This window comes from Monodelphis domestica, chromosome 5 (assembly GCF_027887165.1).
Source record: "Monodelphis domestica isolate mMonDom1 chromosome 5, mMonDom1.pri, whole genome shotgun sequence".
In the NCBI taxonomy this organism is placed as follows: Eukaryota; Metazoa; Chordata; class Mammalia; order Didelphimorphia; family Didelphidae; genus Monodelphis; species Monodelphis domestica.
The window spans coordinates 213,424,725-213,546,620 of record NC_077231.1 but is presented as its reverse complement, the minus strand read 5'-3'; the positions used below and the strand labels follow the sequence as shown (position 1 = coordinate 213,546,620).

The window sequence follows — 121,896 nt, the reverse complement described above, 5'->3', positions numbered from 1 at the left end:
GCCCTTTGAGACTGTCTCAGAAAAGTCTGATGAGAGAAACTGATGAAACTCTTTTCAAGAGTTACATTCCAACTTGCATCTGCTGCCATATTTGTTTTCAACTCCAAGGAACAAGCTGCCTCTCCTAGAATAAGTTCCTCACTTCCAAGCTTACCACCATGCTACTCCCCAGGCCTTAATTGCCACTGCCTCCCTCTACCATCTATTTGGAGGGCCAGAGGATGAAGTACCAAACTCTTCCCAATGCATTTATATAGAGTTTCCTGCAGAAACTGGACTTTGGGGCTCCCTTCACTCAGTATCTGCTTCCCTGCTTGATTTTTTCAACCCTGTGGAACACAATGCCCCTTGTTATCTTCCCCCACCCCTACAGGTCAGCATTGGCAGGAAGAGTCATTTATTCACATGAGACAGGTAAAGGAGATAGTGGGGAAAGATAGCAAAGTGAAGTGAAATGAGGAAGAGATGAGACGGAGCTCTTGCCAAATGACTTCAATTTTTGCAGTGAAATATGAGGTAAGAGTCTCTGCTGAAAGGGTGAGGGAGAGAAAACTAGGGGAAGTTTGAAAAAGGAAGTGAATGACTTAGAAAAGATAATATGGTCAGAGGGATAATGAATTGATTAGAGAAGTCTAAAAGGATAACCTCGATTCAGTGAGACCATAGGTAAGACCAAGTAACAAAAATTTGAAGTAGACCTGGTCAGTGTAGTTTTGTGATTTTTTTTTCTAACCTGGCTCAGAGCATGTGAGTAGAAGAAAAGTAAAAAGATTGTGGGAGAAATTCAAGCCTGAGGCATGAAAGGGCAAGATCTTTCATAGGATAAGGGGACAAGGGATTCAAGAGGACAGAATAGTGGTTCACCAAGGGTCTAGTTGAGGAAGGGAGGAGAACATAGCAAGTAGATGGGTGATGGCTTGTGTAACAGAGTTAAGGGATGAAAAGATTAGAGTCTCAGGTGTGAATTTTAGATTTATTCCACCCTTCTTAGTCTAACAAAACAGGAATGTCTACACCCCTACTTAGGGATTAAGTGTTGAGAAGGATGGCCTATGACAGACATGTGCTAGCAAACGACAAATCAGAAACAACTGACAGACCCCTGGGCTTTCCTAGGTCAAGCTTAAGCTACCATTGGTACATGTGAGTCACAGGAAAGTGATGTAAAAACGGTCTATATATTTGGCATCACTTCCTCTCTCCAACCTCTTGCCCTGGAGAGGTGGCTGGTGTCAGTGTGCTGAGCATCTTGATGTCTTAGCATGGTTGCAGCTAATGTCCGGGTTTGGTAGTGAGCATCCTTGATACAATACTGGAAGAAGCTTAGTAGTCTAGTTCAGGTAAGGCATTTTCACTGAGATCTCTAGGAGTTTAGGCTGAATCCTTTATCCTTTACCTTCCCAAACACTATCCTCTTAGGAAGCCTCTAATCTTCTGAGGAGACCTCGTGGCGGAGGTCTTTGAACTCCCCCTGGCACAAGTTAGACCAGAGAAATCCTATACCCTTCTCCCTCTCTCTTTTTCTTAATTCCTTCCCTCTATATTAATTAAACCACCATAAAATTTTTAACTGACCTGAGTATTTTATTTGGGATTTTCCCTGGCGACCAATTAAATTTATATTCAGTCACAACCCTAAATTTACCATTAACACAGGATGAAGAACAAGGTTTGGGGTTGCAAGGCAGAGGAATAGGTGGCATGACAAAAGGTTGTGATCAGATAAGGGATTTTTAGAGTTTGGGAACATAAGAAGTCAAACACTTCTTTCTGGTGATGGAAAAATCAAGGGTATAATCATCTCCCTGTGTAGTTGTGTTGGAGTGGAAGAGAGGATCCTGGGAAATGAAAAAGTTATGAATCTTAAAATTTCTCAGACTCTAACCTTAGAAGATATGGTTAGGTTATTCCCCATTTAAACAATGCAAGTACTTGGTCAGGAATGTATTGAGAACTTAACCTTACTCCACCCATATTTAGGCATACTTTAGGGGAAGATAAAGTTGTAAACTCCTTAGTGAACAATGAAAAAGTATTTAACCCATACTCAGAGTGAGGCAAAAGCCCTTAAGCTAGGTCTATTTTTAGATCTAATACAAAAGGGTGCTAAGTATCTATGAAGGTCAAATTAATCACTAAAAGGTCAGGCAACTTGCAAGGGACAACCTTAGCAAACAGGTGTGAATTTACTCAGAAGATATAATCTACCCAGAGAAGGTGATAAAAAGATGTGAATTAAGAAGGTGATAACAAGATATGAATTAAGAATGGTCAGTCCTTTGGAAAATTTCTACTGTGATTGGTAGATATGAAAATTTAGGGGAGGTGACATAGGAGAAAATTCTCTTTAAAAGGAGGTCAGTGGGGCAGCTGGGTGGCTCAGTGGATTGAGAACCAGCCCTAGAGATGGGAGGTCCTAGGTTCAAATCAGGCCTCAGATACTTCCCAGCTGTGTGACCCTGGGCAAGTCACTTGACCCCCGTTGCCTAGCCCTTACCACTCTTCTGCCTTGGAGCCAATACACAGTATTGACTCCAAGATGGAAGGTAAGGGTTTAAAAGAAAAAAAGAAAGGAGGTCCGAGGCCTCTGGAATTAGTTCAGCTTAGGAAGCTTAATTGGTAGGCTCAGTGGCTGAACTTAGTTGAGCTCAGGAGCTGAACTGGAGGGTCTCTCTGAACACTAGACTTTTGCTTGGAACAATCTTGTGGTGAGTGATTAAAGACTGACTTAGTTTTCTCTCTTAAAAGAAAGGCTTAGGCCCTAGCCTTCCTATTATTTCCTCTTACTCTGTCTCTCTCCCTTTCTTTAATTCCTTCATTTGTATTAATTAAAATCTCCATAAAACCCAGCTGACTTGGGTATTTCATATTTGGGAATTTTTCCCATGGCGACCACTTATTTATGATTTAAATCAAGACACTAAAAATTATCTTTATGCTTTTGGCAATTCAAAGTCTTGAACCCATATTTTTGCGGTCACAGTTTATGGCAACCACTTTTTTTTTAATTTTTAAAACATTATTTTATTTGGTCATTTTCATACATTGTTCATTGGAAACAGATCATTTTCTTTTCCTCCCCCCCCCAAACCCCCCGCCACCCCTTCCCTAGCCCACGGGCGATTCGTCTGGGTATCACATGTGTCCTTGCTCTGAACCCATTTCCTTGTTGTTGGTATTTGCATTAGGCTGCTCATTTAGCATCTCTCCTCAATCATGTTCCCTCAACCTCTGTAGTCAAGCAGTTGCTTTTCCTCGGTGTTTTTACTCCCTCAGTTTGTCCTCTGCTTGAGGATAGTTGTTGTTTTTTTTCTTCTAATAGATCACTGTAGGTTGTTCAGGGACATTGTAAAGCCATTACTGGAGAAGTCCATTACGTTCTCTTGTACCACAATGTGTTAGTCTCTGTGTACAATGTTCTCCTGGTTCTGCTCCTCTCACTCTGCATCACTTCCTGGATGTTGTTGCAGTCTCCATGGAATTCCTCCAGTTTATTATTCCTTTGAGCACAATAGTATTCCATCACCAACATATACCACAATTTGTTCAGCCATTCTCCAATTGAAGGGCATCCCCTCATTTCCCAATTTTTGGCCACCACAAAGAGCGCAGCTATGAATATTCTTGTACAAGTCTTTTTCCTTATTATCTCTTTGGGGTACAAACCCAGCAGTGCTATGGCTGGATCAAAGGGCAGACAGTTTTTTATTGCCCTTTGGGCATAGTTCCAAATTGCCCTCCAGAATGGTTGGATCAATTCATAACTCCACCAGTAATGTATTAATGTCCCTACTTTGCCACATCCCCTCCAGCATTCATTACTTTCTGTTGCTGTCATGTTGAACAATCTGCTAGGTGTGAGGTGATACCTTAGAGTTGTTTTGATTTGCATCTCTCTGATTATACGAGATCTAGAACACTTTTTCATGTGCTTATTAATAGTCTTGATTTCTTTAACTGAAAATTGCCTATTCATGTCCCTTGCCCATTTTTCAATTGGAGAATGGCTTGATTTTTTTATACAACTGGTTTAGCTCTTTATAGATTTGAGTAATTAGACCTTTGTCAGAGGTTTTTGTTATGAAGATTGTTTCCCAATTTGTTGCTTTCCTTCTAATTTCAGTTACATTGGTTTTGTTTGCACAAAAACTTTTTAATTTGATGTAATCAAAATTGTTTATTTTACATTTTGTGACTCTTTCTAAGTCTTGCTCGGTTTTAAAATCTTTCCCTTCCCAAAGGTCTGACATGTATACTATTCTGTGTTCACCTAATTTACTTATAGTTTCCTTCTTTATATTCAAGTCATTTGCCCATTATGAGTTGATCTTGGTGTAGGGTATGAGGTTTTGATCCAAACCTAATCTCTCCCACACTGTCTTCCAATTTTCCCAGCATTTTTTTTTAAAAACCCTTACCTTCCATCTTGGAGTCAATACTGTATATTGGCTCCAAGGCAGAAGAGTGGTAAGGGCTAGGCAATAGGGGTCAAGTGACTTGCCCAGGGTCACACAGCTAGGAAGTGGCTGAGGCCAGATTTGAACCTAGGACCTCCCATCTCTAGGCCTGGTTCTCAATCCACTGAGCTACCCAGCTTCCCCCTTACCAGCAGTTTTTATCAAATACTGGATTTTTGTCCCAAAAGCTGGGGTCTTTGGGTTTGTCAAAGACTGTCTTACTGAGGTCATTTACCCCAAGTCTATTCCACTGATCCTCCTTTCTGTCTCTTAGCCAGTACCAAATTGTTTTGATGACCGCTACTTTGTAATATAGTTTGAGATCTGGGACTGCAAGGCCACCTTCCTTTGTATTTTTTTTTTCATTATTTGCCTGGATATCCTTGATCCTTTATTCTTCCAAATTAACTTTGTTATGGTTTTCTCTAATGCAGTAAAATAGTTTTTTGGGAGTTCAATGGGTATGGCACTAAATAGATATATAAGTTTGGGTAGGATAGTCATTTTTATTATGTTAGCTCGTCCCACCCATGAGCAATCAATGTTTTTCCAATTGTTTAGATCTGGTTTTAATTGTGTGGAGAGTGTTTTGTAGTTGTGTTCATATAGTTCCTGTGTTTGTCTTGGCAGATAGATTCCTAAGTATTTAAATTGTCTAGGGTGACTTTAAATGGAATTTCTCTTTCTAATTCTTGTTGCTGAACTGGGTTGGAAATATATAGAAATGCTGATGACTTATGTGGGTTTATTTTGTATCCTGCAACTTTGCTAAAGTTGTTATTTCGATTAGCTTTTTGGCTGATTCTCTAGGATTCTTTAAGTAAATCATCATATCATCCACAAAGAGTGACAGCTTGGTCTCCTCATTGCCAATTTTAATACCTTCAATTTCTTTTTCTTCTCTAATTGCTACTGCTAGTGTTTCTAGTACAATATTAAATAATAAAGGTGATAATGGGCATCCTTGTTTGACTCCTGATCTTATGGGAAGGCTTTGACTTTTTCCTCATTGCAGATGATGTTTGCTGATGGTTTTAGATATATACTGTTTATTATTTTTAGGAAAGACCCTCCTATACCTATACTTTCTAATGTTTTCAATAGGAATGGGTGTTGTATTTTGTCAAAGGCTTTTTCTGCATCTATTGAGATAATCACGTGATTTTTGTCGGTTTGCTTGTTTATATGGTCAATTATGTGGATGGTTTTCCTAATATTGAACCATCCTTGCATTCCTGGTATGAATCCTACCTGATCGTAGTGGATAACCCTAGTGATGACTTACTGGAGTCTTTTTGCTAGTATCCTATTTAAGATTTTTGCATCTATATTCATTAGGGAGATTGGTCTATAGTTTTCTTTCTCTGTTTTTAAACTGCCTGGCTTTGGGATCAGTACCATGTTTGTGTCGTAAAAAGAATTTGGTAGAACCCCTTCTTGGCTTATTCTGTCAAATAGTTTGTTTAGTATTGGGGTTAGCTGTTCTTTGAATGTTTGATAGAATTCATTTGTGAATCCGTCTGGACCAGGGGATTTTTTCTTAGGGAGTTCTTTTATGGCTTGTTCAATTTCTTTTTCTGATGTGGGGTTGTTTAGGTAATTTATTTCTTCTTCTTTTAGTCTAGGCAATTTACATTTTTTAAAGTATTCATCCATATCACTTAGATTGCCATATTTTTTTCCATATAATTGGGCATAGTAGTTTTCAATGATTGCCTTGATTTCCTCTTCATTAGAGGTGAGGTCTCCCTTTTCATCTTAGATACTGTCAATTTGGTTTTTTTCTTTCCTTTTTTTAATTAGACTGACTAGTACTTTGTCAATTTTATTTGTTTTTTCAAAGTACCAGCTTCTAGTCTTATTTATTAAATCAATAGTTCTTTGACTTTCCATTTTATTAATTTCTCCTTTGATTTTTAGGATCTCTAATTTAGTCTTCATCTGAGGTTTTGGCAACCACTCTTTTGTCTGTAACAAAGTTGAGAAAATGGGAGGTTTGGGTGATTCAAGAAGTATATATGTTGAAGTCCCCCGATAGGAGGGCCAGAACTGGAGAGGAATGAAAGACTGTGAATCAGAAACTGAACTTGTTGAGGAAAGGAAAATATACTAGAAGTCAGTAGATTACAACTAGAATCCTGTGGCAAATATGGATTGAATGTACCTCAAAGGAGGAGAGGTTAGCCCAGCATTCTCATTTTATAGGTGAGAAACTAAAGGCCACAGAAGTAAAGTGAATGTATCCAAGGTGAAACACATATCAAGTGGCAGAATAAGGATTTGAATGGTCCAGTCTTTGCACCGTGATCTGCAATTATCTGTAACCCTATATATCTAATAAGCCCCTTTAAAACTGATAGCTTTTTCAGATTTCTCTTTTAATGATGTAATCCTTGTGACACAGCCCACACTGAGGACTTTAGATAACAAGTGCTGCTTGCCTTAAGCTTATTTGTTAAGTAGACTTTACAGTATTAATCACTTAGTGATTAATTTATTTGCCTATTCAGGTTAAGATCTAGTGGGAGACATGCCTATTAGAAGTGACAAATGCTAGTGGGGTTGAGGGAAAATTTGTTGTCATTTTAGTTGGGGCCCAATTCTTCATGATCCCATTTCAGGTTTTCTTGGCAAAGATAAAGTGGTTTGCCCTTTCCTTCTATAGCTCATTTGATAGATAAACTGAAGCAATAGGGTGAAGTGACTTGCCCAGGGTCACAAAACTACGAAGTATCTGGGGCCACATTGAACTTGGACCTTCTTGACTTCAGGCCCAGCACTTCATCTCCCCTGCCACTTAGCTCTACCCTGAGGGGAAACAGATATACTAATAAATGATGGAAAGATGAACTAGTCTATCACTACTAGACCTGTACCCAAAAGAGATCAGAAAAAAAGGAAAAGGATCTATATGTAAAAAATGTATATATAGGAGGTATTTTTGTGGTGGTAAAAAACTAGAAACTGAGGAGATATCCATCAAGAGAAGAATGGTGACAAGTTTTGGCATATGGCTGTGATGGAATGTTATTGTGTTAGGAGACATGATGAGGGGCAGGACAGCAAGGTGGCTCAGTAGTTAACCAGTTCCAGAGGCCACAGGTCCAGGGTTCAAATACTGCCTCAGACATTTCCTAACTGTATTACCCTGGGAAGTCATTTGACCCCAATTTTTTTACTGGTTTTCTGCCTCGGAATCAATACTTAAAATTGATTCTAAGACAGAAGATAAAGGTTTTTAATTTTTAAAAAGGAAGAAATGATGAAGGAGGTGGTTTCAGAAAAAAAACATGACAAAACCAATATGAACTGATGCAAAGTAAAATGAGAATGCTCAATAAGAAATAACAAGCAGGTAAATTTAAAAAAAAATAGAAAGACTACATGAAATTATGAAGAGTCAAAGGGGCAAAACCAAGAGAACAATATATATATATATATATATATATATATATATATATATATATATATACGTATATATATATATATACAGCAACAGAAATATTATTTGAATGATTAAATGTCTACCTCCAGAGAATGAACTGATAAATACAAACATGTAAGACAGTTTATACAGTGTATGTATACATGTATACATATATATTAACACATATATTTTGTCAAATACCTTCGGTGTTAGGGAGGGAAGGGAGAAGATAGCGGAGGACTTGAATGTAACATAAACATTAAAATGAAAACAAAATGAATGAGAAGATAATTGTGCATTCTTTTTTTCCCTTCTTAAAAACCCTTACCTTCCATCTTAGAATTAACACTGTGTATTGGTTCCAAGGCAGAAGAGTGATCTAAGTCTGGCTCTCAATCCACTGAGCCACCCAGCTGTCCCCCATTGTACATTCTTAACAGCACATGTTGTAATGCTGATGAGCTGTGAAAGGCCTGACTGCTCTCATCAATACAGTGATCTGTAACAATTTCAAAGGACTCGGTATGAAAAAAATGCTACCCACCTCCAGAGAGAAAATTGGTGCAAATTAAAATAGACTAACTTTTTGGGGAGCCTTTTTTCAATATGGCTAATATGAGAATGCTTTGCATGATTTCACATTTATAACTGATACCTTGTTGCCTTCTCAAGAGTTTGGGAAGGGGGAAAATTTGGAATTCAAATTTTTTTTTTTAAACCCTTACCTTCCGTCTTGGAGTCAATACTGTGTATTGGCTCCAAGGCAGAAGAGTGGTAAGGGCTAGGCAATGGGGGTCAAGTGACTTGCCCAGGGTCACACAGCTAGGAAGTGTCTGAGGCCAAATTTGAACCTAGGACCTCCCATCTCTAGGACTGGCTCTCAATCCACTGAGCTACCCAGCTGCCCCCTAGAATTCAAATTTTTTTTTTTAATTTTTAAACATTATTTTATTTGGTCATTTCCATACATTATTCACTGGAAACAAAGATCATTTTCTTTTCCTCCCTTCCCCCCCCCACACCTTTCCCTCTCCCATAGCCAACACACGATTCCACTGGTTATCACATGTGTTAGAATTCAAATTTTTAAAATAAAAGAATGTTGAAAAAGAAGTGCTTATTTTTTAAAATCATGTGGGTGTAATATCATAACCACCCACCAGGTAGCAATCTTCTGAAGTACTTACCCTGCCTCCTCAGTTTCACTCCTGCATGTATGAAGGGTCGCCTTCCTAAAAGGACAGTATGGCCACTATTATCAACTACAGGCTACCAAGTATACCTAGGATGTCTTGGTGCCAAGTACTAAAAGAATCAACTCATTGATATGGTCCAAAATTAATATAGGGGACAAAATGGAATGTTGTTCCTCTACAGAGGCAGCATGAAACAATGGATAGCAAGCTGGCTTCAAGACTCAGATTGCAGTCCTCCCTCTAGCATCTACTCTGTGAATCAATGAATGAACGAACGAACGAATGAATGAATGAATGAATGAATGAATGAATGAATGAATGAATGATAAGGCATTTATTAAGCACTTTCTAATTGCCAAGAATGACTCTGTGAATCAATGAATGAACGAACGAACGAATGAATGAATGAATGAATGAATGAATGATAAGGCATTTATTAAGCACTTTCTAATTGCCAAGAATGGTCCTTAGTGAGAGGGATGTAAATACAAAAAAGACAAAATCCCTTTCCTGAAGAAGTTTCTACTCTAATGGAAGAAGACAACAAAAGGGAGCAGGGAATGATTCCACACTGGTGCTCTGTGCTTAGAGGCATGGAAATGGTGGCTAGGCAGTGATGTAGAAGCCTGGTTCCTGGCAGGATGAATACTCACCTAGCAGATCCTAGAGTTCCAGGGACAAAGGCCAACGTTTCAGTGGGAAGGAAATTTGAAGAGATTAAGGATGGTGGCTGATCTCTTTAACCTCTCAAACCCCAGAGAACTTTTTAAAAAAGTTAAAAACTTTTGTTTCCCTGAATTTAACAAGCATCAATAAATCTGAGTGTTTCCTTACATAAAAAGGACAGAAGGCAATTGTACATGAAACTACAGATCCCTAGAATAGCTATTATTATGTTTCACATTTTTAAAAGAATGTAATAAATTCAAATTTCAAATTTGTCCTCATATTTCTTACCTTTGTCCTGTTTTCTCTGCACTGAAAAAAAAGTGACATGATGGCCCCCTTTTTTTTCTGACATCTCTATTATTTGTCTTCTTCTCCCTTCTAAATCCCACACCCTCCCTCCCTCCCAACTTAAAATGAAACCACACCTTGTAACAAGCACAAGCAATAACAAGACACACATTGGCCACAGGTGAGTAAAATACTGCCTGACTTGTGGTCTGTGACAGCTTGTATTCTTGGTACCTTACCCACAATTTCTCACAATTGGTCCTAGGAGTGGGATACCATAGGAACGTCTCCCTAGAACCAAAAGACAATAGGGACTCCCAAGAGTTGGAAAAAGTTTCCATGGAAAAAGGTCATTATTTTTCATTTACTCATTCTTCTAGCCTACTTCCTGGCTTTGGACTTGATCTTAGGCTATGCTCTAAACTCACGCTGGGCTGGTCCTCTTGCTGCTTTCTTTGGGTACCGACTCGTATTATTCTAGGATCCGACAACACAGGAGACCTGTAAGTTTTCAGGGCTCCCAAAGTTGTCTGATGCGAGACAAAGTCTGATTGCTGCCCTCATTTGAGCTCTACAAGTTCCTGATCTGGGTATGGGTCTGAGCAACAGAAGTGTGCTTTTGGAGTCAGGATCCACCAGCCATTTGGGAAGTTCTGCTAGCTCCAAGTGATAGAACTGCAGGCTCCCCTTTGATCTAGGATTCCTGCCTGGTTATTCCTCTACAGACTGGGCTGGAAACTGGAACTGAGACCTGACACTGATTCTGGAATCACAAGTAAGTAACACAGGCTAAGGCTGCTGACCACTCATTACCCTGGAATGCCACCCCAAGACTCAGATACCCTTCTCAATCTTTTCTGAATCTGTAAGCCAGGCCAGGCTAGTGAGAGACAAAGTTGCCAGTTGGTATCTGTTCCTGTGTCCTAACATGGGCTCAGGATCCACTTTTGCTTGGGTATATGGCTTCTATTTTGCATTGGGATCCTCTGTGAGGCACACTTCTGGTCAGATCCCATCCCTAGGGTCCAAAGACCACCCTCACTCCCTATGTTGACTGGGGCTAGAAAAAAATAATTCACTCTTTTTCTTGGGTTTTCCCATCAGGGTTTCGACTGGTATTTTTTTAGATATATGGAAGAATTGGTTTGGGGAAGAGCTTGTGGTACTTCTTCCAGTTATCCTACCATTTTGATACTGCTTCCTAAAGCTCTCACCAAGGTAGGCTTTAAGTCAAAATGTCCAAATTCTAGATTTGAACACAAATGGGCTGGAGGCTGAAGTATTAGGGACAAGATCTAAGCCAGAGGGACACAATAGCCAATGAAACCAAAGCTACAACATATTGAAAGTCTAGGAACTTCCTTGACTTGTAGAGAACTCTGCTACACTTATTACCCTACTACTAACCCATTCTACCCCATCCTAATGAATAAATGCTCTTCAAATCACTTTTTTTTTTTTAAAGAAACCTTCACCTTCTATCTTAGAACCAGTACTGTGTATTGGTTCCAAGGTATAAAAGTGGTAAGGACTAGGCAATAGGGTTTAAGTGATTTGCTTCAGGGTCACACAAATAGGAAGTATCTAGGGCCAGATTTGAATGCAGGACCTCCCAGCTCTAGGTCTGTCTCTCAATTCACCGAGACATCTAATTGCCCCATCAGTCACTTTTAAAGTGGACTAACTACTAACACTATGACTAGGTCTTAACAAAATCACAAAACTTTTTCTAGACCCACAGGAACCATGTATTTCTTAGCAGAAGAGGGCTACCCTCAAATAGAAAAGAGAGCTATGCTCAGATTCTTCCCTTAGTTCTGTAGCCTAAGGAGAAAGGCAGCTAGTGATCCTATACTCAGTCCCCAATTCTCACAGGACCCAATAAAAATACTAAAGTATAAATAAAATAATGAACTTTAATTAAGACATATTACAGTGGGATGCAATAATCTCCTTAAAGTACAAAAATAACTTAAAATTTTATTTTCATTTTCTGTTTTTGAGTATACTATATCTGTACATTGATATATAATGTTCTGATGCTATATACGATGAATATTATTCTATATTCCTGAGCCTGGGCAACTTTACTTTCCTCTATCCCTCGTGTGATCACAGGTAAGAACAATGGTCGCCCAATTTGCCACAGTCCTTTTTCTAGAATTTCTAAAATCATTTTACAGGTTAGTATTCTTAGCAATAGCAAAATGGAATGGTTCCATTTATGCAAATATTACTTTGAATTAGTCTGAACATTTTTGAGCCTCAATATTTCTTTCTTTTTAAGTTTTTTACAATTTTGGAACTTTTCATTTTTTTTTGAGGGGGGCATATGCATCCCTGAAAAAAATACAATAAGTATTAAAAAAAGACAATCTGAACTAATCCCTTAGATCTAAATCCAATGTGGGCTTGCCATCAATAGAAGAGCCACTACATCTGGGTGAACTACTCCTGGGAAACTTGAAGCAATAGACTGGAAGACAAAACTTATTTCTAACAGCTATGAAAAAGGACCACACTTCAATCTCTTTCACATGGTCCTGGTGTTTCCTAGCATTCAAGTGAGGTAAGGATTAGAAAAGTAACTAAAATTTGCATTTGAGTTCTGTCCAGCTATACACTAGATAGTGCCTTCAATGGTGAAATCTAGTCATTTTAAAACATTAAACACAATATGGTGGAAGAGAAAAGGTGCTTCAATATATGACACATGACCTGAGTCTTTAAAATTAAGTTAAAAAGGAAAAGCCCATTCATTTTTGTAAGCAATCAGAATTGACAATACAGCAAAAGCCACAATGATATTAAAATTAAAAGAATCTGAATTCCTATATTCAAACCCTATTCAGAGCTGTGGCTACACCTCCAGGAGGCAGATGCCTGAAGTGAATGCTTTTGTTATCAACCTGGCAGCCAGGTAGTGACAACTGCTAGCATGTTCCCACCTCCATTGAAGCCCAGGAGGAAGATGGGGGTTTGGTGGGAAGTTGGGAATAGAGTGAGTCCTTCCTCCTTCCTCCCCATTAATGGAGGAGGCTTGATAGATGCCTTCCTTTGTTCTGGCAGTCATGAAAAACTAAGAATTCCTTTCAAGTCTTGCCTCCTTGGCTCCATCCTCATTTTCTTTGAATTTTGGCTCTAGGGTATGAGCCTAAGGTTTTGTCTCATCCTTTTGCAACTCTGTGTTGGCTCAGGAATATGGGACATAAGAAAGCCTCTAACCCTGACCACACTTTCAGAGTTCATCCATTAGGATATTCTCGCTAGAGAGTCTATACAATCAGCAATCCATGACTCATCTCAAATTGCTACAACAATAAGAATATTATATATATATATATAAACATCTTTGAAGCACTACTTTTCAGATGGGATGGCTATGAAATAGCATAAAGATATGATATGAAGGCATCTTTGTTACTTAAATTATATGGGGTAGTAATGAAATGTGTACATTTTGTTTCCTGAATATTTTTAGAGGTGCTGCACTCAGAGTTACCTAGAAGTGCACACTTCCTTAAAAAAAGCATTATTGATCTTTCTTCACTGTTACACATGGCCACTAGAAATTCAGTCTCTTAGAAGAGTGATTTATATAGAACTAAGTTATGTTTGGACTCCATGAAAGAGCCCATTGTCATTCAAAACTTAATGTAGTCACTTGTAGGCACCGCTCTTCCAGATGCCAAGAATGTTTTATTTATAAAGCTTTCTGCAGAATTTCCATGTGCAATCAGGCAGACAATAAAATGCGAGTGGCCATAAGATCAGATGATAGAGTGATGGTCACTCTTGAGAATCAGTGACCTAGAAGCCAGAAGTTATTGCAGTAAGGAATCAGTACCATGGAACTCTACTGTGGTAGAGATAGAAAGTAGCCCATACTTTCTCTTTAAAACAAGTTTATGTTACACAGAATGATTTGAGTTCTTTGAAAGGCACCAATAAAGTCTAAGGAATTATTGCTAAAATGATTACACAGGGGCCATAATATACATTATGGCACTCTGCTCAGTCAGAAAGCTCCATCTAAGTATGTGGTTCATTGATCTTCAGGATAGATGAATACAGGAAGAAAAGATCCATAAAGGGAGTATCATACATCCTGCTCTCCACAGCAAAACTAAACTTCTTTTTTTCTTCCAAGGAGGTATCTGGTTCCCTTGAACTTGACAATGATGACCATATTGATGGCGCCATCTCAGACAGGAACTCTGTTTTCTTTGGCCCACTTCTTCATGATGCGAATTATGTATTCTACCTGGGTATTTCCAGTGCTCCTCAGTAGATGCAACACCTCTCGAAGGGTCTCTCTAATGAAATGACATGAAAGGAAAAAAGTTTCAATTTCCTCCCCTCTGTGCCATCATCTCCAAGTTTGTTTATTTGTTTGTTTTTCATTCTTGCCCAGGCTTGGAGAGTAAAGCAGTGAGTTCTACTGGGTATCAGTCCTGCCCTTTTTGGGGTAGTCATAGTTAAGGCAGCAAGATGCAATCTCTACCAGGGACTCCCAACCACTTTGCATTGCAAACCCTATGATCTCTAAGACCCAGTCTTATAAAATTTATGGAAACATTGAAGTCATTTCTACATACCCCAAGCTATTTAATTGATCTTGTTAATCAAATGGAACAAAAATTCTCTTTCTAAACATTAGTGTAAAAACAATAATCCTAACTTGGTGTTTTAGCCCAATTTTTCATATGGTGAGAAAAGACTAAGTTTACAGGAAATAGAGGGTTGGAGAACATACTTGGGTTCTCTGCCAGCTAATATCATTTGGAAAATGCCCACACAGGCACCTCTCTTGCCTTCCCAGTATTCAGGATTGGGATCCAGTCTTTCCAGGACATCAAAGGCTTTGGCTGAATAATAAAACTGACCCATCTGAATGAAATACAAATAAAAAAGTGTCAAAAGTGATAACCTGAAATCCAAAAGTCTGCCTACAAAAAAAAATTAAAAAGGTGGAATTTTATGAATTAGATAAGAAAATATTGACATTATATATGCATCATTCTTCCTTGCCAGAAGCAGGATTTCTTCACTTCTACATACATTTTATCAAAAGGAAAAATCAGAATTTTGGTACAGTAAGAACTAGTTTTCTATCTAAGATAAAACTTTTACTTTCTACCCTGCATGCATGAAGTTGAAATTTCAAACTTCCAAATGCAGGAGAATACCAATAGAATTATTTGGTAAATCAATATCTTTTTTCCACCCTTAGATCTTCTCCTTTGTGTTTTACCACAGAAACATAGTGTTCAAGGCACAGAGCTAATATCAATGCATATTTAAATTAATAGCTATTAATAGTACATTGCTAGAATACTCCTTGAATAGCTATTACTATGCTGTGGGAACCTTGAAAGCCTTGAATTAATTCTGTCACACTTGAAAGCATATGCACCAATCTATACTGCATATCTTCTTGATTACTCACACTATCTTCTATAGTGGCTATTTAAAATTTTCTTCACTAGCCCCTAACTCTACTCTCACTTATGTTCACTTATAGCAGACCTCGACTCTTGATTTGAGAGAATTGAGTTCATCAAATTACCTCAAATTAGAGCTAGCTTCCCTCTTCTGTTGCTCAAAATCCTCTGTAGCCATCCTCTCCTTTATCCCTTTTGCTTCTGAAGGGATGGCTTTCCTACTAGCCATTACTCCTATCCCTCTGCTGTGGGATTTAGCTCCATAGATCACTCACTTTCTCTTAGAACTGTGCTCTTCTTATCTCCATTGACTTTCCCTCTATGCTTATAAGCCTCCCTAATGCCCCCCAAAACCTTTTTTCAAGAAAACAAATACTTATTAAATAACCTTGCACAGGTACAAAACAGTGTGATTGATACTGCAGATACAAGAACTAAAAACAATCTCTGCCTTCAGAGAGCTTAAATTTTCTTGGGGAAAGAACATGTATATGAAAAATGCAGCAGAGAAGTAAATATACAAGAGAATTTGAGGAGGAAGACAGAACATCAACAACAAAGAGAATAAGAGAAAACTTTTTGTAGGAAGTAGTATGTTAGTCAAAACTGAAAGAAAATGGGAATCCTGAGAAGTGAGACAGAAAGAAATTAATTCCTGCCATTCAGCACAGATGCTCCACGAAGTGTGGGGAACAGCCTGGCTAAAACGTGGGGTAAATGAAAGAGAGATGTAAACAGACTGTGGAGAGCTTTAAATGCTAGACTATGGAATATATTTCATTCTGGAGTCCCATAAAGTTTCTGAGTAGCAAAGTCATAAGGTCAGACCTATGTCTTTGGAAGATTATTCTGCCAACTCTTTGAAGGATGGCCTGGAGAGAAAAGAGAGCAGAGAGTTGAATTAGGAGGCTATTAAGATAGTCAAGGCAAATTATACATTCCTGACTGTTACAAGGGAATCACTTTAAAAGACTGATATATATTAATTTAAGGTCGCCAAGGAATCAGCTATGTAATTCCTAAATGAAAAACTCAAGTCAGCCGTCAGCCTCTTTTGGAGTTTAATTACAATAGGAGCAAGAAAGGAATTAGAGATATATATAGAGAGAGAAAGGGGAGAGAAGGGAATAGGGCTTAAATACCCCTTCTGTTTAGGCTGGGCCAAAAGGCCCAAGCCCTTAGATAGCTGGGGCAAAGAAAAGAGATCAGTCCCTATTACTCACGTGTCCAAAATGGAAAAACAGTCTCAGAGGCCCCCACCTTCAGCTTCCTTCAGAGCAAGCTTCCTCAGAGCCCAGGAACCACACCGCCCAAAACTCCTCCCCCTCTCCAGTCTCCAGACCCTCCTATCTTTAAGGACACCATCCAAGTTGCCTCCCCTCAGTCCTCACATCTACCAATCACTCTTCATCAATTTCCCTGTCAATGGAGGCTCTCGCTTAACCCAGGACCGCCCAGAGGTTTCTGGCTTTTGCACATGTCTGTTGAAGGTCATATTTTCAAATGATTAAATCTATACTCCTTTGCCACAGCCCTTTCTAAATCCTGTTAACTTGAGTATGGTAGAGATTGGAATAATTAAATTTTGATCTAGGCTGCAGCCCTTACTCAATCCTATTAGGACTGAATAGGGTGGAGTATCTCCATTGTATCAATTCTAAAATCAATCAAGACTCAAAGAAATTCCTGTTCTATGCTTAAGCATAGGTCAAAGTCCTTTCCATTGTTCAGCAAAGGGTTTCTGTCCTAAAGTAATCTTAAGAAGGGAAGAGAAGGAACCTCCCATGCCAATGGAGTTCCCATTCCAATAGACTATCAGTAAGAAATTTTCCAAGTATGAAATATCCCAATGGTGAAATTTTCAATAATTATAAGTCTAAGGAAATTTGAGGTTTACATGACTCAGGATGGTGACAGATTAGAAAGATACAGTGGGAGAACTGGCAAAACTTGGCAACTTGCTGAACATGGAGTTAAGGGAGAAGGAAGAGTTAAGGATGATGCTAAAATTCCAAACCTGGCCAACAAGAACTAAGTAACTTTGGTTCGGTAGATATAGTGGGAAAGGTAAATTCTATTTTGGACATGTTGAGAGTTTAGGATCCCAATGGAGCATCCTCAATTTCAGAAGAAATATTAGGCCTAGATATACAGATTTGGGAATCATTAGAATAGAAATGATGGATAAAAAGAAAACAAAGTCTTAGATGATACCTATCCTTAGCAGCCTGGAGACAGATTTGGATGCAGCAAAGGAGACTCAATAGGAACAATCAATCATACAGACTGAAGGAGAAAGCAATGTTATGAAGTCTAAGAAAGAGGGAAACCCAAAAAACAATGATCAACATTATCAAAAGCTGTAGAAAGGACAAAGAAAATGAGAACTGATTTTTTTTTTTTGTCGCCACACTTGGGTAGTTAAGAGATTGTTTCTGAGAACTTAGAGGGGGCAGTTTCAGTAAAGGAGTAGGATCAGAAAACCAGAATGTTAACAGTTAAAAAATGAGTGAACTTTCAAGGAAGCAGAAGTCATTGTGTCACATTCTTCTTCCCCTACATCTAAGAATACAAAGCAAATTTTATTTTTTAAATGTCATAAAAAAATTGCCTCATATTTGGAACAATGTTATCTTTATTACCAATTTCCCCTTCAACTTAGCCTAAAGAAAAGAACTCACCTTATAGCAATCATTAGCAATGAGTTGTAAAAGACTAAAGGACTCTCCAGATGTTTCCATCTTCAGATAGAGCTCCCAGGCTAGTCTTGGTTTCTTATTCATAATGTCTACAAAAATAAGCAATTAGAAAAGTATATAAATAAACCTCTTTATGAAGTAATTCTTCTTATATAATTTACATCCTCATATATGAATATATGGACTTCCAAAGGTTTTAGTGCATTTTTAAGCTATTAAAGCTTGTGAAGATTGGATTTTGGCTCTCCCCTGATTGTGACAGGTACTTAGCTCTTCCTTGATTGTGAAGATTAAATTTTAATCCCTTGTCTATTTTTTAGATTTAATCCCCAAAGTGTAAACACAGTACTTAAAAGTTGAGTATGGAGATCTGGATATAATTTAAAAAGGTGCAAACTTCTGGGCAGTCCTAGAGCAGAGCATCAACTGTGATTGGTAGATGTACAAATTAGGGGAAGTGACACAAGAGAAAAATGTCTTTAAAGAGAAAGTAAGAACTGCCTGAATGCAATTTGACTTGGAACTCTTACTTGGAGTGGAACCTCCTATGAGAGAGAGTTCTGCTGGTGTTCTAGTGGCAGTTCTACAGGAGTAGAGAATAATTCTTCATTCAGAAGAGTGCTGACTGGACCTGTTTTTCCTGGTGACCCTATTCCTTTGAATAGACACCTGATGAGTGTAAAGGCTGATTCCTTTTCCCTTGACCTTTTTGGAGGCACTAGCCTCTGGAAAGATCCATCATCTTGAGATTCCTTTACCTCGGCAGGGACCTCTGAACTCCTGCCTGGCTCAGAGGAGACCAGAGCAGCTATCTTTCCTCTCTTTCTTTCTTCCTTAATATCTTCCCTCTATTGTAAATAAATTACCATAAATTCCCTTCTGACTTGAGTAACTCATTTGGGATTTAGTAATTTAAATTCATGGTGACCAACTAAATTATATTCAGTCCAACCATAAATTTAACAATCTTAAACATTGATTTTAAGTTGCTTAAAGATACACTAATACTATTAGGTAACTATATTTATAAAAAAATGTACCTTATCTCTTTTACTAAAACACAGAAGGCCCTAGGATATCAGTATTAACCTTGTCTCCAAATATCAGTATTTACACTACTTGAAATGTACTTAGAAGTCATTCTTGAATAGAAACCTTTTCCCTTTAAATGTGTATATTCTCCTCCAGTGGACAGAAATTCATTTCAGTTAAGATCTTAAATGATCTCCTTAAACAGCTTTTCACTTCTCTATCTTGTCATGCAATACCCTCCACATAGCTTCTTTTCTAGCAGTCACACTTCCTTGTAGGCTGCAACCATCTTTTGTGTGTTGATTTCCACTGGTCCCAATCAAGCTATATAACACTTTCTCAGTTTAGCCTCCACCTTCTTTCAGAAGCTATTCCTAGGGCAGTGTATAATTGGAATTTTGCTCCCCAAGGACTCGCTCTCCCAGCATCCTAGTTACATATCTATGTAATGTACTAACATAGGGAAAATATAAGTTTTGTGTAGCTCCACCCTCTCTCTCTTCTTCCCAGAACGTGGCTGTGGAGGTTGGGAAAGAGTCAGTTAGGAGAATTTTACCCATGTGTTCTTTACTTAGGCTTTATGTCTTCTACTTCAAGTGATTATTAATAAATCTTATAAAATATTATACTTGGGAGTTATTGGATATTAATATTAATCTTACATTGTTGGTGACCACGAAAATTCTAGATTTATAAAAATTTTTCTTCTTTGAGAGTAATTTTAGGGTAAAAAACTTGCTCCTCTGGATTGTCCTGTGTCATTGCTTTGATACTGGTAGAAAAGTCTATTACATTCAATTGTGCCACAGTGTATCAGTCTCTATGTACAATGATCTCCTGGTTCTGTTCCTTTTGCTCTGCATCAGTTCATGGGGGTCTTTCCAGTTCACATGGAATTCCTCCAGTTTATTATTCCTTTGAGCACAGTAGTATTCCATCATCAACATATGGTGAATCTTAAAATTTCTCAGACTCTCTTCAGAGTCTACTTCAGAAGATTTGGCTAAACTATCCCCCATTTTAAACAATACAGGTACTTGGTCAGGAATGTATTGAGAACTTTAACATTACTCCACCCATACTTAGGCATACCTTAGGGGAAGATAAAGTTGTAAAACTCCTGACTAAACAATGAAAAGTCCCTAACTCATACTTAGAGTAAAGGTGGAACTTTAAGCTAGGTCTATTTTTAGATCTAATACAAAAGGGTGCTAAGTACCTATAAAGGTTAAATTAATCACTAAAAGGTCAAGCAACTTACAAAAGGCAAGCTTAACAAAAGAGTCTACCCAGAGAAGGTGATAAAAAAGATGTGAACTAAGAATGGTCAGTCCTGGGGAAAACGTCTACTGTGATTGGTAGATGTGAAAATTTAGGGGAGGTGACACAAGAGAAAATTTTCTTTAAAAGGAAGGAGCTCAGGGTGGAATTTTGTAGTTGGAGTTTTGGAGTTAGTGTGGAGGAGCTGGCTTGCTGAACTTAGCTGGAGTTTTGCTTGGGACAAATCTTGTGATAAGTGGATAAAAGACTGACTAGTCTCTCTTAAAACTCAGGCCTAGGCCATTTGCCCTAGGCCCTTTCCTACTATTTCCTCTTATTCTGTCTCTCTCCCTTCCCTTAATTCCTTCATTTGTATTAATTAAAATCTCCACAAAAACCCAGCTGACTTGGGTATTTTCATATTTGGGAATTTTCCCATGGCGACCACTTATTTTTAATTTTAAATCAATACACTAAAAATTATCTTTACAGTTTGGCCAAAACCTTCACAGTTTGGCAATTCACAGTCTTGATAACCATATTTTCGTGGTCACAATATACCACATTTGTTCAGCCATTCCCCAATTGAAGGGCAGCCCCTTATTTTCCAGTTTTTTGCCACCACAAAGAGCGCAGCTATGAATATTTTTGTACATATCTTTTTCCTTATTATCTCTTTGGGGTACAAACCCAGCAGTGCTATGACTGGATCAAAGGGCAGGCATTCATTTAAAGCCCTTTGGGCATAGTTCCAAATTGCCTTCCAGAATGGCTGGACCAATTCACAACTCTACCAGCAATGCATTAGTGTCCCAATTTTCCATATCCTCTCCAACATTTACTTTCCTTTGCTGTCATATTACCAGGCATCCTGTTCATTCACCACCTAGCTGCCCCTTCTAGCTGTAGGACCCTCTGATTATAAATCTTTAACAGTTCAGCTTGCTTAGGGTCATACAGCTAGAAAATATCTAAGGCCACATGGCTGCCCCATGTTTTTATTATTCTTATCCATTTGCAAATGCTTAAGTCCTTAAGAATATAATGTGGGTAGCCATCTAGCCTTAGACATTTTCTAGCTGTGTAACCTTCAGCAAGTCACTTAGCCCTGATTACAAAGCCCTTACTGCTTTTCTGTTTTAGAACTGATACTAAGACAGGAGGCAAGGTTTGTATTTTTTTAATTAATATAATCAGAATTCAGCATTCAAAATTGTAAGCAGATTATCAGAAATGTAGATTAGCCCATATCCTAGGGTCATTCAGTTAGCTATCGTCTTCCTCTATAATATTAGGCCTAGTTTCTATCTTTAGATACTGTTTTCTAAAGTTTTCATAAGGCCCTATTGGTCTGCTTTCTCCTTTCTTTCTGGTGTCACTTGACTAGCTCTGAGAACACTGAACTAAAGAGGGATGGGAAAAGCTGTAGTTTTTAAAACGCACCATTACTCTAAAGAAAACGGGATGATCCTTTGATGGAAGGAAATGCCCACTATTTAAAGTCCCATATTTTACGAGTTTCCTCATCAGATGGCCCTAAAAAAATACCTTCTTTTTTCACTTACAAAGGTCTGCTTATTTATCAGCTTCTGCTAATATTATGAGTGAGCAGGTTAAGGATATTGTTAGTAAATATTTCTTTCATTTCACCAATACTGGATCACCATCTTGTGGCAAATACAGGCAACTGCAGCCTATATAGCAACTATTTTTAAGAGACATTTAAACAATTTTTCACTCTCTCCAAGGAGTTTTCAGGAATCCATTTATTATGGTATAAGGTAGCAATTAACTCCTAGGAATAGTTTAATCTCATAAGAGGTGAAATGGAAAGGGATATTGCAAATTGAGACTCTAGGCCCTTTGGCAGGGCCAAAAAGATTCAATGGGCAACTGTGAAATCTAAAACAGAATAAAGTTTAATTCGATAAACATTTAAGACTGACTATAAGTTCAATGCTATGCACCAGTGCTACAAAGCGAAATAAGAAGCAATTACTTTCCTTAAGAAGTTTTGATGCTATTGGGCTAGTGGATTTTGAGGGCTAGAAGGCTCAAAACCCCTACCCAGCCCCATTTTATATCTAAATAGTCTCAGTGCATTGCTCAAGATTACAGAGGAATTGGGGAGCAGCACAGACTCCTAAGCTATTGCTCTCCCCACTACCTAAAGTGAATGTGTATGAGATCAGTCAGTGCTTTTGCCAAGAGTACTGGTCGGCATGCCCACCTGTTCAAGTCAACTACAGTTCGAAATACCACTTGTCAGTTGTTTGTTTTAAGGAGTTCAATCTCACACTGAGCAAGAAGGTTCCTGTGTTACATTTAAAAGAGGAAATGACTCACAGCATCGTGCTAACCAACTGAGGTAAATGTAGTCATTTTTCATCTTCTCACTCTGGATCAAAAGGAACACCTGAGGGGAAAAAAGCAGAATGAAGAACAGAATACATTTTCAACAGAGACAGATATGTCCCACCAGCCTGTTTTGGTTTGAGCTGCTATACTGTTTTCCATCACAGAATCCAATTGCTACTAAGGGAAAGTGACAGATAAGATGTGATGGATTAAATGGGTTTAAAGAAGAGATTCCCAACCTTCTTTGGTTCTTGGACCTGCTGACTTTCAGAAAACCTTCCTACATTTCTTATTCAAGATAAAAGGAAAGAAATTCTAGAGTTTACCACGGATATGCACATAAGAAATAAAGTGATTAATTTCAATAGGATGATATAGTTTTTTACCAAATATTTCTCATATTCCCCTTGACAAGTTTTACATATTCCCTGGAGAGAGAATCCCTGACAGAATTCTATGAATATTCAAAACACAGTGCTTTTTTTCTTAAACATATTTTCTTTCTTTTTTAAATTTAATTTAATTTTATTTTCAGCTTTGAATTTTCTTCCTTTCCGTCTCTCCTCACTAAGAAAGCAAGAAAAACAAACCCATTATAAGTGTGTATAGTTAAGCAAACCAAATCCCCTTATTAGCCATGTCCAAAACAAAAAATGCCTCCATCTACCCCCTGCATCTATCACATCTCTATCCGGTGTTTCATCATGTCATCTGGAATTATGCTTTGCCATTAAAACAATGCTTTTTAAAAGTGGATACCTACCTCTTCACCTTCACTGGTGTTTCCTGTGGCAGCTTTGGCTTGTGCATAATTAAAGTTAAAAGTGTCATCATTGTAGAAATAACTCTGAAAAACAACCCAAGTACACAGGGCATTAATATGCTAACTTTCCATATTCCTAAAGGTATTTTATTCCTTGCTCCTCTAATTTATTTATGATTCAATTTTTTATATTTAATCCATGGAGTAAAATGTTGGACTAAATCTAATCTCTGCCAATCTGCTCATAATTAAGCTCATGAGAGATGATTCATGATTAAACAAAAACTCCTGGGAAGTATTACCCCAATAATTGGGTTATTTGGGTTTATGAAACACTATGTAACTATGTTTTTTTGCTTCTGTATTCTCTGTATTCTAATCTATTCCAATGACTAACTTTCATATATATATATATATATATATATATATAGTGTGTGTGTATTGACTCCAAGGCAGAAGAGTGGTAAGGGCTAGGCAATGGGGGTCAAGTGACTTGACCAGGATCACACAGTTGGGAAGTATCTGAGACCAGATTTGAACCTAGAACCTCCTGTCTCTAGACCTGGCTCTCAATACACTGAGCCCACCAGCTACCCCCAACTTTTGTATTTTTTAACCAAGTAGTTTGGAAAATTATTACTTTGTAGTATAGTTTCGCATCTTATGCCAGGTGTACTCTAAAGTTATGTGGCTAATTTAAAAATATAAAGTAAAATATATATGCATATGTGAATATATGTAAAATCATAATACAAATGTGTGCTCTCTTCTTCAAAAGCAGTCATCATCAGAGGCTTATACCATTGCTCTTACACTTGATCTTAGCCAAAAGGCCAAGAAGCAATATATCATTACTCTTATACCACTGTTTAAAACATTTTGGAATTCTGACTTTAGAACTGTTTTTACAGTAGTAGCACATTATTTTAACTAATGATCAATAAGCATTAATGAAGTATTCATGTATTGGGCACTAATGCAACACCCTGAGTATATAAAGATAAAAATGAAACATTTCCTGCTCTCCAGAAGGAAGAGATGACATGTACACAAGTATATCTAAAGTAGTGATGAGATGAATTTGGAAGTAAATTAAGGTTGCAAAGAGGAAGAAATGAAGAGGAGTTCTAGACATAGGAAACAGGCTTTGCAAAGGCAAGGGGAGGTAGGAGATGAAATGGTATGGGTAAATGATATCATAGTAACCTCAGGAAAAACTGTTTGCCATGAAAATTAAAGTTTTGACCTTATGTATTTCAACAATATGCAAAAAGAGTACTTTTTTGAATTAATTACTATTCTTTCTGTTTACAATACAATGATTTTTATAGAGTAAGCTGAGCTGTAAAGGTAACTTGTGAGCAATTCTAAATACATACTCTAAAGTTTTTTTCAGTTACCTTTTAATCCCAATGGCTTTTAATATGAAATTTAAGTTTAAAATATCAGCCTCAGCTATATTAACTACTAAACATTCTCCCAGAATGTTTTTTATGGTTCAATTAACATCTGTATTGATTGTATTTAAAGAGCTATGGAGAAATTTATTCTGACAAAATACCTATAATCAGAAAAACAAATGTTTTGAAAATATCAAATAAAAAATCGTGTGTAATCATGAAAAAAAAAAAGAAGCCACTTGGCTGGATGAAATTTATTGCATGCTGCATGAATTAATGTATAAGACTGAAAAAATTGACTGGAGTTTTGTTGTGAAGGACTTTGAATGCCAAACAGAAGTTTGTATGTGATTGTTACTATCATCATTTCTGCCTTTTGAAGAGGCTCTCCCCAATGTCTGGAATGCATTCTTTAAGGGCAGCATGCAAAGGTAAGGATGGTATGTTGGAAGAGGACATGATTGATGGATGAAGACCGTTGGTAGCAGAGGATCATGGGAGAAGAATGAGGACCTGGGAGAATTCCCAGAGGAAGTTGGGGCTTTTGAGATTGGGTCTCAAGGTGAGGAGATCAGTCAAGAGCCAGCAGAAGGACATTCAAGAGAAATAGCCCTGGGACTTCTTAAGAAGAATATTGCAGTATCCTGATATCTCTAGTACCATCTACAGAGAGATTTGGGTCTCGTCCAGCCTATGGGGGCCTCTGAAGCATGGCCTGAGAGCTGGACCTCCTCTCAACTTTATTGTATCTGCCTTACTATTATCTTAACCCTTTAGTATTTAATTTAGCTTGAGAGATAGTTGGGAGGTGTGGAGAAATTCTGACCTTGCTCTGAAGCAATCAGAACGAAGGACCTCGTGGGGATTAAGGACTGAGAACCTCTAACCGGCCCCCTCACTTCCTGATATTCTGAGTTATTAAACTATTAATACCTCAGTCAGATCGTAAGAAACAGATTCATTTAATGAGCTTGAAGGAAGCAACTCTCTGGGGTTATTGATCAGTCATTGGTAAGTGCTGGTCAAGACCCCTCCCCTGCTGAGTCAGTGGAGTAGGGGGAGGCTTGTCTTTCTGGGTGATTAGTGCTCGGTATTTTGGGGGTACCCCCTCTATCATCCAATAGGGGAGACCTCCCTTCAACTCACCAACACCAGCTTTCTACAGGAGAACCACATTTTCCCAAGTTATACCCTCTGTAGCACAGCCTAGGAAAGACGGTGAGAGAGCACAATAGGAGTCACTCCACCGAGACTCCTACCTTTCCTCGTTCATTGTTCACTAGCAGCAGCTTCCTCTAGATCAAATAACACCATCACCCAAATCATCCTTACAATTCCCACCTCACTTTTGTCCTTTGGTTTCTTTGAAATGCTGCTTAAGAGACACTTTCTACATGAAAACTTTCCTCATCCTCAAGTTACTCGTACTTGCTCCTATGAATTTACCTTGCATATATATAGGCAATATAATAGTGTTCCTAAAGGAAAAATGATTCATTTCACAAAATGGTTTTAGGGACTCATTTTGATTTGTAAAATGTATAGATTCTATTTACTTACAGAATCATAGAATCAGAAATTCGTGCTTAGTTATGTTCCTGAGATCCTTAAAGATATAGCTGAAATCAATGAAAAGCCTAGGTCTCTTCATAAAGACAGTATATAAAACCAGTTGTTTGCTTTTTTACCTCCTCTTCCCTTTCAATTACTTAAATGAAAAGAATCACCTTCAAGACCACATTATCATCCCCCAAGCATTAGCTACAGCCATTTTCTCTACATGTCTATGCTGAAAGGGCTATACTGACCTTGACAGAATTGAGGTAAATCAAGACATCATCAAATTGTCGAAGAAGGAAGAAGCAGGAAGCCATGCATTGCCTCCCTGGTATTGTATCTGTAGTAGAAGATAGCAGTATATAAATTTAGAAGGCAAGCACTCTACTTGGCATAAAGTTTAAGTGATAATAAAATTTAAATATAAATTAGCTCATTAAGACATTATCATAATCTTTAATCAACCTAGCATGTTCAAATTTATGACTCTCATCTTTTTAAAAGTATTTTAAAATGCCTATTATAGATTTAGTAACCGTTAACAAAATTTTTAAATAAATTAATGCAAAAAATTGTGTAAAATAAAAAACTTCATACTCCTTACAATTTGTTTAAAAATTGTGAATTATATATATATGCTAATATAAATATTCTCTGCTTTTGAGTTCCCTTTGGATTTTACTTTGATAGTTTTTTCTCTTGATTTTGTGGCTCTTTTAAATCATAAATTATTTTTCTTTATTTTCTTCTTTTTTATCTCTTCACATATTTTCAATATTTTCTTTATATGTCTAATATTTGTCATTTCTAATAACATAATATAATCCATTACATTCAAATATCACAATCTATTTAGCCATTTCCCCATATTGCATTTGTGTTATTTCCAATTATTTTGTCATTATAAACAAAGCTCTCAGGAATATTTTCATACATAAAGCTTTTTATTCTCTCAATAATGTCCTTATGGTCTCATTCTAGTAATGAGATTCCTAGATTAAAGAACATGAACAGTTTTACAGCTCTTAATGTATATTTCCATATTGTTTTCTAAAAACAAATTCACAGCTGCTCTAGCAATATGAGATTAGGCCTGTTTCTCCATGTTCCCACGAACATCTAATTTGACCAATTTTTACTTCAACTTCAAGGAACTGTGATTTGATCAATGAGTTAATTTCCTTTGGATTCTAGATTCTCTATAATTTAGTACTTGAAAGTTGCTGAGGCTAAACAATTTATCAATGAGTGATGATTGCCTCTGACTTAATGAGGCTGGTTCTCACATAACATAGCAGCAGACACAATCTATTGCCAAGACCATACTCTTCAAAACTGCTTGGTCCTATCCAGTAGAGGTTTTTTTTTCCCCCAATCACACAACCTCTCAGAAATGCAAGATTACCTCCAGAGTATTATGAATGCTAAAGTAAGAATATTTATACTCTCTTTAATTGTTGCCCCACCAGACACCAAATTTGGATTATATGTATACACAGGCTTAGCCTCAGGCAGGTATGTGGGAATACAATACATGCCCGGCATACAGAGAGCTTTAGAGAAAACAATAAAGCAGAGGAGGATACACTGCTAAAGGACCCAATATCAAGCTTCTTTGTAGTGTTAAAGTTTATATAAAAGAACAAATAGAAAAATTATTATAATTTCCAATAATTGCTTTAACTTCATCTTCACTGGCAGTATATTCACTCTTTTCATCTTTAATGCTAATGATTTGGTTTTCTTCTCTTTTTTAAAATAACAGATTAACTAATAATTTATCAATCTTATTAATTTTTTTCATAAAACCAATTCACAGATTTATTAATTAATTCAGTGGTTATTTTAATTCAATTTTATAGATCTCATCTTTAATTTTTAGGATTTCTAATATGGTATTTAGTTGGAGATTTTTAATTTGTTCTTTTTCTAGTTTTTAAATTGTATTCCCAATTTATTGATCTTTTCTTTCTCTATTTTACTAATACAAGCATTTAGAGATATACTTCCTCTAATTATATATATATATATAGAGAGAGAGATATTTCCTCTAATTACTACTTTTGTGGAATCCCATAGGTTTTGGTATGTTGTCTCATTATTATCATTTTCTTTAATGAAATTATTTATTGTTTCAATAGTTTGTTCTCATTCTTTAGAGTAAATTATTTAGTTTCCAATTAGTTTTTACTTTTTGTTTCCTAATTATATACAATTTTATTACATTGTAGTCTTAAAAGGATGTATTTTCTATTCCTGCTTTTCCACATTTAACAAATCTGTATTCAGTTTTGATGTTTTTGTGCCCTAATATATTAGGTCAATTTTTATAAAGGTGCCATGTACCTTTGAGAAAAAGGTATACTCCTTTCTGTTCCCATTCAATTCTCTTCATAGGATTCTCTCATCTTCAACCTCGCTATACATGCCCTTTCTTCTTTTCCTCGGGTATCTGAGACCCATAAGTTATTGGTGGAAGTTGACTATGCCCTGATGTGACCCTGTGCTACTATAACTAGTGTCTTTGATGACAATGTGCATTAAGAAAGAGGAATAGAAGCAACATATAGTCAGTTTTGACTAAGTTTTCTCTCTCTTACAGGACTACTTTGATTCAATCCAATTCAATAAGAATTTATTAAGTATGTACTCTGATCAAGGCACTTCACTAAGCGCCAGGATTACACTAAAAAAATGAAAAATAATCCTTGTCCTCAAAGAGCTTATATTTTACTGTAAAATAAAAATAGGTTGCTGACCTCTAATCCATTAATTTTTCTTCTTAGAACCTATAATCAATTAAGTGGTAAAATCTGAGTTCAGCACAGTTAGGCATCATAAGGGATATAGAAGTATAAAGCACAGTCCCTATTATTCCTACTCTCCCAAGGAGAATACAATCTAATTGATGAGACAAGATTAACACAGCTGAAACAAAAGCAAACCAATCAGGACTTACATAATTAAATGTTAGTCTATGCAGCAGAAGGTTAGAAGAGAAGCAAGAAGTAGTAGAGATGTCAGAGAAAGTTCTCGGAGGAGATGGGGCTTGAGAAGATAAATATGATGTAAGTAGAGAAGAGAGAAAAAAACATTCCAGGTGAAGGGAACTCTTGAGTAAAAGTTATAGCAGCAGGAATTCATTCAACAAATATATGCTGAGTCAAGGGAATGAACAAACATAGTAAAAGGACAGCAAAATTACCAGGCTACCTAGAACAGAGAATTTATGGAAAAGAGTACTGGGAAAATAAGTCAGATATCTAGAATTTGGTTAGTTTAAGGAAGGCCTGGAATGCCAGGCAAAATGGAGAGAAAAGTGAATCTTTCAAGGCTTTTGACTAAGAAAATAACATAAAACAGCAATACTTGAAGAAATTTAGTCTAGGAACTATATATATTGGGAAATATTTTAAGATGGCTGATCTCAAATGCTAACTTTTCCCCTGATTACTCTAATTAGAAATACAGCTTTTGAACTCAGTATTTGTTTTGTATCTTTCTTATGCACACAGAATATTCTTTCTAGTACCATATTTGTATATATTTCTTGTTTCCCCAAACAAACTATAAATTCTTTGTGGGCAAGTACTTTGTCTTATTCATGTTTGTGTCTCCTTCAGAGCTAGCCCTTTGAGTCAGAGGCCAGTTCACAGAATGTTACTTAAATCCAGTTACTGGAACACAAGAATTAGGGAGCAAGGAAAAGCTTAAGAAGCAACTGGTTTGGATAAGCAATGAGAGGGAAAAGGAAAGGGAAGGGAAAAAGCATGTATTAGGTGTCTAATATCTCATTTAATCTCACTGGTGAAAAGAGGAAGAAAATCAAATAATGCCAAGTGCAATAAGCAGAATCAGAAGAATGATCAACATAATAACAGTAATAATAGCATTACAAAGGAAACCTTGAAGGATTTAAGAACCTGATCAATGCTATGATCAAGCAGGACTCCAAGGGCTTATGCATGTTGCTTCTTCCTGACAGAGGTGAAGGGCTCAAGATGCCAAATTATAAATATATTTTTGGATGAGCTTATGACGGGAGTCTGTTTTGCTTGACAATTCATATTTGTTACCATGATTTTGTTTCCTTTTTCTTTTCTAATAGGGGAGGAAGGAGGGAGAGACAATAAATACTTGTTCATTGAAAAAACATAACTTTTTAAAAGATAAGAGGCAGGCAGGTAGTTAAGTGATAGAGAGCCAGGCCTGGAGTTGGGAATTTTTGAGTTCAAATCTGGCCTCAGGCACTTCCTAACTGTGTGACCCTGGGCAAATCACGTAAAACCCACTGCCTAGCCCTTACTGTTCTTCTGCCTAAAAGCTGATATTTGGTATGGACTCTAAGACAAAAGGTAAGGGTTAAAAAAAAAGGTAAAAAAAGAGGCAAAATAGGTGGAGGTTTTAGAATTTCTTCAGAAGATATTCTCACAAATAACAATAGAGCTCTTCTTTGTTACGGGGTTGGTAAGAATCTGCTACCTGATGATCAAGCCTACTAAAACAATAGATAACAAGTTAAAAGTTCTAAGTTAGGTTATTTGCATTAGATCAGTGATGATGAACCTATGGCATATGTGCCAAAAAGGGCACACAGAGCTCTCTCTATGGGCACTCCTGCAGTTCCCCACCAGAGTTTATTACTAGAAAGCCAGAGAGACTTGGGGCAGAACTGTTCCCCTCCCCATCTCCATGCACCTGAGGACATTCCTCACTTCTCCTGCCCCTCTGCCCAGCAGCCAATGGGAGTGCTTCCTCCCTCCCCTGTCTGGGGTAAGATGCTGGGGTTGGGGCTCATGGGCTGCTTAAGGATGCAGTGCAGACATTAGCCTGTTGAGTCTGTGGTGAAGGTCATTCCCATGGTGGGGTTGTAGGGGAGCAGAGCTCATAGTGTGGTCCATAGCTAGAGGGCACTGAAGCACTGGGGCCACTCCTCTCCCTCTCTCCATAGGCATCTCTCATCACCTGCCCCCCTGTCCAGAAGCCCAATGGGAGCACTTCCTCCCTCCCCTGTCTGGGTTAAGGGGAGACAGGGGGCAAGGTGGGAGGTGTGTGGCACTGTCTAAGGGGGCAGGGGCTGGCATGCCATCTCTAAAAGGCTTGCCATCACTGCTTTAGCTCCTAAGGGAACTGTGGTGTTTTCATCACTACTCTTCACTGACTGTCCAGGGTAAAGGGAAGAATGATGCTATCCTCAACAAAAATAAGAAGTTAACGAAACAGAATAGGTCATAAGTATGTTTCCTAAGAAACTAAAGCATCAGGATCAGATGGATTTTACAAGTGAACTCTATCAAAAATATTGTTCAGTCATTCAGTTGTGTAAGATTCTTTGTGACCCTGTAGATTATAACATGCCAGGTCCTTCTATCCTCCACTACCTCTTGAAATCAGTCCAAAGGTTTGAATGAAAAAGAAAAGAGAGAGCTGTCTAGAAAGATCAATATAGGTACATATGGAACTAGAAAATACACTTAACCAATAAGTAAATGAAGAATAGAGGATAGAGGTAAAAAAAAATCAGATACAAGAAAATATCAGGAACACAGGCAATAATGAACAGAGGATTGGGATGAATGCTTTGGGCAAAAGGCCTTTTAAAAATCTATGTTGAGGACAGAGGAAAATAGAAAGTAAGAGGTCCATTGCTTAAAGTGGAAGGAATTTATGATAACAAAAGATCAAAATAATGTGGAATTTCTGTGTTCCTTCTGTTTCCTTACTTAGGAGAATAGTTTTCAGATTAGGAGACAGAATAAAAATAGTTAGCCGGAAAATGGAAACTAAATTAAGTGAGATGATTTTGAGAGAATAATCACACAAAATGCTTTCAATGAGTTCAAACATTGGACTGAGGAGAATGCAAGCTCCTTTTAGGGACTGCAGTTGGAGGTTTCCACTCTCAGAATCTACTACCACAGATGGAGGAAAATACCAACTCTGCCTCAATCACCAAACCGTCTTAGAAAACAGTCCTTCATCTCTCAGGCACCCTCAAGTTCCATGGTGGATGGGATTCGTATAGGATGCAGCAGACTCATATATGTGGAGGTAGAACTCACTTTGCCCAGTTCTATCACAACTGAGTGAAAAAACACTAATGCATTATCCTTCTGTAACCCATGAATGTATTAGTAGGAGCCATCACTGACATCTAAGGCTTCTGTCTCAACACCTACATCACAATTCTCCATCACTAGAACTAAACTGGTAGAGCTTTAACTCTAACCCTCCCCTCAACCCAGAGCCCACTGTCATGTGTAGAAGTACCACTTGTTCCATGTGTTTCAATGAACCATTTGAGAATACAATTCCTCCAGCCTCTATAATTATCAAAAGCCTTTTCCCACCATAACAGCATTGCCTAGTCTAGTCTAGGAACCAGGTGCAAGCACTATGTAGAAGGTATATTATAGATGAGCATCGTCCTCCAACAATTGGGAGAAGGAAAAGAATATGAGTTCAGTCAGGCCCTGGGGAGGGGGCAAGAGAAGCTATTCACCATATGTTTATGGCTTCTCTGGTAGACCAATGATTCTCAGATTGTCTCACCTCCCTCTGTTTTCCAGGTCTGTCACCTTGTCAGTAAGATATTTTATGTTATCTTCTAATTCTTTAGTCTTTTGACTTTGCTTTATTAATTCTTGCTCTTTTGCAAGATCATTGTCTTCCAGTTGCCTGATTCTGACCTTTAAAGACTGGTTTTCCTTTTCAGTTTGGTCTGACCTGTTTTTTGAGGCTTCGAGCCGTTTCTGCATTTGCATATTTTGGTCTCTCAGATTGTTGAGTTCCTTTTGCATTGTTTCCCATTTTTCTGATTTAAATTCTTCAAGAGTTTGTGGAGAATTTCCATTTCCTTTGGAAGGTTTTGGAGCATTTGTTTGTGTTTCCTCTTCTATCTCCTCTGTATTTTGTATTTTTGCTCCATAAAATGTGTCCAAAGTCACCCCCTTCTTTTTGCTTTTCTTGGTGTTTGGAGGTTTTGCATTTCTGTACTGTTTTCCATCTCTATGGTTTTTCTTCCCCTTTCCAGTAAGAAATCTGAGTGAGGAGGGTTGGCTCTTGGTGTATCTGCTTGATGGTCCGAGGCTTTAGCCCCAGGCAAATTGTTCGTTCTCCTCAGCTGCACTGTCTTCCCGGGGAAGCCCAGGGTCTGCCCTCCCCTGCCTGAAGGCATTTCGGGTGTTACTGCTCTCAGTTCCCTCCAGTTGGTTCTCCATTGCCTTACTTCCATGCTCCGAGCCTGGCATAGCACTGTCCGCAAGGTACCTCAGTGCCTTTGCCGGCCCTGAGGTTCCTGTCCTTTCAGAGGGCCCTGCACTCTAAGGGAGGAGGGGTCCTGGCCTCCTTGTGCTCTGAGGGCTCCTGGGTTCAGCTGGGTTGGTCTGGATGGGCCCCGAGGCAAAAACCTCTGGTGAGACTCAGATGGAAGGATCAGCCAGGCGGCTACAACCTCCCCCCCCCCCCCCCCCCCCCCGTCTCTCTCAGGCTGCTTCCCTGCCATCTGTATTGGATGCCCCAAGACTGTCCCAGGTTGCTTTCAAGGTACACCCTTCAAACCAGCACCTTTGCAGGCCCCGAGGTTCCCGCTGCTGCTGCTGGCTCAGTGCTCTGGGTTGGGGGGGAAGGGGTCCTGGGACCTTCCTTATGCCTTCCCCTTAGACCCTAGTGTTCTAGGATTCTGGTTTTTGGGGGCGTACCTTTTGATTTGAGTCCAGAAGGAGGGTTCCCCAGCTCTGTCCTGTTGTTGGGTTTGAATTTCAGTCCCCTAGGAGCATTCAGTTTGTGGTAAGGAAGAGTTTTCAGAGATCTGAACTTTTGCTGCTTCTAAGCCACCATCTTGACCAGAAGTCCCACCATATGTTTATGAATCCAGATACTGGACCTAATATCCTTCCTGGTTTAATTCCTTATTTCCTGATGACTGAGAGAGTATAATGGACTGATACTAATTTCTGGCATCACAAAGTCCTAGAGGACTTACTTACTTATTCCAGTAACCTGGTACTTTTCTTGTGTCTAGTAAATTCCAACCTCCTCTTCTCTAATGATTTTGTGTCTTTCATATTCAAAGTCTCATCCATTTTCCTGCCTCATTCTTCATTTCCTCATCTTCATTCATATCAGATAATCTCTATACAGCATCTCTTTCCTCCTCTGTCCTCTACCTTCCATTACACCCTCTGGAACACCCTTTCTATTATTACTAAATTTCCCTTCATTTTAGATTTTTTCCTCTCATACTACTTCTATATTCTTGTAGTGATTGAAATCTGGCTCCCAGGGGGAGAAAGTATATTGACTACTATGGCTAAAGGTAAAATTAACAGCAAAATAAGGGATAAAGGAGGTCACAAAAAACAAAACAGATACTTCTCAGACTCAACTTTTAAAGCTTTTGTATGGACAAAATAATTACAACTAGAACAAGGAGACAGTGTAGAGGAGAAAAATATCTTTTTGAAGTTTTTCTGGGTAAGGGATTGTTCCATCAGCTTTCCTTTGTTTAGAGCTCTTAGCTGATGAAGGATGCTTATAAATGGCTTCCAAAAATTACTAGCCTTGGCTACTTTAATCCATACTATTAAAGAGAATATACATGTTGTAGGTTCAAATCTGGCTTAGACACTTAGTAGCTATGTGACCCTGGGCAAGTCACTTAAACTTAATTGCTTAGCTGTTAAGGCTCTTTTGCCTTGGAAATGATACCTAGGATCCATTCTAAAATAGGTGTAGGTTTAAAAAAAAAGTATATATTTTAGACATACCACATTCACTAGCTGATCCACCCACCAACTGGAAGAACTGCTGGGCAATTTTCAGATGATCTCTCTGAAAGACAAAGAAATCCATTCATGAGTAAATTATGCAGATTAGATCAATATATTTAATAAGAAAATTTCATCTTATTACTAGCTGCTACTTTGATGTTTCAAAATATTTTCACATATTGTTTCATTTAGACCCTGCAAAAATTGATCCTATTGCTAAAGAGAAATTGGCAAACTGGAAATGAAGAAACTTGCATAGGAATAAAAGGCAAAATCAATCAATAAGTACTCAATGTCTAATCCACACAAGGAACTGAAAGCATTATTGACATCAATAAAACATTTTAATTTTATTTTTATTTTTAATTCCATACTAACATTTATTTTTTTAAAAAAGAAAAATGTATCTCACTTCTGAAGTAGGAATCATAGGGTAACCTGTCTTTGAAAAAGGATATTTACTCTCAACAAAAAAAGGTTAAGTATATGTTTATATTTCTACATTACCAGCATCAATGTCAATATCATTATTCTAAATGATTGTGAATGAGGTGGCTTTGAAAATAATAACTGCTATATAAATAAAAATGTTGCTATATATAAAAGCTGATACCTATAAGAATTAGAAAAATAACGAGTTTTTACAAGGTGTTTATGTTACCATCATCATCTAACATATATCATAGTATTGCTAGGATGTTTGCACAATTTTTTAAAACTCTCATATGCTACATGAATAAATACAAACTTGGAGGGGGGAGAACTATAAAATTATGCTGTGACTGAACTTGCTTGATAGGAACAATGATTAGGAATGCATCATGGTCAATGGAAAATGATTATTCTCAGTGTTAAGGGAAAGCAGCAATTGCTAACTATCCCACAATATTTGATAGAAGATGCACAGAAATTAATGGTCTTTTTTTTAAAACCCTTACCTTCCATCTTAGAATCAATACTAAGTATTAATTTCAAGGCTGAAGAGCAGTAAGGGCTACACAGTTGGGTTTAAGTAACTTGCCAAGGGCCACACAGCTAAGAAGTGCCTGAGGCAGACTTGAACCTTGTGAACCTTAAAAATTCCCAGACCCTACTTCATAAGATTGGATTAAGATCACTCCCCATTTGGAGAGTGAACTCTACTTAGATCAGGAATGTGAGAACTCACCTACTTAAGTCTGTCCTAGGGGAAGATAAAGTTGTAAACTCTTTTCTGAACAATGAAAAGTACTTAAACCCATACTTAAGCTATGCCTATTTTAGGACTAATACAAAAAGGGTGCTAAGTACCTATAAAGGTCAAGCAACTTGTGAACTTACAAGGAGCAAAGAGGTGAAAACTTACTCAGAGATTCTAGTCTACTCAGGTATGAACTAAGAATGGTCTGTCCTTTGAAAAACGTCTAATGTGATTGGTAGATGTAAGGACTTAGGGGAGGTGACATAGGAGAAAATGCCCTTTAAATAGGAGCTCAGATTCATTCACAAGAGGATTCAGATTTAGGCATTGAGCTGGTGAAGTCAGCTGAGATGAAGCTGGCCTGGTGTCACTAGAATCCTTGCTTGGACAGATCTTGTGGTGAGTGATTAAGGACTGACTGATCTCTCTCTTAAGACTCAGGTCTAGGCCATGTTGGCTAAGGCCCTTCATATTTATTCCTCTTTTATTCTCTCTCTCCTTCTTTAATTCCTCATTGTATTAATTAATTAAAATCTCTATAAAACCCAGTTGACTTGGGTATATTGAATAATTGGGAATATTTCCCTGGCGACCACCTTATATTTGATTTAAAACAAAACACTAGTGAAAACATATTTCCTGAGGTCACAACTTACTCATCCACTCTTATATCTACAACAATTTAAGTCTTCCACTATTTTAATCACTACAGTTTATGGCCACAACCATTTTAACTATTACAACCCAGGACCTTCTGTCTCCAGGCCTGGCTCTTAATCCACTGAGCCACCTGGCTGCCTCTGAAATGATTGACATTACAGAATGACATACTTATTTGAGAAAACACTATCAGTTGCATTTTTAGACTTATAATCATCCTTTCTCATCTACTATAAATCTATAAAGTCAGTAATATCAGAAAATTTATACTTACCAAACCCATTTCTTGTCCAAGAGCTGCATTAACTACCCCCTTGAGAATGTACTCCTAGAAATACAGAATGTTATTTTAATAAAGATAGGAAAGATGTGTGTTTAGTTAGGATTTTTCAAATTCATTTGTAATGCTTCTTTGCTCCTAACCTAAGCATGTTGTTTTACCTAGTTCTAGCAATAGCTACCCGAAATACACTTCTTAATTTTTATTTAGTTTCCAGGAGATGTGTGTGTTTACATGCTAGAATAAACTATTTGGTTTTATGGTTTTTTTTTCAACTTCATATCAGATATATTTTTTCAAAAGCAACATTGAGAATAGGTCCTGGGATCAAAAAAGATTCAACTCCAATTATTTTATCTTCTTTGTCCTTGTAGGATCCTATACTCATCATTGATTTTCAGAATGCTAAAGAATTCACTACTTGTACAAATGATAATAAATAACACTAACCTTTAGTAGAAAACATGAAAAGATTAAGTATATCCAGGTTACATTTAACAAGTTTTGTTTTAACTATGTCAGAATGTACTTAATAGGATCTGCTCTAGCACCATTTTGGTTACCTTTTTGATTATTCTAGCTAAAAAGTCCCAACTAACTGATTATTTTGATTAATGATACCTCAGAATAAGAGTAAGGACAAAGCTTACCAAACTGGGATATATCTCTGGTTTGGACTCCATAATATTTAGAAGTCCACAGTTTTTACTGGTGAATTTTATTAATCCATAGTTTTGGGGTCCATCACTGCTATAGACATAGAAATTTTTATACCCCAGCCTTTTTTGAAGAAGTAGGAATATGTAAATTAGGCCAATAAGAACTCAGGACATTTACCTTCAACATTTCTATGTTTTAGGAAAATTATTTCCTAGATTAATATACACATCTCTTCTGGGAATTCTCAAGCTGGGATCTCTTTTCATGAATTTTTCAATCTACCTTCCTAAACCTAATTAATTTTTCTCAAATTTTCTTCATTATAATACATAAAACTTATAAAACACTATCAAACCTCTATAAATATGAACATTTATATTTACAAAAGAAAACAAAATTCTATAAACTGTTTCTTGTTTTAAAGACTATATAAAACCCAGTGGTGTCCAAACACCCTGCTCCTCAACTTCCTACTCCCCATGAGCCCTTCTGAAGGTCCTTCTGCTCTCTCCTGGGTAATTTTAAATGCTAATGTTCTTTCCTTCTTTTCTTCTTCTCTCTGAAGCTAATTTTTGTAATTTCTTACACTTCGATAATATTCTACTCCATTCATATACCATAATTTTGTTCAACCATTCACCAACTGATGGGCACTTGCTGTTCCCAATTCTTTGCTCCAAAAAAGTGTTGCTATAATTATTTTAATATATTTTGATCCTTTCTCCCTGTCTTTGATCTCTTTGAGGTATATATGCCTAGCAACAACATTACTGGGTCAATAGAATTAAGCTCCACTGGTTTTCAATGGATTAGCAATAGTGAGAAAAGAAAATGTTATCAATTACCTGAGGAGTTGTAGGTTCTAGATCCTTAATTAAGTTATAAGCCTCTTGCACATCATCTGAAATACCAAGAAAATTAGTGAGAATATATTCTAGATAGTTCCTATGATTCTAAAACATTTTTGAAAGAGAGGTTAAGGAGGGTTAAATATATTGACTCTGAATTAATGGCTCTACTTCAAAACTCACTTAACAAACTGCAGTAAAATCACTCAAAGTAATCATGGTTCCAAAGCTCAAAGGGGCCTTAAAGACCAAACTATCCAGCCCTTTTATTTTATAGATGAGCTAAGAAACACCATATAACAGTGTTGGAAAAACTTTTAGAGATGGCATGCTGGGCCCCAACCCCCCTCCCCCGTCCCCCAGATCAAGTGCCATTCCCCTCTTCCCCCACTGAGTGCTAGATGTACCCTACACAGAGGATGGAGAAAATGCTCCCATTGGGCTGCTGGGTGGGGGCTGTGAAAAAATGTCATCAGGCACTGTGGAGAGGGGGAGGGGAACAACTTCACCTGAGTCCCTCTACCTTTCTAGTAACGAATAGCGGTGGAGGGGGTGCCGTGTGCCCACAGAGTGCTGTGTGTCATCTTTGGCACCTGTGCCATAGGTTTGCCATCACTGCCATATAATGATTACTTGGCATCTTTGTTTTGAAAAACATCATTAAGTATTTTTATTTAAATGATGGTTACCAAGTACTGGGATTCAATTCAATAAAAACATTTATTAATTTCATGTCCTAGGCAAGGTTTTGTACTAAGCACTGTAGTTACAAAGAAGGGGCTTACAATTTAATGGGGAGGGAAGGGACATACATAAATAACTATCATATGAGGGAAAGTGGGAGGACAAAGAAGGACCAAAATGCTATTAAAATGTAAGTTGAGAAAAAGCCATTTTAGCTACTGGATAAGATAGAGGAGAAGCAAGCCTTCAGGGAGATTCCATTTGACTGGATCCTTGGAAGGGAAGGACTCTAAAAGATAGAGTTAGGGTGGGGGAAGACAGGGTGATGAAGGATGAATGAATATTCCATTACAGGCAAGGGTGAGTAGGTGACACTATTGAAGGTAATAAGATAAGAGAGCAGAGCAAGGATGGTAGGTGAAAAGTTATCCACTTTGGCTGGAATGACATTAAAAAATATTGTCCCAAAAGTCTTAGTGCAGTTTTAGGCTTTAAACTGCACTAAGACTTTTGGGACAGCCAACATATATGGTAAAGATTGTAGTCAGAATGTGGTAAGTATTGAATACCCAAACCAGGAGTTGACATTATGCTGACTATGCAGAGGGGAGTGACTTCATGTTTTTAAGTAATGGAATGCCATGTTAAAAGATCTCTATACTTGCTAAAAATACTTCACCAATTCTTCAAAAATTCTTTTCTAATAACAGGAGAAAACCTGTTACTAGATGGACCATTGGCTGATTGTCTTTATGATAGGATTTCTCAATATTATTACAGGATTGGTTAATATCTTAGTCATAAAACAATATTGATTCCAGCAAATTTATATGGCATACGCCTGTAGTAGAAGCAGCACCACAGGGCAAATGCCATATGCCATTTTCTAACATCTAACATATGACTGTTAATTTAAAATAATTAAGAATTTAAAAATTAAAGAAAATAAGAAACACATTAATTAAAAAATTAAGAATGATATAATGTCTGTTGCAGTAGTCAGCCTAGTAGTCAGCCAATCAATAACTAAAATTTGTCTTCTTTTGATAACACAGTAATTAAGTCTCACTACTTTAAAAAAAACAAAAAACCCTTACCTTCCATCTTCAAAAATACTGTGTATTGGTTTCAAGGAAGAAGAGTGGTAAAGGCTAGGCTGTGGAAGTCAAGTGATTTGCCTAAGATCATACAGCTAAGAAGTAAATCTGAGGTCAAATTTGAACCCAGGACCTCCTGTCTCTAGCCCTGACTCTCAATCCACTGAGCCACCTAGCTGCCCCTAAGTTTCACTGCTTCTAAGTATTCAACATTTTCTAGTCATGGAACTTTAGTGAATTGTAAAACAAGAGTGAATTATCTAAATTAGTATATTATCTAAATTTTGTATCTTCCTCAGGACTTGATATAATGCACAGGACTTAGGAGAGTAGGTGTTCAATTAATATCTGTTGAATACTGAATGAATAAATGTCATATAGCCCTATTATGCATTTATATTTAATAATATATTTCTGCATTTAAATTTCATTTTTCCAATGTTTTCATTCTTATTGAGAACTTAATAAGTACAAACGTTAAAAAACTGCTTGCTACATCAATCATATTTTGGTTTTAAATAGTTACATGGTAAATAAGATTTCTTTTGTTCCTTGCAAAGGTTTCCTAGCTGAGAAAACTTGTATGAACTCCACCAGAACAAAGAAAGCAGAATTCACTTGATAACAACTTGTAGATCAAGAGGGTTTTTAACAATTTTTCTTTTGTCATGGAGCTCTCTGGTAATCTGTGAAGTCTAACATGACTGGAGTTTGTCATTCATAGCTGAAGGAAATGCTAAGTTTTAGTGACAGATTAATGAAATCCAAGTTTCTAGACCCCCTAAAAACTATCCACAGACCCCAGGTTAAAAGCCCCTGCTTTAGAAGGTCACCTAGTACACTGAAAGGTTAAGTGACTCCCTGGGTTCATACAGACAGTATATGCCAGAGGTAAGACTTGGACTCAGATTGAATTGACACTGGGGTCAACTCTATCCAGTATGCTTTGCTTCCTCACACCAACAAATTCTACAACAAATTCTAACTGGATTAGAGACTGAATAAAAAAATAATAAAATCTTAAAATTAGAGGAAAAAATAATCTGTTCCAATTATGGAGAAAAGACACATTTGAATCTAAGGGAAGAAATTTCTGGGGAAATTCAATGGGCAGAATTACAGAAAGAAAAAGGATTCTGATCTACAAAAACCTAATGTTTCTACAATTAAAAGAAACATTATGGGAGAGAGACAAAAAAGTCTGATATCTGGAATCTACAAAGAAACATTCATAAGAGTAAGTCCCTCTTCGTTGGAGCTATGGTGAAAGGAAATGGATAATTTTTTTTCAACAATTTTCAAAGAAGAAAGTACAAATAGTTAATAACATGAAATACTGCTTAAATGGACTACCTAATAGCCAGAAAACATCAATTAAGACAACCTTAAGATATTACCTTTTCAGAACACTCAATAAAATTTCATGTTGGCAGCATTATATGGACACAGGCACCCTCTTACATAGGTGGGAACTGGTGCAAACTTTTTGGAACTCATTATGACAACATACAAAAACAACAAAAAAAACTGATGATTCTGGGACCCAGTGAGCCTTTTGCCAGGGCTTTATCCTAAAGATCAAGACCAATATTTCCTTACCCTGACGAAGATAGTAAATCACTAAATTTAGTCTAGCTTCAGGAATCACATCAACCAGGGGAGGCAAAACTTGCAAAGCACCTTCACCCCCTCGGAAAACAACCTATAGAGAAAAAAATCATACATTAGGTTAGCAGTTAGTGAAGGCATGGAGAGAGGGGATTCCTGAACAACTGATATCTAATATAACTTCAGAAAACTTATGTTTATAGGGAAATGGTAGTTTATCAATTATTTAAATTATCACTCTATCTTTTTGTCAACTTTTTGCTCTTTCCTACTTAAATGTACTTTCATGAAATGCCTCTTCATTCTTCTCCAAATCTTACCTACCTTTCAAATTATACTTCAATGATGAAGCCTTCTTTCATTATTCCAACCTGAATTGCTCTCTCGTTATTTAGCATCTATTACTATCCTCTTGTTAAAATTATCTAATTATTTCCTATGTTTTTAATCCCCAAAAGCCTGGAAGGTCCCTAAGGTAAGTAAACTATGTATTAATACTTCTTTTGTATTTCCCTTCCTCACAGCAAAGCATTCAATATATATTTATTTGTTTCTTGGCTTGTAGTTGAATGCTATTTACCTGTGAAATTTCCTTCACACAACCTTTTAGGGAGTGTATATATGCATTCCATTTATAGAATGTACTACAATAGGATGGAAGCCAAATCATGCAAAATTGGAACCCTTTATTTACCAGATTGTGCTTGATAAGTTCCTTAGCAAATTCAAAGGACGAAGAAGCATTGTCCATTAGGCTCTTGAGTTCTGCCTAAAATTCAGAAGAGACATAATTAAGTATAAAAATCTATGAGACTCATTTCCTCACCATCTTATTATATCTTCATAATGCTTTGCAAAGTGCTTTCATGTATATTATTTATGTATATATATATACATACATACAGGTACATACATATTATATATGTATATGTACATACACAGAACAACCTTGGGAAGTAGGTAGGGAATGGTATTAATGTTCCCATTTTACGGATAAGAAAACTGAGGTTAGATGTCTCATGGAAACAGAGCTAGAACTAGATGTATGATTCTTCCTTCAATTTAATAGCAAATTTCAGAAAGAAGGCACTAGACCTAAAGATGATTCCTATTTTCTGACATCAATTTTTATTCTTTCCCCTTTACTCCTATTAGACCTACACATTAATGCAGTCAAAATCTAAATCACTTCCTCAATCATTCATTATTCTCTTGTTTAGTAGTTCCCTTCTGTCTCTCACCTTCCTCATTAACTCACCTTAGACTCTCATGCTTAGCATTATCAACACGGCATCCTGGAATCATTTGCCAGGATCATAATCCCCAATTCTTGAGAACTGCTACTAGCCAAATATAGATATTTCCTGTAATGCTATTCCCAAGTCTCCTTCAACCTGTTCTGTCTCTGTTGGCAACCTCATTTACTTCCACTGATTTATATACTCTCCTCCCCTGTTTCAAAGATGTATCTTTCCTTCTTTCCAAAGCTAATCTTTCTACTTATGACCTTGATACCATCCCTTCTCAGATTCTAGTCTACCAATTATCCTGCCTCTAGATTGATCTTCATTCTCTCCTTCATTTCACTGCCAAACTTCCTGAAAGAAATCTATTCTTCTGTCTCTACTTTCTCACCATTTATTCCTTAATATCCTGTGATCTGTCAAACAACTCTACTGAAACTGCTTCAAGTTAGCCAATGAACTTCTAATCATAAAATCCAATGGCCTTTTTTCTTTTTTTTTACATTACAAAATCACATGTGAAGTTTTTTGTTTAACCCTTTTTAAAAAATGATTATCTTAAACATTTTAAAAATTTTGAGTTCCAAATGCTCTTCCCCTCTTTCCCCTCTTCCATCCACTGAGAAGGTAAGCAAAATTGTATCAATGACATATACATGTAAATCATGTAAAAATATTTCTATATTAGCCATACCGCAAAAAATTAATTAAAATGTGAGAAAATTATACTTCAGTTTGCATTCAGAGTTCAGCAGTTCTTTCATTGGAAGATAGCATTTTTTTCATGATGAATTATTTCCAGTTGTCTTGGATCATTGTGTAGCCAAATCTTTCAGAGTTGATATCATTACAACATTGCTATTATTGTGTACAATGATCTCCTGGCTCTTTTCATTTCACTTTGCATCAATTTGTACAGGTTTTACTTGGAACCACCCACCTCTTCATTTTTTATAGCACAAGAGTAGTCCATCACAATCATATACCATAACTTGTTCAGTCATTCCCCAAATGATGGGTGTTCCCTCAATTTCCCATTCTTTGCCACCACAAAAAGAGGTACTATAAGTATTAGGTCCTTTTCCTTTTTCTTTGCTCTTTTGGGGCTCAGACCTGGTGGTATTACTGGGGCAAAGGGAATGTATAATTTTATACTCGTTTGGGCATAGTTCCAACTTGTTCTCTAGAATGATCAGACCACTTCACAACTCCATTAACATTTTATTAGTGTGCCTACTTTTCTTCATCCCCTTCAATATTTGTCATTTCTGATAGATGTGAGGTGGTACCTCAGAGGCTTTAAAAAAAATTTGCATTTCCCTAATCAATGTTGATTTGGAGCATGATCATAAAAAACTTTGATTTCTTCTGGAAAATACCTGCTTATATATCTTTGACCATTTATCAGAGTACATTGTAAAAGTGTTTTTTTAATATTACTCCATTGTCTACTGTACCTTTTAGCAAAATGTAGTTTCCTTAAGTATCTCTTTAAATTAGATATATATATTTTTTTTTTTTTTTAAACCCTTACCTTCCATCTTGGAGTTAATACTGTGTATTGGCTCCAAGGCAGAAGAGTGGTAAGGGCTAGGCAATGGGGGTCAAGTGACTTGCCCAGGGTCACACAGCTAGGAAGTGGCTGAGGCCAGATTTGAACCTAGGACCTCCCATCTCTAGGCCTGGTTCTCAATCCACTGAGCTACCCAGCTGCCCCCTAAATTAGATATATTTTTGCTTTTGCTTTGTCTGAGATCATGATTGCTACCCCCACCGTTTTTTTCTTATTTCCACTGAAACGTAATAGATTCTGCTCCAGACCTTTTTTTTTTTTTAAACCCTTAGCTTTTGCCTTAGAGCTAGGCAAAGGGATTAAGTGACTTGCTCTGGGTCACACAGCTAAGAAGTATCTAAGGCCAGATTTGAACCTAGGACCTTCCTATCTCTAGGCCTGGCTCTCAATCCACTGAACCACCCACCTGTCCCATCCAGCCCTTTATTTTAAATGTGCTTGTCTTTATGTTTCAAATGTGTCTCTTGTAAATAACATATTCTCATATTCTGATTTCTAAGCCATTCTGCTATCCACTTCCATTTTATGGGTCAGTTCATTCCAACCTGTTTCCTTCACTTTCTCTTTCTCTTTCTCTGTTTATCCTGTCCTTCAAAGGTTTGTTTTGTTTCTGACCATTGACTGTTCTAAAATCTCTTCCTTTGAACTGACATGTGGCAAGTGAAAAGCTGACCCTTAATTGCTGGATTTCCTGAAAAATAAATAAACAAATAAATAAATAAATAGCCTCAGGAGAGACTTACCTCTTGAGAGAGACTTAGATATCTTACCTTATCCTCTCTCTGATTTTCTTATTTCACTCTTTCTACATTTTGTAAATAAATTGTAAATAAATCTCTTTGGAATAAATTAAATTCCTGGCGACCACACTCTTAAATAATCCAGTCCAACCCTTATAAAAATAACCTCTTTTCCCCCTTACAGGTTCTGATTACTTCACTTTGCATCACTTCATGTAAATCTTTCTAGGTTTTTTTGAACTTGTCCTGTTCATCATTTCTTATAGTATTCCATTACAGCCATATACAACAACCTGTTCATTCATTCCCCAATTGTTTAATACTCCACTATTTCCAGTTCTTTGCCACTAAAAAGAAAGCCACTAAAATTATTTTTTAGCAGGTGGATCCTTTTCCCTTATTTCTGATCTCTTTGAGATAGGTTAAAGGGTATGTGCATAGTTTTAGGGGCTGTAAACCTCAAAATTTCTCAGACTTATGAATGTTAGGGGTTTCCCCCATTGGGGAATCTTCTTCTTAAAAAAATTCCCTAGCAGATGGTGAGAACTCTACTTGAGTGTGGGGGCTCCTAGCTATGGGAGTGTCCCTGCTCCACCCTACTTAAGACTGCTTTAGGACAGAAAACTGTTTGCTAAGCAATGAAAGTACTTTGATCCATGCTTATGGAAGGGACAGGAAGTTCTTTGAGTCATGACTGTTTTAGAATTGATATAATGGGATACTAAGTACCTATAAAGGTGGGGCAACTTGTAAACTACTTAAACCTAAAAGGGTGATAACTTATTCAGAGGTTTTTTTCTAATGAAATTTGTCAACACAGAAGCATTTTTTCCTGACTTACTAAAGAGATTAAAACTACTCAGCTGTGAATTCAAAATGGGCGGTCCTTTAGAAACATCTACAGTGATTGGTAGATGTAAGGACTTAGGGGAGGTGACAGAGGAGATTTTGCCCTTGAAAATAAGAGCTCAGAGAAGAGCAAAGGATCTCGATTTCTGACTGTCATTCTGGAGGAGAGCTCCTTGAGGAGCTCCTCTGAGGGGCTCTGTCCCTCTTGGGTAGGAGCTCTGGAGGCTCTTGAGAGAGGCCCTTTGAAACAATCTCTGGCTGGAAGACTCTTTGAGGAAGGATGCTGGCCTGGTGTCACTAGTATCCTTGTTTAGTCAGACCTTGTGGTGAGTGCTAAAAAACTGACTGATTTCTCTTTTAAGACTCAGGTCTAGGCCATATTGGCTTGAGGCCCTTCATACTTATTCCTTTCTTACTCTCTCTTTCTTTGATTACTCATTGTATTGTTAATTAAAATCTCTATAAAACCCAATTGACTTGAGTATTTGAATAATTGGGAATATTTCCCTGGCGACCACCTTATATTTGATTTTAAAACCCAAGACACTGTAGTGAAACATATTTCTGTGGTCAAATTTACTCACCCTCTCTTATATCTATCACAATTTATATCTTCCACTATTTTAATCACTACAGTTTAAGACCTCAACCATTTTAAATCTCATAGGCCCTTTGGGTATGGCTCCATATTGCTTTCTAGAATGGTTATATTAGTGTCCCAATTTTTCCACATTCCCTTTAACATTTATCATTTTCCTTTTTTGACATATTAGCCAATCTGATAGATGTGAGGTGGTATCTCAAAGTTGTTTTAATTGCATTTCTATAATCAATAGTGGAGTGTTTTTTCTTTAAAAATCAACTTTTGGACCTTTAAGAGCTTCCGTGGCAAACTAAAAATAGTACTTTTGGGATCACTTTCAGACTAATTTTGTATACTTTGAATATTTACAGTATCTTGGTGTGACACAATAAAACGTTTTCCACCTTATATAAAACACTTTTTTAAAAAATAAAAAAAAATTAAAAAGAGGAGAAATGAAGCTTTTGTCAGATACTTGCTATAAAATTTCCCCCCAATTTTTGCTATTTCCTTTCTAATCTTGGGTTGAATTAGCTTTATTTTTGCAAAACTTTTTAAATTTGATGTAATAAAAAGTACCTATTTTATTTTTCATTATGTTCTCTATGTTGTTTAATCATAATTTCTTCCCTTATCTACAAGGCTGACAGGTAAACTTTTCTGTGTTCCCCTAATTTGTTTATGATGTCCCTATTTATTTCTAGATCAAGTATCCTTTTTTGACATTATCTTGGTGTATGGTGTGAGATGTTGGTCTATGACTAGTTTTTGGCATATTCTTTTCCAATTTTCCCAGCAGTTTTTGTCAAATAGTGAATTCTTCCCTGAATAGCTTAAATTATTAAACACTAGGTTACTGGAGGGGGAGGACGACCAAGGGGTTAAATCCCCCCAAAACTCTCCCTCCTCTCATCCTGTAAGGTCACAAACAGGGCACAGTTGCAGAGAAGAAAACAACATAACCTTGATAAAGATATGGAGAGTAGGAAGAAATTCCCTCCCTGGCTCCAGATGCCAGGCTCTAGTCAGAATTATTTTTGTTGACTGTTTGATTCTAATAATGAGCTAGCTTGGTTCCCACAGTAAGAAGGAATATAGGGACTACTTCTGGCTCAGCAGAATCAGAAGCTTGAGGCAGAAGCCTCAGAGACAGAAGCCTGAGGGATAAGCCTGAAGTCTTTTGGTGGAGAATTGGGATGGAATAAAAACTGTTAGATAATTCATGTTACACTGCCCCTATCCTTGAACAGGAGCCCAGATAAGCCCTGTGGTCTTTAACTACTCTTGTGTTAATTTCCTAATGTATTCCATTGATCCACTACTCAATTTCTTAGCCAGTGCCAAATTGTTTTAATGATTACCTCTTTATAGTATAGTTTGAAATCTGATATGGCTAGTCAATGGCCTTTTTTCAATCCTCATCTCTTTTGACTTCACTAACCATCCATTACTTGAAATTCTTCTCCTTCAGCTTCACAATGCTCTGGTTTTTCTTACATTCCTCTGTCTCTAAGACACCTTCTCAAAGAGAGAAAAATTAAACCTATTTTAAGAATGCCTCGCACTCACAATGCATTTACCCTGTAAAGGATGTAGTCCCCTTTCAAAATCTAATGGAGCTGAGGGAAGCTGGGTAGCTCAATGGATGGAGAGCCAGGCCTAGAGACTGGAGGTCTGATATTTACATCTGACCTCAGACACTTCCCAGCTGTATGACCCTGGGCAAGTCACTTGACCCCCATTGCCTAGCCCTTACCACTCTTCTGTCTTGGAACCAATTCACAGTATTGACTCTAATACAGAAGGTAAGAATTAAAAAAAAAATCTAATGGATCACTTTGGACCTGGTATGTAAAAAATATGAGGCCTAGAGTCATGAAAGGCAAGAAAAAACATTAAGCAACCTGCAGAAACTATGAATGGTCCATCCATTCCCAATTGCTTTCATGGACCATTAGGAGAGCCTAAGAGATTTTTTGTTTTAAAACTGAGGAACCCTGAACCCTAAAGCTGTTTGGAAATGTCTAGATACAAAGTCACATTTTGGTCATGACCTAACGTGCAGAAATACAGATTTGAGAAATGTTCTGGATAGTCCCCACAAATTAGGACGAATGAGGGCTCTCACAGCAAGGGTCCAGCCCTTTCTCAGGAAGAGTTGTTATAAGGAGAAGTGAAAGCTTAAAGAATGATCTGCCTTCCACCTCCTACCCACAAAGTGGCAGGTTCCAGAGCCGAGTCCCTAAGGGAGCTGAGCCTTTTGCGAGTGCCAAGGTAAAGTTCCTGATCTCTCTGAGAGAGCACCACAATACTGCAGCTGAGACCTGCAGCTGTCTGAAGATAGGGGCAGCCTGGAAAAGAAACCCAGTTACTCACAGAGATAAAGAAGGCTCTACAGAGATGGATAGAGAGGTGAGGCCATGGGAAATCATGCAAAGCTACCAGAGTGGAAGTACAGCTGCCAGCAGATGTGGCAAACAAGGTTTCTGGCTGTCAAGATGTTTCAGCATAAAGAATGTTGGGAAAGCTAAGGCAGTGCACTACCTAAACTACTTCCTTTTATCTTCCTCCTCCTGCCATTACAGAGCCTCAATGTAGGGTCTTCATATTTCTATCTTTGGCAACTAGGTGGCACAGTAGACAGAGTTCTGGGCCTAGGCAAGGAAATGTGAGCTCAAATCCAAGCTCACTCTTCCTAGTTGTGCGACCCTGGGCAAGTCATTTAGTCTCTGTTTGGCTCAGTTTCCTCTACTGTAAAATGGGGATAAAAATGGCACCTACTTCCCAGGGTTGTTATGAGGATCAAATACAGACACTAAGTAAAATTATTCCCTTGGGTTTCTTCATGAAAGCCCTCTGGGCATGAGAAAAGTCTTTACCTTTCTTCCTTTAAACATTTACTTTTTCTTTGCAAACAATGTTACACACAAACTTGTCCTAGTTTGGGTTTCATTATTGGAAATGTAGTTGGGAAGAAGCAAGGAGGAGAAGAAATGGATCTATCACTAGAGAAAGAAATCAACAGATTAAATACTGAGTGGTACAACCAGAACAGTCTCTGCTGGGGGCTCGGAATCAAAAAGGAGAGCAATAATACAGATCCTTTGATAGGGCTTTCCAGCACAGAGAAGGAGCCTGGAAACCAATTGAGACAATGAGTCAGTTGGGTGGGGGCACAGGTGTGGTTGAACAAGCCTGTACACCACATATTATGATTACAAGAAATTGATAAGCAAAGGATATGGCAATAGTTTGGTGGTGGAAAAATAATTATTAAAATGTAATAATATAACTTTCCTTCTATGGAAAATTCATGAATGTCAAACCTACAGGTTTTGATAGATTGGAACATATTGAGAATATCTCTAAAGCTCTGCATTCTCTTTTCTCTAAATTCATTTAAGATTTTATATGATTGACAAGACGGTGACATAATTGTTTTAAACAGTTTCCTAACTCCAGTAACCTCAAGTCAAGAAAGCATACATCATACTGATGGTAATTAAAACTAAGGTCACAAAAGGCAGCAATCCCATGCACAAGATTTCAATAAAGTCTTTTAAAATAAGAGAAGATGGCTGAACTCCTTAAAGCCTGTTCTCACCTATCTAGCCCTAGCCTTTCCAAAGGTCAAGGCACCTGTATAAACAAACCAGCAGGCTTGTGTCTCAGACCATCTTCTCTAGACTGCAAGAGGTAAAAAACATTGACCTTATTCAACCACCTGATGGAAAAGGAACAGGGAAGGAATATATATGGCAGTGCAAATCTGGGAAAAATAGAATGGGCTTCCTAGCTCCAGGTCAGCCTCAGTCCCCTCCTTGTGGGGTGGATAAATACAAACTCTGCATCCCAAGAAAACTACAAACTATTCCTTGATCTCATTCTGCCACTTCTTCATCAGCTTCTATGTCTTTGCAAACCTGTCCTCCACGCCCCCTCTTCACCTCCAGGCTGAGAATCACTAGCCTCCTTTGGTGCCCCCTCCCAAGGGTATACACAGTGATTTCCTCAGTTCCCTCCCTCCTAACATCACCATTGCCTTGTGTAAGTACACACACACACACACACACACACACACACACACACACACACACACACACACACCACAGCACCACCCCTACCCTTTAAGGCAGGGGTCCCCAAACTTCTTACACAGGGGTTCAGTTCATTGTCCCTCAGACCATTGGAGGGCCAGACTATTAAAAAAACGATGAATAAATCCACTGACTGGGTTAGTGGAGGCTGCAGTGCTGGCTGTGATGGGCCTGTCACACCTTGCACAGGCCTATCACTGCCACCACTACACAGGGCAGCAGCATATACAGTGTAGAATCCCCTCCCCCAGATCACTGCTCACCATGCATGTCTTCCATTGTGCAGCCACATAATCCTTTGTGCTGCACCTCGTTCTCCTTTAGCTACTCTCAGAACAAGGCACTATGCAAAGGATTATGTCACCGGAAGTAGTACTGTACGTGAGTGATGCCGTGCTTTGCGGAGCTGCCACATACAGTGCTCCTCTCACTGACCACCAGTGAAAGAGGTGCCCGTTCTGGACGTGTGGTGGGGGCCGGATACATAGCCTCAGGGGGCCACAGGGGGCCTGTGGGTCATAGTTTGGGGACCCCTGCCTTAAGTACTCTAAGTTCCCTGAGACAGGCCATTCTCTAACTCTAACCCAAGACTGAATCCCACCTCCCAGATTTACTTGTTGTGTAACCTCATAAGTCACTGAACCTCTCTGGGCCTCCATTTCCTCATTTGTAAAATAGTAAGACTTGATATGATAGTAAGACTTGAAATGCCTCAACTTTTAAGTACTCTAGAAACATAAGTTGTTATTGTTGTCGTTAATCCTTTAAAGGCAAAGACTGTGCCTTTTTTCCATCTTTCCATCCTCAAGGCCTACACTATGCCTTTCTCAGTAGGTGCTTAATAAATGTTTGTTAAATTAAGCCTGAAAATATAGAGGGCTATAAAATGCAAGGTATTATTATATGTCTTGGAAAAAAGCACAAATACATTTTAACCACCTACAGTCTGCTAAAAACATAAAAATGCGTAAATGAAAATTCCTGTCAGGAACTCTGACATATAGAAACATCACTCCATTTCTGGTGTGGTACAACTGTGATAATGACAAAATTACATGTCACTAATCATGAACATGTCCTTTACAAAGAGGTTCTTAAATAACTGGGAATATTTGCCAAGTACTTTCAATAAGAATTAAGGAAGTTAAAAGCAAATTGCCAGAAGTACCTCAGCTGCTTTGCCGTTGTAAAGACGGAAATGGTTACAGGCCTTGAGGTTGAGAGCGATGGTGCTATCAGGAATTTGTTGAAGGTAAACAGCCAGTACTTCTTGAGACACATCATAATAATCCAATTTATAGTAACAAAGAGCCACATAAACATTGAGAGCAAGATATTCCCTGAGAAATGAGAGAATAAGAGCATGGATACAACATTTTACAACTGCACAGAAATATGGCTAGAGCATCGGGATCTTTTCTATGGCCCTCTGGAGTAAAAGTGAGGCAACAAAATGGACCCGAGGGAGGGCTGGCCTTCAAGTCAAGAAGATTTGGGTTCAAGTGCTGCCTCTGAAACATTGCATTAGCTGTGTGATCATTTCAATGATAAATACTATAAATTACAAACATGGTCCTGAATGATACACCAGGGAGTCCTCAAACTTATTAAATCACAAGTTCAGACCAAAAAATGGAAGGAGATCACCACAGCAAACATTATCAAAGGGCAGTTTATGGGTCTTTCACTAGAGGAGGGAGGCATGATGAGGAATGCAAAATGATTTATAATGCAATATTCTTATAGTTCAAGATTAAGAAGCTAGAAGATAATTCCTAAAGGGATGAGATGGTTTAAGATGAGGCAATCCTACATTTCAAAAACTGGGGCACAAAGATATGTTAACTAAACTAACTAAACTAACTAAAGTTAGCATCTAGAGTTTTACCAGATCAAAATAATCATGCAATAACTACCATACCTAATTGGGAAGACACACAAAGTGGGAAAATCAGACTCATAAAACACTATGGCTTCAACAAAACTAATTATGCCTGCAAATAGTGTTCTATCAAAACTAATAGGATGAATAGGTAGGGAACAAACCGATTATCCAGCAGTATTCGCTTATAGATATCAATAGCTTCTTGATAGTGAGACCGCATATAGTGAATCGAGGCCAAACTGAGCTGATCTTCTGTAATATCTTGAAGATTCTGGTGAAAATTCATCAATTTCTTTTCATCATTGAACTAAAGTACAATATAACAGAGGAGACGTGTTAGATTCAATGATTACAATACTAAATTAAAAATCAATTACTGTCAACTATCACATCAGTAAAGTTTTACTTTTCCCCCTCAGTCTCCTCCAGTGTTCTTGTTTCCATCTCCTCTACCTTTCTCATTTTTTTCCTGGCTATCCTTTCTCTGTCTTTCCTTATAGAATAAAAGAAAAAAGTCTCTGAAGAATTAGCTTTGCAAATGCAAGTCTATAAAGTGAAAGTAGATATATGCCTATTAATATCTCCTCCTTTACCCCAACATTGTACTCTTTTTCTGTTTTTGTTGTTTCTTCCCTTCGTTTCATGTTTTCGCATTCTCTCCCCTGTTCTCTCTTAGCTAAGTTAGCCATGATATGAAAATAAAGCATATTTCTTATTGTTTGCTTTGTTAAATAAAGCTCCCATTCCCTCCTTTTAATCTCCTTATTCATCCTCTGTCTGAAGCAATGTGGGGCTAGATTGCCTAAAGATCAAAGCAGTGTCTATCTGGCAAAGAAGACTTATCTTTTACTTAAGAAAAGCAAAAAAATGCTACTTTCTATAGTTCAGGGTTCTTGACAGAAAAAAAAAATATATTTATTCCCTCATATATGAAATGTAAAGCATCTGTTAGGAGATTTTCTTGAACATTAAGTAGAGTAAGAGGGAAAAGAGAAGTTGATGTACGAATAGATAACCACTATACTAGAAAGGCTCAAATGAGTGAAAGTTCATTAGAGTAAGAGGAAAGAAGAGTGGATTTAGCAAAAAAGCTGTGGGTTCAAGCTCCTGCTCCACCATTTACAATCCAATCCAATCTAAACCAACAGAAATTTATTAAATACCTACCAGGTGGAGGCACTGTAGGAAGCACTAGGCATAAAAAGGAAAAAGAAAACAGGCCATATTTTTTAAGATTGACAACCTATAATACATACAAAAAGATACATATGTATGTAGTATGCATGCATGTATATATAAGCACATGTATAGTACATGTTATATTATATCTAGATATGCATGCACACACACACATATATATTTTTTAGAAAATTTTTTTTAGGAAGGGAGATAGGGCACTAATAAACACAGAATCAGAAGAGAATTTCCATCGGTTAAGAGGTGGCCCATAAGCAGGTTCTTGGAAGAATCTAGGATTTCAAGAAGTATAGGGATGAGAGAAGAGCATTCCAAGAATTAGGGGCAGTCTGAACAAAGTCATAGGGGCAAGAGATGAATTTGGGGTATAGTATGTAGGCCAACTTGGCAGTACGTAAAAGGGAATGATATACAATAAGCCTTAAAGGGAGACTGAAGCCAGACTGTGAAGGAATTTAAATACCAGCTGAGGAATTTGTATTTTATCCTAGAGGCAAAGGGGATTAATGTGGGGTACTTATAATGCGGGCTCAAAGAATTCAAAGTTCAAAGAAAACTCAAAGGCCCTCATCTTATCCAACTGCTTTATTTTATAGAAGAGAATGTAATTCAGAGGTCCCATGACTTGTCCATGATTCTATAAATAACTCACTATTCTATAAATCTAGCTCCTTCCTCATGTGCTTCAGTCCCATAGGATCATAGATTTAGAGCTGGAAGAACCTTCAAGGCCATTCAGTCCCACCCTGTCATTTTACAGAAAAGGAAATAAGGAACATATAAGTTAAGGAATTTTCCCCAGGATCATATAACTGGTGTGTTTAGGTGGGATCTGAACCCAGGTCATCATGACTCCAAGAGTTCAGTGGCTTATCCATATATCACATCACTCAAGAGTCTCTATCATGAAGTGTCCACTGAACATTTCAAACTGGATGTCCCAGAGACAATTCAAAAGTGTACATTAGTGCTGATTATCTCACCCTTCAAATCCACTCTTTTACCAAACTTCTCTTTTTTCTGTCGTAGGTACCTGTTCTTCCTTTTTCTTCATCTCAGAATCTCAGTATTATACTTGACTTCTTATTCTCAACCTCACCAGCTTGACAAATCTTGCTATTTCTACATCCCCCAAATCTCTTCTTCCCCAATCCCTTCTCTCTATTCATAGAACCACCAATCTAGCTCAGGTGTTCATTCCCTTTCTTCTAAACTACTGCAAAGGCCCAACTGGTATCCTTATCACTCAACTCTGTCCTCCAGACAGCTGCCAAAGTAATTTCCTTAAGTTCAGATCTGACCCTGACACTCCTGCACTAAATAAACTGCAGCTCCTTATTAATAAAATAGAACGCCTCTGACTTTTAGAGCCCCCTTCAGCTTCACTCCAACCTACCATTCTAGCCTAATCCATGCTGCCCACTCTCCTGCTTTCTGCAGTGCATCCAGACTGGCCTTGCTTTTCTTTAAACCTGGCATTTCATCTCCCTTCTTTGTATAAGTCACTTCTCATGCCTAGAAGGCACTCCCTGCTCACCTCTCCTTCAAGGAATCTCTCATTTCTTTCAAGATACAATTAAAGCACCATCTTCTAAACAAAGCTTTTCCTGGCTTCCTCAGCTGCTCAGCCCCTTCTTCCCTAACTACGTAGGATTTTTGTTTTTACTTATTCTGTACATAATGTGTACGTGTTGTCTCCTTCAATAGAATGCAAACTATTTAAGGATAGTTTCTTTTTTTGCAATTATATCTCCAACACTAACACAAACCTGGCCCATGGAAGACACTTAATATTAAAAAATACTTGGCAAATTGATCAATTTGCTGATTGATCAATAAAAGGTGAAATTTGAACCATTTCATAAAAATTATTTCAATTTGTCTTAATGTGATAAGTGGAGAGATTCAATATTTATTTTTCAAACTATAGCTTGGAAAAGATATCTGATGCCTCTAGTTACCACTTATCTCAATTTTGGTGAGTAGCAAGCAAATAATGTGAAATGAGGACATTTACAGTTTATTCTTACATGCTAATGAATTAAATCATTATCAGAAAGGTTTTATAAAATGAATTGGGGTTATTTATATGGCTTGTAAGTGACAGGAGTTTAGAGTGCAGCTGATTCAAATTGATCTCCTTTCCATGAAAAAATTAAACTCCAACATTTGTGACTATGTCATAAGGATAAGGAAATTAATGGAAGAAATAATTCTGCATAGTTATAGTCTATATTCTACTTGTTTCTATTAATGTATATAATGGAAGGAAAAGGTAAAAGATAAAAAGGAAAAAGAAGGCAAAGTAGGTCAGCAGAAATATACCTTGTGAGCCAAGTGGAAGAGTAGACGATTTTGGAGTCGACTTTTAGGAGCTGAAAGAAAATATAGGCTAATTGTTAGAGAACTGAGTGGGCCATATCAAACTTATACTTTTGACCGAAGAGAAGAACCCCTGCAATTTATTATACTTCTTTAGCTCCTACCTCTGATCCTCAGAGATCTCTACAATAATAAAAATCATGCTGTTTCAGGCCAGGTCCTCAAATTATTATGGTAGCATTAGCAGAGGGAGGCAAAAAGGAGATAACCCTCAAACATAACTTCCTTTAATCAGATGCCATTGCTGTGCCTAAAGTACTGCTCTCTAAACTCACTGTTCAGTCCATGCCAAATCATACACTGGCACTAAAACATATATTCACCTCAGTCCATGTATTTGTATTATGTCCTGTGACAACTTCTGTATATTCTTTGTCAATGAATTTTCCATCCCTATTCCATATGAGGATCCCTTTCTACCCTCCATGTATGAATCTTATATATTTACAAATCCCTATAAAATTTTTCCTGTGTTAATTTTATCCTTTCTTGGAGATTTTGCATGTGTTTACTTGAATCTCACCATCTCCTGCTGGTTTTGTTCTTTGCTCTTTTTCCCCTTAGAATTTTTCAAGGGTCAAGAGTTTTTTTGCTGCTCTTTGTGGTCATTTTCCCACCAGTAGACTGGGAAATCTATACATTGCTGGACAACTCTGTCCTAGCTTCTGGCTCCACAGGGTTTTGCCCTGGGGCTGTCCTCACTGCTGCCATTGAGGCTTGAGAGCACCCAACCCTATGGACCCCTGGATCTCTCTGCAAGGCCTGGGACTTCAAGGAGTGGGTCTGATGTCATCTTTTGTGGGTGTAGCCTGTGACCCAGGATCCCAAGTTGCCTATGCCCTGGTCCTGAGTCTGGTGTGGTAGATGGGGGAGGGGAGGGTCAGCTAGCATTCCTGTGTGTAGTTTTGCTTCCAGTTCCCTCTCATATCGTGAAAGTCTGCCTACCTTTCACATTATGTTCAGTGGGAGAACCCCCTCACTCATCCTGCTTTGACTCCTGTCTTTTTGAGGTGCCTTTTATTTGAAGGTGATAGAAGGATAGTCAAAGTGGTTTCAGGCTTTTGCTGCTACTAAGCCACCATCTTGGCTCCACTGCCCAATTCTCTCCTTTCTACCAGTTACTCCATGACATATTAAAGCAGTAAGTCCTGAATCTGCTCCAAGTCTCCACACCTCTGACTCAGAACTTGATCTCCTACCCCTTATCCCCTGGTCTTCTGATTGGTGAATATTCATCTTTCCCAGACTCAGGCCTATCATGCTACTAGTGCTTAGCCATCTTCATGTTGTATTTCTAAGACCCAGACTGCACTTCTGGCCTGGAACTCAAGTTCTGGTGTGAGCTCCAAGTTCATCTTATCTTGTTAAGACCTAGACTTATCATGCCACCTCCCACCCAACTATAACCCGGAGTGCTGTATGCATACCCTCCTCTCCATTTCCCCTTACTTTCCAACTTTGTCTCTGAAAACAGTAATTATATCAACACTACCATTCCCAGAAAGGGGAATCAATTACTCTGATTTTAATCACCACTCTCTTTTACTCTGGTGTCCAAAACACTCTTACTGAGCCACCATGCCCCTATACATATTGTCTTTTCTTGTTAGAATGTAAGTTCTTTGAGAGCAGAGATTATCTTGCTTGCATTTATATTCTCAGTGCTTAGCACAGTGATGGGGGCATAGTAAGCACTTAATAAGCACTTTTCATTGATTCCATTATTCTAATATCCCAGTCCCCTGAGATGGATATACATGATATTCACAAATCTCCTGTGGAACAAACCAATTTCTTATGCTTGAAGACAAATTCCTAAAGAAAATCAACCAGCACTTATATATTGGGCATCTATAAGTCACTGGTAGAGAAATCAGAAAAGTATAAAAACAAATTCCTGTCCTTAAGGTGCTTACAATGTTGGAAAGTAAAAACTAATTGCAATGGCCTACTGGTTGGTCTCCTTATCACAAGTCTCTTCTTGCTGTAGGCCACCCTCTACTCACAGTCAAAATGATCTTCTTAAAGTGAAGGTCTGACTCTACTACTCTCTCCCTTAGTAAACTCAAATGACTTCCTATCACCTTCAAATAAAAGCAATTTGGTTTTCATAACTCTTCATAACCAGGCCTCTCATTACCTCTCCTACACCTTACATTCTACCACATACTCTTTAACCAAATGACACTGGCCCCCTCCTTGCTGTTCCTCAAACAAAACACTCCATCATTGGGGATTTTCAATGATTGTCCCCCATGCCTTGAAAGCCTTACCTTCTCATCTCTGACTCCCAGCTTCCCTACCATACTTAAAGCCCAGCTAAAATCTCACCTTCTATAGTAAAAAGCCTTTCTCCATTCTCTTTAATTCTAGTGCCTACTATTTATTGATTTCCCAGTTAGCTTGTATATGGCTTGACTGTTCCTAGTTGTTTATGTCTTATCTTCCCCATTAGTCTGTGAGCTCCTTGAGGGCAGAGACTGTATTTTATCTTTCTTTGTATGCCCAGAGCTTAGTAGAATGCTTAGCATATCATGGATGCTTAATAAATATATACTGACTGAATGAAATTAAACAATTAGATGACAATATACAACAGTATATAAATACTAAATTATGTGTTATGGAAAAGGGCCGGAAAGGTCAATGTAAATTGGATTGTTATGATTTCTATGAAAGACTGTAGAGCCCAGCTCTACAAATTACTCATGTGTCAATGAAGTAGGATGAGAAAAATTATTCTGGGATTATGGGAGGGCCAAACTGACAGACTGACAGACAGACGTGCAGAAATCCTCTTGCTGACCAGTGACAAAGTTTAATGATTCAGGGTACATACTTTATAGGGAAAATGAAGTAGGCTAAGGTATTAGGTAAGCCTTTTGCAGGGACAATGTTTAGTAATGATTTATAAGAGACAATGGATGTAGATTACCTCAGTGGTTTTAAACAAAGTTTTCTATAGGTGATAATTCAATACGTCAATGTATAACCATCTGGTTAAATTTCTCATAGAATTCTTGCATCAGTAATTTCTTGGCAGGACATTTAGTATTTGGGAAGGAATTAGATTAAGTTTTCATGCTGGGAGTGGGGGAGCTATGTGTCTGACTACTTCTAAACTATGGCTGTAATTTTACTGGGGCCTACTCTCACTACTGGGGGCTATATCTGCTCCTTTTTTATATAAATTTAATAAATGAAGGCAATGTAAATGAGTGTATAGTTTGAATGGATTGTGTAAGGCTAGAAAGCTAAAATTCAATTCTGGACTCTACAAAAGACCTGAACTAAAATTCTTTCCAAAATATCTTCTCAACTTTAAAAAATATTCTTCTCAAAGTTAAATAAAGTTATGCCCAGCATACTGTCCTTGGCTTTTCCTAAGTTTCAATTGCCCCTTCTATAATTACTTTCCACAACCTTTTTTCCTACTTTCCCCCCCTTTTTTCCCATTATTATATGTATATCCTATGGCATCTCTAAATAGTCTTGAGCATAGTTCCTCTGTCATGGCTATAAGGATTGAGGCTAGGGAGGTGAGGAAAGAAGTTGAAGTCTTTTCAAATTCCAATTCTGACCCTACCTTTTAGAAATGGATAAAGCAGCTATGGAAAATGCAACCACAATATGTAAATAAATTAATATTTTAATGATAAAAATAATACAAATTAAATTAAACTTAGAGCAGGAGCAGTAATAGCCTTCTATGAAAGGGTTTGGGAGAACAACAGCATTATTTTTCCTTGTCCCTTAGAATAATCCTCCTTTTTTTCCTGTTCTAACAATATCTAATTCCTATTTCTTTAAATTAGGAAGGAAAAATATTGCCCTTTCTCTCTTCTTCTAGGTTCTGGCCAGGCTTAGAGAAAAAGTAAAGCTTAATTTTGGTAGACTAGTAATCTTGGAAAAATTCTTTTTCTTCAACAGTTCTATAAAGCAGGAAAAGCTATACCCACAGAATGATGGAAAAATAATACCCCCAATAATATCAACAGTATGCTGAAAAGCAAAAAAAAAAATAGCTTTCTCAAACATAAAGCAGGACAAATCCATACTAGGTATTATATAAAACATATGCAATCTTACAAATTTATCAAATCTTTTAGTGTTTGCTTCAGAAAGAGGTGATAATAAAGTTTTCAATCTCAAAAACAACTCTTGCTGCAGAGAGTAATAAATTGAATGGATTATCTCACCTTTAAAGCCTGCTGTTTCTGCTTGTTTATACATTCCAAGAAAGAAGTAGGTACAGGCCAGGTTCACCCAAACTTCAGGATTACAACCCTCCTCCTTTGTCACAGATTCATATTCCTGAAATGTAGGGTGTTAAATAGTTATATTTAAGTAATAAAGCAGGAAAGCAACTTGCCTTTTAGGAAATCATAGATTCTCTTGTACTTTTCTTTCCCTGAAAGGTTAAGCAGAGTGCTAGAGCACAACCTAATTCTAGAAGGAATGAGTCCCTACTAAACCCAGACTTTTTCCTATTCTGATACTGACCTAGGGTGGCAACCTGTAGAGATGTTAGACTGATAAAATTTTTGATCTGGGTCAAAAAGCTATATAAATGGAAATTGCAAAGATATTTTCCTTCTGTAGAACTGAGTAGGCAAAATAATAATATCTAGTATTTTCATAATGCTTTAAAATTTGCAAATCACTTCATATACATTATTAACTCTGAGCCTCACAACAACCCTATGAGGCAAATGCTATCAGTATCATTATCTCCATTGTATAGACAAGGAACTCATACTCAGCTAGGTTAAATGACTGCAAATAAATGATCACCCAACTAGTGTGTGAGGAATCTATGTTTTCCTTATTCCAAGCCCTAGGCTGGCACTAATTTAACTGTGTGCAGAGTCGCCCAGAGTCACTTAGCCACCAGGTGGCAGAGCCAGGCCTTAAACCCATGTTGGACTGGTTTCAAAGTTGGATCGCTATCCACTATGCTGATGTTTTTGCTTAGATCAGTTCTTAACCTTATTTATTTGCATTAAAAGATTTCATTTTCCACCAAGGCCATATTTAGAAATTCATGTTGCCAACTGTGTTTTTCAGATAACCTTTCAATTCTTCAACATCTCTTCTCCAATGTCAGTGTTCCTTTATTTTTTTTTACAGTGTTTTGAGACCTAGCTTCCCTTTCTTCTCCAACCTCCACAAGTAACTAACAACCTTATTCCAATCAATTAAATTCAACAAGTGTTTTACAATTCAACAAGTGTTTTACTGGCAACATCTACAGTCATCTTGCTTGTCCTGATCTCTTTTTTTCTTTGGTCCAATCTCAAATAACCTAATACTTAAAGACCAAGAATATATATGTTCAACTGATCAAACCATTCTATTTACTAACTTAAAAGTGTGGAACATACAGCTACCAAGCCCTGAACACCTTCAATACTTATATTAGAAGTCAGAATCCTACAGATTGGTGATACTAGACATATATAACATGAAATGATCAGAGTTATTTAGAAGAGAATCTCACTTCAAAAAACAAAGATATTATACAAGGAATTAAGTTTCAAATAACAACATTTGAAGAAATGTCGAGTGACAGAATTCTGACTTTCTTAGGCATAAAAACAATCCGATACAAAGAAACAAAGATCACCTGAAGCTTTCCCAAAGAATTCCTAAGAAGAAAGCACAACTTGAAATTATTTCTTTACTAACCTCCAAAGCTCTCTTGTAGTCACCCAGATGAAAAGCACAATATCCAATCCACAGATCTGCATCCTCATCTTGTTCTCCTACGTGACGTTTGAACTTTAAGATTTAATGATATGATGAAATAAACATTCAAAGTTAAATCTTTTTAAAAATATTGTTAGAATTTCACTGACAGTAATGAATTACAAGTGCTGAAGGTAAAACTTTTATTTTCAGTTAAATTATATTCTGGTAAAATCATTACTATTATTATATGTTATTCATGTATTGATTTTTGCTTACAAAATACATTTATTATCCTTACAGTTCTGTGAGATGAAGTAAGTAGGGTACAGAGAAATCACATGGCTTACCTTAGACCATATAGTTGGTTTATGGTAAAACTGGGATTAAAACCCAGATCTCCTGGCTCTTGGCCCATGGCTTTTTCCCACTAGACCATACAATACAAAAGAACATAAGAACTTCCATAAATGGCTCAGACCTTGTGTCTTCTGATCCAGTAATCAATTTTAAACAGTAGCAAAAAGAAATTTTTTGAGTGGGAGCAGGCAATGTTGGTTGCAAAATGTTAAAGAATATATCCTAAAACATTATATTTTCCATCAAGAACCCATTATATATCTAGCACTTCTGGTTATGAAAACTTTAAGTTTCTTCATGTTTTATTTTAGGATGTCAGGATATAGGGCTGGAAGGGACTTTAGAGATCACTAAACTATTCCTTCATTTTACAGAAAAGGCCAGAGATAGAGTGACTATAACTTGTATTTCCATAAGTTTACTACTTGCCATGGAAAGCAGAGATGATTTATAGTAATTTTACCTTTTTCAAGCTTCACAGAATTCTCCCTAGTTGTAGTATTTGATAATGGTACCATCCACAATCAGAGTTATTTATCAGCTTATAGCATATCCTCTCAGAGACTAAAGAAAATTAATCTTATTTTATTAATAATCTGTCACAATACTAGAACACTTCTCAATACCTAAGCAACATTCCTCCAAACAAAGTATATTCTCTGAAAACAGTTAAGCCAGCCTGTCAAAATGAATGATTATGACTTTTATAGTTCACCATTTGGAAACATAATTAGGAAAAGCAATTTCAGAACAAGAGCAACTGTCATCCAGGGCAAACAGTACCAAATGGGACCAAGAGCATGACATGGGCATGCAGATCCTTTTTGGAATTCATGATATATAAACAATACATGCAATTATATTTGGTGCAGTTATGTAGTAGGTAAAAAGTTCCCATAGTGGATAAAGAGATGGGAGTTGGAAGGGTCCTTAGAGATTACTCAGCAAAAATCAAATCAAACCTTCTAGTATCCAGGGAGGTCACCTGGAGAGAAGGTAAAACTAGGAGGATTACTCTCCCTCAACTAGGGGAAGGGGAGGGAATGGACACCCTAGAAAGGAGGGAGGGAAGGGAAAGTCATGGGAAGGATGAGAGTGAAGATTTACTTTTGTTGAAGAGAGAGAGAGGAAGGTCATAGGCTATAGCTTGATGCTGATAGAATCTAAATCAGCTCCTTTACCATTTTAGCAGGAACTGGGGATGATGTTCCCTTTACCTCTTCTCTTCAAAGCTGAAGCAGTATAAGTGTTAAATGTTTTATTTATTAAATTCCCTCTTCTTTACCACCCTGAAACAAAAGAATAAATTTGTATGCTTTTCTTGGTAGCTACAATATTATCTACTGTATTTGACCTAGGTTTTGTTGAAGAAGCCAAATATTTCTTTAATTCATTTCAATTTAATTTAATAAGTACTTATTAAACTATTATAGAGCAGGCACATAGTAACCAAATGGTTCCTCTACAGAATTCTTCTAGATGGAAATTTCAAATTTCAAAACTTTAATTTATTTAAAAAGAAAATTCAAATTTCTTTAGTCCAATGATCATTTCCATAACAATTAGGTTAATGTAGGCCAATTTAGGTTCAGTGTTTTGAAATTTCACTCAAGTACTTTAGAACTCTTGTTTGCTACTTGATTCTTGTGCTTTTGCTAAACTAGGGTTGTGATTTTGTCAATAAATTTTTGCATGCTAAATCTTAATATGATTTCAAATCTGCTTGCTTCAGAAATATTTTGTAAATAAAAATTTCCCTATTATTATCCCTAATATAAAATAAGACAGCAAGTGTATTCAGTCTATTTCCTCATAATCTCTCAGTAGATCCATTTTGGACAGCTAGGTGGGGCAGTAAATAGAGTGCTGGGCCTGGAGTCAGGAAGACTCATCTTCCTTAGTTCAAATCTGACCTCAGACACTGGCTGTAAAACCCTGGACAAGTCACTAAACCCTGTGTACCTCAGTTCTATAAAATAAGCTGGAGAAGGAAATAGCAAGCTACTCCCGTATTTTTGCCAAGAAAACTCCAACTTGGGGGGAGAAGAAAGGGGTCTAACACAAAGAGTTGGATATGACTGGAAATGACTGAATTACAAGTATTTAGAAACTATATATTAACCCACAGTAAACCATACTTCAATAAGAGTTGGTTATTATTTTGTAATTCCTTGAAATTAATCCTCAGTTACTTATTTTTAACTTTACAGTACTGAAATTCCAGTTTTTACTCCCTCTGCTTCTTTTTTCCTTCCCTTTTCTATTTTCTAAAAAATTATTTTTTTTCTGTATGATAGCATTTCACTCTTGTTAGATAATCTAGTCAGTCAACAAGCAAATTTATTAAGTGACAGGTTCTGAATGCAGAAAAGAAAATGTCTGGATTGAGTGATAAATTTGGATAGTGTGAATCTGATAGAAGTAACTGAGTAATGCAACAAATGGAAAGAGAGTTCATTTGTTCTGAATAATTTTTTTAAATCCTTTTCACATATTTACTTATTCTAGATTTCTACTAATGTGATTAAAAAAGGGGTGGGAAGAAGACTAAGTTGACTATGGGAAAGAATTCATTTGGATCTATATTATATATAATTCATTATAATAACATTTCATATAAATCAAAGAACTAAGCTTTTAAAAACTATTTCTAAACTCCAAATAACAAAATTATCTGATCTGTGGAGATAAAATCTCTGATTATTTAATGGATAATTAATCAGAAAAAAAGATTTATTTGTTTGAAGATATACCTATAAAATATTTACAAACCAAATGTAATAAAATTAGACAGAAAACAAATTGGGTAAATATATGATAAATATAAGTAGTAAAAAGTTTACTATCTAAATTTCTAAAGACCCTTTACATAATATGTAAAGTAAATCCACAGAATCTATGTAATAAGCAATCAAGGAAGACAGTTTACATAAGCAATATTAATATAATTTAAAGGACATGAGACTTAACATTTGTCTTGAATGTCAGTCACAATTTTGCCACATGAAAATGGTATGATTCATTTGAGTTTCAGCTTCTCTATTTGCAAAATATGGATAATAAGATCTACCTTGTAGGATTACTATGATGCCTGAATGAGATCATATAAGTGAAGGATTCTGTACAGTGTAAATTTCTTTACAAATTATGGCAATGTTGTTAGTATTTGGAAATACAAATAGTAAGCATGGAAATACTAGCAATGAAAAGAAGAATTTAAAATAACTCCTATCCCCTAGCACTTTATTATGATATGATTTCAACTAGCAAAAATTAGTTTAAAAAAATTTAAAACATTATAGTAACAAAGATGTGGTAAAAACTACACAGGTTTATATTGTTTGGTGGCACTATTCATTACTTTAATAATTCTGGAAAGCAAACTGACAATATGTAACAAGCTCAATTTTACCGAATAAATTCTACTTTGGGGGATATAGCCCAGGGTATTAAGATAAACAATAAAAATTTTACCAAGATTTTTGTAGTAACACTAATATAACAAAAAAATTGTAAACAATCCAAATGTCTAATGAGAGAGAAATAATTGAACAAAATTATAATGTAATCATTGTCTGCGCAGAGCACTTATGAAGGCATTTCCTCACATGGAGAGCCTAGGGACACTCATGATGATGTGGAAGGGAATACTTTCAAGAGACTGCAGCATGTGTAGACACTCTAGAACTGGTTCCAGTAAGTAATCATGTGATAAAGATGAGGCTCTTTGACAGGCTGCAGACATTAAAAAATGCCTCATAGCTTCATTAATTTCCATTTAGGGAAGCTCACTGATCCAGGAGGGATGGTGGCTAAGGGTTAGGTCTACAGCCAGTACAGCACTTTTGCCTCAAGAAACAAGGAATGACTCTCAGGGCCCCAGCCCAGCAGCAGCTGAGACAAGGATTCATCAGCATCAATGCTGCCTCTGGATGTGAACTTGATGGTGTTGGAGAGTGTGCCTCTGAGGTACCTCAATGAGAGGGGTTAGGGAGAGGAAGAAACAGGGTGGAATTGTTGTACTTTGTTCTTGCTATGTCTTTGAGATAAATATCCCTTTTTAATAACCACCTGATGGTCAAATGGAACTGTAGGAATAGTCACAGGTCCCGTGGGGGGAACAGTCAGTTAATGTTGGCTGGAGCCTATGTCATTAGAGGAGATAATGCTCCCAACCACTTTCGTGTATCCTAGAACCCTGAGAGGTTGATGTGGCAATTTGGCCTTAAGTGAGTAAGGTCAGAGTACCCATGAGTGGTAACACATGAGATACTGCATACATCTTTAAAAGCTATCCATCAACAACCATGCATTAAACACATTATTTAAATTGCCAGGAACTATGCTAGGCCCTGGGGACACAATTACAAAAATAAAATAGTCACTTTCTTTAAGGAGCCTATTCTCTATCAAAGGAGACAACACAGGTGTACATATAAACATATATCTTTACGCACTTGGATATACATACATGTATGCATGTGTTTATGTAAAATATAATAAACCCGAAAAAGACTTGTTCAAGAATATTCATAGCTGTGCTCTTTGTGGTGGCAAAAAATTGGAAAATGAGGGGATGCCCTTCCATTGGGGAATGGCTGAACAAATTGTGGTATCTGTTGGTGATGGAATACTATTGTGCTCAAAGGAATAATAAAGTGGAGGAATTCCATGGAGACTGGAACAACCTCCAGGAAGTGATGCAGAGCGAGAGGAGCAGAACCAGGAAAACATTGTACACAGAGACAGATACACTACGGTACAGTCGAATGTAATGGACTTCTCCATTAGTGGCAATGCAATGATCCTGAACAATCTGGAGGGATCTATGAGTAAGAACACTATCCACATTCAGAGGAAAAACTGTGGGAGTAAAAACACAGAAGAAAAACAACTGCTTGATTACATGGGTCTAGAGGATATGGCTGGGGATGTAGACTCTAAATGATCATTCTAGTGTAAACACCAACAACATGGAAATTGGTTTTGATCAAGGACAAATGTAATACCCAGTGGAATTGCAGGTTAGCTACGGGAAAGGGGGGGGGTGGAGGGGAGGGAAAGAATATGATTCTTGTAACCAAGGAATAATGTTCTAAATTGACTAAATAAATTAATTTTTAAAATAAAATATAATATAATAAACCTATAAGAAATATTAATTAGGGAATGACTGAACAAACTGTGGTATATGATTGTAATAGAATGCTATAGTGCTGTAAGAAACAATGAGCAGGATGATTTCAGAAAAAGCTAGAAAGACCTACATGAAATGATGAAAAGTGAAGTAAGTAGAACCAGGAGGACATTGTACGCAGTAAAAGCAATATTATATGATGAACAATCATGAATGACTTGGTTATTCTTAGCAATACTATCCAAGACAATCTTCAAGGACTCACAATGAAAAATGTCATCTGACTCCAGAGGGAGAACTAAAGTCCAAATACAGTTGAAATATACCATATTTCACTTTCTTCATTTTTTTACATTGTACATGTAAATTCTATATCAGATTATCTTGCCATCTCAAGGAAAGGGGAAGGGAGGGAAGAAGGGGGAGAATTTGACTGAAAAAAAATGTTTAGAGGTCTTATTTATGTGTATATATAAATCCAAATTTTTTCAAATCCAAATCATATTATTATTGCAGTTCTCTTTTCTAAAACTAAATAACTACATGATGTATTCCTGTCTTTTTTTATTCTACCAAAACATTGAACTACACTGTAATGCTTCTTATAGTATCATTTCTGAAATGTGAAAAACTCAACTTTTTTTAACCTTTCCAAAACACCAAAATTGAGGACAATTTTTTTCCTTCTTATTTCATAATTAGAATCCTGGGTAAAAGAGCTAGTTAGCAAGAAGATGCTTTAAATAATCTTTGCAAGACACATAGTAGACATTCAATAAATACTAGCTTGACTGGATCATTAATCACTCACTCTCCTATCACATAACAATAAGCTATATAACATACCACCATTATATCTCGTCTTCTCCCACCATTACATCACTCTAATCAAATATCAAACCTTGCCATTTCCACATAGTAAAAAAATTCTAGGACTCCTCAAAACGATAGAATTGTAAGGGGAAGTTTTAGAGTTGTGACTTAAATCTAAATTTAATTGGTCACCAGGGAAGGAATACCAAATAAAATACCCAAGTCAGTTTGGAAATTTTATGGTGATTTAATTAATATAGAGGGAAGAAATTAAGGAGAAGAGAGAGGGAAAGGGTATAGAATTTCTCCCACCTGGCCTGTGCCAGGGGGAGTTCAAAGCCCTCTGCCATGAGGTCTTTAAAGAAGAGGATAGTATTTTGGAAGGTAAAAGAGAAAAGAATAAGCCTAAACTCCGAGAGAGCTCAGAGAAGACCTTTCACCTGAACTAGGTTACTAAGCTTCCCCAGTAGTGTATCAAGGACTCTCACTGTCAAACCTGGACAATATCTGCCGCCACACCAAGATGCCAAGATGCTCAGCATGCTGCCACCAGAGCCACCTCTCCACTGTAAATTTCAAAACTACTCAACCCTGTTCAAACCATTCTTTAGAGGATGGGATTTGGCTATTTCCTGATCAATAACAATAGAGATACTTGGAATGACAGAATCAGATCTTGGAAACTACAATCTCCACCATACTCAAGGTAACAGGGTTTAGAAAGGGCTGCAGCAAAGCTCAAGATTTAATTATTTGAGAATATGACCTTCAACAGACCTTCAACATGTGCAAAGGGGACAGACCTCTGGGTGGTCCTGGGTAAAGCTAGAGCCACCATTGGCACAGGTGAGACACAGGAAGTGAGTTAGAGGAGAGCTGAGGAGGCTGGGACTTCCTGTGTGGAGGGAGAGTGTGGAAGTTGGAGCCTGGTGCTTGGAGTGGAGGCCCTGAGACTGTTTCTTCATTTTGGTCACGTGAGTGATAGGGACTGATCTCTTTTCTTTGCCTCCAAGGCTATCTAAGGCCTTGGGCCTTTGGCCCAGCCTAAGCAGAGGTGGTATTTAAGCCCTATTCCCTTCTCTCCCCTTTCTTTCTCTCTCTCTCTCTCTCTAATACCTTTCTTCCTCCTGTTAGTAATTAAAAACTCCATAAAAGGTTGACTGCTGACTTGAGTTTTCATTTAGGAATTACATAGCTGAATTCCTTGGCGACCTTAAATTAATATATATCAGTCTTTTAATGTGATTTCCATATCACACCACGAAAAGAGGCCAGAGAGAGGAAGTGATGCCAAATATATAGACCGTTTTTACATCACTTTCCTGTGACTCACATGTACCAATGGTAGCTTAAGCTTGACCTAGGAAAGCCCAGGGGTCTGTCAGTTGTTTCTGATTTGTCATTTGCTAGCACATGTCTGTCATAGGCCATCCTTCTCAACACTTAATCCCTAAGTAGGGGTGTAGACATTCCTGTTTTGTTAGACTAAGCAGGGTGGAGTGAATCTAAAATTCACAATGAGCAGAAACAGAACAGCCTTATTCTAAAACTATTCCAGCAATAATATAAAAAACAGAGGACAGGATGACAAAATGATCAAGAAACACAAGGAGAAAACTGCCATTTGCTGAATTTTGCTAGCTCAAGGATACACAGTCAGAAGTCTACTTCTATGCACTACAATTGTCCAGGAGCACAGATCTTACAAGACTTCTACCTCTGAAGGGGCAATCCAGGGGGAATCAGTATGCACCCTGGATCGGTCTACTGCCCAGACTTGGAGGCCACCCTATTAAAACCTCCTCACAGATAAGCTAGTCAGAAGCTCCTGAGGTTCTTGGAGAAGATAACACCCATTAATCATATTAAAAATACAGATTGGTACAAAACCATTCCTTCCAAAAGGACACAAAGCTTGACCTCAACACAAAGTCATAATTCAGGAAGATAAGCTAGAAAAATGAGTAAGCACAAGAAAATACCAATAATAAAACTATATTATGGAGTTGGAAAAGCTTAAGATATAAATTAAGGAACAGAATAACACTATTTATCCACAAGTAAAACTTTAAAAAAAAATCCACAGATTTGCTATAAGCAATACTGGAATTTCTGGAAGAATGGGGAAAAAGAGTCATTAAAAGTTCTTATAAAAATGAGAATCTAGTAGAATGAAAGAGAAGGGAAATAGCAATTAAATTTATATTCAGTCTCAACCCTAAATTTACCCTTACAGAACCATAACACAGTATTGATTCTAAGGTGGAAGATAAGGGTTTAAGGAGAAAAAAAGCATAGTGAAATGGTAAACAAGTCAGAGAAGGATAATTTAAGAATCATCAGGCTACCAGAATAATTCAAACCATAAAAGTCCAAATACCATATTTCAAAAAGTCATGAGTGAAAACTGCCTAGGTCAATCAGAACCAGAGATCTAAGTGGAAATTAAATGAATAGAAAATAGAAAGAATTTACAAGTCAACTTCTGAAAAAAAAACATCAAAAGGAAAATTCCCAGTAATATTGGAGCCAAAGTTAAAGAGCTTTCAGGTCAAATAAATACTGAAAGAATCCAGAATAAACATGTTCAAGTAGTCTGGATCAACTAAGACTTCTACCTTCCTAGGGTGGTCTGAAAGAAAAGAAAGAAATTATAGGAATCTAAGATCAAAGATTAAACAAGGGAAAGAGTAGTGGAATAGAAGTTTACTGTATCAAACATATATCACTAATGTTAATAAGCACACCTCTCTGAACACTCCTCTTTTCTTTATAAAGAGAAGGGCAAAGCCAAAGTGAGGGCAAAGTACTAAAGAAAGGATGGATGGAAAAATACAAAGAACAATGATAACTATGAATGCTAAAACAAAAAAGAGTAGAAAAATGGATGAGAAAGCACAAATTTAGGGTTAGGGTGAAACCAAGATTCATCTGATCTCTATCAAATTATCCTCCAAAAAATTATAATTTAATGCCTCAAATACGGATTATGGAACAGCATAGTCCACAAAAGTCTAGTTGAAGTAATTTTTCAGCCCAAAACAACTTAGAAGCCTGGCACAGACAGACATAGTGCCCCAGGATGGAGGTAGAGCTCACTGTACTGGCCCTTCTGCCAGCACAGATGAATCAACAGCACAGACTTCCTAAGCACTAGGGCTGCAGATGATAAGAGGATATTCAACAACTGCTCAGAAGGAAATTACATGGTTCCTTTTGCTGACTCTGGATAGCAAGACTCTTGTCACATTGTCCATGCACAGAACCAGGTTGCAGTCCAGAGTGTAATCTCAGGGTGAGGAGGAGCACTAACAAACACCACACTTGTAGCCTCTTCCAGAAGTGAGGTACTAGATTATAAGATTCTGTGTGAACCTATGGATATAATGACCTGAATTAAGGAGGATTGAGCCTTCCATCCACTTTTGCTCTTCCCATGCATCATTATTTTATCCTGGTTGTAAAAACTCTTGTGCCAAAAAGGGGAATGCCCCTTAATGGCTCCTTGTCAATGTTCTGTATCAATCATTTTTTAAAAAATTACCCAATTTGTAGTTACACTCCATGAAATGTGCAATATCCCTTGTGCCCTTATGCACCAGGCATGTTAGTCTCCTGGAATCAAAATTGGGGAGACATAACATGCTGACCTCACAAAGAATCAGAGGGGGAGATTATGTAAAATTAATGTAAAAAATGTAGCCCATTATCCAGAACACGTGTGCTAAGGTAGGATGCCACTGATTGCCAGTGTGGCAGAACTCCAGGGCCTGACATCCAAAAGAAGCTGGTGGAATCCCTCTGTGTGACTGGGTGATGTGGATGGAGGACAGGAATCATGACCCAGACTGTTTTTATCATTTATCTTATCAGAGATGGGGGCCAAGCAGGAGCAAAGGTCTCTTTTGGAGAGGGACTCATCCTGAGTGAGGTCTCTACTCACTCTGTCCAGCAGTCTCCAATCTTATCTTTCCCATGCTGCCACTTATAAAGCAGGTCAGGCTGGTTGGGAGTGCAAGAACTGAAGAAGCAGGGCTCAGCTATCTTTAGAGACTTTGGTAGTTAAAGATCTGGTAATCTTTTTCTCTCTCATTTTTACTAATAAAAATTATAATTCAATATACAGTCTCCATTATTAATTTTAATTATAACAGGCCACAGAGGTCACAGACCGTGGACATAGTTCCAAGGTGGAAAAGAGTACTTGGGGTTACTCACAGACCAGAACACAGGCAGAGGAAGTATTAAACACATCAGTCCTTACATTATACCATCTTTTTAGAACTGAAAGCAAATAGATAACTAAAGCTAGCTCTGAAAGCAGCTGCACAAAGAACCTGAAGCTTGAAATAGTGCTTCTTTCACACAGTTCAAGCCAAATTTTAAACAGTTTTTTAAATTAAAAGAAAATGTGAAGATTGGATTTAGCTCTCCCCTGATTGTAACAATGAAGGTACTTAGCTCTTCCTTTATTGTGAAGATTAAATTGTAATCCCCTGTCTATCTTTAGATTTTAATCCCCAAAGCATTAACTCAGTATTTTAAGTAGATCTACCCATTTTAACTACAAAAGGCGTTAACTAACTACAAAAAGGTGTTAACTAACCACAAAAGGTGTTCACCAACCACAAAAGGTGTTAACCAACCACAAAAGGTGTTAACTAACTAAAAAAAAAGGTGTGAACACCCATTTCATACATTAAGTGGGCAATCCTGAAGAGGAGTGTCTGCTGTGATTGGTAGATGTAAAATTTAGGGGAGGTGACACAAGAGAAAAAATCTTTAAATAGAGGAAGCAGAGGCACACAAGAAAAAAAAAATTGATCAATCAAGAATTCAGTCACTCAGAGTTGGACTGGATAGAAGTCACTCAGGCTTAGAGTCACATGGGCTTGGAGTAAAGAAGAGTCACCTGGAGGAGAGACTGGAAGTAGAATCAGTCACTCGGAGTTGGACTGGAAGACAGACACTTGAGGAGAGACTGGAAGACAGACACTCAGACTTGGAGTGAAGACACTTGGCTGTGGAAATGGACCCCTGGAGGAGCTCCTGCAGGAAACCTCAGACTGCTTTCCTTTTAGACGGTCAGCGTGGTGAGTGTAAAGACTGACTTAGTTTCCTTGTCTTTTTGGAGGTGTGAACCTCCGAGAAAGGCCCATCATCTTGAAACTCCTTTCCCTTGATTGGGGCTTAGAATTTCCACCTGGCTCTGAGAAAGCCAGAGCTCTCTCCCCTTTTCTCTCACCCTTAATATCTTCCCTCTATTGTAAATAAAATACCATAAATTCCATTTACTTTAGTAATTCATTTTGGGATTTAGAAATTATATCCCTAATGACCACCAAATTTAATATATCCAGTCAAACCAGAAAAATAAAAAAAAAAGGCTGGAACATGAGCAAACAACAACAAAAAAAGAAACTCAACATAGAAAGTTATTTTGGTGACAGGGAAGACCAAAATGTAAACTCAGAAGAATACAACAAAGTCAATACTGCTATATCTAAAGCCTCCAAGAAAAATATGAATTGCTCTCAAATCCAAAAAGAATTAATGGAGGATCTCAAAAAAAAAAAGATTATAAAAAGCAAATAAATGAAGTAGAAGGAAAATTGGGAAAGGAAATGAGTGCTATAGGAAAATCACAAAAAAAAAAAAAGAGTTAACTGCTTGGTAAAAGAGGCACAAAAAATCCTGAAGAAAATATTATCTTAAAAAAACAGAATAGGTCAGTCGGTAAAAGAGGCACAAAAATCCAAAGACAAGAAAAACTTTTTAAAAAGCCAAATTTAAAAAAAGATAACCAAAAATGCACTAAAGAGAAGAACCTTTGAAAAACAGAATTGGCCCTTTGGGGAAAAAAATGTACAAAAATTCACTGAGGAAAAGAACTCTTTGCAAAGTAGAACTGGCAAAATGGAAAAGGAAGTACAAAATATCACTAAAGAAAATCATGCCTTAAAAAATAATAATTGGGCAAATGAAAGCTAATGATTCCATGAGACATTAAGAAATAATCAAGGTCAAAAGAATGAAAAAAAATAGAAGAAAATGTGAAATATCAAATTATAAAAACAACTGACCTGGAAAATAAATCCAGGAGAGATCATTTAAGAATTATTGGACTATCTCAAAGGCATGATCAAAAAAGAGTTTAAACATTCTCTTTCAAGAAATTATGAAGGAAAACGGCCCTGATCAATTTGGAACTATGCCCAAAGGGCTTTAAAAGAACTCCTGCCCTTTGATCCAGCCATACCACTGCTGGGTTTGTACCCCAAAGAGATAATAAGGAAAAAGACTTGTACAAAAATATTTAAAGCCACGCTCTTTGTGGTGGCAAAAAAATGGAAAATGAGGGGATTCCCTTCAATTGGGGAATGGCTGAACAAATTGTGGTATCTGTTGGTGATGGAATACTATTGTGTCCAAAGGAATAATGAACTAGAGGAATTCCATGGGAACTGGAATAACCTCCAGGAATTGATGCAGAGTGAAAGGAGCAGAACCAGGAGAACCTAATACACAGAGTTGGACACACTGTGGCACAATCAATGGAATAGACTTCTCCACTAGCAGCAATTCAATGATCCAGGACAATTCTGAAGGACTTATTACAAAGAATGCTATCCACATCCAGAGAAAGAACTGTGGGAGCAGAAACACAGAAGAAAAACAGTTGCTTGATCACATGGTTCGCTGGGGATATGATTAGGGATGTAGACTCTAAAGGATCACCCATGTAAATATTAATAATATGGAAATAGGTCTTGATCAATGACACATGTAAAACCCAGTGGTATTACTAATTGGCTATTGGAGGGGGGTGGGAGAAGGGGAGGGAAAGAACATGGAACAGGTAATCATGGAAAAATATTCTAAATTAATTAAATAACTTAAAAAAAAACTTCCCTGATATTCTAACACTAGAGGGCAAAATAAAAATGAAAGAATCCACTGATAACCTCCTGAAAGAGATCTCAAAAGAAAAGCTTCTAAGAATATTATAGGTGAATTCCAGAATTCCCAGGTCAAGGAGAAAAATACCAGAAGCAACCAAAAAGAAACAATTGAATATCATGGGGCCACAGTCAGGATAACACAAGATTTAGCAACTTCCACATTAAAGAATCAGAGAAGGCCTAGAATAGGATATTCCAGAGGGCAAGGGAGCTAGGACTTCAACCAAGAATCATTTACCCAGCAAAATGAGCATAATTTTTCAGGGAATAAAAATGAGTATTCAATGAAATTAAGGACTTTCCAACATTCTTGATTAAAAGACCAGAGCTGAATGGAAAAATTGATGTTTAACTACAAGACTCAAGAGAATTATAACATGGTAAATAGAAAAGGGAAGTCAAAAGATATCCAATAAGGTTAAACTGTATATATCTCTACATGGGGAGATGATTCTTGTAAGTACAAAGAATTTTGACATTATTAGAAGTTAGAAGAAATATACATAGACAGAGGACAAGGATGTGAGTTAAAAATGATGAAATGATATAAAAAATTTAGGCATGAGAAAGAGAAATGTATTGGGAGGAAAGGGAAGGGAAAAATAAATTGGGGCAAATTATCTCACATAAAATAGTCATGAAAGAGTATTTATAGTGGAGAGGGGATGGATGAAGTAGAGAGGTGAGCACATAAACCTTACTCTCATTGGAATTGGTTCAATGAGGGAAGAACATACATAATCAATTGAGTATAGAAATCTATCCTACAGGAAAGTAGGAAAGGGATAAGAAAAAGGGAAAGGGGCTGATAGAAAAGAGGACAAATTGGGGAAGTGGAGGTCACAAAGTAAACAGGGGTAAATGTTGGAGAGTAATACACAGCAATCACAATGAAGAAAAAACTTTTACAACTCTCTCTGTGAAATGTCTCATTTCTCAAATACATGAATAAGAATCCAAGTCATTCCCCATTTGATAGTCAAAGGATATGAAGAGGCAGTTCTCAGGCAAAGTAATAAAAGCTCTCTATAGTCATGCAAAAAATGCTCTAAATCACTATTAATTAGAGAAATGTAAATGAAAACAACTCTGAGGTACCACCCTACACCTATCAGATTGGCTACCTTGACAGAAAAGAAAACTAACAAAAGTAGGAGATATGGAAAAGCTAGGACATCAATGCAGTGTTGGGGGAATTATGAACTGATTGAATCATCCAAGAAAGCAAAGGGTTATAAAATAGTATATAGTCTGCGACCCAGCAATACAATTACTAGGTTTGTATCCCAAAGAGATTTAAAAAAAAAAAAAGGATGGGGGACTAATATATACAAAAATATTTAACATAGTTCTTTCTATGGGAAAAAAAGAATAGGAAAGTGAAAGAATGGTCATCAATTGGGAAATGGCTGAATCAATTATAGTATATGATTGAAATGGAATACTTTTGTGTTATAAGAAATGACAAGCAGGAGGAGCTCAGAAATAACTGGAAAGACTTACACAAAGTGAAGCAGAGTGAAACAAGCAATGCCAGGAGAACATTATCCACAGTGAGAGAAATACTATACAATGAACAACTGTGAATAATAGCTATTCTCAGCAATATAATGATCCAAAACAATCTCAAAGGACTCATGATAAAAAATGCCATCTCCTTCCAGAGTTTTAAAAGAACTAAGGATCTGAATCCAGACCAAACCAAACTTTTCTCACTTTCTTATTTTTTTCTATTTGAGTTTCCTCCCACAAAAGAATTAATATGGGTAAATGTTTTACATTATTATACATGTAAAATCTATGAGATCGCTTACCATATCAATGCAGGGCAGGAGGTTAGGAAGGAAGGAGAGAATTCAAGACAATATTCTTTGAAAAATGTTGGAGACAATTTTTACATGTAATTGGGAGAAAATAAAATAAAATTTAAATTAAAAAAGCAGACTCCAATAGAAGGTTTATAAGAAATGCATTCCAAACATTCACAGAGTCAAAATAAAAGACTGAAGCAAAAAACATTATGCTTCAGGTGAACTTTAAAAAGCAGAGATTGCAATATTTATCCCAGATAAGCCAACAATCAGGAATTTCTAACCCACATTTTTCAGGATAGCTTCTCCACTTAGCAGACATATACACCTTATCTAAAAGTTTTCCCCTAAATTTAAGTGAATTCCTAAGTCACTTTTTTAAAAAATCCAATAACAGACCAATTTTTTTTTAAACCAAAAAATTCTCCAGTAAACAACCTCTAATGACTTGCAGGATTTAGTGATGGAAGAAGACAGACGTCAGCCCAGTCAATTCAAAAATTAAGAACTCCTTAGGGACTAAATAAAGATTTATCAATGTAGAATTTTCTTTTAGTGGGCCATGCCATTTAGTCAATACATCCTCAAACAGCCCTAAAAGCCTCAAGCTGTTTTGGGGATAAAGATATCTCATTGCTTCAAAGAAACTGAGATATATACAGTAACAGTAACAACTCATAGGAATATATAATATAAATAAGTACACATGACATCAATCATTACTGTTGATTGAATGAGAATAATTTTCTTGCCTAAAAACTTGTGTCAAATGCACTCTAAGTTATGATAATTATCACAAGGTGATGTAAATAAAATGCAGTAATGTATATGAGAGTAATAGATGATTAAGTGGTCAAGGTTTGTATTGGAACAAGATATTTAATTTGTGAGAATGAATATTACATTAAATGACATTTACCACTATAATAGAGACCAGGTAGATTTCCCATCAACTATGGGGTAGGTCAGACAGAATCTAGATGTAAAAAAAGTATTTAATCTTCAAAATGTGTATAGGTATATACTATCTTTAGGCCACATAATACAGCTTAATAAATGATTTTGAATTAATAGTTACTTACACACTCAATTCAGGGTTTAAACATATATAAGAAAATTGACATTCATCTGCTGGTATTAGAATCAGAAAGTTAGAACTGTGAGAGTCCTCGGACATCTAGTTCAACTCCCTCATTTTACATCTGAGAAACTACGGCCCCAAAGAGAAGTGCTTAGAGTTTACCTCCAGCAGGGTAATGGCTCCAGTAAAATCTCTTTGTGATAGCAGCTCTTCTAGTTTTGGAATCTTTCTTCCTTTTTTCTTCCGTTTGTCAATTTGCTGTAGGTCACCACCTACAGCAGGCTTGGCTCTTGAAAGCATCTGAAAAAGACAAGAAAAACATTTCTGTGGTCTGAACTGGGCTTTCTCCAAATAAAAACAAACAATTCTATCACCAACAGATCCTGGTACAAAAATATTCCAAAAAACTGTTCAAATCCCTTCCTTAGGATAAAAACCAATTATGAAAATAAAAAGGAGAAATATTCTCTCAGACCTGAAAGTATTTTAAGGAAATTCTTGCTGTAATAGCATTCATTTCAAAAGATCACAGATTTAAACACAAAATAATGAGAAAAATGAGACCAAGAAGGCTAAATGATTTGCCAAAGGCCACACAAGTAATAAGAATCAGCATGGAGTCAAACCCACTTTCTCTAGCTCCAGGGTCTGTATTCTTTCCACTGCACCAATGAAAGAGCAAAGCCACCCTGTAACGCTTGAAAACAGAGCCGGCACAGAAGCCTTGGTTTTCTATTCCTTATTGCTCGTCCACTGAATTAAAAGATTTCTCGGCCGTCTCTTCCCCACGTTCTCAATTTATGCCACAGGAAGGGATCAGCTGCTTTAGGAGAGCTTCCCTCACACCTTTTTCTGGGTTCTTCATCACAAGTCCCCGGGCACCCCTGCTATCTGGCTTAGGGATGGGCAGAGGTGATTACTGGGCTGGTGGTATCCGTGGTGATGGAGGAGAAGGAAGGAGGCGGGGAGGCAGGAGGAAGAGGAGGAGGTTGATGGAGAGAAGGAGGAGATCAAAGAAGGGAGGAGGGAGCTCGGGAAGGAAGAGATCAAGGAGGGAAGAGAAGATAAAAGGGGGAGGAAGACGAGGGAAAAAAGAAGAGGAAGAGATCAATGAGGATTCAGGGAAAGAAGAAAAGAGAAAAAAGATGAGGAGGAGATCAAGAAGGGAGAAGCTAAAGGGGTGAGGAAGAGGAGAGTGAGAAAGATCAAGGCAGGATGAGGAGGGGATAAAGGCGGAACGGAAGAAGACGGGGTTGAGAAAGAGATGGAAAAGGCAAGGAGGAAGAAGAAGGGGAGAGAGAAGAGTGAGGAGGAGGCAATCAAGGCAGGGAGCAGAGGAAGAAGGAGGAGAAAAGGGAAGAGGAAGAAGAGAACGGAAAGCTAGAAGAGGAGGAAGGCAAGGAGGGGGTGAATAAGTGAAGGAGGAGGAGGAAGGCGAGAAGGGAGCAGGAAGAGGACAAACAGGAGTGAAGGTCTACCAGGTACATTTTGGGGAACGTGTGTGGGACAGGGGGCTCTGACATTGCTTTCCCCTCCGGCGAGGGATGGTCCCGAAACAGCCCTGCCAACCAACCGCCAGCTTTGCCAGAAGCAAGAGCGTCCCGGGAACGTGGCGGTCCCTGAGTCCACCCCGAGGTCCTGGCCAGACTCCTCCGCCCAGCCCTTGGCAGAGCTCAACGCCGGGACACTCACCATCTTGGCGGCTGAATCGTGCCCACTTGGTGGAGAAGAAACAGAGGCCCCGCTCCGGCCACTCGCTGCATCCGCGCTCCCTCCTCCGTTTCCACGGCAACCCCGCGAAGGCGGGGGAGAGGGGGCGCGAGGGAAAGCGAAATGTTCCGTCTGGCACAAGCGCCCTCCCGAGAACTCTGTCCGCAGGGCTCTTGGTTCCATGCTACTTCTGGTAATCCGAAAAGAGATTTTGTCTTTTGAGACCTACCCTAGGTCCTTTCTCCGGCTTTTGGGCTCTTTTTATTTTTCCCTTGCTTCGTAGGTTGCCCTAACGAAAGAATTCACAACCTACTGTCCATCTTCGTAGCAATGAGCCTTGGTAGCCAGGCTAGAAAGCAGACAAACCCTTGAGCTTGATGAGAGCCAGCAATTATAAAACGCTTTAAGGTTTGCCAAGCGTTTTAAAAAGTCGCTATTATTTGATCTTTACAAAAACCCTATGAGGTAGTAAGTCAAAAACAGCATTTGCATGATTAAGCCCAAGGCAAGGTTAAGCCCAAGGAATACAAAGTTAACGCAACAACGAAGACAGTTCGTGTTTTTAAGAGTCCCTGTTGCTCACAGACTAAAGAGACTTTAGCTGAGACGAAGGAAGCTCCAGAAAGAAGGGAGACAGTGCTTGTCAAACATGAGAGACAGGGAAAATTTTCGGAATCTGGAGATGGAGTGTCCTATGCAAGGCCCAGCCAGCCAGGGTTACTCGTAGGTGCTATTACTGCCACTCCCAATTATATATATTAGGAAACGGAGGGAGAAAAGTTATTTACAGGACGAGGAAACTGAGGCTGAGAGAGGTTAGGTGAGGCACCCAGGGTCATATAGCAAGCAAGGCAGGACCTTAACTCAGAGCCTTCGGATAACCATTTCTAGCCCCCGAGCTAGGACAATACCCAGCCCAGAGCCCATGGTCACCGCCACGAAAAGCGGCAGCATAAGAGGACTTCGGCTATCTCTTTCGGAACCCATAACAGTTCCACCTACAAAACACATTGGAGAGGAGGCCGACGACTCGACGTGTGTGACCCGGGGCAAGATGATGTCCTCCTCTTGGGGCTTTAATTTCCACATCTTAAAAAACGAGAGGTTTGAACTACAAGATTCCTAAGGTTCCTTTGAGCTCTTGTTCTCTAATAACCTCCTTTAGAGGGATAGTAATTATCAGGGAACCACTTCCGGTTTGGATAGCGTTCTTTGGTTTCCATAGTAATCAGACTGACGCTGACACGTGATCTCTCCACCAGGGAGGTGAAATAAACCCTGAGCAAACTGTTCTGAGTTAGCCACCTTAAGCTGTGTAAGTACAGGCGTGCTGGAAGGACCAGCAGACACTTCATATATATATATATATACACTTTATATACAACTAGATGTAGAGGTAAGACGGGATCTCAGAAGCTATCCGGCCCAAACTTCATATTTTATAAAGGAGGAACCTAAGACCAACACAGGTTAGCAGTAGTAGAAACAGCAGCAGAGATGGTATTTTTTTTTAAACCCTTACCTTCCGTCTTGGACTCAATACTGTGTATTGGTTCCAAGGCAGAAGAGTAGCAAGGACTAGGCACTGGGGGTTAAGTGACTTGCCCAGGATCACAGAGCTGGGAAGTGTCTGAAGCCACATTTGAACCCAGGACCTCCTGTCTGGGCCTGACTCTCAATCCAGCTGTCCCCCAGAGATGGTATTTGAACTGGGGTTCTTCAATCATACCATTTCCAGCCTTCTTTTTCCTGTATCAGGCTCTCACTTGACATGGATTTGTGAGCTCATTGGTCTTTTATTTCTCCACCAGGGCAGACCACAACGGGTCTTATCTTTCTTACAACTCCTTTATGTAAATCCTTTATAGAGACCTTCGCTACTCAAAGGTTTGGAAACTTCCTCTGTATCTTTACACATCTTGTAGAGGATGAAAGATACACGTGTGTTATTCTTTGTTCTAGCTGCCTAGCCAACCTATTTCCTTTTTCTTTCATACATGTATCAAGTCTTGATACAAATCATTGGTAAATCATTAATCTGTAGTTTCATGTTAGTATAAATTTGTTTCCTTATATTCACTAGCATAGTTGCTCTAGACAATTCACATTTTCATCATCAATAATAAAACTAGCCCTTTTTTAGTAGTTTTTTAAATGACTTAGTAGTTTTTTAAATGACGATTCTTTGCATTTTGCTCTATAACATTTTTGCAGTTATTACAGAAACAGTAGTGTACTGAAGAGGATATTTTTTATGTTTCATGGATCTCCACAGCCAAAAATTTTTCCTACTGACCAACATGTCAGTGAACTTCTCCCCAATAAAAATGGACAGTTTTGATTACATAAAATTTAAAAGCTATTGCATAAAATAATTCATGCAGCAAAAATTAGAAGGAAAATCATTAATGAAGGGAAAAATCTTTGTAAAATTTTTCTGATGAATGTCTGATAGTGAAGAAATATTAGAAATAGATTAAACTATATAAGAATAAGAATATATAAGAATAGGAATAACTGATCAAAAGATCTAAACAGACAGTTTTCAAAAATGAAATTTAAGCTATCAACAACATAATGGTGGGGAGGGATATGCCAAAATATTAAGAATGAAAGAAATACAAATTACAACTCTGAGGCTCCACCTACTAAGCATCAGAATAACAATGATGACAAAAAAGGAAAATGACCATTGTTGGAAGGGATAGGAGAAGACAGGCATTGTTGGTGGTTCTGTGTGCAAGATACATTCAGGAAAGCAAATAGCAGCTATGCCCTGAATTGTGGATACTTTTTGACCCAGTGATCTAATACTATGTATACAGATCAAAGAGGGAAAGGATTCATATGCAAACATAACTATGTATATGTACACAGTGCACATATGTATGTATGCAGACATATTCATAGCCATACTTCATCAGTAATGGAGTTGCTAAGTAAATTAGGGCATATGAATATTTTAGAATATTATTAGAAAAACTTACTATAACAGTCCCACCCAAAGGTGGCTTGGGGCAGTTCACTGGGGCACATCAGTGTCACATGGCTGTCATACAGGAAATATCCTGGCTACTTTGAGAAGTGGGGTAAACTGAGAAGCTTTATGTTACTTCTGAAGAGTGGTGGGAAAAATAGGTCCACTATAGATATACTATAGATACTATATATATAGTATACTATATAGATACACTAAAACATTTTATTTTATTTTATTTTTTTATAAAACCCTTACCTTCCATATTGGCTCCAAGGCAGAAGAGGGGTAAGGGCTAGGCAGTGCGGGTCAAGTGACATGCCCAGGGTCACACTGCTGGGAAGTATCTGAGACCAGATTTGAACCCAGGACCTCCCCTCTGTAGGCCTGGCTCTCAATCCACTGAGCTACCCAGCTGCCCCCTACACTATATAACTTTAAAGAAAAACACTTTGAGAAATCTTAACCCTAATCAATGCAACAACCTACCATGAATTCTCAAAATTAATAATAAATCCTACTTCCCACTTATTGAGAAAGGAAATTAGAGGTACAAGATGAGACGTGTAATTTTGGGCATAACCAATATGTAGAATTTTGTTTTATTTTGCTTAAAACTCTTACCTTCTGTCTTAGATTTAATACTAAGTATCAGTTCCAAGGCAGAAGAGCAGTAAGGGATAGGCAATTGGGGTTAAATGATTTGCCCAGGGTCACACATCTAGGAAATGTCTGAGTTCACATTTGAACCCAGCACCTCCTGCCTCTAGGTCTCATTCCCTATCCACTGAGCCTCCTTGCTGCCCCTGTATGTGAGTGTTTTGATATGTGTATGTATAATTGTTTTGTTTGATGGGATGGTGTATACAAGGGGTAGAAATTGGTTTTAGTAGACTAGACCTGGATTAGGTCAGGCCAGCCTATCAGGTTTGAGACTGAAATGAAACAAGACACTCATAATTCATTTAATTTTTAACCAAAGGAGGGGTTTTTTCAGCCATAACCAAGAAAGGACATTTCACATACTCTCATGTTGGTGTTGGTCATGCTGATGGTCTTTGGTAATAAGCTTGAGCCTTACAAGACTAGGAAGCAGCATCAGTAGCCCAAGTGATAATCCTAGAGCTATTTAATGCTTGAGGATAGTTTCACAAATTTTAAAGGAAAAAAAATAGCCATATCTGCATGGTGTAAGGCCTTAGGATATCATTTCCACTAAGTTAATGATATAACAAATAATATTTTTAAAAAAAGAATAGAAAAACATCTACACATCTGATGAATAAAAGTCTGAAAATATATGCAATGTATCACATCCTTGGATTTCAACCTTTGCAAGGGAGTAGGGTGAGAGGTTTCTTTTCATATCTTTTTTTTTTTTTAGTGGCTATACTATTTGTAATTTGTGACTCTTACTTTTTATTTTTTATAATTATACTTTCTGTTTGTATTAATATAGTAGTATAAGTTGGTTTTTTTTTTGGCTTTGCTTACTTCACTTTGCTTTAGATCATGTGAAGTTTTCCATGCTTCTCTGTATTTATCATATTTATCATTTCTTATATCCCAGTAACCAGTAATATTCTAGTATGTTTGTGTAGCAAAAAATTTTTAGCTATTCCCCAACTGATGTATATTTACTTTGTTTCTAATTCTTTGCTACCAAAAAAAGTATTGCCACAAATATCTTGGTTTATATGAGGACTTTTCTCGTTAATCCATGACCTCCTTGGGGTATAAACCTGATGGAGGTGGGCAGTGGGCAGGGAGGAACAGTAAAAGGAGTAGGAACTTCATGTTCTGAAAGCTGGTAGTTCCCAACAGTTAGTAATAATTAAGCATAAACTGCAGAATCGGTAGAGTCAGCATTAGTCAAGCATAAATTTCAAAATCTGTATTATTAATCAGTAAGCCATTCTGTATTGTTAATCACCAGTACTAGATCTGTATGTCCTTGTTCTGTGCCTGCTCTGTATTATTAATTGCTCATATTGTTTTGTACTTACCTTAATTGTGAACTGTTAGGCATTATTAACTACCTGACGTGGTCATCTACTCTACTGTATCCCCCCACCCAAGTTGCCATCTTTTATGAAGGCATTTCAGAAGGGTAAGAGACCTCTCCCACACTGACATATGATGACAGCTGTGACAATGGGGGGAACATGGGACATGCCCACTAAGGGCTTTGGAAGTTCAGGGGACTCCCCCAAACCTGTTTATATTCCTTATTCCCTTTCAGTTCACCTATGGCATGTCAAACGCCAAAATACACACACCTCCACCTGAATTCAGACCCTCCTCCTCAATGCTCATCTTCTGGGGTTCACAGCCTGAATGCCCAGTAACACCCAGTAATGGTCTATTTTGGAAAAGGTGGAGGTTTTCCCGGAATGGGAGGTAACAAGACTGCGGATTCTCAATAAATACGCAAACCTTGTTCCACAAGGAAGGGATGGATGTTATTCTTCTAGAGAGAGCTGCTATTCTACCAGTTCAGGGACTACTCAATCCATCACCTCTTGGGCTACTCCAAAGCTAACCCATCAGCCCCCAGGGTATTCCATCAGCCCTTAGGTTATTTTACTATTTTAAAACTATCTTCTTCAAGTAAAATTCTTTTCTTACTTCTGAATTGAAGAAACTTTGAACTACCCATTCTTGGGGCAAAATCCTGCTATGAACTTGTGTATGTTTCTCCCATCATATGCCTAGTAATGGAATCTCTGGGTCAAAGAGTATGTACATACATTTTAGTCACATTATCTGCATATTTTAAAACTATTTCCCACAATCTGGTTATACTAATTCATAGGTCCACCAATAGTATGTGTGTTTATCTTTTCACAATCCTAACACTGACTATTCCCACTTTTTGTTATCTTTAACAATTCAGAGAGTATGAGATAAAACCAGATTTGTTTTGATTTTAATTTCTCTTATTATTGGTGATTTGCAATACTAATGAGCATTTATTTTTTAAATGAACAGAAAAGAATAGACTCGTGTAGAGGAAAGCACAGATAAGTGAGATTGCTTTGGACCCAACATGCTAAATTTATTATACAAAATTTAAAAAAAAGGTATATGTGATGGAAATTTGTAGTTTTAGAGCTCTTTTTCATTTTGATATGAAATTATTTTGTCTGTGTTTGTTGAGTTCAGAAAAAAAATTTTAAATAAAACAAACTTTCTGAGGTCTTATCAGTTTCCCAACCCGCTGAATATATTTTTCTCTTTTTAGGGGAGTTGTTATACAGCTATTACAATATGAGCTGGTAGGTAGCTCATAGTAACTTTTCAGGCTAACTGGGAATATATAGAATCATCATTGTTATACTATTAAGGCACAGACTTCAGTTTACCAAATAGAAAGTATTCTGTCTTATCAGTGTAATATTTAGGGGTACAAAGTAGAGTAGGATTTCCCCATTTTTACATAGATGTCCATGTTCTGTGTACTCAGCAGGTAATAAGACTTAAGTCATTAGCAATTACCAAGGTTTTATTAGTACAAGATCCCAAAGACAGTGCATATCCCCAAAGTGACTCAGAAAATTCTTTAGGCCAATAAAGGGGAACCCAGACAAGCCCTTGGAACAGTGGTAAAGACTCCATGTAAGGTAAGTGGGAAATACTATGTATGGAAGGCTTTGTTTGTTACATTTCATTAGTGCTTTTGTGCAGGTGGAAAATTTGTCACACCTGAGATACATTCCTAGCATCCTTTTAAGTTACATCCTCATGTTACATAAGGAGGCTTGGGAGATAAATTTGGCTGAGACCCATCTCTTTTTTGAGAGCTTGTGCTTTTTGGTAAAGTTCTGCAGGTGTGAGTCTCTGGCTCTCTTTGCTCTGCTCACTTGACTAAAAGCATCCTTCCCCCCCCCCTCATTTTTGGTTATTTAAAAAATTCTATGTATTTTTAAATACTAGAAGTATTTATTTATTTTTACTCCTATAATTTTTGGAGACAACAAAGGGATTTCAGAACTAGAGGAAACTGATTTCTTTTCCTGGTGTGGTTTTTCCTCTCCCCTCTCCCCTCTTCCTTCTTCCTTCTCCCTCTAAGAAACCCTTCAAAGCTTTCTCAGGCTCATTGCCTACACTTGCCCACCAGGAGAGCCAGGTAGCCAGGTCTCTCACTCACAGAGACTGTTCTTGCTAACTCCTTCTGCTGTTACTGCTGCTTGCTGTTGCTACTACTGGTAAACTTTAACCTCCCTGCCCCTAACCCCAGCTCAGTTGAGAGGGATGCTTTTTCCCTTTTCAGGGGGGTACTAGTCCTCTCTCCTAACTAAATCCTTTTCCAAACCACCCCACCCAGCTTCCTATACTCCCTCTTAGCTAAAACAAACAAACAAACAAGAAAACCTCTTCCCACTCCAGCTAAGAGGAATCCTCACCCCTAAAACCAGCCCATAATCCTTGACTTAAAACATCCTCATCCCTACCACTAGAGGCTAGTATTAAACACTCAGTTTTTTCTTTTTATTGAACTGCTAAAAATGAATGCTACTCTACAAGAAACCTTTTTGGCTTTCTTAAATTGGTAACTTTTAAATTTTCAGAATGCCTCCTTATGTAGTGAGGAAATTTTCTTTAACAATTCTTAAATATTAAGGCACAAAAGATTATGGTACACAAAATGCAAGCTAAAATGCAAGCTGACATTCAATTTGAACTGGACAATTTTAAGCATTCCTTAAATGGTCCAATGGAAAATGAAGATTCCATCCAAAATATATCTGATTTTTCCAAACCTGTTCCTGAAATTCCACGAGAGGAAAATCCCATTTCTCCTGAAATAGAGGCAAAAGACCCCTCTCCTATGTCTCGGAAAACCATATAGGTTTCTACCTGTACTACCTCACTATCCACACAGACACCTCCTATAAAACCACAACCACTGACCGATTTCTGTGAAGGTGTTTTTCCCCTTAAGGGAAGTGCCCACATAAGTACCAAATGGGGATGTTTTAACATTAAGACAACATAGACCTTTCATATCCCAGGATATTAAGGAATTTAAATGAGATGTTCCTATTTAAAAGATGAACCTATCCTGGTAACAAAAAAGTTGGCCAATATATTCTTTCATTTTGATCCTCCTTATAAGGATGTTGAACAATTGCTCCATGCCTTTCTGACAGAATGTGAGAGGGTTAAGATCATCTCTCATGTTAATAAAGCCCAGGGCACAATGCATCAAACTGGCCACCTGTAGATCCTCATTTGGACTATAATGATCACAATGAATATATGCAACTATGTCATACTAGGAACGCCATTCTAAAAGCAATGTGAAAATTCTCCAAAAGACTGGATGCTTGGACTAATTTTGAATGCCTTAAACAATCCAATGATGAGACACCCTCGCAATTTATGGATAGGCTCATTGAACTGGGAGGTAGGTACTGTGATAATTAAAATAGTGGAAGACATAAACTGTGGCAGTTAAAAGAGTGTTTTGGATTAAATTTTGACTGCAGAAAATATGGTTTCAAGACAGTGTCTTGTTTTAAATTAAATATAAGGTGGTCACCAGGGAAAAATTCCCAATTATTAAATATACCCAAGTCAGCTAGGTTTTATAGAGATTTTAATTAATACAAATGAGGAATTAAAGAAAGGGAGAGAGAAAAAAAAGGAAATAATGAGAAAAAGATAGGCCGGCTCAGGCCAGCCCTGGCCAACCCAGGCCCAAGCCCTAAGAGAAAAATCAGTCAGTCCTTTATCCACTCACCACAAGATTTGTCCAGGCAAGGATTCTAGTGTTCAGAGAGACACCAGTTCAGCTTTCGCCAGTTCAGCTTTCCTAGTTGACTTTCCCAAGAGAGAGACCCCAGAGGGACAGAGTCTCCTCAGAGGGAGCTCCAGCGAGAGACCTGCTCTCAGTTTCTCCTCTCCTTTTAAAGGGAATTTTCTCCTATGTCACCTCCCCTAAGTTCTCACATCTATCAATCACAGTAGGCGTTTTCCAAAGGACAGACCATTCTTAATTCACACCTACGAAGGCTTGAACTTTTGATTAAGTTCACACCTGAAAAACCTCTGAGTAAGTTTCTCACCTCTTTGCTCCTTGTATTCACAAGTTGCCTGACCTTTATAGGTACATAGCACCCTTTTGTATTAGATCTAAAACTAGGCATAGTTTGCCTTACTATAAATTGTAAAGATTAAAATTTAGGAATATGGGGAGACTGAGGCAGGTAGAAATTAGTTTCTCTCTGCAAGGAGTATTATACTTTTTAGAGGTTTATTAAAGGTTAAAGATTAAAGAAAATACAGAATAAGAAAAAACACATGCCTAGGCCAGAGGCCTAGGCCAGATAACCTCACATCACAGAAGAAATGTATCTGCTCCAAAACGGAAGTCCAAAAGAAGGGCCCCAAAAACCTTTCCACCAGCTTAAATCCTTCCTCGATCTCGGCCCACCTCAGAATTCCCATGAGATTACAAAGCATTTTGGGGAAGTGGAGCAAAGGCTTGTGGGGATTGTAGTCCTATATTCAAGTCTATTTTTTACATTCCTCCGTTTGATCATTTGCAAAAAAATTAATTTTTTTTCCAAAGGATCATGAAAACATAATTTAAAGATTACAATAATTTGATGATAAGAGAAAAAAACCAAACAAACCCAATAATTGCTGAACGCATTGACAAAAAGCCAGTTAGGGGGCAGTCCCCTTTGGCATGAAAGTACAGATACAAATAAATGTTCAATCAACCACACCCAAAGTTCAATTTTGTGCAACTTGTGGTCTGGAGGCTTCTTCATGGTGGCTTCTCCAACAGTTCAGTTCTGGATTCAGAGAGGTAGCATCTTCTTTACCTAAAATTCTTCTCAAAAGGAATTTAAACTTTGTAATTTAAATAATTTTTTTTTTACAAAGTATGGGTTTAAGTATTTTTCATTGTTCATCAAGGAGTTTCTTCCCCTAAAGCAGGCTTAAGTAGGGGTGGAGTAGAGGTCTCACATTCCTGATCTAAGTTCCTTCATTGTTTAAAATGGGGAATGGTCTTAACCAAACCTTATAAAGTAGGGTCTGAGAATTTTTTAAGATTCACAGTACCTAGACCTTGATCTTTCTATAGAAAGAGACATTAGACATAAAATGACATTTTGTAAACAACTGTTCCAGAGTAATCTAGGATTACTTTAAAACACATTGCCCAAAGTGGCTTGAAATCGATATTGATGAGTTGAGGCAAACTCCTGCTTACGTCTTTAAAGGCAATAAAGAAAAACAATAAAAAACTAATGATCTACTAGAAAAGATCCAGAAAGAATTAAAATATTTAACATACAGAATTGATAAACAAGAAAAAGGTCATGATACTCAACCAATGGCACTTGCCCCTTTCCAAGAACCTAACTATCGATCCCTTATCTGCCACTTCTGTGGAAAGAAGGACCACATAATGATGAACTGTAGGAATTTCTTCCAAGCAATTAGAAACAATATTCAATGAAATAATAGATACAGAAACGAGTATAGAAATAATAATCACAAAAATTATTTCAGGAATCAAAAGTTTGAAATTGGTAACAATCCTAGGGATATAAATAGGCAATTGATAACTCAAACCAACTTACCCCACAACAGTATATCCTGAGTGAAACTCATCCACAAAATACTCAGGGTGCTACTGCCTCTCCATGTGGGGCAGGTACCCCTAAGGTGGTACCCCTTAGACTATATTGTTTTTGGTGATAGTAACTCTCTTCAGTTTTGTCTCACCTCCAAATAATACCAAAGAAGAAGAAATAGTTTTTGAGTACAGTGCCTGTCTACCTTCTTATTATCTTCATTTGTATAATCCTATTTGTCACATTGATTAAGGGTTTTTAATAGCCCCACTACCTCTGACTATGTGCTTTTGATTTGTGTATAATAACATATAAGGGTCCATTTGGAAATTGAAGTAAAATGCTGTAACAATATGTGTATTCCCCACCTCTGCTTTTGTAGAAGTGTAATGGATGAGACATATAGAGTACAAGAGGAGGTGGAAAAATATTCCTAGGGGATATGATTTCCCATGAAGTGTATTGACTTCTGGATGATATTTTGGACAAAACGAGCACTTTTATCAGCAATAGAGGTTTGTGTTTTGGTATTTGTTGAAACCTATTTCCTCCAAGGTTGCAAGATTTACTAGATGTAAAAGAACTTGTAGCATGTATTTGTCATATAGCAACTCATATGACTGATTGAACCTTCTGTTGATAATGAATAATTGCCTGTACTGATTTTATTTGACTATTGATCATGATAAGACTTCCCTATTGCTGGATCTGTATTATTTCATTGTTTCATTTTTCATTATTTTCATTATTTCATTCATTCATTCATATTATTTCATTCATTCCTTCTACTTGAACAAATTGCCCTTAAGAACAATACATATATTACCTAAAAAAACAAAACTATATTAGTGACCTATACTGACCTGATGTGCCTGTTATTACATTTTTTGCCTTCTATAATTTTTTTTCTTGAATGTATTATTGCTGTTATACCTCCATTGCTTTATCTACCTCATTTGCACTCACACTGAGGATAATGGCAAGTTAAAGAGGAAATGAAGTATCTGAGGCCAGATTTGAACCTAGGACCTCCCATCTCTAGGCCTAGCTCTCAATCCACTGAGCTACCCAGCTGTCCCCTGATAAATTTATTTTTGATCATTTGGACTAAAATATTTTAATATTGAAATAAAGTTATATCCTAGATTTTTAACTTTTTAAATTTTTAATTCCATTTTGCTAATGTTATTGTCTTTTGAGAGTGATATGGTTAATAAAAAAGTGTGTGCAGTGTTTTGCAGATCTTTTTCAAGTTTTCTGATTAAAATTGTTGAGTGCTTCTGATATTATTGACAAAAGGAAATCAAACCTAATGATAATAACAATTAGCATCTACATAGAGTTTACTATGTGCCAGACCATGCTAAGTAATTCATAATTATTATCTCATTTAATTCTTAAAAGAACCCTTGGAGGGGCATAGACAAGATAAAAGGGAAAGTAAAAGAATCCATTTGATTTCTACCAAATGTAAAGGATAATTTCAGGGTTGTGACCTAACTAAGTTAATTTTAGGTCACCTGGGGATATCCCAAATAAAATACCCAAGTCAGCTTGAAATTTATGGTGATTTTAATTAATATAGAGGAAAGAAATTAAGGATAAGGGAGAATGAAGGGGTGTAGGATTTCTCCAACTTGACCTGTGCCAGGGGGAAGATTAGAGGCTTTTAAGAGGATAGTTTTGGAAGGTAAAGGAGAAAGGAATCAGCCTAAAACTCCAAGAGGGCTTAGCTAAGATGCCTGAACCTAAAATAGCTACTCAGCTTCTCCCAGTATAGTATCAAGGGAAAACTCACCACCAAACTGGACAATAGCTTCAGTCATGCCAAGATACTTCAATGCTTAGCACTCTACCAGCCAGAGCCACCTCTCTGGGGAAAGAGGCTGAAGAGAGGAAGTGATGTGAAATATATAGACAGTTTTACATCACTTTCCTGCATCTCATTTGTATCAATGGTAGCTTAAGCTTGACTTAGGACAGCCCAGGGGTCTGTCAGCTGTTTCTGATTTGTCATTCCTAGCACATGTCTATCAGAGGCCATCCTCCTAAATACTTAATCCTTAAGTATGGGTGTAGACATTCCTGCTTTTGTTAGACTAAGTAGGATGGAGTAATGAAAAGTTCACAAGACATTCCTGATTTTGTTAGACTAAGTATCTTCATTGTTACAATCTGGAGATAGCTAAATCCAATCTTCACACAAATTGCGATCCAAAAAGCAATGATATAACACCTCAAAATTCATTCTGGAGTAGCATAACCCACCAAAAAAAAAGCAAAATAAAGTAATTTTTCAGCCTCCACCACGAGGGCGAAGGTGGAGCATAGAATACCAATATGAGCCCCAAAGAGGCAACCTGCCTTCAGTACAACTGAATCAGCAGCCAAGACTTCTGGATTCTCAGTCACAGATGTTAAGAGATTGGACAGTTGTTCAGAAGGAGATTACAAGGGTCCTCCAATGCATGTTACAATGGAGCTGACTTGGACCACCTCAAAGATGTTTTTAAGAAAATTAGTGTCCCCATCATTGCAAATTTAAGGATGCATTATGACAACAAGCTTCTTATAAGGTATTTGAATATTTTCTTCATTGATTATAGTATTTTACTGTAATGGGAGAAAGAAGGAAGCATTAAACATTAAACAACATTAAACTGTTATGTCCATTGCATCTTAAAGTTGCAAAACTGACTTATATAGGTATGTTGGTTTAAAATCCCCTCAATTCCTTTTGTTTATGGATAAAAATTAGTGATCTTTCTAAAGCAACTGGTTTATACATCATAACTTCACATTATTAAAGCCAGACTTGTGGTCTGACAGGTGGAAAACTGTTCATTCAAAGGGAAGAAGTAAAAATAATAGAGGACTTACTGCTTCTCCTTTGTTTTTGAATAAGATCAAAAACATCCGAATGTTGGAGTTGGGATACAACGCATTTGGCTGTGGTTTATCAGACCACTACAAGGTGAAAAGGCACTACCACACATCTGACAAAAATGGTCTGCTAGGACATTTAGAGTAGCAGTGGCTCTGGATTTGGGCAGTTCATGTTTTCTTTGTTCTTCTATGATTCTGCTTCAATCACTGAGTAGTACAGCAGCTTCTTTGATTCAGGTATGCCATGCTGGATATTTCTGTACCACTATTTCCCATGTCTCCAAGTCAATACTAAAGTTCTTCAGAGATATTTTGAATGTATCTTTATTCTGCTTCTTCTGACCACCACTTGTGTGCTTCTCTTTCTAAAATGGCCTTAGGTAAGGACAAATTTGAACTATATGTCCAGCCTGCTGTGGTTATGCTTTCTACAGTAAGAGTTTTAATTCTTGAACTGTTCAGATCTAGAGAGGCCCTTAACTAGTTCCTTATTTTGCCAGACATTCTTCAGGATTTTCTTGAGACAATTCAAATGGAAGTCATCATTAGTTTTCTGGCATGGTGCTAATAGACTGTATACAGGTATACAGATAGTGTATATACATATACATATAATATATAGATATAACATATATATATATATATATATATATATATATATATATATATATATATAATAGACAGGTATGCAACAGTGTAGCCAGCAGTTTGGCTCTGTAGACTTAGTGCATGTGAATCAAAAAAACCATTCTGAAAAGAAATTTTGAATTACATATATATAAATATTTACATACATATAAATAAATTACAGAATAGAATAGATAGAATTAGCATTCTATGAATAAAGTGAATAAAATATTCATACCCTTTGATCCAAAGATTTGGTTACTAGTCATATACCCCAAGGAGGTTACTAATATGAAGAAAATTCTCATATATGCCAAAATATTTACTGTAGCACTTTTGTGTTAATGAAGAAAACTAGAAACATAGTAGGCACACATCAATTAGGGAATAGTGTAAAGATGATTTTAGCTTTGTGACTTGAAATCTAAATAATTGGTTACCAGGGAAAATTCCCAAATAATAAAATACCCAAGTCAGCTGGGAATTATGGTGATTTTAATTAGTATAGAGAGAAGGAATCTAGGAAAAGAGAGACAGAGAGAGAGAGAGAGAGAGAGAGAGAGAGAGAGAGAGAGAGAGAGAGAGAGAGAGAGAGAGAGAGAGAAGAATTAATTTAAACTGCTCTGCCACTGGTTGAGCCAGGAAGTAGTTAAAAGCCTTGGCCAAAGTGACCTCCCTGAGCCTAAGGGAAAGGGAGTCAGTCTTATTACTCATCACAAGACCATCTCCAAGGAAGCTATCGGAGGGGGAATCCTCCAGGCTGAGTTCCAGTCCTCACTGAACTGAACTCCGAATCTAATTGCACCCTGAACTGAATTGCCTGAACTGACTTTTTTAGTCTCCTTTTAAAAAACTTTTTTCTTATGTCACCTCCCCTAAATTTTCACATCTACCAATCACAGTAGATGATTTTTCCAGGACTGCCTATTCTTTAGTTCTCACCTTCTTTGATTAGATTTTCTCCAGGATGGTCCACTCTTTAGCTCTCACCTTCTCTGGTTAGATTATATCTTCTGAGGTACTTCACAATTCTTTGTTAAGCTTACCTTTTGTGAATTACTTGACCTTTTTGTGATTAATTTAACCTTTATTGGTACTTAACACCCTTTTGTATTAGATCTAAAAAATAGGCTTAGCTTAAGTTTTAGCTTCAATATAAGGTATGAGTTAAGTACCTTCATTGTTCAATCAGGAGTTTACAACTTTATCTTCTCCTAAAGTATATCTAATTAGGTTGGATTAATTTTAAAATTCACAATAGTCAAGCAAATTATAATATTAATATAATGGAATATGACTGTGATATAAGAAATGAAAATGATGAGATAATTATGGAAAGAGCTATATGAACTGATACAGAGTAAAGTAAATAGAACCAAGGAAACACACAGAAGAACTACAATAAAGAAAATGGAAAGAACAACCACAAAAAGTAAAAGATGAAGAATTTTTAGCTGAAAAAAGAAAAAAGTCAAATTTATAGTCCCAAGAAATTATCTCAAATAGCATATTCCAATGCTTTCAATTAATGAGGCACACTTCTGTTTAAGGTAACATCTCTGCCAGCAGCTATTAATATACCTGTTCAGATTTTTGGGAACAAAGCACTAGAACCATAATTTACAGTATAGGCAACCTATTTCACATTTAAATAATTTTCTTTTTCCTCCAGTTATGTATAAAGAGTTTCCAACATCTTAAAAAGCAATTTGAGTCATGAATTCTTTCCCTCCTAACCCCACCCCCCAACCTGTACCGTCATGTAAAACATTTTTTCATATTAATCCTTTTGTGGAAGGAAACTCAAACAAAAAATAATTAAGAAAGAGAGTGAAAAAAGTCTGCTTTGGTCTGGATTAAGATTCTATCAGTTCTTTCTCTGAAAGCAGATGGCATTTTTTAAAAATCATGAGTCTTTTGTGATTGATTTGGATCACTGTAACTGAGAATACTTGTTATTCATAGTCATTCATAGTACAGAATTGCTATTACTGTATATACAATGTTCTACTGGTTCTGCTTGCTTTAGTCGGCTTTAGTTTTTGTAAGTTTTTCCAGGTTTTCTGAGCTCCCCAGATTGTCATTTCTCACATATACTTTAACTTACTTAGACAGTACTGATAGGGAATTCTTTGCCTCCACAAAAAGAGCTACTTTAAATATTTTTGTACACATTGGTCCTTCCCCCTTTTGTCTTTTAACTCTAAAGACTACAAACCTAGTAATGGGTCAAAGAGTGTATACTATTTTATAGCCCTTTGGGTATATGTCCAAATGACTCTCCAGAATGATCAGATCAATTCACAACTCTACTAACAGTGCATTAGTGTTTCCCACATTACCTCCAGGTTTTATCATTTTCCTTTTCTGTCATACTAGCCAATCTGCCAAGTGTGTGGTAGTACCACAGAGTTGTTTTCATTTGCATTTCTCTAATTAATAGTGATTTATTTTGACAAGATGATAGAAATCTTTAATTATTTTGTCCAAGAACTGACTGTTCAAATCCTTTGATCATTTATCAATTGGATAATGACATATATTCTTATATATTGTGGATTTTACAGCATGTCCATCCCTCCCTCCTACTTCCTGGCATGGAATAGGTCTTGAATGGACCAATCCCATACTGAGGGAGGGAACACACCCCCTATTTCCTGGCATGGGATTAGTCCTGAGTTGGCCCAGTCCTGTGCTAGTGAGGGGTCATGCCTTCCCCACTTCCCAGTGTGGGATTGATCTATATAAGGACCAATTCTGCACCTAGGTGGGCTCTTGCTCTTTCTAGGAATGAGCGTAGTGAATGGGGATGGGAATAGTGAAAGTGGGTAGTTAAATTCAGGAGGTGGGAAATTCTGATTGCTTTTGTCTAAATAAAGCATTTAAAAGATTGGAGTGAGAGAGTTTTTCTTTTAGCCTTTTTCTACATTTGGCAACACTACAAAGGGACCTCAGAACATAATCTATAGGTAAGTAGGAAACCCCACCCTCCCACTAGTCTCCTGGGCTTCCCGCCCATGCAAAAGGCAGGAAGCAGCTACTGGACTTCCCCTCCATCTACTCCCTTTGATCCCTTGTCTCCGTCATCCTTCCCATTCTCCCTTCTCTCTCCACCTCTTCCTCCACCTCTTCCTTCCCTCTGGATCCCTTGTGTAGCTGGGTTTTTCTTTTTTCTGCCAGCTCCTCTGGGAACCCACCACTGAGATCCACCAGGGCTTCTTTGTCATCTGGCTCATCTCTTTCTCCCTCTTTTCCACTCTCTCTTCCTCCTTTCCTCTCCTCCATTATAACCTCTCCAGTTTATTTATTTCTTTCTCCCTCCTTTCTCCTCCAAGCCTAACTTCCGAAGCCCTGCAGAACTGAGCTTTCAAACTCTTCCCAGGAACCCTGCTAAGTCCTCCTCAGTGCTCTTTTTTCTGCCAATTTTTCCTGTATCCCACCTTCCCTCTTCCAGCCCAGCTTCTCCAGCTGTCCCCTTCTTCACCTCACCCCCTTCAACCTAGCTCTTTCTCCTGCCAGAGACCCTCTGCTGAGTGGGGCTTTTTCTCCTTCTCTCCTTGCTTTCCTGCTATCTTCCTTCCCCTGTCTCTCCCTTTTTTCTTCCTCCTTGCTCTCTCTAGATCCTGATCTCCCCTGAGCACCTCAGATCTGGTACTCTCCATCTTTCTTTTTTTGTTTGTTTTTCATTCCACCTACCTCCTGCTTCTTGCTACTTTTGCTCTTTTTCTCTCTCTCCCTTCCTGTCTGCCCTGCCTCACTGAACTTCTCCACTCCAAGGGTCCACTTCCCCCCAACTTCATCCCTCCCTCTTGGGAAATCACTGGGATACCTGCTCCCTGCTCCCTGCTCCTGCTTGATCGATTCCTAGCCTGCAGCCCCTGATCCCTGCCACCAGACCCCTGCTGAGAGTTCTTCAGAAGCAGGTAAGGTATACATCCTTTCCCCAACCACCCCCTAGCACAGAAGCACCCCACCCCATTCGTGTGGATTTTTTCTCTCTCAAACTCTCCCCCACCACCATGCAAACTTCAATTTCCTGCCCAACCCCAGAAGTTTGCACCTACACCTGCTGTTTTGTTTGTTCTGTTCTGTTCTAAAATATAGCATAATGTTGAAAACCCTGATGAACAGCCTTTTGTCCACTGGGGTTTTTGATAACCTTAGGGGCTCAGACTAGCTTTTTCTTTTATTAATATTATGAGGTTTTCTTTTTCTATTCCTCAATAATAAACACCAAAAGGCCTACCTGCTTAACATGCAGATTCAAATGCAGGCCAAAATGTAAGCCCAACTGGAGATTTTAAAGAGATCTGTGTCTGGTTTCCAGATCCAACAGGAAGACCCCTCTCCACCTCTGTCTCAGGTGGAAGATACCTTTCCACCTCTGCCTTAGGTGTAAGATACATCTTCACCTACATCTCAGGTGGAAGACCCCTCTCTACCTATATCTCAGGTGGAATTTCTCCTCTCACGTCTCTTGCAACTCCTGGCCAACCTGTTATCCCCTGCCCCTTCTCCTAGTGCCCTACCATCTCCTTGCCCTTCTCCCAGCCCACAGCCTTGCCCATCCCCAGACCTAGTTCCTACCCCTCCCCTTTTCCCCACCTCTCCCCTTACTTTTTTCAGTTTTGACACAAACATCCTCAAAAAAAGACTAGAACTGCATATGAATCATATGAATATATTTTCCCCTTAAGTGAAGTGCCCACATTATGGACAAATGGAAGCATGGTGACCTTAAGGCACCACATGCCTTTTACTCCCCAGTACATAAAAATTTTAAACAAAATGTTCCCTTATATGAAGATGGACCAATTGTAGTCATAAAAACTCTGGAGAAAATTTTCCCCACATATGATCCTGCTTATCAGGATGTGCAAAACTTGCTCCAGGAATTTTTGAATGAATAGGAGAAAGGGAAAATTATTTCCACTGTTAATAGAGCTAGAGGAAGGAATGCAATTCATTGGCCTGAACATGAACCAAAATGGAATTATAATGATGAGGATGAATATTTTCAGCTATGTTATTCCAGGGAGTCTTTGCTAAAGACAATGTGCGAATACTCTGATAGGCCTGGCACATGGACCAAATTTGAAAATCTTAAACAATTGGAGGAAGTCACACTCCCAATTTATGGACAGATTAATTGAACTAGGAGGAAGGTGTATAGACCTGGACCTCACTAGAGAAAGGGAAGTGTGGCAAACATGGAGACAATTTGTGAACAATTGCTCCAAAGTGATCCAAAACTATTTCAAATCTAACTGCCCAAATTGGCCTAATATGGGCCTAGAAGAATTGCACAGGGTCACAGTATATATTTCTAAAGGCCATGAACAAAGAAATTAGGAAACAAATCACTTGGTAGCAAAATTATGGAAGGAACTAAAATCCTTAACTGAAAAATTTGATAAAAAGAGAGAATGAAGATCTACCAATGATCATTGCCCCTTTGCAGGAATTCACACATTAATCATTAATGTGCTACTTCTGTGCAATACAGGGTCACATAATGATGAATTGATGGAATTGGAAACAGGCAGCTTGAAATAACAATTTCAGAAATAATAGTTTCAGAAATAATAACATTAGAAATAATAACTTCATGAATAATAACACCTTTAGTAATCCTAACTATTATAGAAATCTCAACAATTAGGGTAATAATACTCCACATCCAAATTCAAATCGGGAAAACTATAACTCACACCTACAACAACAATAGATCCAAAGTGGAGCTCATCCATATTATACTCAGGGTGAGACTGCCCCTCAGCTTAGGGGAACCCAAGGTAATTCCCCAAACACACTAAATAGTCAAAAATCTTTATGAAGGTATGAAGAAAGAATAGGGCACTGGAATGAGAGGGTACAGCCTTTGATTTCCCAGATACTGATGTCTTAATGCCAGAAATTGAAAAGGAATATTTCCCTTCTAACAAAATATTACAAGTATATACAAGAGTTTATTAATGCCTGGCATTGAAAAGATTATCTTGGAAAATTAAGCACTGGCTAATAAGCATAATGAAATATCCAAATCACTAGAAATTTGGATCATTATTAAATTTAACCCAAAAAGCACTTCAAAATGACTTATAGTATTTGGAACATTTACAATAAATACCACACTACACTGTGATTGACATAAATCCTTTGAAGGGAAAATTTATGGCTCCATATTTAAAGTGTTGGTTAATCTATAATATTGCTCCCATTTAAAGAGAATACCTTCTATAATATTGCTCCCATGTCAAGAGAGCACCTTCTACCAATGATGAGTAATTGTATTGATCCTATTGTATTGTACTAATTGTTTATTAATTGTTTGCTTTGAGAATTGTTGCTATATAGCTATTGTAATATTTGCTATTCGGTATGTATTTTGTAACATCCTATATTTGACCCTGAATATATACCTTTGTAAAAGTCCATGAACTAATTGGACAGAAAACTTGTATTGATGACTTGATGTACTTGTATTTTGTATGTTTTGAAAATTTGAAATTTTCTTTGAACATGTCTAACTCATTGCCTATTGTTTTTTAAACCTATTACTTTACTTTGAGAAAAATCATTTGCACTCACACTGTGGATCATGGCTAAGTTAAGAAGAAATGGATCTCAATTCTTGGGTAAGAAACCTTTATAGTCTACTTCTTAAGTGACACTAGTAATGTGTGTGTGTGTGTATACATATATAAGATTTTTACTGATTGTAAAAGATATATTTTTGATTTTTAGAACATTTTTTATAATTACACATGCAATTTGAGTTTTCCTAAGCACATGTCATCAATATTTGACAACTTTTTTTATTTTCTACTAGCTTAGATTTAGTATGTCCTTTAGTATGTCCATTAGCTCTAAATGTAACTGACTGCCCGAAAGCCTTAGACTGTGGGAAAATGCCACTGACTCTTTAACTATTATGGAACTTTGCTTTGTGACAATGTCTGATTCAAGAAAATGGGATCAAAAAGGAGCACAGACTTCATCTACCTGGTGCCACAAAAAAACAGGGACTTAACCTGAATAATGCCAAAAGAGCACACAGGTCAAAAAGAAACAAATCCAGATAGGATTGATAAAATTCTGCTCCAATGAGAAAGGACTTGAACCTAGTGTGAGACTCGAGGTTGCAGCATTTGACATAAGTTAAGATGCAGGGCTCCATATACCAAACTCCTTATAAAATACTTTCTATCAAGTACCTACCAATTGACTGTTCTGGCTCCCCTATCCCTAAGAAATGATGAAAAATCAGGTCAAGGAATAAAAATTTAGTCCCTTTTCCATCTTTCATGCTATGGCAGTTGACTGTGTCCCTGGCTGCTGTAATAAATGCAAGCCGTAGGACATGAATTACTTTAATTGGACCATTATTCAAGGACCTATTATAATTTTATTTTTCTTTATTTATAATTTTTACATATCAGATTTGGAATTGGATAGTTAGGATTTTCATCCAGTAATTATTTGACTTTTTGTGGTATTTATTCTGATGTTTTAAATTGGCAATGATTCATATGCCTCATACCTCAGCTATGTATCCCTATGTGATTTCAATTTTTTTTTTAATATATCCTCCTCAGTGGGGAATGTGTTTTATTTTGTATGAAAATTTTAAGTTATTTTAAGGGTAAGAAATTTGCTGCTTCCCAGAATTCAGAGACAAACTCCTTGTGGAAGATGCCATGGAGATACCTGTGAAGACCACATGCTGCTCCAGGAGATCCTTAGCAAACCAGATGTGCAAAATTGAACTTTGGAGGGTTAAATTCATTTGTTTTGTTAGAATGCATTTGTTTTATATATACTTTGTTGTGCAAAATGGGACGGCCCCCTAATTGGTTTTGTTCTTGTTTCTCTTTTGTTTCGTTGTCCCCAGGTAGTATTTTCCCAGTGTAAAATTGTATGTACATTAGTATGTTATGTTTATTATGATCCACTGGGGAGACTGGGCTCCAAAAGGATCACAGGGAGAAATGTGGGTTTTAAACTGTATCCTGGCTGGGGATTGCAGTTCCCAGCATGCCCCAGGGGTCCCTCCCTCCTACTTCCTGGAGTGGAATTGAATGGACCAATCCCATGCTGGGGGAGAAATCACAGCCCTATTTCCTGGCATGGGATTACTCCTGAGTTGGACTAATCCTGTACTAGTGAGGGGTCATGTCCTCCCCACTTTGCAGCGTGGGATTGGTCTATATAAGGACCAATCCCACACCTAGGTAGGCTCTTGTTCTTTCTAGGAATGAGGGTAGTGCATGGGGATGGGAGTAGTGAAAGTGAGTAGTTAATTTCAGGGTGGGATGGGAAACTCTGGTTTCTTTTGTTTAAAGAAAATATTTAAAAGATCACAGTGAGTGAGGAGTTTTTCTTTTAGCCTTTTTCTACAATGTTCAACTCATCTCTATGTATTTGAGAAACAAAACCTTTATTAGAGAGACTTGTAAAAATTTTTGTGCCATTCTGATTCCTGTGTTTTACTCTTACTCCTATTTCCCCCGTTAGTTTCTGACTACCCCTTCCTCAACTTGCTCTCTTTTCTATCAGCCCCACTCTCCTTCTCTTATCCCTTCTCCCTCCTACTTTCTTCTAGGACAAAATAGACTTATATACCAATTTATTCTGTATGTTCTTCCCTCCCTAAGCTAATTCCAATGAGAGTAAGGTTCATATGCTCTCCTCCTCACCTCTCCCATCTTTCCCTTCCCTGTAAAAGTTCTTTCGTGCCTCTTATATGAGATAATTCTTCCTATTCTATTTCTCCCCAAAGAGAATGAGAATCTCTGACCCTTTTCTAAATCATGAACTGGGACTACCACAACCAATTAGTATTTTTCTAAAGAACTAATTAATCTGGGATATTGATTAATACTTATGGTCGTTATATTTTATAAAGTTATATAGTAAGCTGAATATAATGTATTCGGTTGTTTTTTTCTGTAACTTCATATTAACTGCAGTTTCTGTAATTTCCCATTTTCTGTAATTCTGTAAAACAACATATTGCAATGAGGTGTGGCTTTACCCAATCTGTGTATCCTAATTAGAAGGGAGTGACTCGTAGGTCATCATCCAAGAGACAGGTCTCTGAGCTGAAGGCCTCTGTCCTTTCCTAGGCATGCATAGAAGGCCTATTCTGTGGAAGACCTACTTCCTAAGCATACACAGAGAAGACTTGTCATATATGCCTTATATGCCTCTTTGCCATCTAAGGAAAGAAAGGGGTTGGCTATGGAAGTGTCTGACCTCTGGAGGTCCAGAAAAGAGAAGTGTTAGGGTATATAACTGGTGGAAATTCCTCATTCACTTATCTTTAGTTGGGCATATGGAAGCTTAAAGAGCCAGCTTTCCTGAGAGACATCAATTCTCTCTCAATAAATCTGTTATTGACTTGCAGCTTTGCCTCTTTATTTTTAGATTGACTGGGATATTCATCACATCCTATCCTACTTCTCTCAATGTATTCCTCTTTTTCATGCCTATTTTTTTTTTAGAAATCATCCCATCATATTCAACTCATACCCTTGCCCTCAATCTGCATATACTTCTTCTAACAGCCCCAATAATGATAGAGTTCTTGGGAGTTATAAGAATTTTCTTCTTGTGTATGTATTGTGAATATTGGATTAGGTTCTCCCCTAATTTTAACAATGAAGGTACTTAGCTCTTCCTTAATTGTGAAGATTAAATTGTAATCCCCTGTCTTTTTAGATTTTAATCCCCATAAATGTAAACATGGTACTTTAAAGTTAAGTATGGAGATCTACCCATTTTTGGACTTAACCAAAAAAATATACGAAAAGCCATCTCACACACTAAGTGGGAGGTCTCTGACCCACTTGTGAAAGAGTGGGTGATGAATCAGAATCAAACTGACTGCCTTCTAGGTAGTCCTAGAGTGGAGAATTGGCTGTGATTGGTAGACATAAAGATTAAGAGAAGTGATGCAAGAAAAAAAAAGTCTTTAAAAGTGATAACCAAGGACTTGAAATCAGTTCTTCTGGGAGTTTAACTTGGAACTCTCACTTGGAGTGGAACCTCCTGTGAGAGAGAGTTCTGCTGCAGTTCTACTGGAGTGGAGAATTTTCTTCATTCAGAAGAGTGCTGACTGGACCCGCTTCCTCGTGACCCCTTTTCTTTGGCTTTCTGATGAGTGCAAAGGCTGACTCCCTTTCCTTGGCCTTTCTGGAGGCACCAGCCTCTGGAGAGGCTCATCGTCTTGGGACTCCTTTCCCTCTGCTGGGGCCTTTGAATTCCTGCCTGGCTCAGAGGAGGCCAGAATAGCTCTCTCTGTCCTTTCCTCTCTTTCTCTCTTCCTTAATATTTTCCCTCTATTATAAATAAACTACCATAAATTCCATTCTGATTTGAATAACTCATTTGGGATTTATAAATTTAAATTTCTGGTGACCAACTAAAATATTAGTCAGTCCAATGATGAATTTAACAGCATTTAAACAGTTTCATTTTATTGAATGTTTTTTTATTTCTCTTTCCTGTTTAATTTTTTGTGCTTCACATTAGAATTGTATTTGAGAGTCAAATTTTCCATCCAACTCTGTTTTTTTTATCAGGAATATCTGAAAGTTCTATATTTCATTGAATTCTCATTTTTCTTCCCAGAAGGATTATACTGCTTTCTTGAGTAAGTGATTTTTGGTTGAAGTGCTCATTTCTTTTCCCTCTAGAATATCATATTCCAGACTCTCTGATCCTTTAATAGAAAAGCTGCTGAATCTTGTGTTTTTCTGATTGTAGCTCCCTGATATTTGAATTGTTTCTTTTGGGCTGTTTGGAATATTTTCTCCTTAACCTGGGATTTATGGAATTTGGCTGTTATTCCTGAGAGTTACTATTTTGGGAGGGTATCTCATTCAGGAAATGATCATGGATTCTTTCAATTGAAATCTTACCCTCTGGGTCTAGAATATCAGGACAGTTTTCCTAGATACTTTCTTGAAAAAATTATGTTCAAGCTCTATTTTTTTTATTATGTCTTCCAGGCAGTCAAATAATTCTTAGATGATCTCTCCTGTATTTATTTTCCAGGCCAATTGTTTTTCCTATGAGATATTTCACATTTTCTTCTATTTCATTTTCATTCTTTTGACTTTGTTTCTTCATGTTTCATGGAGTCATTAGTTTCTAATTTTTAAGGCATGATTTTCTTGAGTGAGTACTTCCTTTTCCATTTGATCAATTCTGTTCTATAAAGATTTCCTTTCCTCAGTGAATTATTGTACCTGTTTTTCTATGCCAATTCTGCTTTTTAAGAAGTTCTTCTCATCAGTGCATATTTATATATTGTTTTCCATTTGGCCAATTCTGCTCTTTTAGAAGTTCTTCACTTCAGTGGCCTTTTATCCTTCTTTTCTCAGTTGGTCTATTCTGTTTTTTAAGATGTTAATTTCTTAAGTCTTTTTGTGTCTCCTTTACCAAACTGTTAACCATTTTTTTCCTATGATTTTCTTGTATCACTATCATTTTCTTTCCAAAATTTTCTTCTTCCTCTCTTATTTGATTTTTTAAAATTCTTTTTGAGCTCTTCAACTAATTCTTTTTGGGTTTAAGGCCAGTTAATGGATGCAGCAGTATTGGTTTTCTTGTCATCTTCTAAGTTTGTGTCTTGGTTGTCTTTATCACTAAAATAACTTTCAATGTTGAGTTTCTCTTTTTGTCTATTAGTTTGCTTGTTTTCCTGTCTTTTTCTCTTCTTTTAGTTTAAAAAAGCTGTTAAAAGTTCCCTCTCTAACTTTGTTGAAGGGAAAACGGTTCCAAGCTTCAGGTTTTTTGTGCAGCTGCTTTCAGAGCTAGCTATGAGGATCTATAAGCTTTCAGTTCTTCAAAAGTAGTGTGATGTAAGAAGAGGTGTCTTTAATACTCTTTCCTAGCCTATGCATTAGTCTGTGTATTAATTAGAATCTTGAACCCTAGAGATTACATTTTCCACAATTCCCTTTTCCTTTTCGTCTATGTGTGTCATTATGTTGATTGAAATTTAAGTTTTGGTTTTGGCCATGCTTTCTCTGGATCCATGTGAAGGAGGGAGGAGTGCTCTTGGTTTTTGCTAGCCATACTTTCTTATACTTCAAGTGAAATATTTAATAAATATTATTAAATATAATACTTGGAGTATCAGGGTATTGGATATTAATTTTAATCTTTACAATTGTCAACTCTATAAAGGGTCTAGAACTCAGAGGTTTGTTTTTTTTTTAAGTTGGTAAATTCCTGCCCTGGCTGCAGCTGAGACTTTGAGCACAATAGTATTCCATCACCAACATATACCACATTTTGTTCAGCCATTCCCCAATTGAAGGGCATCCCCTCATTTTCAAATTTTTTGCCACCACAAAGAGTGTAGATATGAATATTCTTGTACAAGTCTTTTTCCTTATGATCTCTTTGGGGTACAAACCCAACAGTGCTATGCCTGGATCAAAGGGCAGACAGTCTTTTAGTACCCTTTGGGCATAGTTCCAAATTGCCCTCCAGAATGGTTGGATTACAAAACCTAATTTTCTAATTATCATGTTTAGAGAACTATGGAGAAACCATTAAAAAATATGGAGGTATTGTTGGGCCTGGAGTTAAGAAAACCTAAGCTCAAATCTGACCTCAGATACTAGCTGTTTATCTTTGGGCAGGTAATTTAACCTCTGTTTGCCTCAGTTTCCTCAAATATAAAATGGAGATTATAGAGATATAGGTTGCCATGCAGACAGGTTGGCATACAGGTATTTCCAGGTTGCTATAAGGACAATAAGCATAGACACAGTGAAGCAGGGACTTTCCTTCCTTGGAGCCTGCACCGAACTAGCAAAATTTCACTGTCATCTCAGGGTGATTAACATATCATTAGCATCCCATTTGCATTTTGGTTTCCACTTCCCCAACTGGGGAAACAAGGTGATTCATGGGTAAAGCCAAGTAAGCCAAGGTGAACCATGCGTAAAGTGACATTAGTTCCTTGGGTAAGGCAAGGCTGCAACAAACCAAAGAATTGTTCCCTTCCCTGATAACCAAGCAAGATAAACCCCCTTGGGGCCTTTCCATCAGCCATGGTCTTCCTATCATCATGGTCATACCACCATCTCCCCCTAAAAACAATAAAGCTTGCTGGACTTGAATATCACTTGAGATGGGAGTTCTTTGAACAAGACCCTGATCTCATTGCCCACATCATTTTGGTGCCCAATATGGGGCATATTATCTTTGACTCTAGCTCTCCATATCAGGAGATAAGTAGTTAGTCCCTTCCCTACCCCCTCCTCTCTCTCTGTGGGAGATACCCTACCTTACCAGAACCTTGTGTTTGGGGCTTCAGCAAACCTCAATATGCCACTACACCTTGGTTTTTCTTCTCTCTGTCTCCCCTATTGCCTTTGGGGTCTTGGAAGGTTGCCACTATTCCCATCTTCCTGCCTTCCACTGTGGGACTAAAAAGGAAACAACTTGATACCATCCTTTAATTGAATTAATTTTGCAAGAGGGAGGGAAAATGAATGAAAACTCCGTCAAGAAAGAAATTCAAACCATTCACATGGGTTGCTTTTTAGCAAATAGCAATTAGAAATAGTTAAGAGAAGCCACAAATAATATGGCTTTGGTTAAAAGAATGCTTTTGAAAGTAGAAAGTCACAAGGTATAGAACCAGCTTCTCTCCTTGCAGTCAGACTTGATTCTAGTCTGTAATGTATTCAGATGATAATTCATTTTAGTTAAATTTGGTTCTTTTTACTATTGCCAACTGAAAAATTTAAGGCTAGCAAGTATGTAATCTTTGTTTTCTTTAATTTGGCCATATTGGTACTGTAGGAAAATCTTTGATTTATGTCCTATTTAGTGTTATTTATAGATTCTGTTACCTTAAAAGATTTCTAAAAGGGAAAATGCAGCCAGCCACAAAGACTGCTACAAAGCTACAAAGAGTTAATATGTTGAGAAAGACTAATGATGTTTTATATTTAAAAAGGAATTTTCCCACTGATCAAAACTAGCTCTTACCTTTAACTTCCAGTGGGAGAGATTGATTGTCCAATTGTTTTAGAGCAATGAAGGAATGTTAGTTTGGAAGTAATTCCAGAAGGAGCAAAAAAACATAGGTATCCAGAGTAAAGGGAAAAAAAATGTAAGCTGTTTGCAGTTTAAATTTACCTGGTACTTAAGCCTTCCTTGACTATGAAAAGAGAAAGTACTGTTACCTTAAAAATTGTAAAAATACAAAGGGGAGTTTGAAGATGTAACATTAATATATGAAATGAGTTAAATACTGCTGTATTTGATGAAATTCCAAGATATGGTAGTTTAAAAGCATGGAACTAACATCTTCCTTGTTTTCCCTGCCCTGTCAAAGGCCACCCAACCATGCTCCCCCAGTCCAACTTTTTCTGATATTAAAAGGGAGAAGTGCTTTGGAAACTTCGGCATTCTGAGTCGTGGCATCAGATTATGGAGATAATTTCTACCTATTAGCTTTCCATAGCTATAACCTATATGCAAGAAAGTTACCAGGATATCTCAGGACTACTGTAGCAAAAGCAGATTTGGTTAAAACTAACACCAGCATAGTTCTGAGAAAAGAGCTAATATTCCACACTTGGACCCTAGGGAGTCTCTCTTTCACTCACATCAAACACAGCATTTTTGAGCTAACCTGCTATGAAAGTCAATTCTTTATTCTCTTTGTCTATTTTGAATTAATCAATCAAAACTTAAACACCCCTACTTAACACTAAGTAAGGAGGTTCACAAATCACTTACTTGGAGAGCACCAGCCATTTAATTCAATGTTAGAAACTTGTGAATCTTTTGATAAGAATTTACACCCTCAGAGGATGAGAGGTGGATCCCATAGACATTGCCCCCTTGGGCAGTGCTAGGCAATTTGGATGCTGTGATTGGCCCCTGTGAAGTGGAGGAAGGGATGTGGAAAAACAACTATAAAAATTACTGAACTTACAGTTCAAGGGGTCTTTGTTTGAATTTTTGGTTTAGAACTTTGGCTGATGACTTGCTTCTTGAAGGTGGCTTTGGATTGGGACTTTGGCTTCGACTTGGAACCTTAGCTCCTGGATATTCTACTTTGGGCTTCTTCTTGGGTGAGTGAGTAGCTGGCATTCCCTTCCTGGCTTCTGGAGAGATTAGTTATGGAGAGGACTCCTCCTGGAGGAGGCTGCTTTGGTGGAACCTTTATATAAGACATCACCAGTTCCTCTGGCTTAGGGTTAAAGAGCCAGACACTGGAGCAACATTTTGTGAGATAGGCTAGACAATTTCTCTACTCTCTTCTTACATTTCTCTACTTTCACTCTTTCCACCTATTTGTAAATAAAAGCTACTAAAAGTCACTTGACTTGAGCTATAATATTATTTAATCCATGACTAGAATATTAATTTAGAATTCTCATATTTTAATCAAATCCCTAAAATTTAATCCTTACACTGCTAACTAGACTTGAACCATCACTTCTGTTTTATGATTAGCGAAATTTTGCTATTGGAGGTAAAAGTTCTTGGGACTCTAATTTAATATGATTTTGAGTTTTTAATTCTACTATAGTTGTCTGCTGGATCATTAAGGCAATAATCGACAATAAGAGGAAAAGTCACAAGCCAATCAGAAATGTGATCTTGAATTGTGACAGGTGATGGTTCTTATCTGGAAAAAGTTAAAAAGACAATCTCAACACAGCTGAGATGGGATCCTCTCAACTAATGTGAATAGGAATGTTCCCACCTGATTATTCCTGAGTCTGGCTATGAAGTGAAATTGTTACTGCATGATTGATTGTCAACTGTGGCTCTTACTTGAACTCAGAGTTAAGGGTGCTAGTTTACATGCAAGGAATCAATCTTTGCCTTTCTGGCTTATGCCTAAAGGGATTAGTTCTGATGCTGCTGTAATGCTGTCCCTGCTTTTTCCTTTTATAGCAAATTTCTATAATCAAAGCTTAATAGGTTAATAGAAGATATGAGTCAACGCAAATAAATAAGCTGTTTCAATCAATGTGTAGTCATTCCATATCCCAAACATGAGTAAATTAATATTTGAACTTGTCATCTGCCTATTAATATGTAGTTTATGAGATTAAGTCCTCTTAATTGGGTTAACAACTAAACATGTTTTTACTATGGGCAATTCAGTCAGTAGACACTTTTCTCTGTATATAATTGGAAGTTACTTAATGAGATACTTAAATGTATCAGTAACCCAAGTTTTTGTTTCAATTGAAGTATAATCAGCCTTTTGTAAGCTAGTACATCTGGGTAATCATTGAACCTAGGGAAAAATTTATTATAGATCTCCCAGAAACAAATCGAGTGAAGGGTCAGTGACTAAAGCCAACAGGCTTTTTTTTTTAATTCTTCCACAGTCAATCAAATGCTTCCCCTTCAACACAAGGTTAACTGACCAGAATTAGCTATTGCTCTTGGTTTATGGTTTACAGGATGTCCTGTAAACATCTACACTGAACTCATCATCTTTCCTCCCAAACTGTATCACTGTCTTTGAAGTGTATGGGGTGCTCAGGGAGGAGTAATATCTTTGGTATGGAGGGCTTGTCGTGCCCTCCTAGGGCAGCTTTCCAGCCTCTGACCCCTCACCTGACACCCAGCTCTCACTTGTGGCTCCTAGTAGCTGCTAGCATGCGGCAGCGGCCACACCCCGGGCAACGGCTTCGACAGGCCTGCTAAACCTTATGAGGGTAGCCATCGGGTCGTCATTGACCCCTGGTGAACCAGGGCTTTGCTCACCCAGCATGTGAAGACTGCTTCGGCAGAACAGGTGGAAGAAACCAACAAGAAGGTTCAATGGCTGAGATGGCGATGCAGCAAGGCATTGTGGAGTGCTTAGGGCATGTTGGAGCACAAAAGACAACACGGCCATCCAATGCAGCTGAGGAAGTCTCCAGGTGTAACGACTTTTCGTGCCACTGGACCCAGGCTTCCAACACTGAGAGAGTGGGACTGTCTCTATGCATCGACTTTTCCACTTAAATCTTCATGCAGAAGCCAACAGATTTCTTTAGAAATCATCTTCTGACAGGAATAGACCCCTTTAAGAAATTGGATTCCCAAGTTGAAAGAATATCCTTTTGCAAAGTACACATTAACTATAAACATCTATAAACACTTGAGTAACAATATATTTTTTTAAACCCTTACCTTCCATCTTGGAGTCAATACTGTGTATTGGCTCTAAGGCAGAAGAGTGGTAAGGGCTAGGCAATGGGGGTCAAGTGACTTGCCCAGGGTCACACAGCTGGGAAGTGTCTGAGGCCAGATTTGAACCTAGGACCTCCCATCTCTAGGGCTAGTTCTCAATCCACTGAGCTACCCAGCTGCCCCCAAGTAACAATATTTATACAGATGAATTCCTTTACCCCAGATTCTGGGGGAAATTCAAGAAAGCTTTGTGCTATATTTCCAAGCTCAAGATTTAAACTTCAACTGTGGTAAATTAAGGTTACAAATACAAGCTATCTAATAATAAACTTCACCTACTTTTCAAAGTATGCTCCCTAGCAATTTAAGAATTTTCAGTTATTAACCTAATAGAATACTTGGGAAAATGAAAACTTTAATTTTACAATTTGCATCATGTGCTGATTATGGGAATTTGTCACAAAAGAGAAGGCAGACAGGAAAAGCATTTCCTCATGTCCCAAGGGACACAAAGTGAGGGCTTCATAAACAGGCCAAAGCTATCACTGGCTCATGCCATCACTTTATCACTCAATGATTAACAGCCTAGATGGTCAGAAAAGGTTCATGCCCAGGTGAGCACAGAATATGCCTCTGTAACTATCCCAGGACTTTCTCTGTCCTTTGTGTACTTTGATATCATTAGATCCCAGAAGCCTTCTTTTCCCTTAAAAGACAAGTCTCGCCCATTTCAGCTGAGAGAAATTCTGCTTATCAGCACTCCAGAAACAAATTTCCATACCCTCAAATAAGCCTTTTATATCCCTACAAGGATGATCATTTACCCTAATAATTCCTTAAAACCTGAGTCTACATTATAACAACATCTTACATATTTTGGCACTAATTAATTTATCACAATTTAGTCACAAAACCTGAATAGGAATGTTGAATTCATTAGATTTACAGTAAATACCAGTCAGGGCTAGATAAAATCCTGGCCTTAGGTCATCTGAAGGAACTAAGGCAAGATCAGTCAGGAATCTCTCTAAGGATTTCAGAAAAATTCCAGAATCATTTGTGATTTTCCAAAACCACATACATCAATTCTAGATATTATCCCTAATTTAAAGATCCATTTATGAGAGCAGAACATCTATCTGTTCTCTTTCATCTTCTCTCCCTCCCTCCCTCCCTCCCTCTCTCTCTCTCTCTCTCTCTCTCTCTCTCTCTCTCTCTCTCTCTCTCTCTCTCTCTGTCTCTGTCTCTTCTCCTTCAAAACCCTTTGCTTAAAAAGCAGAGCAAGACTTCCATTCTTCCTTCACAAACCTGCATACTCAAGCTTTATGGACTTTAGAGCAAAGTCCCTCTTTCTTCTGAATCAAAATCAACATACCTTCTCCACCTTCTCTGACTTGCTTTTACCATCATAAGTCAAACAAACATTCCATTGGTATCACTTCAGTTGCTAATCAGTAACCGAAAAGAATTCTGATTTAAAGAATTACATCGACTTCCGGGTAATTATGGCTGCAATTTAGACACCACACGCTTCCTCTCCCTGGCACCGAACAAAGTAGACTACATCAAAGGAGCATAAAAATCACCTTTGGAGGAACAGAAGGACACCCCAGTACTCCCCAGTACACCACAGAGGTGAAGGTACATGGGGTTTGAACATTTCCACACTATAATAAGGAGGAAAAGCTTGCATAGAAACGTGAACTGAGCCACCCTTTCCTCCCCCCCCCATCTCCCCCACCAAACCAGAGTGAGCTACTGGAGCACTCACTGGGACAGCGAGTGAGTGGGGAACATCTCTGTCTAGGGGGGGGGGGGAGCACTCCAGGGTCCTTGGGATCTGGGGACTGCCAGGAAAAACCGTCTCAGGGCGGTTTCATGGGAGAACCCGGCGCTGAGCACAGGGGGTCCGCAGAGCTGTTCTCGGGGTGGTTGCACTGAACATCTGGGTGGAGCTAAACTCCAGGGGCAGACCACGTGCTGATTATCTGGGCAGAACTGAACACCTGGGAAGTTTGGCTGTGATCAGGGGCCCAGTGCTCTAAGAAACCTCAGAAGCTGGGAAGAACTAGTCTGAGGCAACCTAAATTCACAGAAAACCCACCCATATCACCCAGACCCCAGACCAAAAAGGAAAGAGGAATAAAACCACCAAAGGGATGGCTCACATGGCCCAAAATCAAGCCTCCAGGAAGAAAGGGAAAAAGGTGACTATTGAAAACTTTTATGGTGGAAGTACCCAAGGAAAAGAGGAGAATGAGGAGGAAATCAAAAAAAAAATCAGAACATGCCTCCCAAAATGGAAACTATCAACAAGCTCTGGAAGATCTCAAACTGGAACTTATCCAAGAGATGGAAACCTGGAAAGAAAAATGGGAGAAAGAGATCAGCAGTCTGACAGATAAGACTGCTCAATTGGAAAAAGAGCTCGAAGCATCCAATAGAAGGGCAGACAAAGCTGAAAAGCAAAACCAGTCCCTAATGACCAGAATTAAGCAACTCGAAGAAAGTGAGATCATAAAACAGTAAGAATCAATAAAGCAAACCCAAAAAAATTAATGAATTAGAAGAAAACATAAAATATCTCACTGAGAAGGTCACAGACTTGGAAAACAGAGAGAGAAGAGAGAACCTCTGAATTATCGGTCTCCCAGAAAAACCAGAGATAAACAATAAACTCGATATTATTCTACAGGAGATTATAAAAGAAAATTGCCCACATGTTCTGGAGCAATGGGGCAAAATAGAAATTGAAAGGGTTCATAGAACACCCTCTATACTAAATCCCCAAAAGACAACCCCTAGGAATGTAATTGCCAAATTCAAGAGCATCCAAGAAAAGGAGAAAATCCTACAAAAAGCCAAGAAGAGGAGCTTCAGATATAAGGGGGCTCCCATAAGGATCACACACATCTTAGTGGCTAACACACTAAGAGACCGCAAAGCATGGAACACGATATTATAAAGGCAAGAGAGCTGGGTCTCCAACCAAGAATCAACTACCCAGAAAAACTGACTATATACTTCCAGGGGAAAGTATGAGCATTCAACAAAATAGAAGATTTCCAAGCATTTGCTAAGAAAAGACCAGAACTTAGTGGAAAATTTGATATCCAAGCAGAGAAAGCAAGAGAAACATGAAAAGGTAAATATGAAAGAAAGGGAAAAGGAGATAAATCTTATCTTTTTCTTTAAGTCAAACTCTCTTCTATAAGGACTACATTTACATCAAATTATATATATATATTAATATGTGGGGAAAATGTTTTGTGTAACTCTCAAAAATTGTATGCATCATAAGAGTAGTTACAAGAAACATGCATAGGGAAAGATTGGGGCATTAAGAAGATTTGGGGAAAGTGGAGGCAACGAAAGGAAAAGGGGGGGGGACCATCGATAACACTAAGATTTACTTCAAGAAATGAGGGGGACTTAATAGAATAATCTTTCCCATATAAAGATACACATGGGAAGGGGAGGGGAAGAACTCTCATATGAGAAGGAGAGTAAGAGAGCGTGAAGTGGAATTACTTAAACCTTACTCTCAGTGAAATCAAATCTGAGAGGGAAGAACATCTAGATCTAGTGGGATCCTGAATTCTATCTTATCCATTAGGGCAAGAAAGAAAGGAAAATTAAGGAGAGGGAGAGGGGAGGGAGTATAAAAAGGGAGGGAAGGAGAGGGGGGAGGGGAAGGGAGCATAAAAAGGGAGGGGCTAGAAAGGGAAGCATCTCAAGGGAGGGGACTAGGGGGACTGACCTTTTAAAGTAAATCACTGGTTCAAAAGGAGATAGCTAAAGAAGAAAGGTGAGAACTAGGGGAAGATATCAAAATGCCAGGGAATCCACAAGTGACAATCATAACTTTGAACGTGAATGGATGAACTCACCCATAAAATGTAGATAAATAGCAGATTGGATTAGAACCCAAAACCCTACCATATGTTGTCTTCAAGAAACACATATGAGACGGGTTGACACTCACAAGGTTAGAATTAAAGGTTGGAGTAAGACCTTTTGGGCCTCAACTGATAGAAAGATGGCAGGAGTTGCAATCATGATATCTGACAAAGCCAAAGCACAAATAGACCTGATCAAAAGGGATAGGGAAGGTAAATATATTCTGTTAAAAGGGAGTATAGACAATGAGGAAATATCACTAATCAACATGTATGCACCAAATGGTATAGCATCCAAATTTTTAATAGAGAAACTAGGAGAATTGAAGGAGGAAATAGACAGTAAAACCATATTAGTGGGAGACTTGAACCAACCACTATCAAATTTAGATAAATCAAACCAAAAAATAAACAAGAAAGAGGTAAAAGAGGTGAATGAAATCTTAGAAAAATTAGAGTTAATAGACTTATGGAGAAAAATAAATAGGGACAAAAAGGAATACACCTTCTTTTCAGCACTACATGGCACATTCACAAAAATAGATCATACACTAGGTCACAGAAACATGGCACTCAAATGCAGAAAAGCAGAAATAATAAATGCAGCCTTTTCATATCACAAGGCAATAAAAATATTGATCGGTAAGGGTACATGGAGAGCCAAATAAAAAATTAATTGGAAATTAAATAATATGACACTCCAAAATCGGATAGTTAGAGAACAAATCATAGAAACAATAATTTCGTTGAAGAAAATGACAACGGCGAGACATCCTTTCAAATCTTATGGGATGCAGCCAAGGCAGTACTTAGAGGAAAATTCATACCCCTGAGTGCATATATTAACAAATTAGGGAGGACAGAGATCAAGGAATTGGAAATGCAAATCAAAAAAACTTGAGAATGAACAAATTAAAAACCCCTAGAAGAAAACCAAACTAGAGATCCTAAAAACTAAGGGAGAAATTAATAAAATCGAAAGTGACAGAACTATTGACCTAATAAATAAGACTAGAAGCTGGTACTTTGAAAAAACAGACAAAATAGACAAAGTACTGGTCAATCTAATTAAAAAAAGGAAAGAAAAAAGGCAAATTAACAGCATCAAGGATGAAAAGGGGGATCTCACCTCCAATGAAGAGGAAATTAAGGCAATCATTAAAAACTACTTTGCCCAACTATATGGCAATAAATATACCAACCTAGGTGATATGGATGAATATTTACAAAAATATAAATTGCCTAGACTAACAGAAGAAGAAATAGATTTCTTAAATAATCCCATGTCAGAAAAAGAAATCCAACAGGCCATCAAAGAACTTCTTAAGAAAAAATCCCCAGGGCTTGACAGATTCACCAGTGAATTCTATCAAACATTCAAAGAACAGCTAACTCCAATACTATACAAACTATTTGACATAAGCAAAGAGGGAGTTCTACCAAACTCCTTTTATGACACAAACATGGTACTAATTCCAAAGCCAGGCAGGACAAAAACAGAGAAAGAAAATTATAGACAAATCTCCCTAATGAATATAGATGCAAAAATCTTAAATAGGATACTAGCAAAAAGACTCCAGCAAGTCATCACAAGGGTCATCCACCATGATCAAGTAGGATTTATACCAGGGATGCAGGGCTGGTTCAATATTAGGAAAACTATCCACATAATTGACCACATCAACTATGTAGCATCCCAAGCATATTCACATCTATGAAATATAGATGACTGTATTACTACTGTGTCTCCAAGCATGAGGCTTTACCGATAAGGTTTGTGAAGGTAACCTTGACCTGATCACGAGACCTATTGCCCAACAGAAGTCCATTAACATGTTCGGAGACTTGCCCGGGAAAGCGCGGTTATGTCCTACACGCCCAATAGGTGTTCCCTCTACCTTGCCACCCAATCTTAATTGTCTATACTTGGTGATGTGGTTACTACGTCCTTGGGAGTACCGCCCAAGCAGGACATGAATAAATCCAGAGGCAATCCCATGAACTTCCTCTTGCCTCTTGCCTCTTGGCCTTTCTCCCTTCCATGGAGCTCCACTGGGCTCCTCAATGACTATCTCTCTCTCCTCTTGACCTTCTCCTTCCCCGAGGCTGTAACCATCTCGGCCGGCATTCCCTACCTTAACCTCCTCCTCCACCTCGTGTTCCTTTGTACTCATACTCTCCTATCAAAGGGAGTATCATAGGGATTGCCTGCCCTATCCAACCACTGACTTGTCCGTGTCTTTCATTTCCACCCTGGTTCTCGGTTCCTACCTCTCCTCGGGTCCCATCACAAAGGTGAGCCCCTTCCCTTGTGGGACCCTGCTGGTCAGGGAAGTCCATTAAGGAAAACCCCACATCAACAAGCAAACCAACAAGAACCACATGCTTATCTCAATAGATGCAGAAAAAGCCTTTGATAAAATACAACACCCATTCCTACTAAAAACACTAGAAAGCATAGGAATAGAAGGGTCATTCCTAAAAATAAAAAACAGTATATATCTAAAACCATCAACAAATATCATCTGCAATGGGGATAAACTAAATCCATTCCCATTAAGATCAGGAGTGAAACAAGGATGCCCATTATCACCTCTATTGTTTGACATTGTATTAGAAACACTAGCAGTAGCAATTAGAGAAGAAAAAGAAATTGAAGGCATTAAAATAGGCAAGGAGGAGACCAAATTATCGCTCTTTGCAAATGATATGATGGTCTACTTAAAGAATCCTAGAGATTCAACCAAAAAGCTAATCGAAATAATCAACAACTTTAGCAAAGTTGCAGGATACAAAATAAACCCACATAAGTCATCAGCATTTCTATATAATTCCAACACAGCTCAGCAGCAAGAACTAGAAAGAGAAATCCCATTCAAAATTACCTTAGACAAAATAAAATACTTAGGAATCTATCTCCTGAGACAAACACAGGAACTATATGAACACAACTACAAAACACTTTCCACACAACTAAAACTAGACTTGAACAATTGGAAGAACATTAACTGCTCATGGGTAGGACGAGCCAATATAATAAAAATGACCATCCTACCCAAACTCATCTATATATTTAGTGCCATACCCATGGAACTTCCAAAAATTTTTTTTACTGATTTAGAAAAAACCATAACAAAGTTCATTTGGAAGAACAAAAGATCAAGGATATCCAGGGAAATAATGAAAAAAAAAAATACAAAGGAGGGGGCCTTGCACTCCCAGATCTCAGACTATATTATAAAGCAGCGGTCATCAAAACAATTTGGTACTGGCTAAGAGACAGAAAGGAGGATCAGTGGAATAGGCTCGGGGTAAGTGACCTCAGCAAGACAGTATATGACAAACCCAAAGATCCCAGATTTTGGGACAAAAATCCACTATTTCATAAAAACTGCTGGGAAAATTTGAGGACAGTGTGTGAAAGATTAGGTTTAGATCAACACCTCATACCCTACACCAAGATAAATTCAAAATGGGGTGAATGACTTGAACATAAAGAAGGAAACTATAAGAAAATTAGGAGAACACAGAATGGCATACATGTCAGACCTTTGGGAAGGGAAAGACTTCAAAACCAAGCAAGAATTAGAAAGAGTTACAAAATGCAAAATAAATAATCTGGAATACATCAAATTAAAAAGTCTTTGTACAAACAAAAGCAGTGTAACCAAAATCAGAAGGGTAGCAACAAATTGGGAAACAATCTTCATAAGAAAAACCTCTGACAAAGGTCTAATTACTCAAATTTACAAAGAACTAATTCAATTGTACAAAAAATCAAGCCATTCTCCAATTGATAAATGGGCAAAGGACATGAACAGGCAGTTCTCAGCCAAAGAAATCAAAACTATTAATAAGCACATGAAAAAGTGCTCTACATCCCTTATAATCAGAGAGATGCAAAGCAAAACAACTCTGAGGTATCACCTCACACCTAGCAGATTGGCTAACATGACAGGTATGGAAAGTAATGAATGCTGGAGGGGATGTGGCAAAGTGGGGACACTAATTCATTGCTGGTGGAGTTGTGAATTGATCCAGCCATTCTGGAGGGCAATTTGGAACGATGCCCAAAGGGTGATAAAAGACTGTCTGCCCTTTGATCCAGCTATAGCACTGCTGGGTTTGTACCCCAAAGAGATAATAAGGAAAAAGATTTGTATAAGAATATTCATAGCTGCACTCTTTGTGGTGGCAAAAAATTGGAAAATGAGGGGATGCCCATCAATTGGGGAATGGCTGAACAAATTGTGGTACATGTTGGTGATGGAATACTATTGTGCTAAAAGAAATAATAAAGTAGAGGAATTCCATGGAGACTGGAACAACCTCCAGGAAGTGATGCAGAGCGAAAGGAGCAGAACCAGGAAAACATTGTACACAGAGACTGATACATTGTGGTACAATCGAAGGTGATGGACTTCTCCATTAGTGGCAATGCAATGTCCCTGAACAATCTGCAGGGATCTAAAAAATACTATCCACAAGCAGAGGATAAACTGTGGGAGTAAAAACACCGATGAAAAGCAACTGCTTGACTACAGGGGTTGAGGGGATATGACTGAGGAGAGACTCTAAATGAACACTCTAATGCAAATACCAACAACAGAGAAATGGGTTCGAGTCAAGAACACATGTGATAACCAGTGAAATCGTGCGTTGGCTATGGGAGAGGGAAAGGTGGTGGGAGAGGGGGCGGGGAGGAAAAGAAAATGATCTTTGTTTCCAGTGAATAATGTTTGGAAATGACCAAATAAAATAATGTTTAAAATTAAAAAAAAAAGAATTACATCACTTAAATACTGTATCTTTATCATAGGGCTCATAAATTATAAATTTCAGTTCATAGTACAAACTGGTAAACTGAGGTAACCACTGAGTATTGAACAAAATCTATGGTACAGTCAGGTTTACAATGAGCTTTTGTTTACATCCAAACAATACTTAAAATACATATTTTAGCAGCAACTCACATAACATATTTTAAAACAAATTTCATAAAGCATTTAGTATTATGGAATCTATTTTAAATTTAGAGATTTGAAACCTTTTAAGGTTTAAGGACCATAAACCTTAAAGCAAGCCTTTTGACAAGCAGGCTGATTATCTATTTTTGAGCCCAAGAAGTTAAATGTAACAGTAAAATTAGTCCAACTTTAATACACTGGATGTAAACCATTGAGATGAAAACCATTTGATGATTTTAAACAAAAACCCATTTTTGGTAAGTTTAAACACTTAAACCCATTTTTTCCCTTTAAATCTCTTATGATGCAAAGATAGATAAGAATGGAACTCAGTCTACTTGAGGCTATACTGCTAAAAAAACCTGTTTTACAAAACTTATCTGTGGCTTTTTTATACAGACTAAAATTTCACTGTCTGACAAAATTAAAATTAGGATGTTATTTTCTAAACCCACATATACACATCATCACAATTTTGAAATAAAATACCAATAAATACCTCTAATAGAGATATTTAAGCATTACTTCCTTCTGGCTAGCAGACAGGGAAAGGAGATTTATTAGGACTTCTTATCTAGCCCTGTTTACCCAGAAACAGGTTAATTACCACCTGGTGTTAGAATTTAGGGTATTAAAAAGTCAATTTCCTCATTTTCCCCCTTGATGGTGCTCAACTATTTAACAAGAGAGAAAACAGATAAACAAACAAAAAAACCCAACTGAATTTTCGCTCCAGCTGCTTTGATTTGATCTCTTCCCAACAGGAGGGACCTGTGAGGAAACTATTCCTTTTGTCTTAATTGGGTTGGCTTGGTAGCCACTCCACACCTGAGGCTTCCAGACTGAAAAGGGAGAAGTCTAGCACAGCCACCACCCAAGTAGAGGATGGCATTACAATTTTAGGGTGCCATGAATAGGCCATTCCTCTTGCTTATCAAAGGTGTAACATGGTCATTCAACATAAAAAGAAATTAGTTTTTTTCAAGCTATTTAGAGCCAATTTTTCCCAACACAAAAGCAGACAGGACAATGCGTGATGGACTGGACAGTCAAGACAGACACAACAAATAGGAACCCTAAGGGGCTGGGGGGTGAGTGGTCCCAAAAACAAAGTTGTGTGGTTAGGTTTCCCCCGGGCCACACTCCCTTCCTCCAGTGCATCCACTGGGCTTCCTACTTCCAATGGGGGGCCTCTAACCACCTCAAGTTCCAACCAGGGGACCTCTCACCACCCTGAATTCCAACTGGGGGCCTCTAACCACCTAGAACTGGGGACTCTAACCCCAGGCAAGGGCTTCTAATCCCTTCAGTGGG

The 121,896-nt window shown here is 37.6% G+C and overlaps 1 protein-coding gene and 1 long non-coding RNA gene across 4 annotated transcripts; one reads left to right on the top strand and one right to left on the bottom strand.

The window, feature by feature from the left end:
* Window positions 1-11,935: 11,935 nt before the first annotated feature.
* On the bottom strand, window positions 11,936-80,829 carry IFT56 (intraflagellar transport 56). Of its 3 annotated transcripts, XM_016426183.2 has the most exons (19): window positions 80,433-80,829; window positions 78,903-79,040; window positions 62,577-62,669; window positions 61,088-61,202; window positions 56,832-56,881; window positions 53,471-53,616; window positions 52,593-52,764; window positions 43,033-43,107; window positions 42,330-42,432; window positions 38,947-39,002; window positions 37,436-37,489; window positions 35,319-35,382; window positions 26,802-26,890; window positions 23,594-23,677; window positions 22,819-22,888; window positions 18,163-18,269; window positions 16,310-16,353; window positions 14,794-14,927; window positions 11,936-14,353 (listed from the first exon to the last, which is right to left on the bottom strand). In XM_016426183.2, the coding sequence occupies exons 1-18, from the start codon at window positions 80,631-80,633 to the stop codon at window positions 14,816-14,818; spliced, it is 1,773 nt and encodes a 590-aa protein (XP_016281669.1). In that variant the 5' UTR covers window positions 80,634-80,829; the 3' UTR covers window positions 11,936-14,353; window positions 14,794-14,815. The 3 variants fall into 3 exon arrangements, with proteins under 3 accessions (XP_016281669.1, XP_007504460.3, XP_001374721.2); XM_007504398.3 differs by lacking the exon at window positions 16,310-16,353 and having other exon boundaries at window positions 80,433-80,818; XM_001374684.5 differs by lacking the exons at window positions 16,310-16,353; window positions 80,433-80,829 and adding an exon at window positions 79,371-79,673.
* An 866-nt stretch (window positions 80,830-81,695) lies between these two features.
* LOC130454600 (uncharacterized) lies at window positions 81,696-106,613 on the top strand. The gene is made up of 3 exons (XR_008912322.1): window positions 81,696-81,765; window positions 97,452-101,173; window positions 102,204-106,613. It is a non-coding gene; the product is annotated as an uncharacterized LOC130454600 (long non-coding RNA).
* The last annotated feature ends 15,283 nt before the right edge of the window (window positions 106,614-121,896 follow it).

Bases quoted from the DNA above. Each gene is read 5' to 3' on its own strand.
- IFT56 (XM_007504398.3), bottom strand. From the start codon at position 80,633: ATGGAACCAAGAGCCCTGCGGACAGAGTTCTCGGGAGGGCGCTTGTGC. The intron at 79,041-80,432 runs GTGAGTGTCCCG...TGTCTTTTTCAG, and splicing joins ACGATTCAGCCGCCAAGATG to ATGCTTTCAAGAGCCAAGCC. The intron at 18,270-22,818 runs GTGAGTCATTTC...TTATTTTTGTAG, and splicing joins CAGTTGGTTAGCACGATGCT to ACATTATGAATAAGAAACCA.